Source organism: Falco punctatus (genome assembly GCF_963210335.1).
Source record: "Falco punctatus genome assembly, chromosome: 2".
Lineage (NCBI taxonomy): Eukaryota > Metazoa > Chordata > Aves > Falconiformes > Falconidae > Falco > Falco punctatus.
This window is the reverse complement of record NC_137581.1, coordinates 112879070-113000965: the sequence shown is the minus strand read 5'-3', so window position 1 is coordinate 113000965 and position 121896 is coordinate 112879070. Positions and strand designations below refer to the sequence as shown.

General features: G+C 42.5%; 1 protein-coding gene and 1 long non-coding RNA gene across 6 annotated transcripts; one reads left to right on the top strand and one right to left on the bottom strand.

Annotated features, from left to right (window-relative positions):
- Positions 1-11174: 11174 nt before the first annotated feature.
- LOC308058619 lies at positions 11175-53968 on the bottom strand. Of its 2 annotated transcripts, none has more exons than XR_013925914.1 (2): positions 44275-53968; positions 11175-41826 (listed from the first exon to the last, which is right to left on the bottom strand). It is a non-coding gene; the product is annotated as an uncharacterized lncRNA (long non-coding RNA). The 2 variants fall into 2 exon arrangements; XR_013925915.1 differs by having other exon boundaries at positions 11175-43734; positions 44275-44384.
- An 87-nt stretch (positions 53969-54055) lies between these two features.
- On the top strand, positions 54056-82496 carry VGLL3 (vestigial like family member 3). Of its 4 annotated transcripts, none has more exons than XM_080374665.1 (4): positions 54056-54364; positions 63675-63927; positions 69377-69612; positions 69914-82496. In XM_080374665.1, exons 1-4 carry the CDS (start codon positions 54260-54262, stop codon positions 70418-70420), a joined length of 1101 nt encoding a protein of 366 aa, XP_080230791.1. In that variant the 5' UTR covers positions 54056-54259; the 3' UTR covers positions 70421-82496. The 4 variants fall into 4 exon arrangements, with proteins under 4 accessions (XP_080230791.1, XP_080230790.1, XP_080230793.1 ...); XM_080374664.1 differs by having other exon boundaries at positions 54058-54364; positions 63672-63927; XM_080374667.1 differs by having other exon boundaries at positions 54067-54364; positions 63672-63927; positions 69377-69877; positions 76428-82496.
- The last annotated feature ends 39400 nt before the right edge of the window (positions 82497-121896 follow it).

The following is a 121896-nucleotide window of genomic DNA, read 5'->3' as shown; positions in this document are numbered from 1 at the left end:
ACTTTAACATTTAGCAAACAACAAAAATGTGTACTTTGAAGTAGAGACATAAAATAGCCAATATTATCTGGAAAGTATTGCCCTTTTATATAGCATCTGTATGGCATTTGAGGAATAAGAATTTACGAAAATTTGCAAACTAAAACTATTTCAATGCAAATATATGAATCTGAAATGAAGTTTCTCTTTTCCATAAAGAAAGGCACGAGGTCCAGTTTTACGACTGGGTAACTCATCCAAAATAATTTCTTATTTTATTCAGATATCCTGTACAGAGTGTATCATCACATTATGGAAGCTGAATGTGTAAAAAAAAAAAAAAAAAAAAAAAGGCAAAACAACAAAACCAAACAAAACCCCAAACCCACAGGTATTCCAGGCAATTTTTTTCAGGATAAAAATTATCATCTCTGATAGGCTGATGTCTTGTATAGAAGGGTATCGTTAACTTCTTTGAGAAGATAGTATTTTGTGGGGGCTGGTTTTTGGCTTTTGGTGTTACAGTCTACCATTATTAATTAATTTATGACTTGCAGTTAAAATCTTCCATGAATATTCTATGTAGAGCACAGAAGTGTCAGATGTGCATATGCTTCAAAACGCTGCATGAAAGAGGATCTAATGGCATGGTCAAAAAAATAACATCATAAAGCTGCGTGTAAGAATCTGTACAAATGTCCTAAGAAATAATTAATGGGATTTTGTGGTTGAGGGATGGTCATTTTGTCATTGTTTTTTTATTTTTTTTTCCCCATCTGTTAGAGAAACGAGCCATTTCTGCAATTTTCTTGGCTATTTCATTAACCTAAAAACCCCTACCATTCTGAATTTTAGGGATGGGTTTTGGCTGAAAGAAAAGGGCAGATTTGTGATTATCTAAATTGTGAAGAGACATAATATTTTATTAGCAGTCTTGGCAGCAGTGCTCATGTATGCATGCTGTAGCACAATCTATGGTATTTGTTACAGTAAAATCTAATTAAATTTTAAACTAAGCTGATGGCATTCAAACTGCCATTGGAGAGCAAGGATTGCATTCTATGGGTCTCTTTTTATATACATGTGCTGTTTTGTGCATTTGGTGTTAGTCTGCAGTTGTTTTGTGAGCTGTTGGCAGAAAGCAAATACATAGCCTGTTATTTGCCACAGTTTTCTGTGGCCGATGATAACTTCTGTGGTCCTTGGTAATTTCTCTGGCCAGTCATTTCCAGTTACCAAACACTGGAGACCTCTTTTGGTCTGCAATTTTACTCAGCACTAGTGTAATGAAGATTTAGATACACAAAATAGGGTTTATGCGAGTTTATTAGATAACAGCTAATTCCAAATAGTTAACCACTCAATTGTGTTTGCTTTTCTAGTTCGCTGAGGATGGCAGTAGTAAATCCTGTGTGTGGGGGGGCTTGGTTTGGTTTGTTCATTGTTTTTTTTTAATCTGAAGAATGACAAGTTAGTCCAATGTTTTACTGTACAACGTGTCAGCCTAGCATCTAAATGTGCTCTTCTTGTTCTGCACCAAAGGCTTGAGACAGGATTACAGAAGCTGAATAAAGAGCAGTATGTGCCATGTCTTGCTTTTACTGATGAATGCAGCTTGGGCTAACTGTCAGTAAGGCTTAGAGAAAACTATCATTTAAGTCAGGACTGTGCTACGTACCTAGTAAGCCACTTGCTTTTCTGAAAATTAGCAGTTTTCCTAAGCGAGTTTCTACATTGCCATTTTACTGGTTTCAACTCCTACTGTTTGAGCTGGATGCAAGTTACTGGTTTCCTTCCCTGTTTTGTATAATATGTTTTGGAAAACATACCAGTAATGGTGGAAAGTCTGTTTCTTTGTGATGTTTATTCCTTCTCTTTGGTATTTAGCCAGAGAAGACTAATCCAAATGTATCAGCTGGTGAATTCCAAATAGTAAGTGAAGGCAAACCAGCTGGCAAAAGCAGTGAATCTATAAAAGATCGATTGCTTGATCATTTTATGTAGGCATACAGCAGACTTTTTTCTTTTTTTTTAATTCAAACCATTATTTTTTTTTAATTCTGTGAAGGAAAAAGATGCCTCTTTAAATTTCCAGGATTCTTAGTCAATACAAAATACTGTGATAATGTCTGTAACATCATCTGACTCTCATATCCCTGGTTTCAGTATATGCAGACATGCAAGAAAAGGTAGTGTTTATGTAGTTGTGACAAAGTGTCCTGTAGACACTGGAAAAGTGAACATTGAACAAAGATTTGAAACACTTTTACACCACAGATCTAAGACAAAATTTGCAAAGGAATAGTGAAATAATACAGCCATCTCTTACTACTGATTTTTTTTGAGTGCTGTGGTGGTTTGCCTGCACCTCGGGGAAGTTTTCACACTGCAAAGTTCTTAAAGTGCTTTTATTCAGAGGGAGGTTGTGTTTGAGTTTTAGTGTTTTCCTGTGCAATCGAAGAAAAAAAGTTTGTTCTGTAATAATTAGTAGATACAGTAGAGTGATTGGGAGCACACATGGAGTCTAATTGGGTTTTAATGAAATTATGGTGTAGCCTGAAATTTCTTTCCGATGGAAACTTCTTATCAAATACAGTGAAGCTCTCTCCTGGTGTCCCTCAGGAGCACCTCCATCTCTCTGGAAGTATATAAGATTTTTGCATCTGTTAAGGTGATTGGCAGCATTTTCAATACATTTGCCAATTAACTCTGCAAACACTGGAAAACTCAATTGCCTAAAGCTCCTTCCTGCCCCCCACCCCCTAGTTATGCTACTCCTTATTTAAATAAGTTAAAAAAAGGAAAAAATGTTTAGTAACAGAGCAGGTCTGTTATGGCAAATGTAAAAGGTCAGGTCCTTATGGAGAGCAAGCTGAATCTGGGGAAACTATGCAAATACTTTTACAGTCATTTATGTCCTCTGACAAAAAGCTGTTATGGAGTGTAACATGCTGCTGTATTCTCTTGCACTGTCTGGAATAAATACTTGGTCACAATAGAGTACACTGACAGTTTCATGTACAAGAGGTCATGTATGTATGGAGTAAATAATCCTGAGATACAACAGTACTATCAATTCTCAACTTAAAATATATGCAGTAAAGAGAAAGTTTTGTAGAGTGATTTCCTTCCCTTCTCCCTGCAAGGACTTCATTATATATAAAGTGTGCTAATAGTCACCAAAACATTATTGTTCTGAAGCAAAAATCTGCTTTTTTGTTAGTGGACATGAAATTCATCATCTGCTAATGTCTTTGCCTCCCTCTACTCTCTCCCCATCTCCCCCTTGTTCAATGGCTAAGCTCCAAAATTAGCTGTGAATGGGAAAAGAAAGCAGAGACCAAAGGTAAATCTGAATATGTAAATATATTTCAAAAGTCATGTCCTTGATATTAGATCTTTCAAAGAACCTCACTGTCTTCGTATCATGCTGTTACCCAGCATCCTGTCTAAGCCTATTACTGGCTTGCCATTACTATTGCTGCCAGCATATTCATTAGCTATTCAATCTTTTAATTCCTACGTGAGGATCCATAGCGAAATGATGTTTGCCTCTAAGTGTGTACGTGCGTGTGGGTTGCATGCCCATGCAAAACAAGTTTTGTTTCTGTTCCTCCTTGTGTTCTTTCTGTACTTCTATCCCTGCATCTTCACAAATGGCACCATGGTGCCTACTACTCAACCATGTTCTCGTGCCGAGTCTTGTCACTGGGCAAACAGATGTGCTGTCTGGAGAAAAGTTTCTTCCTTCTGAAGCTTTGGCAGCTATTCTAGGAAGGCTTCCTCCCTGAGAAATTATTCGCTCCATCCTAGATGCCCTGTTGTCTGGTGGACACTGACAGTCTGGAAGTCCTTGTCAAGAGACTACCGTGTCCTCATTTGGCAGGAAGCTGTGGGCCTGAGCGATGCACTGAGTCCTGGGGAGGTGGGGAAAACAGCAGCGTGTGCAGATCTTAAAGGCAGAAGGGCACAGTCAATGCTGTCTACTGTGAGCTGGTGCCGGAGCTGGAGCATCATCAAATGCAATTTCAGGAATCTGTTTCTATATTTGAAAGACTGGTCCTGTGGAATATTGTGAGCCACCAGCCCCAGTGGTCAGTAGCTAACCAGTTTGTGGTGGGCAAGTGTATTGTGGGAGAAGTCTGATCAAAATCTCTGAAGATGTCCAGAAGTGCATTGTGTTCAGATAGTGTGTTGGGGAAGTGCTGCTTAGACTTTCACTCCTCATGGTTTCCTGAGTTGTGTAGGATTTTCTGAAATTGTCCACAGTTCTGTTCTATGGCCAGCTCAGGGCACCTATGGTGATGTAAGCATCAAGGGCTGCCATGTGAGATTGTCCTGCAGGCCCTGGTATACCAATAAGGCAAGGTCATGGGTATCTCAGGAATATACAATTCTCTAATGGCTGTGTTTTAGTCTTAGAACTGAAAAGGGCCTCCTGCATCTTTATTTCAAGTAGGGACAGGGTCACTTGCATCATTTGGGTGCTTGGAAAGCTGTTGGAGATACTACATAACTCCTGGCCCACTGGATTAATGAGTCTGTGCATGGACAGTGACTTATGCTCTTATGGGCAATTAAATGGGCTTTCTTGTGCGTCATTCTGAAATGCGATCAGATTGTGGTTGCCTGTCTCTGAGATGTGATGTCTATGACGATGTGCCAACAGCCTATATGGATGGCTGAATGTGAATGTTCCTTTACTGGCCAAGCTCTTCACACCTTTCTCCCATGCAAAGATTAAAAGCATCTATTTGGAAAGTGAATGTGCCCTGCCAGCCTCATGACAGCTCATTCCATTACCCAAAGTCCAAACTACTTCATTACAAAGAAAACACCTGCTTGGTAGGGACCAAAGGCCAAAAATGTGATTGGGAGAAACTGGTCAGCAAAACTGTTCAAAGGAAAAGAAAACTTTATTTCCTGCAAGAGCCACCATGATTTGTAACGTGTGGAAATGAACAGAGATGGGGCACAGGAGGTAATAGGATGTGTGAAGAGAGAGACAGGAAAATGGTGTGTGAAGCAAACAGCCAAAACACAAACATTTCCATATGTGCTACCATCAGAGGCCAACTGTAATGACCCAGGTGCCATCTGACGTTTTACAAGCATAGGAAGTACTTTGGGATGTCACACGAGCTCTCAGAGTTTGAGAGCAGTCTGTTGCATCATGCAAGCTGGGAACAGGCTGGAGGAATTCATAGTTGTATGGACTGCTCATTAGTTCAGATTTTTTTTGCCCCATTAGCCACTGGTGTGTGTTAGGTGTGCACCTGGAGCACATCACCACCAGCAATCTAGCTCTTGTGCACCATTCAACTGCCTGAACCTGTGTGCAGTTAGCAGGGAAGATTGGAGGATTTGCTTCAAGTGCCCTTCTGCTCTGCACTGAAACAGTAACGAAGCCCCACTCTGAAAAGCTGTCTTCCAGTATGTACTGTGCATGGTATGTCAACCGAAACCGATCCACTGTTAGAAGTCTCTCGAGGTCAGCTGTGCATGTTTGGGCAGAACTTCCCTTCCCCAGCTCTGTGTTGGGGTGTTGTGGCACACGCTGCTGTGATCAGAGTAAAGGGTGGTTGGATACTAAGACCTTTGGGGCGGTTAACCCTGCCGGTGTTATGTTACGTGTAACAGATAATACTTTGGACCACAAACCTCCACTAAATTATGTCCATTTTAAATTGACCAACAGATGGCACCATCAGTCTCCTTTTCTCTTGTGGTTTAGCAACAAATCTTAAGCGAACTATTGTCCGGATCTCTCTGCTGCTGAATTCAGTAATTTCTTTCTAATTAATATTTCATTTAAATTCCTAATGTCTTATAATAGCACTTAAAATCTGTGCATGCCTACACGTGCAATGAAACAAATTGTAAGGATACATATTCATAAATTTAACCTATAATGTTCCTGTTAGTGTATTAAACGACTCTTGATTTTCAAGGGGTTTATAATTCAGTCCTGAATTTGAATAATTTAAGTACAAAAGGCAGCACATATGATCCTCTTACTTTAACAGAGGCATACAACAGTGGAGAGCTAAGAAGCAGTTTCAAAATTGATGGAACAAGCTAAATCGCAGAGAAAGTATACTGGACCAATTTCTGGAAACTCGACCTTTCTATTTTCCCAAATTTATAATAAGTTTCGATTGTATTCTGTAACTTTAAGATGCATCTTCAGGATCCATAGAAAAAACATCATAAACTGATAACAGCGATGACATAGCAGCTATGTTCTTTTATATTTTCTGAATTGCTAATGAGATTTTTAGAGTGAGACATTACTGAGAAAACATCAGGCATGAGACCTGCCTGGACACAGAGAAAAGAAAAATAAAGTCACAAGGAAAGAGAGCAACATAGTGTCTAAAGGATAACCATTATATAGTTTTGAAGGGATAAACACTGTGTGATGTAGAATCTAGTTTTGATTTGCTACTGTGGAAGAGAGACACTGCTGAGGCTACACTGTGTGTGCTACCACCCTCAGCCTAAAGAAGAGGGTTTTTTTCTTATGTTTCAAAGGATTTTCTTGTATTTCAGCTTGTGCCAATTGTCCCTTATCCTTTCACCAGGCACCACCGAGAAGTGTCTGCCTCCATCATCTCAGTTCTGCCCCCCTCTCCCCTTTATTTATACACATTGATAAGATCCCCCTTGAGCCTTCTCTGGGCTGAGCAGTCCTAGCTCTCTCAGACTTTCCTCATATGAGAGATGCTCCGGTCCCTAAGTCATCTTCCTGGCCCTTTGCTGGACTTGCTGCAGTGTGTGGGGAGCCCAGAGCTGGACACAGTGCTCCTGATGTGCTCTTGCCAGGGCTGAGTGGAAGCATCACCTCCCTGGTGCTCACAGATAGCGTGCCACCCTTCTTTCACGGTAGTGCCAGCTCCCTTGACAAGGTGATGTCACTTTAGGAAGGTATAAAGTTGGTTTTGAGCTTTAGTATTTATTATTTTATCCTGAAATGTGGTAAGAGGCCAGCCATGGTGTAAAGATGTTTATCGTTTGGACAGCCCTATGCAAGCTTTTGCACCATTGACCTCCTTGGATGATCAGTATGTAATTTTTGCAAAGCATCTCTAAAATACTACTACTCTGAATTGCTTGGTTTCACCAGCTGTTGACTGATTTTGCACAAATATATGTGACTAAAAATGTGAGTAAGGTTTGGAACCAGGTTTTACTTTCTAATAAGAGAATAGCACTATTACTGCAGATTCCTTGTGGTGACTGAGTACAAATATATGCTTAACTTGCAGAGCACCAAGGCAAACTCTGCTGTGAGAGTGCAAGAAGGCAGATGCAGGGTATAGAAGGAAATTTAAAGTGAGCTTTCATTATACTCAAGGCTTTCCCCCTACCCCCCCACCCCCCGATGTATTTTTATCACCACGAGTATTTCAGTTACATTTTAATCAGGCTGTATGATTATAGGTGCTTGTCAACAGAGGACATCTACCTGGGTAATTAGAATGATAGTGTAAGGGATAATTATAGAATATAGTAAGTAGCTAAAAATGAGTCTGTTGCGGTGCAGTTAAATCCTGCATAGCTGCTCTGCTTCCCTTGTCCCACTTCACTGGGTGCTTAAATCACTGGCTTGCTGTCCACTCACATTACATCACTTTAAATTGGATTAGTGAACTGTTTAATATGAATACATGGTAAGATGGAAATCCAGCAGGGATGTGAATGGGTGGAAAGCAACCAACACACCATCCAGAGCCTCCCCTGTATCATAATACAGTATGTTTCATGACAGACAGCAATCCTTCTTCAGCAGATGCTAAATAAAAGCATTGTTCCACAATAAATCCTGTTTAGCTGTCCCCAAGGCCCGTGTCAGCACTCTACTTAAGCACGCTATCAAATCCGGTCAGGTTTCATGAAGTACTTAAGCTGTAGTCAGCCTGGGTTATGTGCAGGGAAAGGTTGCAAAACACGTGTTAATAAATATCTACTTTATTAAACTAGGGTTTCTTAGCCCTTTTCCATCAACGCTTTGCTTAGGTAGGGTTTAATTTATAAGTATAGGTCTTTTTTCTCTTTTTGATTGGCTTCAAGCTGCTGGAAATTGGTAGTAATATGTGAACATATAGTTCTTCATTTTAGGTCTGATTTCAAAAACACAATGGCAGTTAATGGAATTTTTCCTTAAAGTCAACAGGGAGCAGCATCAGGCCTTTACATTCTTAAAAGTTTTCCAGAAAGCCTTGGATTTCCTTCAGTGCATACATCTTTTTATTTCGCAGTCCCAGAGAACACCTATAAAGAAGTCCAAAAGGAGTGAATGTGAATCCAAATTTTTATGCTGAATTCTTAATTAAATTCTTAATATGCTGAGTTTCTTAATTATGCTATTAATGGAATAAAATCCTGGGTGTTAGAGTGAAAGCTTCAGAAAAAGAAATGCCATTTCTAAATTCTAAAGAAAAGCCCAGTCCTATGCAGCTTCCAGCATAGTTTGTAGATTTTTGAGGTGTCCTTGCTTTTAATGTCATAGCTCTTTTCTTTAACCTGACTTTTTGAAAAGGGAAGAAACCAGCGGTTCTCATATGCACTCCTTTATTATTTGAGAATATGGTAGAAGAAGAAAAGGAGCAGCTATTTGTTTTCCTGTAAATCTAAAGGAAAGTTTCTGCGTTAAGGACTTGCTACTGCTGCCTTCCTGAGGTTACAAAGCCTTCTGTTTCGCTTTGCTGGGCCTTGCATGAGCTTCATCTTCTGTTGATTTATGGTGAGTAGGGATAATTCTATAAGATACAAAGTACTGTGTCTTAATTTGTGTGCTGGAACCTCACTGTAAATTTGTTGTCCAGGATGTTTCCCTTTCATAATTAAATTGCAGTAGCTAGTTTTATTGCTGTTCCCAGAGATAAATCTTGGATCTGAGAGCTTTCACGCTCTATATCTCTCTTGCTCACCTTTTTATTACAGGTAAGGGATTATTTTTTATGATCTTCCTGACAGCCTTGACAGAAACTTAACTTATACTGGTCTGTGCCTTCTAATTTATTCATTGACTGGAGAAACCATGTATTAATAAGCTTTTTACATATTGCCCCATACTGTTACGTTCTTTTCAGCTTATGTGCAAATACCTTCCAATTTCCTATAGAATTTTTACCCTCATTGGTTTCTGTTCTTTAGGACATCTATCATCATGCTGTCCTCAGGCAGCGTGCATAACTGCTAGCACTATTAAAGGAATTAGTGTAACCTCTTATATAGTAACAAAACCAAAAATTCTGGAAAGCAGAAGGTCAAGCTTGGTGTTTAGCAGCAAACCCAGAAACCCCCTTGTGGAATTACTGTCTAGTACATATGGGGTTTTCTTGGAAGGCAGAGAAAACAACAATAAACTCATAATTGCTATTTGGTATAGGGCTTTTCTAGAGAAGAGCTTGAATGACTGAAACATTTGTGAAAATGCAACGGATAGCCTTCTCTGTAAAAATAAAATGGAGCTCCAGATACAAGAATTAAAACAGAAAACTAAAGCAATACACAAGAATTACAAACAGCATAAAATGTAATTGCAGCATTTAACATTTGTGCTGTAGTGTCATAAACATCAGCCAGTAGTGCCTTCAGCGGAGATTAAACTGCCTCGCTGCACCAACGGGATGGGCACGTGTAGTAATCATTCCAGTTGCTTCTTGTGCACAGATGTCCCAAGATGTCTCTTGGCAAAGAGGATGCTCTTCACTATCTTGGAGTGTTTCTTCTCCCTTCTTGGGATTTGTCAGAATTTTGCCCAGGATTTATGTTAACTGGGGAGCCAAGATGTTGCCACAGCAATTTCAGTTGTTTACTTGATAGCTTTGTGATATATAAGCACCATTCATCGAAGCGCTGCTAAAAATTTTAAGAGGTGTGTTAGTAAAAGATAAACATGTGATGAAATGTGCTGTCTTTCTGCTTTTACAGGAAAAAAAAAAGGAAATGAATTCTGATTTCTCTACACACACCTTACATTATGTATACAAAGGTCAGAGTGAAACCTGGATTGCACTTTGAATCCTGCAACTGTCTGCATTAGATTATCTTAATGTTCAAGTGTATTCCTCTTAGGCAGTCTTTGGGTTGCATTGTATTTCTGAATACATATATATGAATACCTTTCTAAATTTTTCTGTTTTTTAAAAGTTCATCTGTGTGTAGTCTGGTGGATAAAATACTGGCAAGAACAGAGTTGGTTCAAATGCTGTTGGAAATGTAGCAATGTTTTTCAGTTTACGTTCAGCAAAAAGTGTTTGATGGGTACTAATAGAGGTGGTTTGTTAAGCATGCACAAACTTTATTATAAATTTACCTGCATATCTCAAACATGACCTTTGATGCCTGAAAAATTAGTTTGGTCATCTCTTGACAGAAGTTGCTAGCATTGCTGAAGTTTAGGAAAGCTGTAGGATATGCTAAATTCCAAGACCATCTTGCCCAGCCTAAAGGCATTGTATTTATTATGTATGTTTTATCATCTTTTAGCAAAAAGAAAGTGCTATGTTTACATTATGTTGTGAAAGAAAGGGAGAAGAGGCTGTATATCTTTTTAATGGGAATATTTTTTATCACATCTTGTGATGGGGAAAAAAATATTGTTTCAAGAAGGAAACAAAACACCTAGATTTCAGCAGTAAGGGTTCTTAACATTATCTGGATTAGACAGCTTTGCAGCTGGGGGTCCCTGCCAGGCAAGATCTTTTTACCAACTGGCTGCCTACAATAGGGGCTGAGCATTTAGCAATATATAGGGTCTGCAAGGAGATTTTTCAATCTTTTGAACTTGCAATAGCCATTTTCCTTTCCCTATTCCAAACACTTGGATTCAAGGTAATTAATATACTGGCTTTATGAAGTGTAACTTTAAGAAGAAAGTGTTAACAGCTTAGAGAACTCATATAGAAGAGATATTTTCAAGGATGTTTGAGTTACTTTGACAGAAGCCTTAATTTCATATACAAATGCAGGTGTTTTGGAAAAAGTTTCAATGATCAATTTTCTCTAATAAGTGATATAAACACAATATCCAATGCTTTCCAGCTTTTGGGATATATTGCCTTTGTAATCAGTTCAGCCTGCCACTTGTGATTTCATTGAGATGCTGTTAAAACTTCGATGGTGTTACCTTGTACTCACTCTTTCATTGTGGAAGTATTTATAAAACCAAATATTTAAAAAAAAAAAAAAAAACCAACCACCATAAAAGTTCTTTTCAGCTTTGATGACAACTTGCGTAAGTGTTCTGATTTGGATGTTTTCCCAAAAGGTTCAACTACTGGAATCAATAAATCACACTGAGAACATTGGCTTTTGTTAAAATTAAATACCATAAGAAAGTTTGCAGTCTGCCTTTGCAGAGGAATTCTTTAAATATTGAACTGATTGTAGGCCATTCATTCAAAAGTGAAAAGCCAAACCTAAATAATCACAAATTTCCTGACGTTGAAATTTGTCTGAGAGTTTTGGAAGCTAGGTTGCTGTTTTTCCTAGATTTTTCAAAACAGTGAGATTTGGAACAATTAAACGACATCTGCTGAAAATAAAAATGTGTTATTATTACAGTGAGTAAGAAAAGAACTGCTCCAGCTAGTTAAGAAACACTGTTGACCAAAGAATTAATTAATTTCATGTCTTCTACGCAATTCCATGAATTTGCTTTCAGTCTTAATGTTTTTCCTTTATCTGTCAGGCAATTGATAGTATTCCAAATGTAGGCTTTTTGTGTGCTCAGTATAGCTGACTACAGTATCACAGCATATGGTCGGGGTGGGAAGGCACCTCTGGAGATCACCCAGTCCAACCCCCTGCCAAAGCAGGGGCACCCAGAGCAGGCTGCACAGTCACAGCCTGGCGGGTTTTGAATGTCTCCAGAGAAGGAGACCCCACAGCCTCCCTGGGCAGCCTGTGCCAGGGTCTGTCGCCCTCAGGGTAAAGGCATTTTTCCTCATGTTCAGATGGAGCTTCCTGGGCTGCAGTTTGTGCCTGTTGCCCCTTGTCCTGTCGCTGGGCACCACTGAGAAGAGCCTGGCCCCAGCCTCCTGACACTCGCCCTTGAGATGTTTGTGGACATTGGTAAGATCCCCCTCAGCCTTCTCTGCCCCAGGCTGAACAGGCCCAGCTCCCCCAGCCTTTCCTCATAAGGGAGACGGGCCCGTCCCCTCATCACCTCGGTAGCCCCCGCTGGCCCCTCTCCAGCAGCTCCCTGTCTCTCTCGGCCTGGGCAGCCCAGAACCAGACACAGCACTCAACCCCCAGCCCGTGCTGGTGCCTGGGGCTGTTCCTCCCCAGGGGCAGGACCCTGCGCTGGCCTGGGCTGAACTCCATGAGGTTCCTCTCCGCCCGACGCCCCGGCCTGCCCAGGTCTCCCTGAATGGCAGCGCAGCCTCTGGGGTATCAGCCGCTCCTCCCAGTCTGTCCCACCAGCAAAGGTGCTGAGGGTGCCCTCTGCCCCTCCATCCAGGTCGCCGGTGAGTAAGTGGAACAGGACTGGAGCCAGCACTGGCCCTGGGGAACCCCGCGAGCTACAGGCCTCCAGCTGGGCTCTGCGCCGCCGGTCACAGCCCCCTCAGCTCTGCCGTTCAGCCCGTTCTCAGCCCCCCTCACTGTCCCCTCAGCCCACCCACACTGCCTGGGCTGGCCTCTGGGGATGTCATGGGAGACGCTGTGAAGGGCCTTGCTGAGGCCGAGGCAGACAGCACCCACCGCTCGCCCCTCATCTACCCAGCCAGTCGCTCCATCACACAAGGCTATCGGGTTGGTCAGGCAGCGTTTGCCCTTGGTGAACCCATGCTTACCGCTCCTGATCACCTTCCTTTCTTCCACGTGCTTTGAGATGACCTCCAGGATGAGCTGTTCCCTCAGCTTTCAAGGGGTGGGACGTGAGGCTGACTGGCCTGTAGTTTCATGGGTCCTCCTTCTTGCCCTTTGTGCCCCTTAAAACCTTTCAAAAATCAGATCTTGCTCCTGCCCTCTTTCCTGAGGGAAATCAGTCACTTTGTCATAGTAATATGACTTGAGAAGCTAAAGAAATCTTTTACTCTTTAAAAGATAGTTTATTTTCTTTGCATTTCTTAGTGCTAGAAACTTCCTTTTCAGACAGCACGAAACCCAAATTTCCTATGGTAGCTTCTAATTTAAGCAGCTAAGTAATAACAAGTAATTTTAATCTTGTTAGATTTATTTAAAAAGTCATGCCAGCTAGCAGTGATGTGCAGTTTCAGTCTGTAGTCAGATTTCCCCATTGTCCTGGGACAGCAGAATAAACTTTTATATCTTTTTTGCACGTAACATTTTTAGCCTGATGCAACCTCAGCAATCCAAATGTTTGTATGCACCTTCATGCCTGAGGCTTCCACACCATGTTGTCAGTCTGCTGGACGTTAACAGATTTTGACAAAAGGTCAGAGGTTTCAGACATATTTACAGTTTCAGGCTTAGCTTAACCTCAAGAAAATAGTGGTCCGTCCCTGGGAAGAACAGCCCATGCATTGCTGCTTCCTCCCTTATTTTTCTCTAGCAGTCTTGTGGCTGTGTGGTCACCAAAGCCATTTGCTAATCTGGGTCAAAATGAATCATTTCAAGGTCAGGCCAACACACAGGTGGATAAGCAAGCTGACTGTGTGGCCACAGGTTTGCTGTCGCTAGCCAAATGGCGATAGCAAGCAAGCAAGGTTGTGGGGGGTGGCAGGGAGGAGGACAGAGGGTTTGGGATTGCCTAGCTCCTTAGCAGCCGCTTTTTAGATTGAGCCACAAATCTTTAGAGAGTCAGGCCTCTTTGGTTCTGATTTACACATGGATCTACTTGTTTTTCAGAGCTTTATGCACTGTAGTAGGAGCAAAGATTAAGAGAAGGCTGGGGAAGCATCTCCAAGTGCAAACTTGTCCCTAGTGGACTGTAATAAAGAGATTCATTTTTATTGTTCTTTCTTCCATTATCTTCACATCCTCACACGGGGACAGCTCAGTGAGGCTCTGTGGCAAAGCAGTAAATTGTGGTGAACTGGTGGCCTGTTGTGTTTCAAGGAGGAAGCACAGGGTGGAGGACGGATGAGGAAGGGAAAGATATGCCTCTGTCTTGTCCGAAATTTCCTTTAAGCATGCTGTAGGCAGACTAGAATAGAAACATTTCCTTATTGCTTAGTATTTAACTACGAGCATGGAAGCAGCCTAATTAATTAAACAGGTTAACAAGTCAGACTAACAGTTGATGATTTAAGCTTTTAGCTTGCTTTTCCACAAGACTGTCGAACACTTGTGGAAATGGAGCGTTCTCTGTAGTCTTGCAGATTTTAGAGACACTTCAGGTTCGATTCTAATAAATCATTCAGCAAAACAATAGCAGCAGAGCAGCAGCAGGATAGCATTACAAGATGCCCTTCACTGATAACAAAGCATAAGTAGTCCTCAGGTGCCTTATATAGGGACATTTTCAGTTATTTAGATTTCCTTGTCCCATAAAGTGATCCAGATCTGCAACCTGCATAGGGATGAATGTGTACTTCCAGTGACTGAGTGCTCCTGTGAAGGGAGACTTAAGGGTGTTCTAAAGAAAAAAAAAAAAAGTGTCCTATTACACAATTGTTCCTTATGTTTAAGCACCCAGATTCCACCTCAGAGCATTACCAGATGCTTCTCAGGATAATAACAAGTCCAAACTGATCCATTGTGGAAACCTCCAGGCTAGAAGAACGTATCTCTTCAGAGGTGGGTTGGTATTTTTAATTGTGCTTTATATTCCTTCATTCCCCACCCCCCAACCCCCCTTTTTTTTAAAGCAAAACAAAACAAATAATCACAATAATTGAAGTGTTAGCATTCGTGTAGGTCACTGGAAAAATCCTGCTGAGTCACTCGTATCTGTGGCATTTTGAATTTCATGGTTTTATACTTCTTGTGGGAAATTTAGATGTATTTACATGAAGGTCCCCAAGCACATAGCTAGTAGCCTTGCCCATGATACCTTTGTTGTTTTGCTTTTTTTAACTACATCTGAGCCTGCTGGGAACAGCTGCCTAAAGGTACAGGGCATCTCCTGCGAAGACAAAGATTATTTCAATTCTATTTATTAGTTGTAGTTGAAGATGAGCTTGATAAATTCAGCTTTAGCAAGCAGACTTCTTCGCTTATACACAACTGATAAGTATCCACACTAAACTGCCCCAATGAAACCAAATATTTCTATATATGCAGACATTGATTGCTGTTAACAAGTGCCACATACAGCTCCTGTTTCTTGTAATCTTGGTCAGAATCACCTGTACTCTCTTGTTCCCACGGTGCTTAACACTGTTTCAGAACTTTCCTAGGGAGTTTATTGTGCTCATGGATATTTGTGTATAACTTTGAAATCTATTTATGGCTATGTGATGCTCTTAAAGTATTTGGAATTAGTATCTGCTGTTTCTTAAATAGTGACTAACTCCAAAGACATGTTTACTGTTACACATCTAAATGTTGCAAAGCAAATGAGAAGTTTGCGTGTGTTGCCTAAAAGACAAATAAGAGAATTTCAAAAATTCTTTTCTACTACTGTGAGTAGTAGAAACAGTTCTGTGATTTCAGACCCCAGCACTTCAGAAAATTAAGAGATCCCTGTCTTCTAAAAGTCATGTGCCTTGATTTAATGAATAAGTAGAATACATGCACAAATCAGTGAAAACCCATGTGCTGAGAGAACATGCAAGGTGGTGAAATCATGTCTGTATAAGACTTGCACATTTGGTAAAAGTTAGGGGCTGCATCCAGTAATTTATTGAGACTCTTCTTCCATACCTAACATCTGAAAACAACAGGTTGAGTTGGGTCCTTGTGTAAAATGTGGAACTGTGCACATGCAAAGTTACAGAGGGCCTTTTTGTTGGGTCTAGACATGCGCTTATGCATTTTTGCTGGATTTTGGGTTTGGTTTGTGGAAGTTCAGAAGTAACTGATTTTGTCTTTAATAAGCTGTGTGAGGAGACACAGAATGAAGTCTAAAAGAAGAACATGACAAACGTCTCTAGAAGTTAAATAATTATTATTCGTAATTGTGAATATATGCCGAAAGTGCTCTTCCACTGCTTCCAAGGCTTATCTGTCACTATTGTGAAAAGACATTTTACAGGGCACCTGTTACAGTAAATGTTGCCATTTGACTTTGGATAACCTTGTTGTCTGAAAGGACAGGCTGTGCTAGGAGGCAGGATTGGTTTGCCAAAGCTTAAAAAACTGGGGTCTCTCACCTTCTCAATGTACTCTGAGTTGCTCCCAGCAGGGATTAGAAAATTAAGACTGTCACCATCGTGAACCTCTTATCTGTGCCCTTGTTACAGAGGCAGGAGGTTTTCTGGTAAAATGGGATGTACATGAAGGATTTGCAGGCTGTGAATCAGAAGTTGGTGTTATGATGGTCCACTGAAGGTTATAAACTATGAAACCAATCAAACAAAAAGGAAGGAGATATGGTAATGGAAGTGACTGGATCACTGTCTTGAATTCAGAATATGTTATTCAGAGGCTGATTTAAAAATTTAACTCTTCCTCTAAGGCTGTTCATCCAAAATTAGGATTAGAAATTGCCTTTTTGTTTTGTTTTGGTTTTGATCAAACTTACTTCTTGCATCATGTTTCATGTTCCTGTACTTTTTCCAGTACAAAAGAGACAGAGCTACTGGAAAAAGTCCAGCAAAAGGCCACTAAAATGATTAAGAGACTGGAGCATCTCTCGTGTGAGGAGAGGCTGAGGGAGCTGGGGCCTGGAGAAGAGAAGGCATGGGGGGATCTCATCCAGGTTTTATACACTGATATTTATCATCTGAAGGGAGGTTGCAGAAAAGGTGGAGTCAAGCTCTTTCCAGTGGTGACCAGTGACAGAAAAGATGCAATGGGCACAAACTGAAACACAGGAGATTCCTTTTGAACATCAGGTCATGTTTATTTACAGTAAGGTGACAGAGCACTGGCACAGATTGCCCAGAGAGGTTGTGCTGTCTCCATTCTTGGGGGTATTCAAAAGCTGCCTGGATGGGGTTCTGGAAAACTGAGTCTAGGTGGTCCTGCTTGAGCAGGGGGCTTGGACCAGATGAACTCCAGAGGGCCCTTCCGACCTCAACCATTCTGTGATGCTTCTGTAACTGTATTTTTATGCCCTAGTTATGCTGTGAATTAAACTTAATCCCGCAGAAATTCACATTTCAGCAGTGGCAGTTATGCAATTCCTTTGACTTCCTGCACAGTAACAAGCACACTGATAACAAAAACTTCTATTTTTGTGGCATCTCTTGGACATATTGTGGCATAACCTTGAAGATACTAATAAGCTACATAATAACAGCTTTTGGGACAGATCTCTGAAACTTGGTCACCTAGATTTAAGTACTTGATTGAAAATGCAACAAGTAATAGGACAATTGATAGTTCTAAAATGGGCCTGAAAATGATTGCTGAGTACAGCAAAACTATGCCTGCAATTACCTGTGCATGTAAAACTGTGTATCAGAAAATATCCGTGCTGAAAGTCAGACCTTTTAAAAAAAAAATACTGTGACTTGGAAGGCTGTTACAATAGAAATGAGCGGTCCTTAATGCAGTGTTGTATGGGGAAGAGGAAGTATAACTCACTCTGTCAAGTATTCTAATTTGCAGGTTTCTCTTTTATTACAATTTAGGGATAGGAGTAATAAATGGAAGGATAGCATTCCATGAAGCAAATAAGATGGAAGAAGGAATATATATCACTTTTACCTCTTCTGTAACTTCTTGATTTATTTGCATGTCATCTTTTTTGAGTCATTGTTAGTGTTGATTGCTCCTGGCCCAGAGCTGTTAAAATAAAAAAGATAATATTGTTCCCATAGGTGCTATTACTATTTCTTTATCACAGATATCACCGAAGAATTCCACTTCTTCCCCCCCATCCCATAAATCATGGTGAAGTTACAGGGATTTTGGAGAGGAGGGAGAAGAGACAGAGGAGGGGAAGTTGGCCAATGACTTAAAAATTAGCCATTTAGTACATCTGTAAAAGACTGTCCTGTTTACATGTTTTAGGTATAATTGAAGGAACTATGGTCACTTGCAAAGAATGTTAGATTCTGGCTTCAGTTTGGGGTTGAGGACTCATTTCCCAGTCACACTTATTTGCCCTTTTTCTGGAATGCTGTATTGAGTGAAGGGGCAGGGGCTCTGTAATAAGATTTGTTGCTTCTATTGAGAAGTATAAACTGTAAATCCTCCAAGTAACAACGGTAAAGAATATATTTTCTGCAATGACTCTATACTTGCATTTGTGCTATTTTGGCATTAGGTAAAAAGCAATATAGTCAGTAAAACTGGTTTTCATCTAAAATAAGTGAGAATCCTCTGGTCAGGTTTCATTGGCTTTTGGATTTGGCAAACTGTGTATGCACAAATTCATAATGTGTTTAGTGCTTGGGGTTTTGGGGGTTTTATATTTATATAACCTGAAAAATGTAACTTGATAGGTTATCCCATTGCTTTATGCTTTATAGCTTTTTGGGAGTAAAATGTTACCTTAATTTTGTTTAAGAATTTTGTATACATCCAGTTTGCTCAGAGATAATTGAGAGGAAAAGATGTGAGGGAATGATTGGGAGAGGAAGCATAAAGAAAGATAAAATTTTCAGATGGAGTGTGAGAAGGCAGGGCAGGGATCATCTTCGAGTGCCTAAGATTTTTCATAAAGAAATCTGGGGCATCAAGGCTGATATTGAGTTATCTAAACATGCAGTGTATACAAGGATTTCACTATGTATTATGGAAACATACTCTTAATAGAAACAAAAGGTGAAAAACTTCAGGATCATTGTTTGTACTTAGTATCTTTGATCTACTGACATCATTCACTAAGTCCACTCTTTTTTCGTTAACATCTTAACACACTGCAAGTCACATCATTACTTCCAGTTTGCAGCCTTAGGTTTATCGTGATGACAACTGTCTCAAACTAATCAGGTATTGCACATACTAAAAACAGTGGGCTGTATTGGTAGTTATTCTCTCCCAGATGAACAGACAGAATAACAAGCTGATAGCTACCTACTTCTGTTAAGTGAGTAAGTTGAAAGAATTATATGCAAAATATGTTTATTGCCCTCTGCTGCTGCTGAAACGTTTACCTTGTTACTCAGCATATCAAGCTGGCAACCATATGGATGCCATTCAGCCATTTTTGCTTCTCTGCAGAGTGTTGAACGGGGCCCACACAACCAAATGTCCATGCGTTGTGCAATCCAGTGTGAGTCAATAAAGACCACAATTTTCTCAAGTGGCATCAGGCACCTGTGTCTTTGCTTTAGTCATCTTCCTATCAAAAAAAAAAAACCAACCCCAAACAACCATTATGCACATCAAATTGAGTTCTGTCCACTAGGCTGCAAAGTTGCATGGCTGTCTGCTTTACTGACGTTGCTTTGCAGCTGTAACATATGAGCAATATTAGATCAGATGGTTTTTTTTAAAAAAATGCAAGTATAGCAGTTTGCGGTAACTTTGGTCAGGTTGCGACAGAAAGGGGGAAAAAACATGTGATAGCTGTCTACTGGTGTGGAGATGCTGTTATTAAAATAGTAATACTACAGAAAAAGCATGGCTCAGATGAGCTAATAAGCTATTTCCAAGCAGCAATAAAAACTTACACTTATATTACACTAACTGTTAGTTTACCATTACACTTCGTAATAGTCACAGCTGCTAACTTGCAGAATCTTCCTAGAACAGTTTCCCAAGTGTGTCATATCATTGGCTTAGTTAGGTAGAAACTCCCAGGAAGCCAGCAGGTTGCCAGTGACAGCTGTCTGGGGCACAGGGACCTCTACAGTGTCCCTTTTGCTTCAATTCCATGGTCGTTCGTCATTCGTCATTCCTAACGGCTGGTTAGAGTTTTAGACCGTGGTGGATAAAGGGAAAGGAGTCTTTACTAAAAATGAAATATAATTTTGGATTTCCCCATTAGATTGAAATTTTCTGACAAGGTCCAATGCAAACAGAGATACCAAGCCCAGTTTGGTTGGTTAACCTGAAGCCCATAGTTGGTCTAAACCCTGTTTGGCCATCAGCTGGCCTCTCTAATGACAATAAGAATATTTTAAACCATTCGAAATGATCACAGTTTTGTTTAGCTGCCTACACTTTGCCATGGTTACGTGAAGAAGTAACTTCATGACACATGGTTGGCATTTCTTACATTTGTTTGTTCAAGCTCCAGGAGGGTATCAGTGATATACATCTGAGAGAGGAGGCTTGAGTTTACATCCCTCTAGCCCCCAGGCTGTTAATTTTAACAAGATGACTAAACTTGCCAGAGTTTCCACAGTCAGAGCATTTGGGGCATGCCAGGGTGGGGGTGGTACAAGGGGGGACACAGTACAAAACAGCAGATGAGGGTGGTTGCATTGCCATGGGAACTGGGCCACCTGTGGGGATGGGAGCAGATCTGGTGAGCTGGGGAGGGGGCACAGAAGAGACATGTTATTATGTAGCTGTATTTATTTTTAAAATTGTTTGTGGCATGGAAATGTCACTGATGCAGGCTCTAACTCAGAGAGGCCTAGCAGTGACCTTGCTTTAGTGTACAGCTCTGCACTTGCTGGGATTATCCTCACAAAGTTCCTGGCTGAAATGCTTTCCTCGGATACATCGGTATATTAAAATTGGTGATATACGTTCCTATAACTGACAGACGTTTGATCCATCAGGCATTTCATTGTGTGGCTCCTGCCTGAAAAAGCAAGCAAATGGTTTTGGTTCTCGTAAAAATTAAGATCACATAGAAAACTCACCATCTTTGGCACCCCCAGACATTGCTTGTGTCATCTGTGTAGCTCCAAAACCAAAATGCCCTTCTGTCCATCTTCCTTAGGACCCTCTCAGTTTCTTGAACATCGAGATCTGGGATAGATAAGTTATAAATATGACATCTTCACAGTGCAGTATCTCAGTTGTGACTCAATCAACAATGCTTTCATTGCAATAAAACCTGCAAAGATTAAACTTCAGTGATTATGTCACCAATATTATTTATGATTCTAATCCAAAATCAGGAAGACTAAAATCAAAGAATAGCTCTAAACTAGCCTTGCATTTGTGCTGATTTAGTCAGAAGTTGATTTCTTCTCTTTGGCAGCCATTAAAGATGTCAATTGTAACGGAGTACAAAGCTCATATTTATTATGGAAATATGCTATGGGAAATATTATGAATATTTATTTAAGAGATTATGTAATACAGTAAATGCATTTGGACATTTTTGTTTCCACTTTATTTTATTAGACAATGGTGAACCACAGAATCACCAAAAAGAACATGTAACATTTAAAAGGTATGAATTTACTTAGTTTCCACGTGGTTGGATCTTGATGGACAGCCGTTGCCCATGGGTCAGCAGTGTGCCTGCATGGCCAGGAAGGCCAACGGGACCCTGGGGGGCATGAGGAGGAGCATGGCCAGCAGGGCGAGGGAGGTGATCCTCCCCCTCTGCTCTGCCCTGGTGGGGCCGCATCTGGAGCGCTGGGTCCAGCTCTGGGCTCCCCAGGTCGAGAGAGACAGGGAGCTGCTGGAGAGGGGCCAGCGGGGGCTACCGAGGTGATGAGGGGACGGGCCCGTCTCCCTTATGAGGAAAGGCTGGGGGAGCTGGGGCTGTTCAGCCTGGGGCAGAGAAGGCTGAGGGGGATCTTACCGATGTCCACAAACATCTCAAGGGCGAGTGTCAGGAGGCTGGGGCCAGGCTCTTCTCAGTGGTGCCCAGCGACAGGCCAAGAGGCAATGGGCACAAAGGGCAACAGGAAGCTCCATCTGAACATGAGAAAGAACATCTTTACCCTGAGGGCGACAGACCCTGGCACAGGCTGCCCAGGGAGGCTGTGGGGTCTCCTTCTCCGGAGACATTCAAAACTCATCAGGATGTGACTCTGTGCAACCTGCTCTAGGTGCCCCTGCTTTGGCAGGGGGTTGGACTAGATGATCTCCAGAGGTGCCTTCCCACCCCGACCAGTCTGTGATCCTGTGATGCAAAATAAGATTCAAGTAAAATGTACAAAAACATTAAAAAAAAAATCAAATCAATAGAACTTTAAAACTGTTCTTGAATTGCGACTTCTTTTCTATGCTTCAAAGCCAAAGGAAACATTACGTATGATCAGTAAACACACATATTGTGGTTATCATATTTTTTAGAATTACAAGATCTTACTGCAGTTCTTAGAGTAAAAAAGAGAAGTAAGTTCTGCTGAACTAATTTACCGATTAGTTCATAATGTTGCGTGAGCTAGGTATTGAAATAATTTCATTGAATGAATATTCTTTACACCTGCAAGGGGAGTTAATGCTGCCAAAAACTGAAATATCACTTCAATAAACTTTCAGTCTACTTCATGACTTCTTCCATTGATCCTGTGGTTTGGCCTACTTTAAAAAATCAGTACAAACACGAACTGCTTAAGACATTAAATGTTATATGACTTTTTGAGAATTTTAATCATTTGTAGTAAACTTAGAGCTTAATGTGCATTGTCTTGCTTTAAATTTAGTTTTAAATAGACTTGTGTTATAAGACATATAAAAAAACATAGCATTTTTCAAAACGAATTTATACACCTTTTGGAATGATGATTTATCCGTTTTTTTTCATTTTATGACGTCCACAGATTTCAAACAGCACTAGACCGGGCTCTGTGTATTCTCTAAAACAGACTTCTCAGTGAATATTGTATTAATTCTATCTATTACAATACAAAGAAAGTCCTTGCTAATAGAAAGAAATTATTTTCAGGTTTTCAGTGGGGCTAATAAAACCACACTATTGCTTTCCAAGTTACATGAAGGAACTTTTCAGCCAATGACACAACTCAAAGCTAAGGACCTATGTCAAAGTTACCTGATTTTACTTGGCATTTGTTTAACATGTATGTGTATTGCTGAAGGCCATTTAGTCTGACAAGTAATATAAAATAAACCAGTAATAAATCAAAATAGGCAATAGGATACAGTTCTCTTTCCTTTTTTGATTCTCTGGCAAGGCAAGGAGTGTTTTGTAGACTACTGAAATTTAGAGGGCTGGAAACATATGGAAAAATATTTTTTCATTAGGAAAACTCTGTAAGTTTAAGCATCTCAATGTATTATGGAATTTGTTCTTAATTACATATGTTTTATGGTACTAACAAGTAGTATGTACAGTCTGTTGCGTATATTCAGCATTAATTGTTCCTTTTCAAGTGAACCTTTTTTTTCCCCTTCCTTAGTTCTATAATACAGTAAAACATCTGGCACAAGGATATATATGTCTGTTGCATATGCCTTTTATAATATAGTGCACTTCCTTACTATAGACTGACATTTACAATGAAATACTGGTCAGTTAGTATACTTCCATTTATAAACCCTGATTTTTTTTATTTGTTTACTGATTACATTTTGTTTCTCTGCTTTTCTTTAGGAAAATAAGTCAGTTTATTAAATGACTGGAAAAACTATGTAGATGTTGACATTGTTTCAGAAGAGATGGGTCAATGCTGGATAACCCCTTCCAACCCTCTTCTGAAATAACAAGGGTTTTGTTACCAGCAGACCATTTGGTGACCAATTCATAGAAGACAAAGCAGGAAAGTCCTCTGCTGCTTTGCACTTAATTGCATTCCCAATTTTAAATAGGATGTAGTCCACCAGATGACAAAAACCTGACAGGCTTTGATAATAGTAAATGGCTTTTGGTACAGCGGAATGCATCTACAGAAGCTTCAGCGAAGTTTTGTCTTTTAGATCAGCAGAGAAGTTAACCTATGATTTATAGCAATTCTAATTTTTAAAAGTGTCAGTACTTCCATTTATAAATTTAGTTGTAAAAATAATTTGGTAGACTGAAATCATGTGAAAAATATTTGTCACGTGCTTTTTACTGCCTTGGATTTTTATAAGTAATCCCTCTTTACCAGGGTAGCTGTGTGGCTGAGCACAGGATAATTTACTGGTTTCACAGTATTTTTTTTCGAAAAACGTAACTTCCATATCAAATTAAAAAAGATGAAGGAAAATGTATGCCATAGTTTTCACAGCTGCTTAAACATCATCAGAATTTTTAATCTGCTAATGAGATACTGAAATATTTTAAAATGACAGAGGAAGGATTAATACTGGTGGAATAGTTTAAAGAGAGGTAAGAAGTTTTGTAATGTGTAAAGTCTTCCTAATCTCTAAGCAGAGCAAAACCACAACTTGATTTAAAATGCAAGACTAAAGATAATTCTTTAAAATGTATTGATGAAATAAATCTCTGTGGGAGCTTTGACTCATTTGTGTGTGCATTTTAATGGTATTCATTATTTTTTTGTGCAAAAAAAAAAAAAGGAGAATGCACAGTAGTGTAATATACCATTTGAATGTTGGAAGAAATAGAAAAATGTAGTTGTTTTTAGTGAGTGTAGAATAATAGACTCTAGAAATGCTATTTGACAATATTGTGTGGATTTTTATATGGTGGTTTGTTTCATTCTTTTGACACTTATGCTTCACTAAGCAGATCATATGTTTTTACCTCAACTATGTTTCTATTTTCATGTCAATTAATTCACGTAGTCATCTAAATAATATTAAAAGTAAGTAATTTTGGTTTACAACTGCTAGTGAATAGTGGAAAAAAAACCCCACCCAGGATAACATTTTATTTCTAGACAGCCAGTTCTGTTAATACATTTTCATCATATCTTTCCATTTGTTTTTAATTACTAAATACATTTTCCTGAAAATTACGATCTTTTGTGGGTTCAGAGCTCCTCTGCTCCTGCTGCTTATTTTTTTCCATGCAGACATACTTCACTGCTTCTGGCAACCAGATTATCTTTAAAGCAGCACATGGTAACGTTGCGAACTGTGAACACTGACTTCAAGTGAGAAACAAGCAAGCCTTTGAGCAACACCAACCTGGATCAAATCTTGAGGTGGTGTAAACTAACACAGTTCTGACTTGAGCCAGGCTTTCAGTTTTCCACTACCTGAGGATCTTATCTATATATATATCTCCTCATGTAAATGTCTTCAGTAACCATCAAGAGAGGTGAAAACTGAAATTATGTAGTGGCAGAACCTCTGTAAATAATAAAATTCCAAGCCTGCCATACAGCATTCCTTTGGCTTTTGTGGTTGACTTTGTACATATAATATAAATATAATGAGCATATGAGATGGGTTTCAATGAGACCAATATCTGTATTGCATGAATTAACAGTAGCTGTATCGGGGTGGATGAAGTTTTGATCTAAATGGGAATGCTGCTCAGCTGCACAGTTTTGACCACATCATACGTGAGGGGAAAGTGCATTTTGCTCAACAGTGCTAGTAAAGCTGGAAGGGAGAATTCAAGCATCTTCATTCATCTCTAAGTAATATTTTCCACATAACTTTATTCATCGTGTATCTTCTGTTTCAGACTTTAAGATGGCAATGTTGCAGACCAAGCTTTCTACCAAAACTGAAAAAAAAAAAAAAACAAAAAAAGCAAGCAGCAAAGGATAGTCTCCCCAAAAGTCTTTCTAAGGTATTCCTTCCTTAGAAATTGTGCTAATTACGTGCTAATGTAGACGTAATTTTTTGGCACAAAATGTTATGCAGCATTAGGCAATATTAGGCAGCTGTCTTCACTAGGTCACTTCAGCTACTGTGGCACAGACTTTGTCCCTGTCTTCCAAGCTCTTCTGGCACAGCTGTTTGTGGGACAATCTGTGAACTAGATTGGGGTGCTGTCTGCATTAAAATATTGCAAAAGGTATGATTTGAAAGTCACCTCTCCAGATATTACCAGTGCCACAGACTGACCATGCTTCAACAGATATGGGAATCTCTCACAGCAAAATAGTCCTAGAAAGGATAATTCAGGTGAGACCAGTTACATCAAGCTGTTTTATTCTTTATCAGCATCTAATTCAGTTGTGTTAAAAGCTGGCTAGATAGCTGGGAAGGTTAGAAAGCCCGTATGCTAATTGCCTTTAAAAATAAATGCATCAGAGCCACTGGGGCATTTCTGGTGTGTTTCTAGATTATTCATATAAATTATGAGGTTATCAAATGTGAATGTGAAATTGTCAGGCATATGCTCAGATATCATCTTCCTAAGCTGTGCAATTACTCAGGATGTCATCTCAGTCTTCAAGCAACCAGAAACTTCTGTTTCTGCATAAAACATCATCAAGGTATTAGAAAGCCTTTGGCAATAGAACACAATTAAAATACCTCAAGCAGTGAAATCCATTAATATAAAAGAGGCTAAGTTCAAGAGGAATAGTTAGGGCATGCCTACTTGACAGTGACAGCAGCACAGAGCCCTTGCAGATTAAATCACCCTGCTGAGAAGCTGGCGTCTCTGCATTGTAATGGCTGCAATACAGTGCCCGAGCTGCTATGCTGAAAGCTGATGTGGACATCTCTGCGCTACCCTCCAATGGCTACAGGCAGCAATGGTCCTTCTTCTGTGAGTGGAAATTGTACCAAGACAGGAATAGTGCAACACAATCCAGGTGTTTATGGTACCAGCTTCAAACTCTGCTGTATTAGTTTGAGTGTCCTGTTCTACTGCCGCCTCCCTCTGGTACCGTGGCTGAGTCCTTACAGCACACCTGTATGGACACATACAGTTTGAGCAGCTTGGATGCAAGCCACCTCTGTTTGGGAAGTCAATGAAGCTCTGGTTATTATGGGGCCAAACCTGCTCTAATATGTTCTACAGGACCAATAAAACCAAGGAAATATTCCCCCAACTCACAATTAACCGTATCCTTTGAGATCAAGAATTCTCTGTCAACATGCTGAGTTATAAAAACAAATTATACAGGCTGCTTCTTAGCATTTATTCATTACTTTTACAGTAAACCTATAGAGATAATGAAGTTTTCATCTTTTCAGCATGAAAAGGATGAGATACACTGCACCGTAGTGGAACAGCTTTAGTTGTAGATGCTTTGCTAAGCTATCTGAGATTATTTTTGAAAACAATAGTTAAACATTCAGAATGCTATCCAGGCACTTGAAATTTGCATACAAAAATTATGTGCTGGAAACTTCCACCTCACTGTTACTGCATTTATACTAACGAGAGTTTACATAAAGAAAACATCTGCATTTTCTAATCATAGAAACTTTAATAAACACCAGCTTCAGACCACGACTTTCTTTGTATCCAGAGAAGCACAGAATACACAACTGCAAGACATTTCCACGTGCTGCCTTTCTGATATGAATGAGACCTGACCCCAAACAAGTATCTCTGTGCAGATACACGTGGGGTCTGTATACCCTTTGTTCTTGAACTCTGCTGAAATGGCCAGCTGGGAGGATTTCTGGAATGGCACTATCCCATCATTGGAAAGGGAACAATTTATTTCATGGAAACGTGTAAAGAGCTTACAGATTAAAATCACTTTCAGTTGTTACTTGCATGGCCTGGCCTTGAAAAGATCATAAATTTTCATTTCTTTCTATATCATAACTGGTTTTTCTCGTCTCTCAAATTAACGTACTGCAACCTTAAAAAAATGGTGGACCAGATCTTTCACTGCCGTCCTGCCTCATGAGGCTGTGCTTTTCAAGAGGGCAACATCTCTTCCCATCCCAACAGCTATGAAAGAGTAGAGCTACCAATGGTGCTGTCTGGGTGTACCTTTTACAGTTTTGTCCAGACAAACCAGAGCTATATATCCCTTTCTAGTGAAATCGTATCTTCTACCTTAGCATCTTGCCTTTCATTTTTCTGCCAGAGGGTCTATTTGCTGCGGGCAATCAATTTATTGTTGAAAATGATCAATTTAGCAATAACAATTTTATCCATAAAGCTTCCCCATGTTGGCCTCTGTCATTAACTGAAAAATATGTTTTTATACATAAAAGTTAAGAATCTGTGTACCAGATACTTTGATGAAATCTGCATATAGTATGTGCTTCAGTTTCAGAAGTTTTTTTGATTTGATCAAGTACCTAATCAGAGCCTCTGGTATGATTTATTAGCTAGTTAATATTCATAACTATAGTTTCTTTCAAGTACTTACAAACTTTCCCATTAATACCTGTACAACTATCACAATAGATATTATATACCAGAAGACACTTGCCCCCTGTAACGTAGCCTGGCATTCTGCAGGTCTCCATGCTCTCATGGAGCTCTGAGAGCTGCCTCTTCCATCACGATTCCTGGTGCCTGTACCACCGATCATACTCTGCAAACTGCTTTTCAGTGGTCAACACACAGGTTTTAGCACTCTGAAATTTGTCAATTAATTCCCACCCATCCATTTTCATTACAGCTAAACAGAAGCTTTTAATTTGCAAACTATGAAGGCTGACTTGCTAAACAAGCAGTGTTATAAATAAATGCTTGGAACAATGTGAAAATGATTTGAACGGCTCAAAACTTCTTTCATTATTTATGTGTGATCTATGCATGAAATGGCATCTTTAGCTTCAGTTGAAGCAGGTTTGTGTTTGCTCAGAGGCTCTCACTCTTTGTCCTGAAATAAACCTCAGGAAAATTTCAGCTTTCAGCATGTTTCTAGAAATCTGCATTTGTCACGCTCCTGCAGCTTCTTTATGCTGTACCTTTTCTTTATGCTGTACCACTTCTTTATGGAGCCATTTTACAGAGACATTTTCTTGCAGGTTTCCCTTTCAAATCTGGAGACCAGACTACCTGCAGCAATGGAATTCCTTGCTTCCCAAACTGAGCAGTGGCAGGAGTAAAGAGAAGGGGGGGTGGAGGGGTGAGAAATCTGCTAGTTAATCTCTGTGCATTATGACTTCATCAGTAAACATTCTGGTTTTGGATTGGCTGAAATCTGTTGCTTTGGTTGGAATTTGTTTTAACTGTAGAAACAACAATTACCATGATTCTTGGATTGGTGAAAGTGAATAGGAAACTACACATGGTTTAAAGTGTGTCACCTTAATTTTATGCTTGGATAATTTCAATTTGGTAATAAGACTGATGCTTAGCAAGTATGGACAGTGAACAGAGTGTGAGTGTTTTGTCATTACATCTGTGAATCTATAGGGAGGGTGACAGTGAGCCCTGAATCACAGTTAGCTGGACAGTAACTGGTTGGAAACATGCTGATGGCCAAACAGCTAATGCATGGCGAGGCAGCATAAACATGTTATCGCTAGAGAGCATGAAACACATACAGGACTTCTGCTCTAGGAGCCCTCAGGCTGGAGGAACGTTTGGGGAAAACAACCCCTTCCCAGCTTCTTTTGCGGTGCTCTTCACGCAGGCAGGGAGCAGGCTAGCAGCAGGACTGCTGCACATATGAAGCAAGTCGTTGCTTCAGTTGTAAGTCGGGCATATTCCAACAGACCCATGGAGGTATTACGTGCACTGTGTATATCCACGATAAATCAGGATTTGCTATGTCTGTGTGGTAGGCGTGGATGTATTTAATGAAAGAAGCCACTTAAGGCCCTAAGTGGCCCTGTGTTTGCAAAAGCCAGTCCATAGAGGGCTGTATGTGAGATGTATTGGTTACTTTATACTTCTTCCCATATAAAAAGGCAGCTGTGGTGTTGCGTTCCCAAAGGACAGCTGAGTTCTTATGGATTGGAAAAATCAGCTGTGAAATGACTAAGAAAAATGTAGTTGAATTTCCCAAAGCCAAAAATAGAAGCATGCTTATATAGTAAAGATAGACTGAGTCCAGCACTTGTTTCTGCTAGCCGTAACTAGCGGCAGAGTTGCATTTTGATGTGGAATTTTGTTGTCTGACTTCAACATCCCATTGTGGGGAACCATTGTTTTCTTTAAAGGAATGTTTTTTTTTCAATTAGGTTATCATTGATTAGGTAATGATTAGCTGTATCAAAATGCAGCTTGCTATACGGCAAGGTAGACTCTTGCACTTTCCTCCTCACAAAACAAGCAACCTATGTTACTGGGTAAATAAGGCGCATGTACACCACAGTGGGGCAAGATTCCTGCATTAATCTTGAATCTGCAATTGATATTCTGGCTGACTTTTTTACAAGCTTCTTCGCATTTCTTGGATTCTGTAAAACTGAGAGTGGTAACATGATAGACTTTGATCTTGAGGATTTAAATGCTGTTTTTCCCCCCAAATCCTTTGATACCGTCTTTGTTTTCATGCCGTAGATGTATTAGCTAATTTCTTTAAAACCACAGCCAGCTGACTGGTTATATTGCTGTCAATGTTAGTCACTTGCTTGACTTTTGACATGACTTATTACTCTTATAACTGTTCTCCTATTATGTGCCACTTTGCCTGAATTCCTTTTCTGAAATTGCCATTAGTGCTTAGGTAATAAAAGCACAGCAACCTGTACATACTTCACATCACCCAAGAATCTAGCTGTCAGGGTTGTTATTCTTCTTAGTAGCTTTTCTACAGGTAAAAACAGCAACATCTTAGAGGCTTTTATCAATGATTAGCCTGTCGTAGAACATATTTCATATACTGAGAAATGTGCTGTATACCATTTTGGAACGGTATGGTGGTTTCATAACATCCCATCAGCATGTAAATGCTGCAGTAAGAAGCACCTGATGATGACTTTGCTCTAACTTTGTGCTGGCCTAACCCCAGTGCTTCAAGTGGACAGAAGGGAAATCAGCCAGATCAAGTAGAGTTGCACAGATAAGCTGGGGGGCTAAGCAGAAACTTTTGGACTTGGAAGCTATAAACATTCTTAATTTTGCAAGTAAATGTTAATTCATCTTTCTCAGCTTGCCCATAAATGTATTGCACCAGGGAAGTAATGAGCAGAGTGGTACCAAATATCATTCATAGTGGGTCTCTGATACTTTCATGATGTCACTGTTCCTCATGTAGGTTTTCCCAAATTAGCTTTAAACTAGCTGCTTGGGTCACTGTAAGAAAACAGCTGCAACTGCGCAGAATATAGTGCAGCTGCCAGAGAGGTTTAGTACCTCTCCAGCCCATCACTCTGTGCTGAGATCCATGTTGCTGTAGCTACTCAACTGTCAGCACCCGACCTACTTAAATTAAAATCAGTATGAGCAGAGTTACTCAAGCTGCAGTCAACCCTTCTTGTTCAGGGTAGATGAAGTCTCAGGTCCAAGTGGCTGTCATTGCCGTGCAAAGCACAATATTATCCATATGCTCGTACATTTCTATGCAATTATTTGCATAATTTCTTGTCTATATTACCACTAGTGTAAGTCTTAGTTAATGAGATGATTATATGTTGGCAGCTGTTTACAGGTATTATTTTTTTAGAAATATAAAAGTTTGCTTCCCTAAACAAAGAAAGTTTTTTATTGTGTAAAGTTCAGTTAGGTCTGATATAATAAGTTTTTAGATACTGTTTCTTCTTTGTGGTGGCTATGTGTTTGTATTATCTGATATGGGTGCCTATTTTACACCTTGTGGAGTCTTACAGCTGATCAAAATTACAGTATACAGATCATTCTCAGAAAGCTAGAGTCAAAAAGATGCATCTGTGACTATTTCCCCTGGAACTGTTTTGCACACCCAGCTTTAGATCTTTTTTCCCCCTTTTTCTACGGTCGCAAATCTTTGCTGGCCTGTATCAGGGAACTGTTGTACTGTATTTGTGCTGTGCTGTACTTCAGCTGCTGTTTCTGCGCTGGATGTCCTGATGATGACTTCCATCATTATCCTTAATTGGAAGCGCTGCCAGTTTAATCAGTTTCCTGCTGGTTTGTGTTGGCCTACCAATCTACCCTCCTCCTTGTAGCTCCAGTGCTCATGACTCTGTCCTCAACAGAACAAACCAATGCTGCACCCGTAAGGGTTTTGAACTGTTGGAGAAACTCTCTCCTCTCTGCTGTTACGACCAGTAACAGATCCTTGACCGAACCAGCACAGCGGTACGCACAGCATGACATCTGCGGCTGAGATTGCTGGCTCGCTTCCGTGTTAATTTCTTTGATCACGTTCACTTTACTCAGCATTTGAGGCGTATTACAGAAAGTAGCAATAGCTTATGTAGCCAAGTCCCCTTCTTGTAATTGTGATAAGAATTTAAGAAATTGCCTGCTGGCTTGGGCTAGCTGTGTGTTGTCATGGTGGGCTGACACTGGCTGGACGGCAGGCGCCCACCAAAGCGGCTCTGTCACTGCCCTCCAGCTGGGCAGGGGACGGAGTATGTGAAAGGCTCGTGGGCTGAGAAAAGGCGGTGAGAGCACCCACCAAATACCCTCATGGGCAGCAGGGACTTGACTTGGGGAAATTAATTTATTACCATTCAGATCAGAGTATGATAATGAGAAACAACACCAAAACTTAAAAACACCTCCCCCCACCCCACCCCCTCCCCGGCTCAGCTCCACTCGCGGTGTCTCTCCCTCCTGCCCCCCCAGCAGCGCCGGGCCGGGCCGGGGCTGGGGTCAGTCCCTCAGAGCTGTCCCTGCCGCCCCTGCCCCCCACGGGGAGGCTCCTCGCCCCCTGCCCCTGCCCCAGCCCGGGGCCCTCCCAGGGCGCAGCCCCCCAGGCCCAGCCGGCCCCAGGGGGGTCCCCGCGGGGTCCCCAGCCCGGGCTCCTCTCCCCACGGGGCCACGGGCCCTGCCAGGAGCTGCCCCAGCGCCGCTGCCCGCGGGTCACAGCCCCCTGCGGGCACCCCCTGCCCCGGGGGGGTCCTGCCCGGGCTGCGGGGGGGAGCTGCTCCCCCGGGGGCTCCGCGGGCTGGGGGCACGGCCCGCCCGGCCGGGGGCTTCTCCAGGGGCTGCCGGGGGGTCTCTGCTGCGGCGCCTGGAGCCCCCCGGCCTCCTCCTGCCCCGGCCCGGGGGGCTGCGGGGCTGGGGCGTTCATGTGCTCCCACTCCTCTCTCTGGCTGCAGTTTTGTTGTGCAGGTGTTTCCCCCCCTTCTTAAATACGCCATCCCAGAGGCTCTGCTGCTGTTGCTGATGGGCTCAGCCTCGCCCAGTGGTGGGTCTGTCTTGGATCCAGCTGGCGTTGGCTCCATCGGACATGGGGGCAGCTTCTGGCATCTTCTCACAGAAGCCGCCCCTGTAGCCCCCCACTACCAAAACCTTACTACGCAAGCCCAACACCGTTGTGGCTGTGGCTGGGGCAATCACAGCAGCTTTTGGGGAAGAACATATGAGCCTGTCCACATCCTGCAGTTCATTCCCTTCCTGCTGTCTCAGAGTCAAAATTTTTGGATTGGAGATATCAAGGGAACATTACTGTTTGTTCCTCTTAGCATCCATTTACAGACCTGTTGTCCACAAATGTGTGCAGCTGCTTCTTGAATCTGTTGATACTCTCTGCTTCCACAAACTCCCATGTTTGGGAGTCTGGAAGGGAAAAATTCAGCTTAAAATACTGTGGTTACACAAAGATAAGGAAGATTTTTGAGTGTTTTATGAAAGGTAATTTCTACCATAAATATCATCTGTCAAGACTTTGACTTTTTACTGCAGCAGATAGCTGCATAAACCATGAAATCAGCAAAGCAGAATGATACTTTTATCTATGTCAGAAGACACTGAAACACAAGAAAGGCAGTGGTGGGTGAGATAAAGGTATGGCCAGTTGTGGGTTTCATCCAGTCTCCTCTTTCCCACACTGGCCTTGATGCTTAAGGTAGATTAAAAGCAGAGGGAATACCTATAATACTACTTTCCCAGCACTTTTCCCAAGCTTCCAGGGATTTGCAGCTCAAAGACATCCTGATCCAAAAGTGGTGGTCTTTAGGTTCAATAGCAGCTTGCTGGATGTTTCTTTCATGAAATTTCCTAGTTGCTTTTTAAAACCCTACAGCCTGGGCATCCAAAAAACTTTGTGAGAGTCTGTTCCCTGCATAGGAATTCTGGAGCTCTAGTATCTGCATTGAGTTTTTCTGAGCACTCTGTGTGTGTGTATGTGTGTGTGTGTAATTGTATAGAAAAACTCCTGATTATTTTGAATAGCAAATTCAAAGTGTGTTTACAAGCTGTGAACAGAAAGAGGGAATGATTTGATTTATTAATTTGAACTTTTTCATAATGCTATTTGCATGACATGCATGGACCTACTGCCTGATTCCTGACTATAATAATAATAATGAAAGAGAAACAGATGACAGTATGGTGTATGGTTGCGAGTATGTATGCAAGTTATATCAATTATACAGCTACAAGCATACATAGTTTTACATATATGTAGCATGGAATCAACAGTCCTTTTTATAGATACAGCAGCCTGTTTGTGTGGATCCAAAGGTGGAGTAGCAGATTCAGCTTCTGAAAACAACAGTCTTAATTCTGCTAGACCCTTGAGAATACACTGTTGGAAATGAGGGTTCCTACCTGCTGCAGCCCATGGTGGTGCTTATGCAAGAAAGCCAGGCTTGAGCCTTCAGCCCCAGTGCTGAAGCATCTCAGCAAAGCTGGGATGATGGAGGCATGTGGGGAAGGTTTGTAAACAGCTGAAGTGGAGCCTTCTGGGTTTAATGTGTTCCATAACCAGTTCAAACAGGGCAGCGACTGAAAACCCCAGATGTCAGTTACACAACAGCTCCTTTAGAAAAGCAGCTTTAAGTTTTCAGTGGGCTTTATAACAAAGAGCATGCACGAAATGTTCACCCACAGATAGTGAAGTGTTTGCTTTGCTAGCAGTACTCACCCACCATCAGCTCTCAGCTCATCTTTTCATAGGGGGAGAGATTCTTCCTCATCCCTAATGCATGTTTTAACATTACCCTTATGTTATTGTGCGTGGGTTGTGTATAGCAGACTTAATGCAGCAATTTGTAGACCTGCATCAATTTAGTGCCTTTTTTGTTTTTAAAGAAATGCTATATCGAGTGCAAAGTTTGAGGCTTTTTTTCCACCTGGGCTAAGGTTGAGGCCTTTGAATGAAAGGAATGCTTATTTTGAAACTAACAGAAGTTTGGTATTTTCTATTCATACCTGTAGCTTTGTATGCCAGCAGTGCTCAATTGGATCTGATCTATTTCAGCCACCAACCATGGGATGTGGTAAACTCCATCCTATAAGCACCCATTTCTGCCCTTTTTTGAAGGGATTCAGGACTGTGAACTCAAACATCAACTCTTGTACTGAAGCTGTTTAGAGAATCTCACACCAGCTAACCTGGTTTTAAATTTTCAGCATTTCTAAAATTTTCCTAGGAAGTTCTGCAAATTTAGTGTTTCTGGTGGACTGCGAGGTCAGGATAATTCAACACAGATCTGGTATTTTGCAGGGTGTTCTTTTCTACCATGTTATGGGGATAGAACAGCACTGCTACTTGTTTTACTGTCTTGCAATGACTGATTTTAAACCCCCCAGCCTTTTTAAGTAGAAGGTTGTTTTGATCCTGAGGAATGATTTAAAAGGACCAATATTGATCTGTATGTTCTTAGTTTAGTTAAGACTAGTCCTTTGGCTTTGTTAAGAATTTAAAAAACAATGAACTCTCATTAACACGGACTCACATAGTCTCTGTCATCCGTTTAGTTAACTAGCTGTACTGTAATGCACCCTGCTCAAACAAGATAAAAAGGCGGCTGTAGCTCTGCCATCCTTTGAAATCCAAGCTGCCACCTCCTCAAATCTCACAGTGCTGGGCCTGCTTAAAAGTGGAGTACTCCTGGTTCTGGATGCTGTAGGGCAAAGATCTTCACCCAGTAGTGATTGGAAGGCTCCATGTGCCTTTGCTGCATCATACATCATCTCATTACCATGCACAAGACCTTTCAGATTTGATGCTTCCCATCTGCTTAGACCACTTTCAGACTGCCTGGAAGATTTTGGCACAGTCAGGACTCAGCTGAGCACTGCCTGACCTCTTTCGCTTTGTATTCCTCATTGTTTTTCCCCTCTCCCTCTTTGATTCTTTATGTCATTTATCATCACTACACTGATCTATACCTATGTGTGCTAATGACTTTACCTCAGTGTTTTTATGTGACTTTTAGTAAAAAGACTAAAAAAGTAGTAAAAAGTAAAAAAATTAGCCAGTGTGTTATATCTCTCCTTGTCACAGCTCAGTATTTCCCTTACCTTACCTCTGCCCCACTAAAATAAATACTAATTCTACCCTCTAAAAACCTATCCAGCAGTAAAAACCTTCTGCTGAGATCTGTCTGTAATTGCTGACTGGTCTCCACTGGAGCACTATAAGAGGATTTTAATAAGTTTTTTTTTCCTATCAAGGTTTGGTCAGTAAGGCTTGACGCAATATTTTTATTAATGAAGTGTCTGATTGTTTCATGGACTGTTTGTTTTTCATATTGCACTCATTGAGCAGTGGAATATTTTAAAAAATGAGAGGACACATCAGATGCTGATTTGAATTTATTGTAAATCAGCAATTGGTAGTCATATCATCTTACCTTATTCTGGCAGAGAACATGAAAAATGTAATAGGAATACAAATTCTGTTTCCATAAGTGTGATGAAACACTTAAATACATGACAATTTCCTAGGTGACTTTTTCACCTTCTGTATTTGATCAGTTGTACCACGCATTGCTTTCTCTTAAACGCCCCAGATCCATGGAAGTAAGAACAGAAGAATCAAACAGCTGTCCCTAGCTAGCCGTAAACCTGGATGTGACCGAACATAGGAAAAATAATTGGCTGGGCCCTTTTTCTGCAGTGTTCAAGCAAGTAAGGTGCCCACAGTAATTCCTTCAGAGGCTTTCTGCATGCAGGGTCTTGAACCGCTTTGTTGATGTGTGTTGGTGTGAGGCTACTGTGTCTGGCTCTTCACAGATTACTGGGTCCTACTCCATGCCCATACATCAGAAGAAGACATATACTGGAGTGAAATCTACCCTGCAGACTTCATGGCACAAAGTCAGAACGAGCCTCTGTAGCCCGTTTAAGCTTCACATTTTTAATATATGGAAGGGTTTCCATGTATTACAGGGTCAAAATCTTCTTCTACTGCATTATCAACACAGTCCTACCCATTGAACTGCATATGTCACTCATCTGGGGACTGAATTTGGGCTTGAATTGAATTTGTCAGTCATCTGGGGATGATGCAGAGGTTGGGAACAATTAGTTGCAGGGCATGTGATGCACTTCCACATGTAAATTGTCTCAATATGTTGTGTACTTAGAACAAAATGGACACTTCGTACTAGCAGAGATGAAAAGGCATTTATCAGTATTTAGCACAGCTCAAAATTTGAGCCTGGGTGAGGGGTATGTAAGCTATCCTGGCTACTACCAGGCAAACCACAAACCCTTTATCTATTTTCAACAAACCTTCAGTTATTCCATCATCTCTGTTTCCTACTTCAAATTGGAGCTAATATACCGTAGGTGGTAATTTAAAAGCAAGCTCATTTTTCTTCATAATAAGACCAGCCTTGTTTCGGTATACAGTTCTCTTCAGTGCCCTTGGTGCAGGAGTGTGAAATGTTTTTTTTAAACAGATAGATTTAGCTCAGCACTGTAGTATACTGAGGGCTGCTGCTTTAGCCAGGTGGCCAGGACCCTCTTCTCTGGAGAGTTATGACAGCAGATGATGCTGGTAAAAGCCCAGAAGGACCAAGAAACACAAAGGATTGCTCATTCTGCTCCCTCCCATATTATGCCTTTTTCCTTGGACTCTTTTGGTGGGGGAAAGGCTGCAGTTAGGAAGGAATAGGCTAATTTATCACTTTTTTTTTCAACATATTCTGTTGGCAAGGTTCAAAAGGTCACTGCTTGAAAACCAACAAGATATTCTTGCTCTAACTGAGCGGGCAGAAGTCCTTTGCTGAAGTGAAGATGCTTGTAGGGTCTAATTCACTTTCACTTTTAGACAGTGAGTGCTTCTTCATGCTGGGGCAATGTAAATGTTGCTGCCTGTTTTGAGCACACAGTCATTCTACTGAGTGTATCCCCTTCCATTTCCCTTTCAAATGGAAGGGCCTTACACCAGGGCAGATGAACTGAGTTTGTTACTATTACTTAGCTTTCTGTTGACTACATGATTTATCATGACCTTTCCTTCGTAGTATTTCTCTTCTGAGAGAGCAGTTCAGTATAATTCCAGGAGTGAAAGGATTTCAGTAAGGAGCATGTAGAGCTGAAGGATATTTTGAAGGTGCTATCTTTTCCAAGAGCTCCTAAAGGTAGTGAAAAATTACTTGACTTTGACTCCAAATAATGTAATTCTTTTCTTTTAAAATAATTTTCTAATAAGCTACAGTATCTTTCCATTAGAAAGAAGCAGTCCTATTTTGTGACCTGTGTTTTATTTTGAAGGTTCATCTCTCATCTGTATTATGAGAAATACATGAACATAACATCATCTATCTATCAGCATGTAGATTTTTTTTTCCATAATTCCCATAAAATAAAAATAGAAGTAAGGTACAAGATATGACAGAATTAACATAGTACATAACTCTGGAGGCATCGTTATCTGACAGAACAAGTCCTAATGAAATCATCATTCAAAGGAAACCTTGCTTCAAGTTGCAGAATGAATGTGAAAATGACAGATTAAAACACTTAAAAGAAAAGTAGATAAATAGACAGAAGGCATGAATGAATAAAATTCAGCTAACCTGGGTAGTTTGCATTTCATTTTGTGTCTATAAATCCATGTTATAGATGCCTAGCAAAGAATTGGTGCTTTCCTATGGCTTTCCATCAGTAAGTCATCATTGCGGATTTCTCTGCTGATTGATATCATATCACTGACTATCTTGTGGCAACTACTCCCCAGCAATTTAGCACATCCATATTACTCACTTTTAATCAGATAAGATATTTTCTTCAGCACCTGCTGTCATCCTCAGTAGGCTTTCTTTAAACTTACATGAATTTTACTAAGAACTGATTTAAGCCCAGTGTGGTAATAAATGTACCCCCATTAAAAAACAAACAAACAAACAAACAACAAACCAACAACAAAGTAATTTTATTGGAATGTAGAATAAAACTTAGAGTTTTGGTACTTTGAGGGACTGTTTTATGATCACATTTGATGGGTTTTATCAGGAAGTTAAACCTACTTCACTTGAAGTGGCTTTATCTACCCATGGGCGTGAAGGCAAAGCCTCATTCTTGAATTCTGGCTGCTCCTGCAATTCAGGCCATCCCATTGAGACTGAAATCAGACAGTGTTCCATAGTTGTTCAGAGAGGACTACTTTACGAGCTTCCTTTTCTGTGATGCTTGTGGTTCCTATGCTCCCAGAAAAGTGCAGGTTTCACTTAGGAGACTGCTGGTGTGGTGCCTGAGGAGCCAGTGTCAATTGCTCCACAGCTCTACTGAACTCCATGGGTTAGGGTCACCATCTGAATTTCTTCTCCCATGATGAGGAACTTCCTCTCACCAAGCACAGGAAGGCATCATTTGGTATGACTCTGGACTACAGTCAGGAGCAGAATTTTTATTTCCCTTGAGGAACAATGGTCATATAACCCAGTTAAAATAGTCCAGGTTTATTCATGGCTAGCCTGAGTTATGACAGATTTACTTTGAAGAACAATACAAAACTGCTGATGCAATTAAAATTAAAATATTATTCAGTGGTAAGGCTATAGGAAGAACAAGGATATATAAAAGCAATTTAATTTCATGGGTTTTGGAAGCATTGCCCTTCATCTATTTAAGATCTATTTTTATTAAAATCTTGCAGCCTGGAGGTTAATTCATTTTTTAATGTATGTTTGTCTTTCAGAAGCTTATTGATTTAAGCAGTGGTTTGTATGGCAGTTGTCTAGAAATACTAATCTACATGCACCATATCTGTATTTCCTCTGCAAGCAACACAAACGGCTTTTTATCAAAGCTTCTTTCACTTGGTCGCTTTTTTTGAAAACTGTGCTAAATGCAGATGGGTCCACTAATGAGTTATTCCCTGATCCTTAGGATAATGAAGTTTGTCTATATAGGTCTGTGCCCTGTCTCCTTTACCGTTCCCACTAGGATCTTTCCTGTTGCCTCCCAGGACATCCCTGAGATTGCTGGCTCCTCCGCTGTGCTCTCACTTCCCTCTCATCCCTCAAACCCAACAGGTCTCCCTACCGGCCTTACCTTCCTTCTCTGGCTTGCTGGCTGAACCAGAGGCAGAAATACCCACAGGCTGGCCGGCTGGCTAGCACCAAACTGCCTTCCTAGAAACAATAACTTCTGGAGTAAGTAGTGCTCTGTAGTGTTAATTAACAGGGTATTAATGTAATTCATACACAGTGGCGGCTCATACTGCAAGGCAGATCTTTGATTGACAAAATCTTGTCTGCTCTGGCTAAACCAAGCACTTTGCCAATTTAAACCAGAACCTAATCCTGAAAGTGGAAGTGGTAGTCATGTAAGAAACTGGGTGATCTCATAAACTGAATTTATCCCCTGTTTGATCCTGCAGTTTTCTACAGGTTATGATACTAATTCATTCTTATTTCAAGCCCGCTCTGCATTTCCATGCAGCTGTTGCAAAATGCCTCTTTCAGAGGTTCAGTGTGTTCCAGAACTTCTTGGAGAAATCCATTGATGAGTTTAGTTCTGTTTTTGAAGCCAGGTGGCATTCAGATCAAGAAGAAGCTAGGTTTATTTTTCAGGGTATTCAAAATGGGCTTTTATAACTCAAGTCTCAGTTTAAAAACATGTATGGTGTCAAGCAAAGCCACGTGTTTACATGTGTTTACCAAAATGCCTGAATGTATAATGCAAAATATGAGCCTAAAACAGTAAGAAAGGAAATTTGTTTCTGTTTTGCCAAAACTTGTTATTCCTGTCGCAAACTACACAATAGTTGCTGGGTTTGCGTATCTATTCTTTGAGTCACGTGATTACTGTTTTTTACATTCCTTACCTTTCATTTAAAATGCAAACCAAATTTTGTTCTTAGAATTGCTGAGAAAACACAAGAGTGTTTTCCAAACAATCCAAACCAACTAAAACCCAAGGCATGGTAAAACCAGAACAAACCCAAAAGCTCACAAGCTCAAAGTCTTAACAAGAAATCCAGATGGGCTCATTCTTACAGTAATTTCTTTTTTGTTTTGATTGTAAGTTATGACTTTAGGGGTACACTGATTTGTGAGTTTTGATTGCAATAGTCCAAAAATAGCACCTTATTGTAATTGGGCTATTAAAATAGTGAAAAAAATCAACAGTTTTTACCTCTGACCTTCCAGAAACAGTCACAGTCGATACCTGTGTTTGCTAAGACAACGGCAGTGTGGGAATGGACGTATGAGATCATCAGTGGAGATGATTCTATTCAGCTATCGCTACTGAAGTCCCTGTTAAGTGTTAAACAGAAAAGAGAGCGCATAATAAAAAATAGCGGCTGGGGCTATGAAAGTGAGCCCCGGAGCCCGGAGCAGACCCAAACCTTTCAACTTCTTGAAAATGACATCCATCTAGTGGGCACAGGCGGTATTGCAGCCGCAAACCCCAACGCCTTCATAAAAGGGATGTTGGCATTGTCCACATGTGTAAAAGCGGTTTATTTTACTATTTTTTTTTTTAAGGAAATAGGTTTATTTGCAAATTCTTGGAGCCTGCGAGAGAGTTTCTCTGATGGGCTGCTTTCCTCAATAAGCCTATCCTTCTTGACAGAGATATAGGCTCCCATTTTTTTTTTTTTTAGATTCTTGCCTACATCCTGATTAAGTTGCTGGTGTTTTCTTCAAGTTCAAAATCTGGACTTTGTCTCGTTCCCTGCTGATCAATTTATCACCAGAGAGCAAGTGGAAATTTTGGAGAAGAATGATGGATCACTGTCTGAGAGATCTAAACGGCATGAATGAATTAAAGGTGCTGTTCTGCAATCCCTCTCCATTTGCTTCAGCAGACATGATGCCAGGAAGACTCCTGAAAGACTTAAATGATTCTTCCTACTGTGTGCACTAGATCTTGCTGCCTAGGAGATGTACAGCTGGCATATGTGACAGCACAGTGTACCCAAACTGTGTTCAAAACCAGGAACCCTGTGAAACGGAAAGGTAAAATCTTGAATTAGCATGATTAACAAACAGGTTTTCCTATCAATTACATTTATATGAATATTTGGGAGTATCCCAAGTCCCTCATCACTTTGACTGCCATAATCCATGAAAATAATCAAGGAAGAAATCTCAGAACCCTTTTAAAAATGTCATGTGATTTTGAGACCATCTAATCAAAATTATCCTAAAGTAAAGTGTTTTGCAGCACTAGACCAAAGTGCTGGCCTGCCAGAAATGGGAATCCTGCTGCTCTCCACACCTTCCCCTCATGTCAACATGGAAGGGTAGCACTCTTGCTGCCTGTATGCTGCAGTCACCTACTCCCCCGGAGCCTCTTTTTACCCGTGCTGCCTGAGTGAAGTGAGCAGCTGAGTGATGCGTGGTGGCTCTGAATCCCAGCCAACACAGTGATCATTTACTTCAGTTGTTTAACAGAAGGGCCGTAACCACAGTGTAACTGGAAAGTGGTTGCAAGTCTTGCTTTGATGGGCTCTGAGCTCCCGGTGTCCTGCTGTGTGCTTTTTTTCCCCCCTTCAAATATCCCTATCAGGCTAATTAATTACCCAGTGAGCTGTGTTGTCCCTAATGCTTTGCAGAATGAGTAGGGCAGCATTCCTGACCATTAACTTCTCTTAAAAATTGATGTTTGCAATTTGACAAGACATTTGCTTCTTGTGATGTGTTTTGCACGCTTGTTACAGCAAAGAAGCTCGGCTGAAATGGAATACCTCTGGTGGGAAGCTCCAGGGTTACAACTCAGCAATTCTGTATGAAACACACTTAAGAATTCTCAGCAAATTTTAATTCTAACAGCCTTTTAAGACTGCTCTAAACAGAGAAGGTCAATAAAACCCTACTCAAGTTGTCATTTGGGAAATTCAAAACCATAATAAATGGTGAGACGATTGGGAAGTGATGTGTTGGTGTGTGTTGGTACTTAACTATGGCTAACAATGGTTCACTTTCTGATTTGACTCACTTAAAATTTGCTGTATGCACTCAGCTTTCTTTTTGAGAGGGAAAATCGTGAATGAATATAACAATTTTATTCTCTTGCACATCAAAAATGTTAGTTATGCTGTCAATACTAGTATTTGTAGCACACAATTCTATTCCTTGCATATAGCAATACAAAACACTATTATACTATCTAAGCACCTTCCAGCTGTGCACGGTAATGTTTACATCCTCTTCAGAGAGGTACTGGTGTGAAGGGAAAGAATTGGTTCCGTTACTAAAATGGCTATAGTTGCTGCTGTGTAAGTTTTGCAGAAAGCAATCCCTTATATCTGATGGAAACAGTGCTGAGGTTTGCAAGGACTCTGGAGGAGGCTGTCCCCTTTTTGTCTGCAGAAAAAGTCTGTCATCTGTAGACATTTTTGTCGCCTTCACTCTAGAAGCTCTGCCCTCACTCTGGAGAGGCAGAAACCTCATGCCAAACAGGCTTTGTTTCCAACTAGTTCCCAGTGTGGAGCATCAGGCAGCCTTTCAGTATGGAGCCATCTCCAGGCACTGACCATGACAACAAGTGGGACATAGATCAAAACTACTCCCGGACCTTAAGACCTATTTTGATACTGGTTTGCTACATAGATGCTATTCAGAATAAGGTGAATATTTCTGCCAAGGTTAAATATTCTGAGAAAAGAGCAATTACCTTTATAAATATTGCAATATGCCTAAGGGACATTTTTTTCTTACACAGCATTAATTTAAAAAGTAATCAAATCTCCTAGGAGTCCCATGTCACATGAAGTCATTTAAAGTGTCAGAAGGTGAACAGAAAAGTTAACACTACCTTTTCATCTTTGCCATTTTCTCCATTATGCCCAAACTTCAGAAAACACAATAATGCATGTAAGAGATCTGGCAGTCTGATGTCTGTCCATCCTGAGGCACAATGGAGGGAATTAAGAATAGAGCAGCTGTCTGATTTCTGAACCATCTTGTTTTTATAGGCTCTTACATAAGCCTTTTTTCTTCTGACTCTCTGTTTACCAAGTCAAGGGTCTATCTCATTGTTCCATTAGTGGAACTTGAATTCACAGCAAACTGATGAAATATGGCAATAAGTCTTATTAGATGTTGTATGTGGAACATAGCTCAGTCCCAAACGCTCTCCTGAGAGTGCCCCATCCCTCTCAAGCAGATATCAATGAGAGCAAGACTATATGCGGAAAAAGAGAACAACAAACATTCTCAAAATGGCGATATCTAAATTGCATGGCACAAATGCCATTCTTTGGGAAAGCGAGGTTTTTCAAATGGTCTATATATAAAACCACTGATGGGATGTGTGAGTAGAGGGGACAAAGTGCTCCCACTCTCATTCCTGTCTCCCCCTCCATGTTTCTGACAGGACTCTAAGTGGGGAAAGGCTACAGAGGCTTTCAGATGCTACAGCAGATGAGCTTCAAATGTTAGTCTGACCTGGGTCCCACAGAACTTAAAGGACCAATCTTCACACTTTGGCCTGAAGGGAGACAGTGCAGGGTTCTAAAAAGCATGTTTCTTGCCTTGCTATGGGCGAGGTACCCAGCTCATTCATCCTTCATAATTTGCAATCTGAATGTTTTGGAGAGCATTGGGACTGACTCTCTGCTGTATCGCTTCCTGTCATGTAACTGCTGGATGCCTAACATGTCCTTAAGCAATCCTGTTTGCTCACCAGATTATCATTTATAATTAGGATGACCTTATTTAGAACCCGTTCAAGAGATATAGGCAGGCTTTCAGATGCTTCTGTCCACCAGACTTCTATCGTTCATCGTGGCTGAAACCTCTCAGGTTTCCCCCAGCTCTCGAGAGGCTCAGCACTGGGCCGGCACGAGCTTCCTCGGCACTGTCAGGAATGAAGTGTTTCTTGGCACGTGCAGAAGCTGAATGCTAGGCACCTGGAGAACTTTAAAACTGAAATAGGTACCTACTTAGGTTTAAGAGCCTTCAGAGCTGGGCAACAGCTGAGCAGAGGTTTTTAGTGTCACTGTTTGTAATTGCAGCTAAATTCTGCCTAGCTGCCTGCTTAGATACCTAAATACCTTTTTGGGATCTGGCCCTAAGGATATTTTTTTTTTTTTTAGCCTTCTTATGCATTAAATAATAAAGAGCAGGCAATTAAGAAGTCTTGCTTAACTGGGTTAGCCTATTGAAGGGAGCTACAAATCAGCCTCATTTCCTCCTCCTGAGAATCGTTAGATCATTTGTTACAAGGGCGAAGGGAGCCTCTGCAGCATTTTGTGGTAGGAGTGTGTAGGGCTGCTCTATGGAGTGCTCTGTTCGGTTGTTTACAAACCATGTGTGCTAGATTGAGCATCCCAGTTGGATGTTTAGTTTGAAAAGCGATATGTCAGTTGCTGTTTAATTAGGACTCTACAGCCCACCTTTCTCAGATGCTGCTGCTTATTACAAGTGTTCCCTGATTGGGAATATGCAGATGCTGTTAGTGGAAGAAATAGTCGCCTTTAGACGAAGTGAAAGGGCTTTGCCACCTCTGACTTGGAGTTATGGCAGCAGACCTGGACCCCAGGGCTTAGATGTGGAAGGACAGAGGAGACAAATGTGCTTCTATTCCGCTTTCAAGGAAAATGCTGTCAGCGAGGGGTGTTGCGGTGCTCTCTGGCCCCAGAGAGGAAATGTTTCTCCATCGCTGCCTGTGTATCCTGCTCACGTTGTTTCTTGGGGTTTCTCTGCAAGAGTTTCAAGAACAGGTGAGCAACTTCTCTTTGCTGCTCACTTGCTTGTTGGGTTTGGGATGCGAGTGCAATAGCCATCAAAAATGTAGCTGTTTAATACTTCAGAGAGAGGCCTGCAAAGAAGAAGCTGCTTGCAGTGAAAGGGCATGGCTTCTTCTCCAGTGGTGTAGCCTTCTCTTATTTGGAAGGCAATTAGTACTTCACAAAATTAAAGGCTTTGAGACTACGTTTCTGCAAAGAGACCCCCCAGTATGCTTTACTGAAATTATAGATGCCTCTGAAATAAACTCTAGTGTGCCATTCAAATGCTCTGGTTTAGTCTTAGTGTTGTTAACTCCTTTCTATCTTTCTAATTTATTGCTGCAAGCTTAAAAAAAAAAAAAAAAAAAACAAGAAAATCTCAACCCCTCATCAAAACTAATGGTTTTCATGGGAACTATGGTGCTGATACACTTCGAAAAGTAATTTTTTTTTATTCATAGCAAGCTATAGTAGCTATGCTGCTGTTGTTAGCCTGTGGGGCTTGTTTAACAGAAATGTACCTTGCCAGAGGTGACGATTTTCTGTCTCACTTTGAAATATGAAAGATGAGTTTAGAAGAAAGCATTTTTATTATTTTTTTTTCAGAAAAGCTAACATGAATGAAATACAACACTGAGTACTGTTGTGTTGGACCCACCTCCTCCAAAAAACTGAAATGCATTATACGTTGTATGTACTTTTAAAGCAGAAGCACAGTATTTCTTTTAGATACTAAGGATAATGCATGGGTGTGTATATGGGTAACAACTGTTTACTGGGTGAGAAAATTCTGTTATGGGAGAAAAAGATGGAGCTTAATCTTCAGCTCTCTTATCCCTGACTTTGGGAATATTACCTCTGTTCAGTAGTTAGCTTTAGTTTTGGTGCAAGCAAAAGCTATTCTACTGAATTTCTGCCATCCTCTGGCTTTCTGGGAAGTGAAGAATCATCACTGTGAGCAGTATACTTTAAGCTGCTTTTTCCAGACTTTCCAGGATGCTTGTTCTGCTCATTTAAAGACCTCCTTTCTCATTAAGGCAATCGCATCCAATAGCACAGAGATGCCCGTGGAGTGCGGAATAACCATGTCAATGAATTTTGCTCCCTGGAGAAGACTAAACAAGCTGCATGACTTAAGTCTATGTCTGAATGGCAAAAATTCTGGCCATCATCTTGAGCTGATTAAGCCCACGGTCTCTGTATCTCCAGCTCTAAAAGAAATAGCAGTGATAGCTCACACTGTCATTGTGGAAATTAGTACATGTATATATAAATATTTTATGCATTTTACTATACAAATATTAATCCACTAAGAATTAATGACTTGCTTTCCCACTCATACAGAGTATTCTGCTTTTGTGATGGGGAAGGAATGATGCCATAGACAACTGGGAAGAGCTGGCTAAGTGTTATTGATAGCTGCATTTTTATTTTATTTTATTTTTTTACCAAGAGACTGATGATAATCTGGAAATGTTTTTCTAGCCATTTCCTTTACCACAGGTTCTTTTGATGAGCAAATAACAGCTAATGAAAAGCCTATGATAATGATATCACAAGAGCAATAGGAAAAGAAACTTGGAAATGCTGACAGACTTTACTGTTGTGATAATCTAGTATAGGAGAAAGTTACATTGTTACTCTAATATACATTCTTGGCAAAAGGAGTAAAAAAAACCCCAAGCAATTGTTAGATTAATAACTTTTCACTGCCATTTAACATATATATTTAGAGTTGGGAAATGGTGTATAGTGTTAAAAATATGGCAGTTTTTCTCGTAGTTAAGGCTTTCTGTCATTTAAGTCAAAGAAAGGACTTGCATTGCCCCATTTCTGCAAGCAAGAGTCTTCATCAAACGCTCCTATAGTCACTAATCATACCTAATAAAACATAAGGAGTGTTAATTAGCTAAATTAATAGAGAAATCACTTCTGTCAAGCAGAGTGAAAGGAGGAATTAAAGTGAGTGCAGTTCAACTGCATGCAGGACTGCAATTCCTTTGTTTCACAAGAAGATAGCTGACATTCCCTTCCTGGGAAACATGGATTTGCCATGTTTGGTGACAAAACTGTATGACTGTGATAGAAGTCTGAGGGTGAAGCAGGAGAGTAAAATTATTCCTGTTTTTCTGCAGATTGCAACATCAAAATTGCAAGACTCGGGACAGGGGGAGGCAAACATTAGCTATGCCAGAAGGGATGGCTGTAGAAAATCTAGACATCGTTTGGCTGTGGAGAAGTCAGATTGCAAGATTGGGGTGTTGTTGTTTTTTTAAACTAAGAATTAATCCAAGATAAAACTGATCATTATTTTACTTAGACCTAGCTCACACTGGTGCCTCTGTCCTATTAACCTTACAGACGTACATGTCTGCACTGACACAAGGGAAAGCAAAGGTAAGCAAAGAGATTATTTTGTCTTTAATAGCAATTATGGCTTAAGTGTCATCAGAAGTCTTAGCCCTACCTTAGGATTTGTTACACTGGATCAAACCCTTGGCAGTTAGCTGATGCAAACATAGTCTGCTACAAACTCACTTTGCTGGTTCAGATTTGATCTAAATGAACTGCTGGGGTAATGTTTTGCTACGGGCTTCATGCCAGACCAGGCATTGTCAGCTTTGCCCCCAGCTGCATAAAACTGGCAGATGCTCTATATCATGTTCTGGCTAATTCATCAAAAAAGGTGTTCGTATGCGTGCCGTCCAGCAGTTACAGGTGGCATATCAGACTGGAAGACCACTGTCATGTTCTGTGAGCAGCTATGCTGATGACAACAAGACTGATTTCAGAGTGAAGTGTCAGTCAGTGCTCACGAACCAGTCACTGGTCCCCAGTCTGCAGAGCAACAATTCCATATTGTCCCAGGTTTTCCAGTTGCCAGGAGCTGCTGGGCTTCATCCTGAATCGTTCCATGCTCACTGCTTTGGCTGCAGCCCCAGTGATTCACAGGGGGACCAGGGAGTGGGTCTGTGCTCAAACTGTGGCCAGTTAGGGACCAAGGAAACCTTTGGGGTAACTGGGAACAGCATTGAAGATACCCTGTGTTGGGCCAGCTGCTGCTTCTCTACCAACTAGAAGTTTGAAAGAGCACCCCAATGTGCTTTTTTTTTTTCCGTAAGGGGGATGATGGAGAAGAAAGGCATCCTCCAACATCTGAATGTTTCAATTGTTTTCTGCTGCTTCTTTACAGTTACTCCCCAGCTGCTTTGCACTTCCCTCTCAGATGCAACAGGGCCCCAAAATTCAACTGCTGAGATGGAAACATGTTTAATAATATATTATGAAAAAGACATGGTGAAAAATTCCAATATAGATGGAGGATTTTAGTGCCAGACTGTGCCCTTGGATTCCAACGCATATCTTCCATTAAAGCTATTAAAAATGTTTGCGTTTCAAGGAAGAATTTAGATTTTTGACAACATTCCCTCTTTTTCTCTGGGAGCCAAACATTTTCTGTGGTAACAGAAAACATTATAACAAGAATAAATATAATGCATTTAGGCATTAAAATGAATAACAGTCCTTGATCTATTTGCTGAAGATTATAGGCATGAGATGTGAAAGCTGTTAGTGGCTTGAAGAAAGGTCCTTGCTGCAATCGGCACTACAGCTTTGCTTGTATTACAAAATATGAAGGAGATGGCTAGAGAGGAATCCAGATCCTTGCATCATATGGAGAAGTTGCTGAGCATCTCGTGACCTTAACTTTGGCCACTGTTTTGCTGTATTTCATCGCATTTGCATCGAGATCCTAAAATCTAAGGGTAACATACTTGCCACAGGTGAGCTGCTGCCTCCTGTTTCAGAGGGGTCAAAACCTCCGTGGCGAGTGTGTAATTGCTGTGTGTATAAGGGAAGCGTTGAGCCTGTTTCCTATACCCCCAAGGTGCTGTATGAATGAAAACGGCATTGTAAACGGGAATGCTGCTTTCCTTCCCAAACACCCAACCCTTCAATTTCTGTATTGTTTCAAATTAGAGCAATTTAAGTCTGTATGGAGAGAAACTCTTATCTTGTCCTCAGGAAAGGAAATAGCTCTCATCTTTTTCCCCCTCCTCAGATGTTTGGGGTGGTCTGTGAATGTTTCCATTCCTTTTCTTCAGGAATGAAGGCAGGCTGCCTGTCTCTGTCTTGTGCACCTTCCCTGAGGAGTGGGGAGAGCCTGAGCTCAATGCAGGAGTTGGAGCTCTCTGTTGCCTGCTGCGTTTCTGGAACTTGCACTGTACCAGCTGGAAGCGTAGATCATGGTGGTGATGGCACTGCAGCTTTACAAGAACGCGCTTAGCAGCCCTTCAGTCCCCAGGTCAAGCTGAACTCCCTAGTGAGGTTACCCAGCGTCATGTAAGTTAGCGAGAAATCTTTAGACATTTGTGTGGCAAATTCCACCAGAAACCTAATTTGCTTTAAAGGGTGTTCGTCATCTCCACAAAAATGCTGTTTCATTAAAATTGACTACTTAAAGATTTATTTTTTTTGTCCATCTCATCAGAGAATTCCCAAGGCAGTTGTGAGCAAACGTTATTTTTACCCTTCCTATTCCTTTATATATAAGGCATAGATAACGCCTGGTGTTTATTTCCTTGGGATGCCGTGCATATCTTCAGATTTGGTCTCCTTGTTTAGGAAAAACTAATGTGTTGCATTTTTGGCTGTTGAGCAGACCGTAACAGCAAAGCCAAGGGGCTTTGCCTGTAAATATTAGCCACAGCTAGCTAGGGTGTGGTTTCCAATGATTTAAATACTTATAGAATGCCATCAGAGAGTGAAACAAGGAGGCAGGGGGAGGGAGGGGATGGGTAAAGGAGAGGACTTGTTTGTTTTAATCTCTGTGGAACTGCTAACTGTACAGAGTCGTCTCCCCAAAGAAATATTTGGAAGCAGTTGCATAGTGGTGAGAAGGGAGGGGGAGGACCCTGACTTCTTGTTGTTATTGTTCAAAAGGTTTGGAAGGCTTGCAACTGTTTTCCAGCATTTATTCAGACCTCTACGTAAATTTTCTGATCTGTGGAAGTGGCAAGCACCCCCAACTCCATCAGGAAAAGTTCATCTCAAAACAAACAAATGAATTCTTGAAGAGCCTGTGCAGGCAGTTTCCACCCCGTTGTTACCTCTCTCCTCCAGAACACACAAGTCGCGTTCGCTTGATGTTATAACCCACAAAACTGCTGTACCAAGTCACGTTTGGCTGTGGTGCTCACCTAGTGCTCTCTCAGGGTTTTTCTGGTCTTATTTCCTACGGTTGCCCTTAGCATCGCTGAAGCTAAGCTCGTCTAAGAATCAGTGTAGCCTGATGGATTTAAGAAGCTAGAATACACAACAAAGATGAATGAACTTTAATTAAAATGCAGCCCGTTGGTTCTTTTCCTCATTAAAGAAACAGACTGTCACAGAAAGCTGGGGTGTTTCTCTTCTGTAAAGACCTCGTACCAGTCATACCTTAGCCTGTTCCCCTCCTTTCCTTTTTTCAGTGTGAGGCATCTGCCTTAGCAAGCTGTGCTCTTCATTCCAGAGTGATGAAAGGGGACAACAATAAATTACAGTGCCTTTTAAGAAATCTCCAAATCTTATCAGATCTCATATTTCATCCTGGCTGCTTTCTATGCCATTCTTTTACTCTAATTGCCACTGAAAATTTACAGTTTGCTGCTGTCCTTGTGCACCTAGCACTTGAAGCTACTGCTGTGAAATGGTATGGAGGCAGAAAGCAGAGATTCTCTCTCCTCCTTTTCATTCTTTTTTTTTTTTTTTTTTTTTTTTTAAATTCCTGTTCCTTGTGAAATCCCCAAATTCACATTTTCCCATGCTTCTGGGAAGAGTGACACTTTATGTACTCTGAGGTATCGTTACGCTGCTAAAAATGGAAACTTGATGCTGCTTCTTGTGGGGTGTAGGGGAAAGAATTGAGAAAGGTGGCAGTTTTACCCCAACTGTCTTATGATGCTTGAATGCTGGGAATAGAAAGCAATATAACAAATGTCTGAAAACCCAGCCGCTTACCACTTTTTTATATAAATTCCAGATTACGGGCCAAACTCACTGTTGACATAAGCAGATGCAAATCTAGTGAAGTCACTGCAGTTACTTCTGCTTATGCCAGAGGTGAATTTGTCCTTATTTTTGGAACGTGCTGGGTTTGTGCTACAACATTGGCACACTCTATCGCGTCAGAATGCTTCTGAGCGATGGCTGCCTGCCGCTGGCTGCCTGACATGATGCATCACGTCAAACATCTGCCTGATAATGATCCTGTTCTGCTTTTTGACATGACGTATCATGCCACTGTATCATGCCCAAAGGCATCTCTTGGGAATCGTGGCAGGACGTGTTAATAAGGAATGTGTGCTAAATGAGTACCAGCGCGTTTTGGCACCCTGTGGAAAACAGTGGTATCTATGTTAGCGCATCTATGTATCTCCTGCAAGTGCCTCACGTACTTGAGTGTAAAATGATTGCTAATGTACTCCCACCTCAATGTATTGTGTTAGCGTAGTAGATGATAAATCATTTTCTACTTTGATCTGGTTCTGCTTTAAGGCCCGATAGTGGATTTTCTCCTAAAATCCATCAATATTGAAAGAACTTGTTCCTATTTGTGATTTTACAGACTTGTTTTGTTACTGTTATTAAGCATAGGAGGGTGTTGTGTTGCCCTTGTGTTTTATTCCTTTTTAATAAACTACCATCAGGCTGCATCGCCGTTGCATCTGAAAGCATTTTACCTCTGACAGAACGGTGCTAAACAACATCTTCCCTGAAACAGGAAACATGTTTCACAATCCTCTGCAGCGAGCAGCACTGCTTCCCTGAGAGGATCTGCGTGGGTGGATAGCAGCCAGTTGTCCAAATGTGAGGAGGCCGGGTGCCAGCAGACGGGGCGGCCAGAGGAATGCCTGAAGGCAGCCCAGCCGTACGCTAGCGGTAAAAACCTCCAGGTCAGGATCAGGCGCGTGTCCAGGAACAGCGAACTTCAGAAGGTGGTGCTTGTTATTGCCGACTGACGGCCTCTGGCTCCCGCGGACGTCGCTGTCGGGATAACGTTCCTGCCTTAGGCTTCTTGTTGCAGTAGGAAATGAGGGGAAAGAGATTTCTGAAATTAATAGGGCCCAGATCGAGCAGAGATTTGTAGATAGCAGTCAGCACTCGGATTTTCTATTTCCCTGAAGAAACTGTTCAGAAGCCCATACGTTTGGTTTAGCAAAGTGTGTGCTGTATGTGTGCAGTGCCCCCGTGGAAACTTCTGAGTGGCTGCGGAGGTTAACACTTCAGGCTGAATGCATTTAGGTAGATACATAAAATGCAACAGGAACAAATTACCAGAGTGCTATTAAAAAAGTATATAGCTACCTTAAAATCTGTATACCCAAAACTTTTTTAAAAAAAAAAAAAAACACAAGCAAAAAAAAAAAACAAAACAAAAAACCCTAACAAAACAAACAACAACAAAAAAAACAACCAAAAACGTGCCTGCAGGAAATTGGATCTTTTTTCAAAGTATTGCAGTTGAATGTTTTGGAGAAATGCTTTCTATAAACAGGGAATCCTACTGGGGTCAGACAGAGCTATTTTAACCTTATGTATTCATCTAACTGTTCTGGCCAAGGAGATGCCTGTGTGTGTATATATACAGAGAAAGAGAGAGGATAAATTTAGAGTTTTTGATTGAAGGCTTCAATTTTTGGCCACTATTAAATGGAGATAACCTTCAAATTTTGTGAAAAAGAAAGTTGAAAAAATTCATTTTAGGCCAAGCAAAAGCAAACAAGAGCAAACGAATGTAGGAATCCCCAGGCTGGTGAGCTGGGGTGATGCTGACGAGCCATATGCCCAGTTCTTTTCCATGTGTGGAATGGTATTGAAAGCCTGCGGGTCCGGGGCTGCAGCAGGGCAGCTCGCTGGCAAAAATGTGCACCCAGAGTTAGGCCACGAGCGTGTTTGAGTGGGACTGGAGCCATTACAACCAGATCCTGGTTTTCCATGTGCTTTTCAAATAGAGCAGTGCACTTAATTGATTTGGGGGTGTGTGTGTGTATATATATTTTTTTATTATTATTATTTCTTCAGCATTGTGGATTGAATGTGGGGAGGGAAGCAAACCTTCCCAGCCTGTCTGGTGGAGAATGCATCCAACCTGCCAGCTCCTGTGGGACCAGCGGGTTTCTCCTTCCTCTCAGATGAATTCCCAGGGTGAGTCCCCGCCGCTGCAGGTGACACTGGCGGCCTCGCTGCTGGAGCCTGGCCGCGCTCCCCGCCGACCGACCCCCGCCCCCCGGCAGCGAGCGGGGGGGACTCGCACCAAAAGCGAATAAATACATAAACGCGCCGGGGGGGTGGGGGGGGAGGCTGCCCGGGAGCGCAGCGCAGCGCCGGGCGGGCTGGGGGCAGGTGCTGCGCGGCCGCGGAGCCGCCGGGCGGGGAGGTGGGGGGGGGGGGCGGGCGGGGCGCGGTCCCGGTCCCCGCCCCCCCCCGGCCCCGCTGTTGCCGCCGCCGCCGGGGCGCCCCGCGCTGCCGCCGCCGCGCTATAAGTGCGGGCGCGGGGCGCGGCGGCCGCTGAAGATGCGCTGGCAGCCGGTGCTGCGCGGCGCCCCGCCGCGGCCGCCCTGCGCGGAGGAGGAGGAGGAGAAGGAAGAAGAAGGAGAAGAAGAAGAAGCAGCAGCAGCTGCAGGGGGAGGCGGCGGTGGCGGCGCGGGGCGGCCGCGGCCATGAGCTGCTCGGACGTGGCCATGCAGCAGCCCGCCCCGGCGGCGTGCGGGGCGCCCCGCTATCTGGCCGGCGCTGCGGCCGCGCCCGCGGCGGGATGCCCGCAGGTGAGCCGCGGGGAGGGAAGGGGTGCGCGGGGGACCGCGCAAGGCGGGGCGGTGGGGCGGGCTGGGAGGTGAGGGCGCTTTTGGGGGACACCCCCCCCCCTCCTCCCTTAGCGGGCTGCACGGCGCATCGCTGGCTGGCCGGGGCGGAGGTCTCCGCCCCGGCCAGCCAGCGATGCGCCGTGCAGCCCCCGGCCTGATTTGGAAATGCGGGGAGCTGCTGAGGGTGTCCCAGGCCAGCGGAGCCTGGTAAGACCTTATTTTTTAAAAAAAGAAAAATATTTCCCCCCCAAACGCATGTATTTGTGGGGTGGATCTTGGCTTGCTGGGCTGGAGAGGGGACGGGGGAGAAAGTTCTTTCTTGCTTTCTTCCCCCCTTCTCTCTGCGCCGTCGCTCCGTACTTGAACGAGCTCCCCCGCTTTGTCGCCCGCCGGTGCGGTGCGCTCCGCGGGCGCGCACAGGGGCGCAACCTCCGCCCGCCGGCGGGGGGGGACCCCCGCTGCTCCCCACGGACGGGGGGCGCACGGCACCGCGCACCCCGGCTCTCCTGCAAGATCGGCTCCGGCGAGTATCCAGCTGAATTTGGTGATCAGATGTTTGTTGGTTGTGGTTGGTTGTTTTTTTTTTTTTTTAAAAAAAAAGTGAATCAGGAAATTCTTATCAGGCTGACAGCATTTTTAGACTATGCAGTGCGTGGGTGAAGTGGGACTAATATTGACTTGGCCCTAATGTAGTCATCTGAGAATACATTTTTTGGTTGTTGCTGCATTCCATAAGGTTTTATCATTATTATCCATGAAGATTGTTTTCTCCGTACATGGGAAGTGACCCCTAATATCAACTTGCCTGGGAGACACGAATATGGGCTAAAACATTAAAATTCCTGTCGCATGTTACTGTGACTTTTCTTTATTGTTGAGAGAGGGAGCCCGCTGCAGAAACGATACCCCAGCGAACTTGTCCAGGTTGCTCACGTTGTTCAGCGTAAATGCGAGCTCTGGAAAACTTGTGGGTTTCGTCTGTCGCAGCATGCCTTCGTTATTACTCCTTCTCTAATCTAGGTCACAGCTTGCAGAACCTTCCATCTATTCAGTAATTTTAGCTACAAACTTTGTGTTTGAATATCTGGAGCTCCAGTTGTTAGCCTGCGTGACTTGGAGGGAAAGTCAATAAATAATCCCGAATATCTTGACTCTTTGACTAAGAGACCTAGAAGTAGAAAACTGTACTTGAAACTTCAGTGAACTTTTTGGCATTTAATTCGGTAGGTGATCAGCTGTATTTGTCTTCCAGATCTGGAGTGTAGAACACATCCTATGTGAAAAATCTATTAAACGCGTTAGCAGCTGTGTCACGCTCAAGTGCAATTGCTTTTTATTTTTAAACAGAATCATGAAGTTTCTCCATCAGCTGAAAGCAGCACCGTATATGAAATGTCCCAGAGGCACCCTAACGAGTGCCAAAGTTTCTTGAAATTTTATTTTAAATAAACTGAGTTCTTGTGGGCTGTGCTGCTTGAGAAAAGTGGAGGTAGATAGCAAGGCAGGGAACATAGGTAGCTCTGTTGAGCCAATACAGCTCGTGAGTTGTGGCCAGCACCATATATCCCCTTTCCACCAAAAAACATTCTAAACCTTGCTATATCCAACATGTTATTGACAATTTCTTTCAGTTCATCCTGCTTGCACCAGTTTTCCTGAAATATAATGGAGCTGGCAGGTCTTTGCAAACTAGTCAAATGTCAGCCTGAAAAACGGAGCTGTTGTTGCCGAACTAAGAATGTTGCACCCTCTAGTTCCAACAGCTGCGAACTTCAGAGCAGTGCATGTATTTTCTCTGAATCCAATGTTTTTTAAATAATAATAAAAAAGTAAACAGAATTAACTCCTCATGTATCTGTAGTCGTAATGGAAAGATTTTTTTTTTTTGCGTAAAGCATGACATTGGGCAAGTGTCTGTTTCTTTAGAATTAGCCTGTCAGGGGACATTTAATCGACTGGTGCAGAAGGTAAGAAAGAAGGGTGAAGAAACTGTTGCCAGGTTTTTGTTTCTTCTTACACATGCGTTCAACATGTAAAATGCTCCTGCGCTCTTTGTGAGGATCATGACCGTTTTAAAGTATGTTCTTCTTTGCCAGAATTAAAAACTGTGGTTTAAAAATAACAGCGAGGGAAGATGAATTAGTGGGATATCTTAAAACTAAAGCTCTGTATTGGATCTGATAAAGTGGAGCTCACCCTTAAAATATCCAAGGACTCCATGGAAGCTTTTTTCAGTATCAATGTGCTACGCTGTTGTCTTTTCGGTACCTAGTTTGTTTTCTGAGAGAGAAAGCTCCTCTGTGCTGTGCTCCTGTTGGCTTTCCTTCTCTCCTCAGTGCGAGGAGATGAAGGTCTGTGACTCTCGCTAAAGCTTGTGCATCTTTGTAGGTATTTTTAATAAATCTGCAACAACTGTGTTGTTGTTATGCCGGTTTTTGGTATCAGTTTTGTCCCATTTAAAGAGCAGAGCAAGCTCCTTAGCTGTGGAGCTGCCGTTGCAGATGTATAGGCTCAAATTCTGGGCCATGGTGTCTATCTGGAGAGCTGACCTCATCGTGTTTCTATAGGTTGCGTACTGCATACGTGGGTCAGGAGAAGCGTCTCCAGCACGCAGCTGATATTATGCCACTGCAGTGAAAGGGTTGAATGGTCTTCTCCGTATTTATTTTATTTTTTTTAAATAACAGGTCTCGGATTGCTTTTAAATGACGGACTAGCATGCATCTGGGTTTTGCAGGAATGACACTTATTAATATTAATTAATATATTTTTTTATAGGGGCTGGTCCATCATGCCTTTTTAAAAGTTACCCCGCTCTAAAGTTACTCCTACATCTCTGTATCTGTAGTTTTCAGCGCAGGACTGATTTTTGCCTTGCACAGAAATGCAGGATTTCTGGAAGCTTAGCTTTCACCAATCCTTAGCCAAGAAAGGACTTGCTGGCAAATTAATTTCGGTGGGATTTTTTTTAAAAGCACTTAATGGACTGAAGCCTGAATTCCTATTGAATGTTAATGGGAGTGGAGGCTTAGCACCTTAGATCTTTGAGATTGCTGCAGTCTAGGGTGTTTGCTGGAGGGCAGTGAGCGGAGTATGTATATACACGTGCTCGTACAATGCCAGAAGGTGCTGATGAAAATGGGGTGTGGCCCTAATTCTACAGATAAATCGGGGTTTCCATATTCCTTTGCCAAAAGACAGAGCGAGCGTGTGCCGGTGTTGCAACACAAATGTGTTGCTGTGCGTGGTGAGGAGCCGTGCCGGCGTGAGGGCAGAGCACTGCAGAATGGTGAAACTCAGCCGCTTTGCATCGTACGCTTTCCTGAGGGGCTTTGCAGGAGTTTGGCTTTCCCGTGGGCTGGGTGAGAGGAATGGGTGTAACGGAGCTGCTCATTTGAAGAGACTCTGGAAACACCTAATTGCTGAAGAATCCCACTGTATTCCTGGCGTGCACGGAACGCTGTGATGGCTTGCCGTGCCCTGGCAGCCTAGGTATAGCAAGCGGCAGAGCTGAGGTTAAGGTAGGATTCACCCTGGCTCACTAACAGCTGAGCTTAAGACCTTTGAGATGGGAAGTTACAGTAAATGGTAGTTTTGGAATTTCTCCATGGTATGTAGAGGTAGAGAGCTAAGCCAACACCATCCTTGCTAAATCAAGTCTTGCATGAAGAGTTGTGATGTGCTCAAGGCAGACTTTCTGCTGGCAGTGCTGTAGACAGACTTTTTCCAGATAAGGGCTTGTCTTCATTAGAAAATTAGGTCACTAACTCAACTCTTCCTTCCAAACTAACAACATTGCAGACAAGGGCAAGTCATGTTTAACGTCGTGTCAGCTGGCTGTAGCTAAACCCTAATTCACGTGCTGTAACTTAGTTTTTCAGTACAATTCTGTGTATCACATGCTCACAACTTTGAGGACGAGTTTATTATCCTGCTTTTACTGTGCGGCAGTCCACGTAGCTAACACAGCAGAAGAGAGCTTCGCATTCACTTTCTGTAGTTCAGATGCTTTCCCAAGACTTCTTCTGAAGCCTGATGTTTGCCTTACTGCTGACTTTGCTGGTAGCTGAATCAGACCTACGTAACTCGCCTTTAAAGGCTACTCTCAGAATTACAGGATGCAAACCCCAGATTAAGTCTTGCCTTGTGTGGGGGGCTTTTGTTGGTTTGTTTTGTTTAATCCCATGAGATGCTGCTGATTTAAAAAAATTGGCTTGCTTTACTTTGTCGTTCTGACTGGGACAAAACTCTTTATTTGATCATCATCTGCATAAAAATAGAGCTTTGGACTTGAATGGTACACCTCTGTTTAGATGTACAGCAAAAGAAGTAGAAATTCATTCTTTTTCCACTGCTTCCCTCCATCGGCAGCGCATAGCAGGAGCCCCAGGCTCTGCTGCTGCAAATCCAGTGGCTTACCTGAAAGCGAGCGTGTGGCTTTGCTCTTGCCTTGCTCATTTGCGAGGGGAGCAGTGAGCATTTCATGCTTTCAGGCCATGCCGTCAATACTGCTTTCAGGCCCAGCGTTCGGTGCCCTGATTGCTTGAAATTGTCTCCTTCCTTGAATACGTTCTGTGTTATCAGTGGGAGCCTGCTTGGCAGACAGCTCCACAAATGGAGGACTGTCCGTGATTTGCCTCGAGTTTGTTGCTGAAATTCCTTCGCAGAAGCTTATGTCAAATGACAGCCTTTTTCTCAGGATAGGGTCATATAGCGTTTCCTCAGCGTAGTTATTCTTTCTTTTTCGTTCCTGTTCTTTCCCTCATAATGGAAAATCTGTAACAGGTGGCCACAGGCACACCACACTTTCATGCTTGGGAGCGTAAAGGACCATGTGCTGTGTAATGGCATGTGTGGAGATGAGGAGCTGTAGGAATAGGCAACCAGCTTATATGAAAAATCAGAGCTGGCCTGAATTTTCGATTCGAACTTGGTGAAACTGAAACTTTTTCTGTTCTCAGCTCTGCTTGGTTGTTTTTCTGTTTTGCTGCCTACTAGCTGGTTTCAGCTGGAAGTGAATTTTTTTCAATTTGTGAAGAGGAATGTTCTGACATTTTTACCAGACACCCTGGGTGAGATCCGGGACCCTTGAAGTCAGTTGGACTTTTGCCATTGGCTTTAATGTGGCCAGAATTTCACTGCATGGGAACCGTTTTGCTTGGTTCTGGATAGGCTATGTAAGAAAATAACAGGAATCTTTGAGAGGGGGGGTTGTGTGAGATTTTGGACCACATGCTTTCTTGGTCTAGAAGTGGTCAGATTTTCTCCAAAGGACAGGATGATGCTTAGCCAGCGTAAACCTTCTCTTTAATATTCCCGTATTAGTGGTGATTTGCTATTGACCTTTAGTTTCCTTTTGTTAGACAGCTTGTGGTTAAGAGTTTAAATTCTCTTTGCAAGACCCTGTTTGTGAATATATGAAATAACAAAAGTAGCGTTGGTTTAAGCCGAATTCAGCCCATGGTGTGCAGCACTATTTACTCAGAGGTTGTACCGCTCATCCTTCAGCCGTGAACTGAAGTCTGTTCTCTTAAGCTGGCATCAGGTGCTATAGACGCTGAATTTCCCTATTTCCCAGTACACTAAGCTGACTATTAATTCTGTATTCTGGGTCTTGGCCAAAATGAGCTTTTGGGTGTTTGTTTTGTTTTCTGGAGGCTGCTTAATGTCAGTCTCTAGTTTGTAAGGAAGGGAGAGGTGGATTTCATGAATATATTAAAGTATTGGTGATCTGAACATAGGCACGAAATCACACTGTGTTTGGTCAGGAAATACTCTTCATAAGATCTTACAGGTGCTTTGGCTACTTAAATATATGCCAGAACTATTCTTATGAAAAACAAAGTAAATAATCTGGGCTAGCGCAGTTTCATCAGAGACCTAACCAGGGTTTTTCTGGGAGGTGGGGGGTGGGAGTAGGTTGTTCAAGCCACCCCCCCCACCCCCCACACCCCTTATGGTGGGACAAATTCATTTAGACCTTGATCTTGCATTTAGCACTTGATGATCTCATGTACTTTTCCACTCACGCAAGTGCAGTCAGAAATGCTATGAAAAGTAAGGTCAGAACAAGTAACACGGAATTTGGGTGCAGACAGGGTGTTTAAGGGAGTGGAGGGGGAGAAAAACGTTAAAGGATGTATACAGTGGAAGGGATGTATATACATTGCATACAGGGAAAACTTACTGAGTCACTCTGTCTTGCTGTAGTCTCTTATTTAAAGAGTTCTGTAATTACAGGCTGATAATTTCATCCTGAAATACAAGTTTATTAGAACTGTGTCTGATCACAGGCTTGAGGCTGGGTTTGTTTGTTTTTTTTTAAAAGAGATAATTTAGAACTGTCATCCTTTGCAAAAAACTGTCCTCAAAACACATCTTTTCACTACAAATAACTTCAGTCCATACGCGAGGCCTTGTATGTATCCATCAGTACTGTCATGTTTTTTTACATTAAAAAAAAAAAAATATCAGATTTGGGGTTCTCAAAAGCAGCAGTTGCTCAGAGTATCTTGCAATGACTACCCATGGACTGGAGGAGAGGGAAGAGAGTTGAAATGGAAAATGAATTAGATTCTTAGGCTGTGGAAGGGGGGACATTCCTGCACTGAGAAGCGACTCTGGAGATAAGTTTTAATTTCCTGAGCTCCCAATCTTTGTATAGGAACATTGAAAGACTTCCTTCCTGATAACAAAGTCAAGCCAGGGGCTGTATTAAACGGTGTGTTTCTGTATATAATTGCATGCTTGTATATCTGTTTGCATATTTGCAGTAGAAATGCAAATAGTGTACCTGTGATCGAAGTCAACTTTTAAAGTGTTGCATGTATTCAAGCGTATACACTGCGACTGAGATGTGGTAGATCAATGTGTATTTAGACTTCTGTAAAGGATCTCTTTCGTACTTTGTCTCTACTTAAAAGAACAAAATCCAACCAAAAGCAAAAATGAAAAAAAACCCCACCCTCCTCAGGTACTGGTCTTGCATTTGTAAGAGGGACTGGGTTATGGTGTACCTTTAAGAATGAGCGAGGCACTAAGGTAGATGTGTCACAGATTTCTAATGCATGTCTTCTGTATATGCAGTGTTGTTACAACCATTTCTGTCTTGAGGTCTCATCGTTCTGTGAAGTTCACTGTGAGTGCTATCTTAGTAAGCATTTCGGAAGAACTACAAGGAGACTTTTTGTTTGCTGCTTTGTTCATAGAAGGCAAAAAGCATTTACCAAAAAAGTATAGGTCAGCCAGAATTCTGTGTTTGTGAAAATGTGTTTCAGAGCCTCAGACTATATGTTTCATTTTGACAATTTTAGTTTCTACTAAACTGTGTTAATTTGCTGTTTCCGTCTTTGGTTCTTCGCTTTTTTCTTTAAAATGAATCTCACAGTTTTTCTTTATATTTTATAGGATCTTGGGATAAACCCGTAAGTAAATAAATAAGACTGTGCTAAGCAAAGCCATGGTATAACTTGCTTTGTGAAGCACAGGTTCACCTGAATTCCAGACTATTGTCTGGATATCCCAGGTTGTAAAATAAAATTACTTACATCCCTCATTGCAGTTCATGCAACAGCATCGGAATTAAAGGTGTTACTGAGCTGTTTTATGTTTATCAACCTACTGCAATATTGCTTAGTTGCTATGAGCATTTAGTATTATAGGTTTTAATTCCACTTGCCAATAGTTATTTTTTACGGGTTGTATTTATTAAATAATCATAATTAAGTTTTAGCCCCAGAGTATCATTTTTGTGTTACAATGAGAGAATTTGTATCGGCTTATACAATTTTAGAAAGCACTAGATGTAAATACATTGATGATATACAAGATCTGAAAAAGACTTTAAATTATTTCTAAATTGGACAAGTGTATTTAGTTATAAATGGAACGTTATAGACTGTGTAGTTGTTTAACTTTTTCTATAGAACAACTTTGGAAAAAGGGAAAAAAGCCATAAACCTAAAGAGAATCTGATGGCGCTAAAGTGTTGCTAAGCCAACCATAAAAGATAAGTCAAACTTCAGTAATAAGTTGTGTAAGATAAGTAATTCTATAGAAAAGCTATGAAATACTTCGACATATGTGCTGTCGTTGTTTCGGGGTTCCTGAAGCTGCTTATGCATAAAGTCAGCTGTGGAAGTGGCTAGTGAGCTAAAAACGAGGATTCCTGCAGCTTGACTGTTGCGGGGAGATTTTTTTTTTTTCTGTGAAAACAGTTGTAAAGTGGAACATCTGAAAAATATGTTCCATGCAAAATGGATCTTCACACACATTTATTTTGACATTCAGGTTTGATTTGAGAGAGAGAGAGAGAAGATTTTGAAATAGCCATTCACAGATGGCTTGTGCGGGTTTTATTTTTTTATATGCTTCTCTGTTTTTGGTTTGGGGTGGATTTTTTTGCATATGTTTGCAGACTTGTCAATTCCCCTCTTCCCCCAGATCACATGTTTACTTTTTTATGACTTGAGTTTTTGTCCTTTTTTTCCAGAAGCTCTTGTTTAGAAAATCTAAAGAAAAAGGAAAAGGGGAAAAAAATAAAAGAAAACCACCCCAAAACAACAACAACAAAACACCCCAAACCAACCAAACAAAAAAAACCCCTCAACACCCCCCACTCCACCCCAAACCGCAGTCGCCACCCTAAGGTGTAGCTTCCTATGATACAAATTTTCTTGGCAGGGAATGAGAATGTATGGATTTTGCGAATGTTGATAATACAGTGGAAAATTTTTCAGGAAGCACCAGATTCTCCCATCTTTACGCCTTCAGCAGCGAGTGGATGTGTGGGGTGGGGAGGGCTGTGTGCTCTCGGTGGGGGGAGTGCAGCTGGCAAAGCCTGGTGCACGTACAGCTACGCGGGTGAAATGCAGGCGTTGCGTATCTGGCCACCTTTCCACAGGGCTGGACTCGACCCCTGTAGGCTTTACTAGCGGGAGTATCCTTTCCAGTTGGGAGTCAGGAGTGAATTGTTAGAGCTTGTCTGTTTTCTTTTGAAGGTATTGAATGGAAGCTGTTGCTGGTAAATTGTGATTGTGAAACGTGGCAGAGAAGCAGGTCCATCTGTATGTGAGGAATAAAATCTCTGTGGGGGGCTGGTAATCTCTTCTTTGTGAAATGGCGGTGCAGAATATCCCTGGGTTCTAGCTATCGTTACGAAATGAATATTTAACGTATTCAGTTATTTTTCTTTAAGGAAACCAGATGTTGAGCTTGCACCGAATGCCATCAGTGATACATCTCTTGTTTGTTTTGTTTTTAATCCCAGAAGAAGTTAGCTGTATACAACAAGATGCAGGAGTCTCTGGAAGTGACCCTTCCCAGCAAGCAAGAGGAGGATGAGAAAGACCAGCCTGCTGAGATGGAGTACCTTAACTCTCGCTGCGTCCTTTTCACTTACTTCCAGGGAGACATTGGTTCGGTAGTGGATGAACACTTCTCAAGAGCTTTGAGCCAAGCCAGTAGCTTCAATCCAGAAACTGCCCTTACCAAGAGCAAGGCAGGGCTAAGTCCTCTGTGGAGAGGTAAGAGGAGCAGTAACTCGCCTTCTGTGGTGTGGCTTACTCTGTCCGTGTCATGGTAACGCACATTGCATTGCAGCTGAAATTTTGCTCCTCTGTGGAGGTGGAAAAATCCCCCTCAAATTTGAAAGAACCGAGGAGCTTCTTGGGGTTGAGCGAGCTGAAGTGTTAAAGGGGGAGAAAGGTCCCAAAGGCATGGAAGAAGCAGGCGTCTCCCTCTCTTGCCATAGCCCGCGGCCCTGCCAAGGTCTGGAAGGAACGGGGCAGAGCTCACATGGCTTCGCAAACGCCTGCTGCAAGGTTGGAGGCTTATTTTTAAGCTCCAAGTGTGAAACTTGGCCTGTGAGGCAAGAGCAAAGCTGTTTGGGATGCTGGCCTTGGACGTGAGGAGACCCATGCAGCCTTCTCGAGTGACTCTGCCAGGTGATTAAGATTCATCTAAGGCTGCTTTCCAGGTGGGGAGGAGCCAGCACAGGCTGGAAGAGGCTGGGGTGCAAGCCCTGGTCCACGTGGCTGCAGCCATGTGGCGCGGCGCGTTGCAGCCCGCCCATGGGCAGAGCTCGCGGGGGAGAAGCAGCTGGTTACTGGCTTCCCACGTGTGAAATGGGGATGGTGTTACTCTGCTTCCGAGCAGAGAGTAGAAACGTGGTAGGTACTGCGAGGCATTTGCGTACTGCCGTAACGCTTGTGTCTTCTTACGCATCTAACCAACGTAACGAAGAGCAGATCTTGGCAGACGTGCTAGGCAGACCTTACAGATAAAATTTCAGAACCGGTGACGAGAAAGCCTGCTGGTAGGATGCTATTTCCATTTTGTTGAATGTGGCAGTCCGGGTAGTTCTTCAGATCCACAGCTGCATTGTTTCTTTGTGTGGACTGGCAAAGGGACAGAAACTAAGTGTCGTGAGCAATGACATTGCATCGGGTGGAGTGAGAGGGATACCGCGGGGATCCTTGTAGGGTCGGATCCTTGGGGCGTGGGGTGGGGGTGGTGTCATAGTCAGCGATGCTGAGGTGAGAGTGTGTTGATGAACATCACAGATAAGAGACAGGCAGGATTTTTGGAAACTACTGTGAAGCGAAAAATAGCACAGAAGGACTTGCTTTCCAGAAGGATGATGACAAATCCGAGGAAGTTTAAGCAAAGGTCAGCACAAGTGGCTAGGGAGCTAGAGGAATTTATGGCTTGAGCCGGGACCATTAATGTTAATAGGAAATTTTCCGTTGACTCGACTGAGAGCAGGATTGAACCTATGCTTACTAAAAAGGAGACTGGGGCATTTATAAACGGTCCAGACAGGCTATAAATGTTTCAGAGATGGGATCAAGGCGGTCCCCAGAGACCTCATGCCTACAGCGAGCCCTCCTCACCGAGCCCAGAGACGTACCGTGGGTGGGGTGGGGTGTCTCCTCTTTGGCCTCCGACATTCCCTGCCGCTTGTCCCCTGGCTCCCCACGGGATTGCACAGCCCTCCCCAGGGGCTCTGCTGGGGACACGGTGGCCTGGCGTAAGGGTTGTTCGGCCATGCTGCCTCCTGACCCGCCGTGGCCCGTACCCTCGGCAGGGAACGGAGGTCTGCATGTCCCGAACATCTTCTGGGAATAAAGTAAGGGGATATGCCCTCTGCCGTCACTGCACCTGCTGAAGCAGTGTGAAAACCCCTGGGGAGGCTGCTGGGCAGGGCCGCTTGGTTCTGCACTGTGGATGCTGAGAAAGCTGAAGGTGTTTGCTTCTCCAGAGAGGAGAAGCTGGCGAGAGTTTTCAGGCCCAAACGAGTTTCTGAAACGTGCCTGCTTGGAAAAAAGTGGGGAAGGGACGATGCTAACACCTTGGTCTTCTGGTTCATGTACAGTTGTCAAAGATGCTCGGTTACAGCAAATGGGTATGAATTTGTATCCCATTACCTAAAGAAGTTAAAACAGCATGAGCTTGAAGATCTTTTGTAAATAACCTTCATGGGCAGTTGGAATTTATGTCAATAAATTACTCAAAGATAAATTTAAAAAAAATTAAAAAAAGTTGTTGCGTTTGCAGTAGCTGTTTTGCAAGATACAGGGATTTAAACGGAAAGTGTGTGGGCAGGACTGGCTACTCAGCTCACTGTTATTTCTCCTTTACCTGAAAGGAGGGGTTAGTAATGGTTTTGGCTTTTTTCGTTGTTGTAGGGGTTTTTAGTGCGCTGATGGAAGAGCAAACTGTAATTTCATCATTAAGGTGATATTGTTTTTTTTTTTGTTTTGAAGAGGGATTTTGTTTACAGAAAATAATAGAAATACAGACAATAGAACCTGTTGTCCTGAGAAGAGCAAGTTTTTGTCTGTTCTGTGTTGAAAATACTGGTTAAAATTAACTTTGAAACTGACTTTTTATAAAATACAGCTACCTGCAACGTGTTGCAGTAACACAAACTTTGAATATTGAATTGTAGGTGTAGCTACTTGAAATCTTTACCTGAAATCTCTTGCAAGGGCTAATGAAACTAATGATATCTTGAAGCTGATGTTACCTTAACAGTATTTTTATCAGCATGTGTTTCCTAGCTGAAAGTGTTGGGGCTTTTTCTTTCCTAGATTTTGGGGTTTTTCTTTTTTTTTTTTTTTTTTCCTTTTCTTTTTCCTCCTGCCTTAACTGAGAAGTAATGTTGCACTACAGAAAATTCCATACATTGTCTTCTTTACAGCATGCGGGCTTTGGCATGGTTTCAGTGCGTGTTGGCCAGCCACCATGAACATTCGCATTAGTCACCACTTCGTGGTATTTGAGATGCTGCCATTTCCCTGCCTCCCTGCACTTAGAATAGGAAATCGTGGTAACTGTAGTGTCTTTCTTGGCAGACAATTTTTGTTAAATTCCTCCTTCCCCCCTCCTGAAAGCTGGTGGAAGCTACTCAGATTTTTTTATTGGTTTTTTTTTTACTTAAGCACAGTGCTGAAATGGCTGTTTCTCCGTTGCCATCTCCCACGGAGGCCAGGTGTCTGACATGATGCCGTCTGTAAAGATAATTGGTTGTGCTTGCTGTTTGAAAGGTGGGAAGGAAAGGAGACCCTTCAAACACCGTGGAGATATGTGGTGGTCGAGGGCTGTGGTTCAACATGGGGATGGTTCTTGTTGGTATTGCTGCATACTTGGTAGCATCCTCTGTGAGCGTTCAGGGTGGATGAACTTTCCTTGCATGTTCACATAACTTGGATAGACCCTGTCCCTCCAGTGACATGACTTGACCTTGGCCGGTGAGGCCGGCCTCTGCAGTTACTCCGTAGTGTCTCATTGGCAGTTTCTGGCGGTGGTAATGGCTTTGGGGAATGTGCACAGGTTTGAAAAACAGAGGTGACCAAACAACATGCTCTCTGTGGCCTAGACCTTCTGCATGATGGGCAAAGCCAAGCTGTTCTGCAGTCTGGGACGAATTCATATTGGCACATCCAGTGGTTTGAAGTGCTCTCTCCTTGTACAAAAGTTGTCCTGCAGATGCTTTGTGGTTTTCTGTGCTTTTTTGAAGTGACATGGCTTGGATTTAGGGCTTTGCCGTGCAGATAACAGCCGGATAGGTTCCAAAGACTCCCGATTACAGAGGTTCATTTTCCAGAATACTGGCAGTGCACTGTCAAGCTGTGCTCCTCTGTTAAGCAACGAAGAAAACAACAGGCTGCACATGAAGCAGGTTGGTTTTGCTTTTTTTTGCCAGCCCCGCTGCCAACACTGTAAGACATGTGCGTTCTCCATCTTGGCCTAATCCTTTTGAACATGGAACAATTTATGAACAAGGAACAATACTAATTTTGGAGGGGTGCTCAGGCTTCTGTAATATGCTTGAAGCTCTGTCCAGTCTTCTAGCATGAATTGCAATAGAAATATGTTGCTAAAAAAGCGCAGCCTTTTGAAGATAGCCGTATTGGAGTACAGTTCGCTAGATAAGCTTGCAGCCTCTGAAGCAGTTCTCTATGTTTCTCCGTAGTGTGTTTGTGAAGTTTATTTCCAATATCAGAATTTAATCAGGCTCAATAAACTTCCTAAACCAAAGCTAATTGAGGCAAGGAAAAATTTCTGTGATTTTAATGGATTTTAAAACAGATACATGAGTGTGCTTGTGATGCAGTCAGAAAATTCTTTTACAGTTCTTGTTTCCAAAATATTTTTGTGTAAACAAAGTTCAGAGGCAGGACCGTTTGAAGAATCAGTTCATTCTCAATGGTGTCTTCACCCAAGTCTTATTCCAGCTGCTTATTCAACAAAGTAAAACAAAAGGTCATTTAGAAAAAAATAAAAATGGTAAATGTTATATGAGGAAGAGAGGATTCCTTGCCTCATCAAATACTAAACTTCCCTGGATTTATTTCTCTGTAGGCTATTATTATGACTGTTCTTTAATCAGAGGTGAAGTCCTGTATTTTTGTGTTTCCATCTTTGACCAAAAAAACCCGCTTTTTGAGCTGAGACATACTGCATGAAGCAGTACTTTCAAACATGAGCTGGCAAGAGGATTGGGAGAATGGAGGTGCTAGTACTTCCCTACACATCAAGAACACTTAACTGCTCCTTCAAAAGAGGAATTTTTAGAATGTGATTTTGTAATGTAGAGGTAGAATCCATTATAATGTAAGTTGAGCCCTAGCTGTAAGGAGCAGCGAGTCTTTTACTTGGACAAAAACCTCTTTCAGTTACGTAGAAATTTCTGCTTGTCTGATCCTCCTGGGTACAGGGCAACATGATATATTTTATAAGTGATTAACATAAGATGCATTAGATACGACCTTTATCCCATCAAAGCATGCAGTTGGTTTGAGAAGATCTGGTATTCTTCCTTTAGCAAAATGTCTCCTGTTCTGCATTGTGATCTGCTTCTCTGTCCTCAGAGGCACTGACAGCCACAACAGCTGCCTTCCCAAATGGTGTGGTCTGCTCTGGTCAGGAGTTAGCTTCTCCTCATGATTCCTGTACCCGGGTCCTGAGAGACCTGTGACGACTCAGCCTGAAGAAGTCTTCTTGGGGAGGATCTTACCAATATGTGTAAATACCTGATGGGAGGGAATGAAGATGTGGGAGCCAGGCTCTCCTCAGCAATGCTTGCTGACAGGAGAGGCAACAGGCGTGAATTAGAAGAGAGGAAATTCTGCCCGAACACAAGAAAACGCTTTTCTTTCTTTTAATTTAAATTGTTGAGGGTTGCTAAACACTGGAACAGGTTGCCCAGAGAGGTTGTGGGGATTGGATCTCAGCCAAAATCTACTGGTCCTGGGCAACCTGCTCCAGCTGATCCCGCTTGAGCACAAGGGTTGGACTAGATGATCTCAAGAGGTTCCCTCCTACCTCAGCTGCTCTGTCAGTCTGTAATTGCTGAGGAAGCTTGAGTTCAGTGTTACAAATTTCAGAGAGTAGAAAACCATTATGGGTTTTTTGTCATTACATTTGTTGTTCAGCTTCAGTCATACTTCGTTTCTCTCCTCTCTACAGAAAGCTCAACAATTTCAAGCCAAAGGAGCAGTTTCCCAGCTTCATTTTGGACCAGCTCTTACCAGCCTCCCCCTCCACCATGCTTAAGTGGAGTACACCCCGATTTCCCCGTTACTGCACCAGGCACCTTCCCAACACCAGATCCCAGCAGCTGGCCAGGACACGGCCTTCATCAGACTGCCCCACCTCCTCCCCCTGCTGCATCTGAATCCTGGCATTATCCTTTAGCATCTCAGGTGAGCCCTTCGTATGCACACATGCATGACGTGTACATGCATCGCCATCACCCTCATCCACACATGCACCATCACCATCCCAGCTCACACCGTGACCCCCGGTATGGGTCCCTGCTGATGCCTTCAGTCCGTGCAGCCAGGATTCCTGCTCCCCAGTGTGACGTGACAAAGACGGATCCCGCTGCTGTCACCAGCGCTACCTCAGCATGGGCTGGAGCCTTTCATGGAACGGTGGACATTGTGCCAAGTTTTGGGTTTGACACAGGTAAGGTGGTTCGATTTTGTCTGTGACTTGTTTTAGCAGGAAGGATTTGAGCAAAGAAGTGGAATCCCCACAGCTGAAGCAGGGCTTGTTCTCAGATTCTTCTACAAATATATTTCCAGGTGGGAATCTCTCCTAAAATTGCTGTCAGGGCAGATGAGCTGTGAAACATCCAGCTCTCGCTGCCTTTTGCTGAGAGACCTTTGTCTGCCTTGGTCCCATTCAAGCCAAATGAGTTGTGACATGATAGATTTTTTTTGGTTTAAATCTTGTGGGAAATGGCTAATTAAACTTCCATGTGGAAGCTTCCAGCTTGTCCAGCTAGTTCATACGTGCATTCACCAAAATACAGCTCCAATGAGGACTGAACTAATAACTTGTCAGTGCATGAGGATCGCATCCTACTCATCTAAATTGGAACAGATCGGCATTTCCTTCCTGTGCAGTATCCAGGTGTCACAGAGAGAGCAGAGATGCCGGTTGAGCTGTGCTCGCCATCAAACCAAACTTCTTTCTGTAGGGTATAGGCAAAGGGCTGTGAATTAGATCCATTTTGCTGCAGGGTCTGTAGGCGTAGGACAGCTTCCACGAACTACATCTGCATCTGCGAGCTTTGCCTGGCAGGCTCCCATCTCAGTGTTAGGAGCAGTCAAGCAGCCCTCGCTGCTCGTAGTTGCTTGCAATCAGGTGATGATGGGTGACAAACAGTTTCCAGCGCATCTGTCCTGGAGCTCATATGCACTGTTGAGTCTGCTTGGTATTTATCTCGCCAGCAGCGATCCTTGCAGATCAGTACTTCTGAAACACGTTATGTTATTTATTAAGGAAATACTAGGTTTGCATCTCTGTTCCCTTTTCTTTAAAGTATCTGTCTCTCTTCTTGATAGCTCTAGCTAACTGATTCAATGTGCGAGAAGCACTTCCTTGCTTTGATTAGTGTGCAGGGGAACAAAGAATTGGTAGAGAAAAAAACATGCTATTTCTTAAATATGAAATACTATGGACCTAATGCAAATCTCTCTCTTCCCTTGATAGCAGCTGGGAACCAATAATCTCTTCTAAATACCGTGCCACTTGCTGCCTTAAGAAATTAAGAGAAAGCATGATAGGAGTCTTAGCACTGGACAGTTTTGTATCTATTAATAACATTTCCAGCCATGCCAGTGATACAAGAGGAATTGCATTTTATGCTTTTGGGTATAAAATGACAAAACTGGGATCTCAAGTTTTGCCCTTCTGACAGATTCCATAATGAGCTGCCTGCTCTGAAGGGTGAGCGAAGTGTCCCTGCCCCTGGTAGAGGTGACGAGCCCCCTGGTGTGGCAGTAGCCCCAGCAGTCCAGCTCCAGAGCTCTGCTATTTGATTTACCTTTGGGGACGGAGCCGAGAGCTGTGTAAGGGGTGCTAGTCAGGAGAAACTTCTACCCGGCTTAGGTATAACTTCAGCCTAGACCATGAGTTGTTTCAGTACTGAGCAAGTTGGGTTTGCTTATTGCAATTTTGTTGGTAGTAGTACATCTAATAAACCAGGTGCTTTTTTTCTGTAACACCGCAGTACCTCAGAAAGGACTATGGGTCCTAGCGCTGCCGTAGAGGACTAATACAGCCTTTGCTTGGTGCTGCCTGCTCCTTGTGACGATCCCTGTGGAAGGGTACAGTTGGATGCTGATTTTGTCAGGATCCTGCTTTGGCAGCGCTCAAAAATGGCTGGCAGGTATTGCAGTTGTATACTCGACAGGGGAGGCAGTGGAAAAGGCTTGAACTGTTAATTTCTGGCCCGTGCCTGATGTGTGGGTTTTAGTCCTTGAGTTCCAGTGGTGGAATGGAAAGAGGGGGCAGGAGCAGAGGACCTCGGCAGACCGATGTCTCACTTGTTTGTGACTATTCAAAACGGCCACGCACTGAAACGCAACAGCAAAAACTTATCAGGCAGCCCCAGTTTGGCACATAAAGCTTTGGAAGCAAGGGAGCAAGCAACGGAACACAGCAGGTAGTGGTGGCCTGTGACATTACAATTATTTGCTTTCTTACCCTGCACGCTCATCTCTCCCGTGCTTTCCAAGCAGAGGCTTGCTGGGAAGGGCAGGCAGGCTCTGAGCTCCCTTTGCAGGATTGCCCGCAGCTTGTACATTTGAGACAAATGCTTTGGTGACAGGCATTCCAAGTGTGATCAGGGTGAAAAGAGGGAGCTTAATTGCCCCAGTGTTTTGCATGCACAGCAAATGGTATCATCCCAGGGAAGGTGTGTCGTGCTGGTGGAGAGAGGAGGGAGCTGCTGAAGCACCGCACTGAGTTGCATCCAGCCCTCGCCAGCACAGGTGAAGCTTTTCTTGCTGCACATCCACTCCAGGGGAGGATTATACTGGATAAGTCTTCACATCACATGGAATTTCATTACATTAATGTGAGGCAGCAATCTCAACAGAGAGGCTAAAAACTGAAGGGCCTGGAGAAGTGTACTGGCTTTCTGCAGCACAGAAGTCATTTCTGCAGAGTAGGGTAAAGCCATAGTGGCAAGAAGAGACTTTGATTCTGGAAGTCTTTGCTCATATGTCCCTGGAGAATAAGACGTCAACCTGTGGAGCTGTCAATATATCAGATTCCATGAGCTTCAGATGATTTGTGTAAAAAAAGCTCATTTGGTGTATATACCTAGACGCTGCTTTTCAGAGCCCTTCCGATATGAAAATGATTCCCCCCCTGCTTACTATGGGTCACATTTCTTGTGCTGCTGTCACATGCGATTATAGAAACATTTGCAAAATTCCTCACGCTGTCTTATATGGAATGATAGTGTTGGGATCAGGGTAGGCTGGCTGTAATTTTACCCTCTTCCAGCTACATTGTTGCATCTCTGCCATACTAAGCCAAATTTTCGATCTCATGAATGGATGATGCTGAATCACTTCAAAGATGAAGAGGGGGTTCCCCTGGCATGCATGGTATAATTTGGGAATTTATGTTTCAGAACAGATTGTGTGGGACATCATCGTATCGCCATTCATAGAGCTAACAAAGTATTGATCTGTCTTGCACATCTGTTTGAACTTACATGGTCCTGCTTTAGGGGATGAAGAGGGATTTAGCTACCTGATTCCCATTAAATGTGGCTTAATCCTCATGTAGTGTGTTGCAAATAACCCTTTTAGAAGCTTCTTTATTGGTACAGGTGGGATTAAGGAAAATGCTGGTCTGCATCAAAATCTATTAAAACCTGTGATGTTTGTGGCTGCTGTTATGCAAGTGTCTTTCCAAAGCTGAAGTGCCCAAGCTCTGATGCTCAGTCTAAAAGTATGTTTTATATCAGGTATTGATACAAACACATTGATAGAAGCACAGCATGTTTGTGCTTTAGGCCACGATTCCCTGCCCCGCTGATGTCAAGCAAAGCAAGGTCAGCCTCCAGCGGCGCTGGCTGCAGTTCACAGCCCTTGTACAGGGAGAATGGCTGCAGCTGTAATCCCGCGGCGCTGGGGCTGAACCCTCGTGTTTACATTAAGGGTATGCAGGCTGAGTTGAGCACTTAAGACCACGGGCAAGGGGAGGCGAATTGCTCTCTTGCAGCAGAGCTGATGGTTCCAGCCATCAGTGTTACCCTCAGGAGCAGGGCAGGAGGCTGCCCTGCATACTGGGCACTTCAGGTGGTCAGTCAGATCCAGCTGTGCTGGCAGCTGCCAGGCCTTTGGGCAGCCCCGTGGGGAGGAGAGCAGAGCAATTTACTGTGCTGCTGCAGAGCCCCGGAGGATATCCTGTCCTGCTGTTGGACAGATGTGCTGGAGGAGGCTTCCTGTAGCCCCAGCACGCTGAAAGCAGAGCAGGATTTTGGCATATCTGGAGGCTGTAAGTCTGCCTTAAAATTGAGGTGTACACCCTTTATCATGCAAAGTTATGCACGTTGATGTGCATAACTTTAATTTTTGGTGAATTAATTGACATCCTCTAGTCCTGGACAAGTATGGAAAGTCCGCTTTTGGAATTGCCTGTATGTCAGTGTGTCCCGTTCAATACGGAATTGGGCTGGTCAGCCTGCTGCCTGCTGTAGAGTTACCGCTGTTCACACGCACCACAAGCTTGTCACAGCTCTTAACATTTGTTTAGATGTTCCCACAGACCATGGGTTCTGCTTGCATGGCACTTAGCTGTACCGTTGGTATCCCAGCGGCAGGGAGCTGTGCTGGGGTGGCAATACTGACTCATGCAGGGTGTCCGTGCGAAAAGGAAAATGTTCTCGCAGCAGGCTGCAAGTGGAAGCTCTCCGTTAGTGGCAGGGTTGCACTTGGATGATGTATGAGGACTGCAGACAGCCTTGCCATGAAGGAGATGGGAATATAATGAGGAAAAGGCATGAGCAGTGTTCCACATTCAGTTCTGTAACTAAGGCAACTTTGGTTTTTTGGATTGTTTTCTCAGGCTGTTTATAAGAGTTATTGGCTATACCTTAAACCTTTGTACAGTTACTTCTTTTTGTTGCAAAGACACCTAACTAGGAAGGTGCGTGTTCAGCTGGTTATTCCCCTTCTACCAGTTGCTGCTATCAGGGGGACACCCTCGTAAAGAGGGGCGGTGTGCGTGTGGTTTTTTAAAGCTGCTAGGAGCCATGTAACCTGTTTTTCTTCTCAGGGGCTTCCGTTGCCTCTGGTGGCCTTTAGTGCTCCACTGGTGAATTTAAATGACTTCCTTACACTCTGAAAGGTTTCTGCTGCCTGACTCTTTCTTGTTGTCATCGTTGTTGTCATCTTTATTTTAAAAAAGTTGTAAACAGCAGGGGAAGAATAACACAAAATTGTCATCACTAACTTTGAGGGAGCTTTGAAGGAAACTAACAGCAGTTTATGCTGACTCTGCCTGGGAACGATGCTGCCAGGAAAACAAGTAATTCTTAAGCAGGAAGAAGATGTCTTCAGTGATCAGAGAGCCCCTGAACATGTTTTTGTAGGCATGTTTTAGTTGAGGGATATCCCAGTTTTTCCAGCCTAAAGAAATAGGTGCAAGTGCATGTGGAATGGAGCAGAAAGCCACTGAACAGGTTCTGGCACGCTCTGCCTGTGTGCTTTCCTTGTCTGTGTCACTGCTGGACCCGCAACTGTTTGGATGCTGCTTAGGAATCCTCACATGGATAGAGCCATGCGCTGTCATCTTTTGTATGACTGTTAAACGCTTTGAAGCTCAAATCTGAAATTATGTTGATCATCATTAACTATTTAGCTGTTTATACTCTTACAACGCAGAGGTAGTGGTCAGATGTGAACCGTCATGGCTATTAGGCTTTCTAAAAATTTCCTTTGCATTTCACTATATGATCAGATACGGAAACGAGAAATCCATGCTTAGCACATGGGTCCGTCACTTTTCACAGGTTAAAGATCAAATGAACGTGGAGCTCCAATGGTTACAACGTCATTGAAGTCTAGAGTTGCACCTACTTACGTTAGTGGTGAGATTGCCCCTAAATTCCTGGCAGATCAGGTAGTTGACGCATTGGTCTTGGTACTCTATGTAGCAGGGCACTACGCAGTATGACACAGAGTGGAGCGTTGCTGTCTATATAGCAGTGTGATTTGTAGTGGGAAGTGCACCTTCATCTCACGAAATGTGATTTACTTGGCTCAAAACATCAAGGGGCAGGTTTTAAACTGATGAGTCCAAAGTGCTTTACTGCCTCTGAAAATATGTGCCTGCACCTCTCTCCTTTTTACTTTTCCTATAAATGAGCAAGAATGTATCTTCTTTGGGAAGTTTCATCCGCGCCTCCCCCTCAATTGTCTGGATTTTAGGTATACGCCCTGCTGGGTGTAAATCTAGCGAAGATTGAATCCCTCTGGGGCAGAGAAATCCCAGATTACAACACAGGTTCCAAGTCAATAATTCTAAAGCCACAACATAGCACCACATTTATTAGATAGTCCTCACTTTTTATAAAGGAAAATGTTAGAGGAACTCATAACAAATGCAAGCTGAAAATCATTAATTTTTCCCATGTGGAAGCACTAGCCGTTCTTGGCTAAAAATCTGACGCTCTGTAGGTGAAATTATTTGGGTTTTTTACATGCTGCAGGAACATTTTCCCTCTCTCTTCTGTAAAGTGAAATGCCACAGAAACTGTGAGATCCTGAAGTGTCACAGGCCTTTTCTAAAAGAGGTAGGGTCTTTGGCTGACCCCTTGTCAGGAAAAATTATTCTCTTGCATACTGGATCATCTCTGCAGACCTGCAGGATTTTACCACATTATGCCATGCTCCAAATGAAGTCGAACCAAGGAAGTGCACCCAGGATTTTATCAGTGTTCCTGAACTGCTTGAGCCAGTGTAAAACTTAAGTATGGTTTAAGCTTATCCCACATATACGCAAAAATAGGGAACAATAGCAATGTCACTAACAAGTCTACTAGGCTGGTAAGTTGTGAGGGGTTTTTGTTTGGTTTTTTGTTTGTTTGGTTGGTTGGTTGGTTTTTTTAGATCAAAATGTGTTTATTCTTACTTCAGTTGCTTGGGGAGGGGGAGGAAAAAGCTGTATCAAATTTTAATTTTGTTTTGTTTTGTTTTCTGAAATGTAGGTCTACAGCATCAGGACAAGAGCAAGGAAACTTCTTGGTTCTGAAGTTCAGATAAATTAAGACCAGCTAGAGCTGGAGTCAGAGCAGCTGGGCGGGCGATAGAACAGTCGTTGACTCCTCCTGCATGGGGCAAAGGACACACATGAAGATGAAGAGCCAACCACTCTGGTTTTGCTATTGAGCCTTTTGTTTGTAAGGCCGTTTATAGGTCCCACAGTGTTGGAAAAAAACCAAAAACCTAACTTTTCTTTCTCTCCTCATCTGAGCCTGCTGCAGCTGGGCAACCTAACTCCTTTCTGCTCCTTTAACAGTGTTTTGTTTTGTTCAGCTTGATATTTTTATGAACAGTCTCAATTGTCAGGAAAAAGACTCTCCCTTGACTACAGTGCGCCTCCTTTCAGGAATACAGTATTTTGTAGCTCTTTGTGCATCTATTTTTGTAGAAATACAGAAAGTTTGGGTAAGGATTGATGGGCTATTTTAGGATGACATATTTTTTTAAAAAAAATGTAAAATTGTTAAGTTCTGTTTAAAGAACTTGCTCTCAGAGAAGCACTGGCAAAAAAAATGTATAAAATGCTATTTTTAGATGTCTGTGATGTGTTTTGTGCATTTTGGTTTTTTTGTTTGTTACCTCAAATGTCTATCTTTCCTTTCTTTTTAAAGAGCTAAACCTTCCTTGTTTCCACATTACTAGATTTTGATGTTTTTGTCCTTTTGTTCTAGCTTAAGCAGTATAATTCGCACCTAAAGTGTCAGCCAAATATTTTTCCTGGTGTTAGATTGTAGTAAGAGTGTTTTTATTTTCTTGCTTCTAAAGGTGGCTTCGGGCTATGCTGCTTGTCAGAATCTTGCAAACACCTTTAGCATGGAGCAAAGCTTGGGGTTACAGGAACTGCATTTCCAACCCATCCATCCTTTCAAAATGGACCAAATACTCTCATGGATTTAAATAAAACATGATTTTGGGCCTCATCTGGCGTACATTGAAGCTGTTGAACACAGTTCCCCTATGGGTTATCTTTCAGGCCCTCATAGTGGTCATAAATATCAGTATAATCTTATTTTAACTCACGGGGCAGGATTTTCACCTAAGCCATTTCAAGGGTGGTAAATTAGAACATTGATATTCAGGAAAGAAATGTCAGTTTTATAAAAAAGATGTGTGACTTGTGGAAACAAAATGTTTTCAACTGGCCTGATCCGTCTGCTGAGCATCTCATGGAAAGCGCTGAAATTTTCAACTCCTCTTGACTTCAAACTCTGTTTATCTGACCTAAGATTTGCCATGGGCCTTACGAGACCGCAGCTGCAGCTTTTGAGTTTTGTAAGAAGTTGCACGTGCTCTGCGTGCACAGATTCAGGCTTGGCTGCCGTCTGGGTAAGCATCTGAACTTGGAAGCGACGTGGCCACATCTAGCCACAGCGCTCTGCAAGGTGCTTGGGGAACCCCATTTCTGGCCTGGCCCTTGGATCTGATTTGCATGATAAGGACGTTAGCTGAAGCCAAGGTGCGCCCGATCCTGTGCTGATAAAAGGGCTGCAAGGTTGCCCTCGACAGCCCCAGCCGTGCGATGGGCTGGAGCTGGGTCAGCCTCTGTGTCCAGCCCTTAGTGATGCCAGCCGGTGTCACCATGTGTCTGCTCAGGTGGGACTGAGCGCAGGGTCAGGGCCGGGGGTGCCAGATCCTTGCTATTGCTTAGAAATGTTGCCTTTCTGCTCCGTGCACGCAGGGTCCCTCTGTAGTATTTCCTAAGGCCCTTATAACCTGTTATATTTCAGTCACCGCTGTTTTCAGACACCCCCGTCTGAAAGACGAACCAGGTAAATGCAAACCAAGACATAAACACATGGCTGAGATAAGAAACAGTTTAATTTTCAGGCAACGAGCGTTGTAAATGTAGGTTTGTCAGGTGGAGACCACATGGGTCCGCGTGTGAAAGGGGAGGAGGAGTGCTGGGATGTGCATGCTGCTCCGAGATCCAGGCCCCCCTCCCTGCGCTGCCGCTTCTTTCCAGGCTTTTTGAACTTGATCCTATGAGGTGTTGAGCGTTCTCCCTTGACACGTGAGAAGGCTTGACACGCTGGCACTGGAGGCATTAGGATTATGTCACCATTTGGCAAGACCCTTGAGTGTGTACCTTGCTGATCTGAAGTTTGAGACAGTGTGTAAGTGCCGAGTGGACTATGCTTAAATATTACTTTGAAATAGTAGGGTTGTAGTTTCTGTGTTGGGATGCTGAATTAAATGTAGGGTTTTTTTCCCCTCATCTTTATAGTCCATCGGCATTTCTTTCTCTTAATAAATTTTACTCTCATGACAGTTCTACATGTTATTGCCGCTTTGGTGGAGCGAGCTCCTCAATTTGTCAACGAATTCGTAATGCCGTGGGAAAAGCGCACGGGAGGGAATGTAGTAACGGCTACCATGGTTCGCTTTCTTATCAGGACAGTATAGCTCAGGAGGTATCTCAAAAGAAAGAGGTCTGACTTGGACATTCTGACAGCGTTAGAAATACTGGGAGGAAAAAAAAATACAAGGTTATTTATATATATATATATATTTTAACTTTTTTCTGGCCTTGGCAAAGCTGGAAGGCTAAGAGGCAGTGTATTCTCTTTGAACTTCAGAGCTGGGGAGTTTGGGGGTGGGGTGGGGTAGCAAAAGAAAATGCAGCATTTATTTTTGGGGTGTAGTGTGTCTGATGCCCTGAAATAGTATAAAGTCTAGCAAAAGCAGTCAGCTCATCGCCTTCCTCTCTGCAAGTTCAGATGATGAGAGACCTCCTGCCGTTCCCTATAGATGTCAAAGCAGAATGGGACAGGGAAAAACAGGCCCACAGTTTGCACTGGAATCCCTTTCCGGATTGTTTTATGGAGTTGATGGGTGGTGGGGAGGATTATGTGGTGAAACTAGTGCCTCTTCCACCTCTAGGACTACTGTCATGTGCCCATTTTCTTTCCACTGCTGAAGCTGTGAGTGTGCCGAAGGAACTTCTGTCGCTCTGCAGGCTCTGGGAGACGAGTGGCAATAAAAACCTGCTATCATCTGTATCTGTATCCATCCACGCACTGGTCAATTGACTTTGGAAGTCAAATAAATTCACTTTTTTTCCTCAGGCACTAACCGTCCCCTGCACTAACAGTTAAATTGAAAGTAAAAGTGCCAGTGCATAGCGTTACCCCTACTTCTGTGTTCTGCAATTTCAAGGATGGGAAAGACAAATTCCTTCCTTGTGGCAAACTTTAAAGTTAAATTCAGCAGATTTACTTCTCTCTCTCTCTCTCTCTTTCTCTCATACACGCACACTTACACACGCACAAACGTGCTTATGAGAAGCAGATGCTGTGATGGTTTTATTCTTGAAAGAGGAGGGGAGCGCTTGCTCGCAGCGTTGCAGTTACGGAGAATGGATGGCAGTGAGAAAGAAACGGAGACGTTAAGACTGCTCATGTTTCTGCAAATAGGAAAAGAAAAGGCCATTAAAATCAGGTCGCAGACAAGTTATGCATCTTAACACATTACTAAAGGAGTTGTTTCATTCTTTTTATGTGTGATGAGGTCTGATGCTGTCCCAAGAACGTGGATGATTCATCTTGCGAGGACTTATGAAACATGATGTACTCTGTCACTGTTTCTGGGAGAACATAGGGGAAATCATTGTTTTATTTCAAGAAAATCTACATACTAAACTCCTTAAAGTTGTCCAGGCTTTTATTTTATTCCTATTAATGTTGAGAAATCTGCTGTTATTTTTTGTGTGTTCCTTTTAAGACTGGGAAGGTTCAAGCTGCTCACCAGTTTTTGAAAAGCATATACCAGTTTGTTTCAACTGGACGTTTCCATCCCCAAAAGATGATGGAACAGTGCAGCTACTGACCGCCCAGCAGGTTTGGGTTCTGGAGAGCTGAAGGAGCTATACTTGGCTGCAGTAAAATTGCACTTTGTTCCGATTCCTCCCCTCAGCAGACACACAAAATCAGTTATCAGTTTATCTGATACCTTTTTCCTAGTGTGAAGATATTCAGTGAGTGGCAGTTTTCTCTCTGTTGTCTACTTCTGCCTCGGGACTCGCTTTTGAGAATGAATCTCTGGTCACAGCTTTCAGAGAAAGCAGAGGTTGTGGGGGGGGCGGGGGGGGATGTGTCACGGTTCCCTCCCCCTGCACTACGATTGCCTTGCCTGTACCCAGTCTTTCTACTTCCAGGCAGCCTTTCGCCTCCCAGAATTCCTTATGTGTGTGTATATATCTATATACATATACATATATATATATATACACACGCACGTGTAGCTATACCTGTTTCCCTCCATGCCACCCTCAAGCTTCAAATGCACATCTTTTGGAAATGAAAGACATCACTAAATCTCATCTGAGACTGAGAAAACGTAGGCATTTTATTGTGTTCTCGGTTAACTCAGGAGTGAATGGAATTTTCCTATACTTGTAAAAAACCAAACCCAAATAACAGTAACAAAAACTCAGAAAAAAGCCCCCCTTTTTTGACATGTCTGATTTGTTGTATCTGTAAAGGTGACCATGGAGTCAGCAGAATTATGTAGAGGTGCAATATATTGCCTTTTAGCAGACAAGCATATCTTTTTGAATATGGTTCTTTTAAATAACTTCAGGTACAAGCTTTTTCTCTGTATCAATGGACCAGCAACATATATTTCTTATAAACAATTTAGAAATATATATATTTTTAAAATCAACTTCTTGGCTTTAGCATATCAACCTTTGAGCTTTTAAAGGGTATTTGGATGATAAATATTGATTGTGTGCGGATCTTTAAAAAAAAAAAAAAAGTTGATGCATGTTGTTTGGAACTGAAATCTCACGTAAAGCAGGAATGTATGTAGAACTAAATACTTCTTTTACGTATTAGCCCTATGGGCAGGATCTGATAGCTGTGATGCAGGAAGATGTCCCTTTAAAGACTAATGGACTCTTGGCTGAGCAAGGTCAAAATGCAGTCCTTGTGACAGGAGAGCAGGAGCAGGCGTCTTGCAGGGGTTGAGGGGTTGAGCTGGTAGAGCTGTGATCCTCTCCAGCATTGTATGTGGGCGTTTGGGCAGCCACTGCTCAACATACTAAAATCAGACTGTATTGGCAGGTTTCTACACTTGTGGGGTGAACCGTTTGCTAAGGGGAATTAGAGATGTCCTTGGAAACCTGTGTTTTAGCTGCCCTTGGTCTGCACAGTGCCCAGTAACTCTTTCCCTGTTCTTGCTCAGCAGTCTCCATGACACCATGGTGGCACCTATGAAAGCGGAGCTGGGGATCCATGTGAAGTGCAGAATGTTCTTAGCTCCCAATAAAGATACTTGAGGAATGGGGGTGATTAAAACATCACAGTTAACTCATGCATCTGCTCAAAGGCTCAAGCCTTCAAGATGGATCAGCTGTGCATCATTGACGGTGGCCGTTTGCATACAGGAGCCCAAATACTGCTTCCTCTCCGCACCGCCCCCCCCCCCCCCCCCCCCCCCGCGGTGTCTTTGGAAGTCTTTGATGGCATTGAGATTGTTGGGACCAGCCTCAAATGCCTGAGTTGCAGTCCAGTGTTGGCTGGCACAGCATGGGGGCCTGGGATCTGGTCCCACATTGGTGGACATCAGTTGGAATCGGCATTGATTCCAGTGAGCTTGGGCTCAGGTAGCTAGTACCTATAGGCAACCGATATTTATAGCAGTTGAGGTTTACAGTAATCAGTAAAATATCTGCAGAACTATGCTGCACTTTCCCTGCTAGCTGTTTGTAGCTGTTGTTTAAAACCATCAGTCAAATCAGGGTCCCTCTCCTCTTCCCACCTGTTTTCCAACCCCGCTTCCCTCAAAACTCCATTGAACTTCTTTTGCCCCTCTCATCAAAACTGGTGGTGGGGCTGTGTATAAAGAAAAATGTCACTGTTTTAATTACTGAATAAATAATTTAATGTGAATTTTATTGTTATATTTTTTATGTAGCATTTTTGGTTTGGTCTGTATTTCTCAACAATTACCTAATGCTTTCTTTTCTTCTTATGCAACTGAAGAACTCATAAATCTCTTTGTAAATTACAGCATCCTGAGTTTCTTTTCCTTTTTTTTTTTTCCCCCATGAGATTGAGTTTTTAGAGCCAAGGGTTTGTCTTCTCTTGTAAAACAAGTGTTATAAAATCTTTCTCTACTAAAATTGGATGGAGTAGAAGTCTAGCATCAAAGGAGTTTCAGGCAGGGTTCTCATGATGGCACTAGGTTTCCATTTCAGTTACTGTCAATTGTTTCTGCTACAATTGTCGTCTTTTTTTTTTTTTTTTTTTACCCATTAAATAATTTTTTAAGTTGCATCAACACTAGAGGCTATTTTACACTCAGACCTAGTAGAATCACAACATGATACTTCTTAGCGTAAGACCCTTTTACATTTTACTATTTTCTGGCAGTTTGGACAGTCATCAAATAGAGACTTTCCATGCAAGGTATTTATCTCAAATCTACTTTTTTTTGGCAAAGCTCCGTGATTCCCTCTAAGGAGGTAACTTTGCCCTTGCTGAAATTATTTTAAAACTGTTTAATTAAGAAATGTTTGCATGTCTACATTCTGGCTCAAGGGCTGAAGGTTTGGTGTTTTGGTAACAGATTCATCATTAACTGTTCCAACAGAGGGGAAAAAAAAAAAGCCCTCCAACTTTGGCCAAGCACTCAGCTGTTGAAAAATTGCCACTTGCACGCAATCAGCAGGGAGCTGTTAAGAGTTTAGTTGCAAAATCCTCTGAAGATCCTGACCATATGGGATGTGCTGTTTCAGAGCATCAGGAGATGAGCAGGATTTTCCCCATACGTCCTGCTCCAGACGCAGTTTCTAGGACTAGGCAGCAAGCAGGGTGCTTTTTCTGTGTGCAAAATCACCATGTCCTTCCTTCTTAGGCCATGAGGAAGAGATGGAGAGAGCTGCCAGCCAGAAACTCGGGGAGAGGAAGGCCAGGAAAGGAGGAGACTAGGTTCAAAATCTTCCTATAGGAGAGTGGGGTTAGGAGCTACCAGGAGAGACATGGTCTCCATGGGCAGCGGGGATGAAGATGGGATACAGACCACTGAAAAATAAGGAAATAATGCCTAGTGATGGCTTGGCTAATACATGAAAGAGGTAGAGTGGGATGTGACAGCCATCAAAAAATACCAGAATAATGTGAGGACTTAGAAATCTGGTATAGACTAAAATGGAGAGGAAAATGTGGGATAAATATTGAAGGAAATTTTCTCTGAAGTGAGCTGTGTACGCTGTGATTTAGTCTGTGAGAAAAGATGTGGGAGCCCTGTTGCTTTAAGACAATCACAATTGTCCTCAGCAAAGCCAACATACTTTAGGAAGCAAGAGTGCATTAAGCTGGGGGATGAGCTAGCCGAAGTGCTTTTTCTTCGCCCCATAACTTCTGCTCTCACAAGAGTAGGGCTCCAGCTGCCTTGCCCCAACACCTGAAGTTCTAGGTGCTATCGGGAGTTATTTCTACACACTCTCATTGCATCAAGAAACGACAGCAGGGGAAGCGATGTTCAAGAGCAAGCGTTATTTTGGGACTGTTAACGTAAATCGGCATCACTCGGTTGGGTTTAGTGACCTTAACACCCATGGAGAATCTCATCGGTTACATCCAGATAAACCTCGTTTTGAGTGTTATCAGCTGGAAACCAGGTCGCAGGCTGGTACCTGGGGGAGGTGCTTCCCTCAGAGCCAGGATCCAGCCAAGTGACTTCAGCGGTGCTCAGCCCACCTGGCATAGGGGAAACACCACGGAAAATGCGAGAAGCAGGGATGGCATCCTCTGTGCTGGTGGAGGAGGTGAGCGTGGCCAGGTGCCAGCTGCTGGGGCTGGCTGGCCCTGGTGGGATAGAGGTGCTTTCAGCCCTCCATGGAGATTCCAGGTGCAGTGGGGCTGGCCATCCCAGCAGGACCTCGGACTCCGAGGGGTTATGCTGCCTGCGTGACGTGGGAGGCCGGGTGGGGACCAAGACATCTGGTGAGAATTCCTCACGGCTGAGCTGTGCATTGGGCTGGGATGCCGATTAATTTAGCTGATTTCTTTTTTGGGGTTGTTGGGAGGAGGAGGGGGGGCTGGATGCCACAGCCTTCCAGTAATTGTCTCTCCTTCAGAATATCACTTTTGCTTTCTTTGAAGACAAGTACTTAACACAACCAAACCAAACAACAAACCAGTACCAGGAACTGCACCGATGTCTTTTCCTTGACAGTAACTGTACATCTGCAATGGTTTATCACTATGGGAAAATGAGTGGGTAATAAAGTTTTGATGTTGGCCATTGCATGTACAGAGTATCAGAGGCTTTGAAAATGATTTGTTATGTGAATGCCCATAGTAGTACTGAGGTTCAAAGGGAGGTGGTTTGTTTTTCGTGCCCATTTAGTTACGGATAACACCAGCTCTAATTTCCTCCTCCCACCAGCAAGCAGAGAGTCCTACATTGGAAGCCAAATATAGCAACAAAGCTTTCTAGCTCTGGCCAAAACCAAAAAAATCTGTTCCCTTTTAAGAATAACACTCTCTTCTGATGGAGATGGATAAAGAGAAAATTCAACTTTAAGGAAGCCAGTTTCTCAGTGGGAAACTCCCTAGTCTCTCTCAAATGTTCAGCGTAAAAGGTATGAGCCTACTTTTTGGCATCTGTGTAGAAGCCAGGGGGGAGAATTCTGCAGAGTCCCATCAGTAAAGCACTTTTGGGGTGGCAGTCTGGATAAATCTTCCCTACTTGCTGGTGTGTTTTTTCTGCTCTGCTTTGTCTGTCTCTTGAGCAACACAGCCAATGCTGAATGGGAACTCTGTGAGTTGCACAACTACCCCTGCTTTTTCTTCACCCTTTTCTTTCTGGTTTGCTTTTGTGAAGTTAATTACTTCACTCTGAGGGACAGACCCCAGATCCACCTGAGGAGTAAGCTCAATGAGACAACACGAAGCAGCAGCATCACCCCATGCTCCCTGCCTCCTTGGCTTTCTCATGAGGGGAGCATGTGGGAAACCATTCCTGTGCTCTTTCCCATGGCCAGACTTTCCAGTTGTGCGGTGCCCACAAAGGATGACCAGGGGCAGTGGGGCTGCCCAGTTCCCTGCCTGGCTGGATGCGCTGGAAGAGAAAGGATGTCAATGCCAAATATTAATGGTGAAAATGCTTCCTCAGGTGATCACTTGACTTTTTTTGAATGGGAGTTAATGCCTGTTGAGGATGAGCATGTATGTAGGTGTCACCTCCTGTTTTTAAGCTAGAATGTGCTTTTAGAAGGAGGTGCAGGAACATCACCCCACCCACCCCCCTTTCTGATCTTCAGCAGTTTCTTTAACTTCTCTGCACCATCTGAGGAAGGCTATTCAGCCTTTCCTTCGAAGGATTTATTCCCATTCCATCCCACCCCCACCACCCACCCATAAGCAACTGGCATCTGTGACATGTGAGCAAAAAAATCCCTTTCTCTAATGCACCAGCTGTCCTTGTTTTAGAAGTGTTGCCTCGTTCATTTTCAGACTCTTTGGCCGAAGGCCTTTGCTGTAAGGTGAATACTTTGGTATTACGGAGTTAGTTCTTCCTCCTTTGGAAATTTGAGGGCTTTTTTGTTGACTTCAGTAGAAGTAGCCTTGGACCCCGATGCATTTTAAAACCGATGCAGGGAAGTGTCACACAGTGAATATATTTGCACTGGATCTGTTCTGCCAGACATGTTGCTGATGGAGTTTTAAATAAACACAGAGATGTTTGGAAATATTTTGTGTATGTAAATATGTAAAATATGCAAAACAAAGCTAACAGCTGTGGGGTGTACTTGTTGCTCACGTGAGGAGGCTTTGTGTAATGTGTTTTTCCATCATCCTCTCTTTTTTTAAGCATCTGTGTCTGTTCCAAGATAATCACTTCTCTGTGATTCCCACTGGAAAAAGAGGGAGGAGGCTGGATGGGCCTGTGTGATGCCCTAAAGTCTGCTTGAACTTCTGTGAAGAAGCTCCTACTGTATGGCAAGACCTGCTTTCCACAGAGCACAAAAGCACGTGCCCTGAGGGCAGGACGCAGCAATCGCTTTTCGTTAGAGGTGGGATGGTGCCTGGGTCCAGTTGAACTTGGCCTTTCAAGAACGGTAGCGCAAGGCACAACACGTAGCACACAGGGTTCGTGGCCATCCGCGGGTGCTTCGTAACTAGCCTGACAAAAGCATTAGTCACCAGCGTATGAGTCTTAATTTCCTGAGCTGAATCTGTTGCTTAGGAAAGGGCAACAGTTTTGTAGCCTCAAGTCCTTTATTTAGCCAGGGAGAGCTGAAGCCTACATACACGTGTAATCTTACTGGAGGCTTTGGGAGCATTGCAGTAAGAAGAGAAAGTCCCCCAAACTCAGTCCATAGCACTACTAGACTCTTCACGTTACGTTTTTTAAAAATTGAACAGTGCTGCTTTTTAGGCAACCTTTCAGAGAGAGCAATGTCTTCTATGCACATAAGTCTCCACACCAGTTCTGAATTCTACAGGATATGTTGTGTGACTTGGCCACCTGTTGTTTTTAACAGTTTTTTTCCACCCTTATCCTTGGTCTTGTTTTCCAGTTCTCCTGCTTTAAGGGCAGTTTTCCAAACTCCTGGCTTTCTGGCACTGTGGCTGTCCAGTGACATGGCACAGGCGACTCTGTGTCACACATAGCATCTGTGTGCATGGTGAGTTTGACCTGTCCATAAGCCGTGACGCCTGGACGTGTGGATGGATGTCAGAAGGTGCCACACAAATGCAAGCTCCGTTTGTTTGTTTGGTGGTTTCAGTCACAGCAAATGGAAATGCTTGGCAGGAACAACAGCCCCGGGTGAAGGGCAAAGTGGAAGTGGAGCATTGTTCAGCAGGATCCCAGGAGATGTTCTGGCTCCCTCAGAAAAAGCCCCATTTACTTTGGCAAAGGAAATAGATTAACTGTGTCCTACAGAGATTTGCTGCTGCTTACTCTCCTTGCTCCCAGTTAGTCTAGCTGGACTTTTTGCCTTGCTGTCAATGACATGGAAATAAATTCTGTGTAAATAGGTTTGAGGGCATCTCTATGAGATCTAGTACTGTTAGGAATATCATCCTCACCTTACTTGCATCCTGATGCAAAAAACCAACACTATGGGACAGGACACTAATGTTGTATAGCGTTTTATAATGACTTAATGCAATATTCTCCTAGTTCAAAGAGTGACAGGTTCCTCAACTCTTGTTTCCTCAGTTCTTGCCCTGCATGACATCTTCCAGTGATTGCATATATTCTACCACCAGTTTCCCCTTGCAGTGACTGGAAATTGCTACAAGCCTTGACGATGCAGTGAAGTCTTTGAGGCCACTGTTAAAAGCCCATGTCCTGAAAAAATTCTACTGTTTTGTGGTTCATATATGGCCTGGTTGATTTTCTGTTGCTTTCTGTGATGGAGAAATAGTTGCTTTTTGTATGAAAGTAGATACCAAAAGACTAGAATGCCCTACTTGTGCAGCAGGGCCCAGGCTTGTGGCAGCCAGCACAAGAAACAGCTCAAGAATGCGACACTGAACTTCTCGCTTTCCCCTTCACTGCGATATCTGCCTGTTGTCCTGAAGAGACCACCACAATAGACGGCATTTCATTCTGCACCCCCAGATCACCAGGCAGAAGGTAATTTCTTCTAGTTGCTTTGTGTTTATGATATTTGCAGCATGTGCTGGTCTCATCAAACGTGAGGACAGCAAGCACTTGAAAGCAGCTGGCTAGGTGGTCTACCTGCCATAGCTTGGTGTTCTTTATGAACAAACTCATCATACAGGCTTAGAGGAACATTGAAACCAAGTAGGATCCTCAAGCTTCAGATTTTACAAAAAACCCTTCAGAAATACTTTTGACTGTATTTCAGTGAATCTTAAGGAAAGTTCTCCTTAGTAAAGGAGAAAAAGTAGCTGTCATCCATGGTAGACATTGCTGATTGGTTTTCATGTGGCTGGCTGCTAATTTGAAGAGGTCTGAGAGGAAGTACAGAGGATGCAGTTCAGCTGCTGAAACCTCCAGTTGTCCCATGCACAGTTTAATTCATCATTGCCAGGATTCTTCTGCAAATCTCAAATCTGTTATTTTCTTCATATGAAATCAACAATCATTATAATTTCATCTCAGCTGGAATATTATTTTTCACTTTTTTTTTTTTTTTCATTTTGATGGGTCAGATTTAAACCATCTGCAGGCAGATGGAAAGGAAAAGTAGAATTATTGTTTTCACCAAAAAATTTTGCAGCTGTCGGGGTGTGTTTGACACAAGCCTGATGGCTGAAAACAAAGACAGGACACATTGTCCCAGCTGGATATCAGAGAGCATAAGAACTCTTCATGGCCAGCTCTTACTTGGAGAACTTGGGGCTAAATGAGGTAAACAAGATCATTACTTTGCCATACTCCAGGTCTATTCAGAGGGAATTCTTCACTGAATTACGTACTGCTCTTGTTGGGCCTCAGTGAGACCCTGTTGGTTTCGGCACGAGGCGGGTGACTCTCTCAGTGATCGTCACCATATATCACACACACCACTGCTTTGTGACTGACGTACCACGTGGCAGAGGCTGCAGCCATCGCTTCCAGTACCTGTCATGACATATTGCTTTTATAATTCAGTTTAATTTATGGCCCCGTCATTAACAACTGCAGCCAATGCAAAAGGGCTTAAAGCAGAGCTTTCTAGGACGGACACTAGGAGCTATGACTCAAACCCTCCCAGCGTGGACTAGGAGATTACTTCACCACTTTGTATCCAAACACTAGTGGCTCCTTAGCGATACCAGTATTACTTCTTTTCAAAGCAGGCCTTTCCACAGGAGCTCAGGCTGTGTGGAAGCCAGATCCACCACTGGGACCTCATGCATCTTGCTGTTGGTGTTTTTGTTGTTCGTGTTTGTAAGATTAACACTTCCTTTTCCTTGCACCAAGCTAGGCATTGTCAAAAAGCACAAATTAATTCCCAAACTGGACTAAAACTCCAAATCTTCGTGCCAACTTGTAGGTGTCTTTCCATGTAGAAGTGTGATTCTTCACTGGCGGTGTGAAGTTTATAAAAGCAAGGCCTTCCTGACATAATTTTTTTTCCCATTTAATTGCAGGCTTTTGCTGTGGTTTTGTGTGTTGATTTGTTGTTTTTTTTTTTTAACATTCAGTATTAACATCAGCAACAAGACAGGTAACAATAAAGGTTTTGTCCTTTCATCATGAGTTTTGAGAGGGATACACTATGAAGTCATTGGGAGGTGTATTTTTCTGCTCTGAAGTGACAACCATGTATCATTTCCATGTCCCAGGGCTGACACTGTCATGTTGGTATTTATTAACGTTGTGGTTTTTCCCCCAAATAATTTGCCTGTATATGTCTGTAGACAGAATGTGCCTGAGCTAAGATAAAACTAAGTGAATAAGACATTCATGAACTGTGAGCTATTATCTATCATTAAGTCATCTGAACACTTGCAGTGCACAAGTTTTGAGCTGCACTCTTGTTATTCTGTGGTTGCTGAACATGTTGTACAGCAGCTCAAACTGAAAGCAATTTTGGAAATAGTTCATCAGATAGCTCGTCTTCTGAAATAGCTCAGAAGACACAGCTTCGCAGCCTATCTTGGATGAAGGTAAGATGGGACAGTGCTGTGCAGCTGTAATTTGGCTGTAATTCGGCTAGTGTGGGAGGAAGGAAAGCCCTGAGGATGTTTCTTTTCTTTTTTGTTTTTTCTTTTTTGTTTTTTTTTTTTGGGGGGGTGGGGGAAGGCATCCTACTTTCAACAAGAAAACCAGGACATTGGAGATCTATTGGCAATATCAACACAGGGAGCCCAGAAAAGGTAGATCACAGACTAGAGGTTAAATCCTATACATGTCACTCTCAGTAATCCTATGAGTGTACTCCTGTTGGAAAGGATAACAAGATTTACCTTTCAGTGCATCAGAACTGACTTTCACAAAGGGAATATTTTCTCCTACCTCTGTGCTTGCTATATAGTGCTTGGACATGTACTATTTGCAGCCTTAGCAGGAGCACCGCGTTCCAGGCTATGTACTTTTGTACTTTGCATACCTGCACAAAGTGGGTGTGAAATGTTCCCTCTCAGCACTGGTTATGCTCATTTGCACCCACTTAACACTGATGTCAAGGAGCCCAGAAGTGGCCAAACAGCAGAAACCCATCCCCAGCATCCTGCTGTCCCTGCCTCAACAAGACTCCTCAGGACAAGCCCTGCCTTCTCTGTGGGTCGGATCTCCACCACCTCCCACAGTGAGCAATGTGGGAGCAAGGCAAAGGAGCCGCATCCAGCCAGCCCACCTCTGCTCCCCTGGCAGCCATGCTGCTGCTGGAGATCTGCTTTCTACATTGCTTGCTTTGAAGGTCTGGAAGAAGAAGCCAATATTCACTTGTACATTTATTCCTTTGCTGCCCATTGCTGTCTTTGAAAATGGAAAAGAGAGGATACAAAATGCTCTCAATTTGCTGAGGCTGTCCTGGTCTCCCAGAGCCATTCGTTTTCATGTGGTTTGCTGCTGTCTGTCGGTTTAAGAGATGAATTCTCATATGGCAGATTCAGTTGCAAGTGCCTCACTGTGATCTCTGAGCAGGTGCATCTGTAGCAATCCCTGCCCCTCCTTGAGGGAAGGAGGATAACAGGCTCAAATAACAAGAGAACTTCCATAAAACTAAGAAAGAAAGTGGCTTAAGTGATGCTAACTTACTGAGCTCTGAACTGATCTGTGGGACATTTTAAGGCAGGGGTCCTCAAACTTTTTAAACAGGGGTCCGGCATGTGGATGAAGTGGCAGGGAGTCATCTGCAGCTGCTTGGTTCCCCCCCCCCCCTAGCCCCCAGCGGGGGGTGGGGGGGTTCTGTAAATACCAGGGGGCAGATTGAGGACCCTGGGGGGGCATATCTGGCCCGCAGGCCGTAGTTTGAGGACCCCTGTTTTAAGGAGAGACCATCCATAAGCAGTTAGTAGAGAAAGCACTGTGGGATACAGATGCAACTTGTAGCTGCTAGGATCAGTGCTCAGCCTCTGGGGAAAAAGCCACAGCCCCTGCCAGCACAGATGCAGAGCTGTGCAGTTCTGCCAGCAGTGCAGCTCTGCTCCTTAGCCATACGTTTACCTCCATACTGCTGCCCTAGCCGTGGTGCCTAAAAATTTAAACGGGAACACAAAACCAGTTTTTCAGATTATGTTTTTGCTCCTCTACCTTCAAGCTGCCCTGCTAAGGGGAAGCCTTCTGTGGCAGTTCTCCAAGAAGTTCAGCAAAACAGTTCCTCCACTTGGTTCTTTCTGTTCTGTTACGGAAGCATTTTAACAACAAGGTGCTATGCAAAAGCAGAGCCTCCCTTGAGTCTGGCTTTTTTGTGCACATCAGAGCCCTATAGCAGGTATTGCCTTACTCAGGACACAGCTGAATATGGTCTGACTTAGCAGCAGTGACACAGCCTCTGGAGGGGGGTAACACTGATTACAAAACACAGTATAATGGGTGCTGCTCTGTTTCTGTAGGTGTTGGTTCGCTAAAAGGGCATCAGGAAAGGAGACATCACTTCCAGGATGGGGACAAACATTATACTTTGTGATCAGCGTGTTCCAATAGAAAGCAAAGTAGCTTGATTAACTAATTAAAGGTCAGGGTAATGGCATGGAAATTCACAGCTGAGCTGACCATGCTGCTGACCAAGCTGAAGGAAGAGATAAGAGGTTTTGTTGTATTTCATCAGACCATCACTAACAAAGGTGAAAACTCAGGTAGGCCATCATCTATTTTTCAGCAGTAAAAGTGCCTTCTCTGTTTTTGTAGGGACTGATTGGGAGCACTAAAATCAGCTAAGCAAATGATACCAGTCAGAGTGGATCTTAGATTTTCTGTGATTCTGTTCCTGAAGTCAAGGTAGTTGCTTGGTTTCATCAATAACTATCCTACAACTGTTCACCTAGTAAAACTTAGTTGGTTGAGATTCTTAAGTAGGAGGAAGCTTAGAGACGTATCGTGATACTATTATTGGTGTGTTTCCTGTGTTTTAAAGTATGGTTATTACTTATGTATTTAGTTTCTTCGCTGGAAGAATCATGCAGTCTTCTGCATTTGAAGTTACACCCCCCACACACCTTCCCCTTTTTATTTTTTTTCCCTCTAGAGGATTTTTAGAGAGGTGCCCTGGTTTCAGCTGGGATAGAGTTAGTTTTCTTCTTAGTAGCTGGTGCTAGCCACACAAGAGGCTTTCGTTTGAACTGAACCTTTTAAGGGGTCTTTTATTGTGCTGGATGCACAATAATAGGTGTGCTTCTGGGAATGGGTGGGACAGCACAAAATCTTCCGATGTCCAAGTCCCTGAGTAAAATTGTAGCCCAGCTGAAGGTAGATGGTGTTTTGATATTGACTTTGATAAGGTCTCTTTCTTTATCTGCTTTCTCAAACTGCTTGTATCTAATTATGAGAAGCATGAGCATTCTCCCCACCTGTTCAGAAAGAAACCCACACACAACTTAAGACTTTCAGATTGTTATAAGGGTGAATATTTTTCTCTAAGGAGAGCAGGTACCAGTTGCTTGGTTGTGGTTTTAGGCTGTTCATATAGACATTGTGCAGGCAGAAGGAGGTCTAAATATGTCAGTGGATAATATTATTAATATTGGTTCTTACATTGTAATTTTACATTAAGGGTTCTAGTATGATCAGAGGCTTATTCTGTGTTAACTCTTGCATGTAAATACAATTCTTTACGTTGGAAAAATTGCCTTCTGTCTGTAAACCTAGCTGAGAGGAGCTTGAAGGACAGGGAGGTCCCCCTGCTGTCAGGAGGCAGGTGAATGCGGACAGGGATAGTATCGTGGAATAGCACGTTATAGTACCCTGAGAAGCAAACAGCTTGTTGACAAACATTGATGGCTAACATTAATTATGAAGGCAGGAGACTTAAACAAAGCAAGCAGATTGAAATACTGAGAAAGGATTATACGGAATTTACCTCTGTCAATTTTTGTGTGGATGGTTGTAATTGTAACCGCTAGGTATGGCCTGTGCAACAGCTTGGCTGTTGCCATTTAGAAGCAATTATTAATAACACTGTTTAATTGCAAGCTGATTTCCTCTCGCTTGAAGCTTCTGTGATTTAAATGAGAAATGACCCCATTATTCCTTTATTTAATTGATATTAACTGAGACTAATTAACATACAAAAGTTAAATCAGCTTTAATTACAAAACCATTACTGGCACGTCTCTAATTAATGTTGGAGGCAGTAGCATTTTCAGTGGCACTGAACTGTTAATTTGAAAAGTAGCTGTATGAACCGCACTGAAAGCAAATGGCTTTGGACCAAGTATACCAACAGAGGTTTTGTTTTCATATTTTTAAGACAGAGATTCAAACCCTTAAAGACCTTGTACAGGCTCTCATATTTAGAAACTACTTTGAAGACACTTGTATATGCACTTAGCTTTTGTGGTGCACTATTACAGCAGGCTGCTTTTCTGTCCTTAACAGAGAAGTTAAGATTGAGCTAATTTTCCCTGGTTATACAAATGATGTCTCATTCACAGCAGGGTAGATTTCTCCAGCTGTTTATGGACGGGATATGAACAGCTGATCTCATCTAAAGAATTCAAGCTGGGAAACAAGGGGAGAAAAAAAGCTGTTGAGCAGGAGGTGAAATGGGTAATGATGTAACAGTATGAATCTGGCCATTCAAGAGCGCTGTGTACTTTACCTGTACCTGCTTTTACGGTAATGTTTGGTTTACTTTTTGTTTTCAGTTTTGTTAACATACTCATGTTACTGCTGAAGAATAAATCTGTGCTATTATAATGACCTAATATACCGATAGAGGCACACAGTGTGGTCGGTCTCAGATGTAAGTTAAAAAGGAAAGTTTTTACACTGGTTAAAAATCTAGTGCGTGTGCGGGAAGGGGAATGAAACAGGAACAAGAATGGAAGTTGTATAGCTTTAGAAGCAAGTAAAGAGCTTACGATATGGGAGAGCTTCTCTAAGCTAGACCTGTAGCACCAGGAAAGGTTATGTCCATAAGCAGTCTGTCCACAGCTGTCCGCCAAAAACCTCCCAGGTCTGCTGTTGGGGGAAGGCTCCCAGCAGAGGCAGGGCTGAGGACAAAGGCTAAAGCTGAGCCTGATGTTGTCATCGGTACCATCATTTTGGAGCTGTGGATCACAGACACCATCTCCTTCTGCTAGCGTTCAATGAGATGTCAGCCTTTCCTGGTGATGGTTTCACTGAATGCATTCCAGCCCTCCCTAAACTGTCATTCCTGTTAGCAGCATTGTTCATCACTACTGAGTATTTCTGTATAAAACTTTTTTTTTGTGTGCTGGAAAGATCACATTTGAATCTTTTTTGAATGGCTGCAGCAGTATTAGAGAAAACTAGCAAACCAGAATTACTCTCTGACAATTCTTCTTTGTGTGTGTGTATGTAGGCTCCATCTGTATGAAATAAATAGAAAACATAATTTAACTAGTTGCATGGAAATATCTGATGCATAAGTTCATCTCTAGGAGGTGTGGTGGAAAGATGCAGTCCTACATAGGTGTATGAAAAGAGGAAAAAGTAAGTTTTGCATATTTTTCTCTATTTGTCCCTTGTATTTTGTCCAAGAGGTTACCCTCTAACATGAACAAGGGTTGGATATGAAGCTTATAAAAGGTGGATTGTCATTAAAAGGTGTATTGCTCTAGATAGATATTTATTAGTAAGTAAGAACAGGTAAACTGATGTGCACAGCTTGGTGGGTATGCTGGGCTGAGGTGCACAGCGCATCTCTGGTGACAGCCAGGCAGGCAGTGGCAAGCGGCAACCAGTTTAACTGCAGGATCTGAGCGGCCACGGGGTTCCACCCTGGGCTTCCCAGTGGCTTTGTATCACAGGATCACAGACTGGTTGGGGTGGGAAGCCACCTCTGGAGATCATCTAGTCCAACCCCCTGCCAAAGCAGGGGCACCTAGAGCAGGCTGCACAGAGTCACATCCCGGTGAGTTTTGAATGTCCCCAGAGAAGGAGACCCCACAGCCTCCCTGGGCAGCCTGTGCCAGGGTCTGTCACCCTCAGGGTAAGGGCATTTTTCCTCATGTTCAGATGGAGCTTCCTGGGCTGCAGTTTGTGCCTGTTGCCCTTTGTCCTGTCGCTGGGCACCACTGAGAAGAGCCTGGCCCCAGCCTCCTGACACTCGCCCTTGAGATGTTTGTGGACATTGGTAAGATCCCCCTCAGCCTTCTCTGCCCCAGGCTGAACAGCCCCAGCTCCCCCAGCCTTTCCTCATAAGGGAGACGGGCCCGTCCCCTCATCACCTCGGTAGCCCCCGCTGGCCCCTCTCCAGCAGCTCCCTGTCTCTCTCGACCTGGGGAGCCCAGAACCAGACCCAGCACTCAACCCCCAGCCCGTGCTGGTGCCTGGGGCTGTTCCTCCCCAGGGGCAGGACCCTGCGCTGGCCTGGGCTGAACTCCATGAGGTTCCTCTCCGCCCGACGCCCCGGCCTGCCCAGGTCTCCCTGAATGGCAGCGCAGCCTCTGGGGTATCAGCCGCTCCTCCCAGTCTGTCCCACCAGCAAAGGTGCTGAGGGTGCCCTCTGCCCCTCCGTCCAGGTCGCCGGTGAGTAAGTGGAACAGGACTGGAGCCAGCACTGGCCCTGGGGAACCCCGCGAGCTACAGGCCTCCAGCTGGGCTCTGCGCCGCCGGTCACAGCCCCCTCAGCTCTGCCGTTCAGCCCGTTCTCAGCCCCCCTCACTGTCCCCTCAGCCCACCCACACTGCCTGGGCTGGCCTCTGGGGATGTCATGGGAGACGCTGTGAAGGGCCTTGCTGAGGCCGAGGCAGACAGCACCCACCGCTCGCCCCTCATCTACCCAGCCAGTCGCTCCATCACACAAGGCTATCGGGTTGGTCAGGCAGCGTTTGCCCTTGGTAAATCCATGTTGACTACTACTGATCATCATCTTTTCTTCCACATGCTTAGAGTTATTTCAAAGCCACTCTCCATCATCTTTGAAAGGTCATGGAGGACAGGAGAGGTGGCTGAGGACTGGAGGAAAGCCACTTTTACTCTCCAGTCTTCAAAAACTGGCAGGAAGTAGGACCCAGAAAACTACAGGCTGGTCAGCCTCACCTCACGTTGTTGGCTCCTCCACCACCTGCATCTAAAAGTTATCTTCAATGCTCTGCAGGAACCTCCTGGACTGTGAGCACCCAGCTGTGTTGTCTTTCCAGCAGGTATCAGGGGGGTTGAGCTCCCCCATGAGAACCAGGGTCTGTGATTGTGAAACTACCCCCAGCTGTCTGTAGACCTTATTGACCTCCTCTTCCTGATCAGGTGGCCCATAGCAAACACCGGCACCTGTGTCACCCATGTGGGCCTGTCCCTTAATCTTTACCCATAAGCTCTTGACTTGTTCTTCATCCACCCCTGGGGAGAGCTCAACACTTTCCGGTTGCTCCCTCACATAAAGAGCAGCTCCCCCACCGCTCCTTGCTGGCCTGTCTTTCCTAAGAAGTCACAGCCAGCCATGACAGCATTCCAGTCGTGCGAGCTCCCACCGTGTCTCTAACTGCAATGAGATCACGGCCCTGCAACGGCACACAGATCTGTAATTCTTCCTGTTTGCTCCCCATGCTGCCTGTGTGGGCGTACAGGTGTTTTGGTGAGGTATGTTTGCCTTGTAGCTGTTGAGGGCTTACCTTTTTTTGTTTATACTCCATCACTTTTAAATTGAAATTGTTTATGTATTCTGAATATCAACTTCAGCAGCCAGGCCAGTGCAGCTGCCTTTGCAATCACTGCGTTAATAAGACCAAGATATCTTTTGGTAAAGACAAGGGGGTTGTACTTGTGCCCTGCAAACTGCATCATGTCAATCACTGTTGCAGTGCTGCATGAGTGCAGAAAACAAACTGAAGAGTATGGAAGAACGCAATGTTAGTTTTTGAGAGCAATTTTAGTTAGTTCCAGTGAAATCATTAATGGAAAAAATGCAATAACTAATTAACTACATTCACAAACCAATCTTGCAAAACAAGATAGTCTTATTAACACTGAAAACTGGCAAGAATGTTATGGTGTAGGAACACCTCTGGATAAGCTTTACGATTCTTGAAAAGTCTACTGAATTCCTGTTGCAAAATTGGAAATAATAGGAAATACCTATTCAAACAATTTCCTCTAAATGCCTTTTTACTAGGGTGTTAAGAAAATATTCATAATCATTAAAAATTAATATCTTATCAATCAAAATTATATCACATACCTTTTTAAAATTTCTGTCACTGCTCTCAGTAAATGCTTTCCATCGCTATAGTTACAGAAATAAATACAGGAATTTGGGTGACCAAAGGAATGCCACGAAGAGAAATGGAGCAACTGAACATGTTTCTGCTAATAACTGACAGACTAACTGATAGTACAACTCATGGAACTTTTACTGTATATTATAGATTGTAGCCAGTATTAAAGATGAGATTCTCATCTCTTGAATATGTTCTTTCTTTTAAAAACATGTATTGAAAGACAACAACTTTGTATACCTTTAAAAGGACATTACTTTCAGTTTTCATTGCAAGGCATTCAAAGATATGTGGTTGTTATCATATTTAGACAAAATGGAGAAGGAAATTCCTTGGAAAGTGAAAGCACTAAAGAATCAGTGGGTAGAAAACATTAATAGAAAAATCTCACTGAAAAGGAGTTCAGTTACTCCTGTAAGCTGTACTCTTTGAGAAGTATTTGAGTATAAACTGTAAGTGCATTCTTATTTTTTCAATTTCATATTTTTTCACTGTCATCTCAACTTGGGGGAAGTGTAGCGCTAATATAAGTACTTTTATTTAGGCACAAGTCATTTGCTGAATCTGGATCTTTGCTCTTAACTAAGGTAGGGTTAAGCTAACTGAGCAACCAGCCACCCACCCAACTAAAAAAAGGAACCTCCCCTATCAACACTCGTCTTTGTAAATGCTAAAATTAAAAGGAGTCCTTTGAATACGGAGCCAAAATGACTTGTATGCCATGTGTGAACATGAATAAATGGCTCTTGCTTGAACCATCTCCCTTTGAAATGACAGACTTGTAATACCAAGCACAGCCCTTCTTCCAGCTGAGGCTCTGATTGTGCAGCTGTCATTGAGCAGAGCTTCTGGGTACAAACAACCTCAAGGCAGGGATTTAAAAACAATAATAAGAAAAAAAGTCTGTGCAAACTTGGTTTTCTTTGACTTTGAACTGAATTACCTAGGCAAGTCTTATCTGTGGAAAAACATTCTGTGCAATTTCAAACCAGAATATTGAGTTCCCAAATATCGTGGAGTAGATTCAGACGAGCACCAGAAATGAGATTTGAGAACACTTGAAAAGCTTTATTTACCCTCACCTAAATGAGATTTGAATTCACATACTATTATGCTTGTACAGTGGAAACGTAGTTCTATTTTAAAATGTGAACAAGAGTGGTGGAAAAAACAAGATATGGATGTTACAGTGCAGTGGCAAAAGAAATGTGGCAGAGGCAAAAAGCTCATTTATTTTCATTACAGAGAAAACAGTTTAGGCCAAATCCAATTGCACTGGAGTGAAGGAAAAGATCCCCATTAACCTCTGTGCAGCTGGATTAAGCCTTCAACTTGTATAACTGACTTCCTTAGTGGATCATATTTTGCATCTCATCCTGTATGTTGTTAAGCTTTTTCAGCTGCATGCTGCTTTAAATAACATTAGTAGTGCTCAGCATTCTGCCTAATTTTTTTTTTTCTTATGGATGGGAGATGTCACTGAGTCTGAGAGAGAAGAAATCCATCACTAGTGGCTAGTGCTTGGACGAGTGCATTGAAAAGCTGTCCTCTGAATGCTGTGGGAATTAAATCCTTTTGTGCAAATGTATGTAGAGCCACTAACTTAAACCCTTCAGATTGATCATGAACTTCTGGAAATCAGAATATCTTCATTCATCATCAGGAGTTCATGTTAAGATTTATGGCAGGTTTTGCATGTTTATAGAAACCAAGTGATAGAACCGGAAGAAACAGAAGTGCTGACTGACAAAAAGATTAATTTTGTTTATATCATGCATGTGACCTAAAGAAAGTTTCTTTAGCCTAAAGTAGGCTAGATTTCTTGTTGAGGGAAAAAAAAAAAAAAAAAAAAAAAAAGTACTTTTGGACAAAAATAGGTCTATATCCTATTGCTGAGCAATCATTAGGTTTTACAAGTTCCTTCCTTTTTCCAGGTTCTAATTGGTGGCCTGTTGGGAATCCTCAGTGCAGAGCTGTCAAAGCAACCCTCTTTTTTACTTTTTTGTCACATTCCAATATAATTAGACAGATGATTATAGTAACAAACACAGTACCAGCTGTTTGGAGCTTAATACTATTTAAGTATTACCATGCCTTTATTTTAAAGTTACTGAAACATATGGGAACCATAAGCCATTTCTCTCTCTCCTTGCTCCACTAAGCTAGACTTCTGTATTCAGATGCTAAGCCTGTGCTTGAAGAAAGGGGGGAAAAGAAATAATGTTCCTGAAATACCCTGTAATAACTCCAACTCATCTGTCTCATTCGTGCAACTCCAATTCCCCTTTCTACTCCATCTCTTTACTGACATTATTTCTCTGGGCACACAAGAGTGACAATAATACAGAAACAGGCTGGTGCAGCTTTAGCAGCCTAAGACCCAATTAATGGCAATAAAAAGAGTAATAACAGTAATAAAGGGTTTTGGAATGCTCTTTTCCTTGAAAACTCCTTGAGGCAGCAGATGTATCCTTTCTATATGGGGCTGTGTCACTGCTTGGGTGGCTACTGAAACTCATTTCTCTCCCAGGATTCAAATTTTCTACAGTGGAAACTGCTGCCTGTTTTCAGATAGATACTTCTTTTTCACACGTATGTTTTAAAAGGAAAGCTTATATAATATAAAAGACCAAAAAAGACAAGAAAGGAAAAATACAGCAGTAAGTAATTTAAAGATATCAAAAAATTACAGCCAAACTCACCCTGTGCAATATTACTCAGAAATCTGCCAAGCTGTTCCAGGGATTAAACTAACCACAGAGCTTGCATTCTGAGTTATACGGAGTTATCTTGCTGCCAAAGTACTTTAAGACTTTGGCATCCTTTGCTTTCATGTAACCGGGAACCAGGTCCTCTAGCTTTATCCCCTCCACTCCGAGCTCTGTTCAGTGAAATCCCTGGGCTTTGCATTCTGTCTTTATGATGGGTGAGAGCAATGTGCAGCAGGAAGCTTGAAGGAAGAGTGAAGCCAGGGATAACAGCGGACTTGGTATTGCAGTACCTAATCATGTTCCTGTGCTGTGCCTGTCACTGGGGCATCTCTGTGTCTCACAATACTGTAACAAAGGGGTGTACTTTGTGCCTGTCGGATACGAGTTCTGCTATTCCCATCATCTGTAGCAGCGCGTTTTCTGTTGCATGGAAAGACTGTGGGTCTTGGTCATTTTTTTTCTTTTTAAATACCGTATATGTTCACATATGTGCATTTACAAGCCAGCAAAACATCTCTGTGCTTAGAACTGAATGTCCAGGGTAGTCAGTGAGGGTTTTGTGGTGCAGGGAAAGCTGCTCCCTCCCCATCCTGGCTGGCAGCGCGGGGCTGCCCACGCTGAGAACGCGCAGCAGGTGCAGTTGCTCCGTGTCAGCCGGGTGTCCCGCTGGGGGGGCTCTGAAACAGCTTATGGTTGTGCTTGAACTGGAGATTAAAATCTCATTGAATGAGCTCTGTGTTTGGGTTTCTTTTAAAGGATTGTGAGGCTACGGCCAGCCTCCTTTTAAATATGGAATGAAAATAAGCATGAAACCTGCTGCTACCCTAGCCAGCCGCAGAAAGTAGCACCCGCTTATTCTCGGAGGTACCTGAGTTCAGATTGTATGGTAGGGATCGCTTCCTGTAAGTTCTAATTACGGATAATTGTATCACCAAATGCTTTGTAAATATTAGTAACAAAGCTGAAAGGAAAGAGAAATTTAAGATAGCAGAAAAATATCCTGGTTAATTTGGGGGATGAACGAATAAAACATTGTTGTGTGTGTCAATGTTTTCAACAGAGTATTATGAATGAGTACTGGGCTACATAAAAGATGAAGTGCTTTTCTCGTTTTTTTTTTTTTTTTTTTTTTTTTTTTTTTTTCTTTTCTTCCTTTTCCCCCCCTCTCCTCACCTCCTTACTACTTCAGGTTTTGAAAATGAATCCTTTCCAACAAGCTGATCTTTTTTTGATGTTGGGTCAGTGGACAACTGAGCTATTTCACACTTGGAAAGCCAAATTTTGTCTGCTATTGCACATGTTAAAGCCTAAATTTGGGCCTCAGATGTTTCAATAGAGACAAGGTTACTGCAAGCACAGGGTGTAGAAATTTACACTGGAGCTCGTGTAGGTATGCTAGGGAGATAATACTTTCCAGGATAGGAAATCATTTCAACTTCAGTGAACAATGTTGGAGAAATAAATCAGCTTAAAAAAAAAACAAACAAACCAACCAAACCAACAAAATCAGAGAAAAGAACATGTGGTTTAATTGTTCGAGGGAAGGCTGAAGCAAACTTTAAAGTCATCATCTTCCTTTTGCCAGGCCAACCAAGCCTCTGGCACACATCAGAGGAACTTAGAGAGTACTTGAGTTAGTGTTGTGGGTCACCACTGTCCCTATGGCACTCCTTTGCTCTGGCCTGACCCTTCTTCGTCCCCGGAGGAGGGTGATGCAATGATCTTAGTGCCATTTCAGGATGAAAAGTCCGACTCTTGCTCCACTAGGACAGAAGTGAGGGAAGACAGGGGGCTGACTGTGGCCAGAGCCAGGGCAGTACAGATTCTCCCAATACACTGGACATGTGAGCCCTGTGAGATTAAGATAGTTCTCTGAAAATAAATATGTATTTTATATATGTATATATGTGATTAGATATTAGTTATGAACTGAATGCCTTTAACCTGTAGTTTGGCCCAAAGCAGTCTCTTTAATGGTGGTATTGCAGCGAGACTGTATAGACAAACACAGCTGTCACTTTGTGCCTAGCAGTTGCTCATGCCCAGCCTTCAGCAAGCAAAAGCATTCTCTCGAGATGCTGGGAAGGATGCCGAGGTGACCCTTGTTCTCTCTCTGCATAAACTCAGACTCCCAGAAGACCACGTTCAGCAATGGATGAATAGATGGACCTCAGCGTAAAACTTTATCTGAATAATGGTGCCTTTGCCAGCTCAGTGTTTCTCATTTGTAAAAATTTTTTAGTATTTTTTTTGCTGAATCTTCCCTGCTAGGAATAAGATCATGTCCTACTGGGATGATTAAAACCAGTTGGCTGACTCTGAAATGAGCACACTATATAGTACAGCACAAGACATGAGATGCTCTGAGAAAGCTTTTTCTCATCTATCTGCTCTACTATTGTACCAATTAAAAAGCAAGCAAACACAAAAAGAAATGTAGCTGCCCCTTCACATTCATGTTTATCTTGAGAAAGCTGTATTGAATATTAAAGCACTTGAGTTGTTTTGACATCAGCCTTAAAGCTGAACTGTGGTTATTTTGGTTTGGTTTCTTTTAATTATGCTAGAGTATATACTGTGCATAGGGTTTTGTTACTGAAGATTAAAAATCTAAAGCAAAATGTAGATTGCTGAGAGAGGATGTTTTTAACTCCAAGTGGGCTAGAAGGATGATGGTACCAGGAAGTACAAAATTTGGTATTCAAGACTTTATTTACTTTCTTAAAGAAAAAAACATATCCTTATTCTGAGGATATGCAAATATGGTACCACACAAGTCCATGAAGGACAGTAATTGGAGTGTGTAATATCTGCCTATTAAACATAAGCAGACTGTGTATGTTCTCCCTAGTGCTTCCTTCTTAGAGCTGTATTCTGGCACCTTTTGGTGTGAAGTGGCATGAAAATCATAACCAGCTATTCAACACTATGAATGCAAGGAGGTGAGATGCCAGAACAGAAGCGTAAGGCCTTATGATTTGTGGAACTACTTTAATTAAGCTGTCCAATGGCTCCTTGTGAAGAAGTTTACAAAATAGGACCTGTTCATATGAGAGTGATAAAGCAAGCGGCTTGTGGCATACCTGACCCTCAGGGGAAAAATTATTTTCAGCTTGGTGCATGATACAAAAGTTATTTATACTGACTGAGCACTTAGCTGCATTTAGATTATTTTATGGAAGATACCCGGAAACTTAATAGTATCCAGGCCATTTTTGTAACAATGTTGTTATTTACCCATCGGAATTGCTTAGCATTTCTCTTACTGGAAGATAGCTGCTTTTATGTCTGGGTGATAAACCAAACAGATTGAGTTTAGATCATAAAGATGCACCTAAGGTGCCAAAATGTTCCTGTCCGGAGGCTGATCACAGGGTAGCCAGGGCACGAAGGACCTAACACGCAGGCTGGCGTCACTGGGGCTGGGTGGAAGGCACAGGTAGTTTTTGGCCTGCATTGAGCTCTGTGCTGTTTAAATATTTGTACCAGAAATAATCTGCTGAGGTTCAGTACTAACGCAACCTGCAGCTGCACTCATTTGGTGGTGGGTAACAGTTGGTTTGAGAGTAAAACTTGAACTTTTATTTTAACTTTTCTGACCACAGCACATTCCAAGCATTCAGAGGTGGTGTTTTCTTGTCTCCCTCTTTCTAAATGCTGTGAAAATGCTGTTATGATCTTGATGATAAAATCTAGTATGAGGCCATTGTCAGACTTCTGAAGAAAGGCAGCAATGTAACTCTTCCATTTCAAAGGTATTTGAATTTTCTGTGGATTAGCTTTGGTCCCACAACTGTCTATTTAAGAGACCAGCATGGTTCCTTCTCTGTGCTTCTTAGCATGAGACTGGCTCATAACACAATATATTTTAACCATGAGAGGAAAGAAAAAGACCACTTCTGCTGAGCCGCAAGCATTTTGTACAGAGATATGTTTTGATTCGGTTTCCTTCATCCACCCCAGACTATAATTTGTGTTGCTGCAAGCTCTGTACAACTATGCACAACGTGTATATTCTTGGTTAGTTATTTCAAAACAATCTTTAAAGTTTATAGAAGGCGACTTTGAATTTTAGTGGGGGAGAGAGAAGGAGACAATGACTTTACTTGAAAATAATCGCGGTACATGCTCAGTTAATGTTTCTGTTCAAAGTATTAGGTGTGGCTAAGTTCAGCTCTAAAGATCCATGGGGGGTGGGGGGTGGGGGGGGGATGTGTGTGGAGCATTGCTGCTTCACTTTTGCACAGACTGGTTGAGGTTGGAAGGGACCTCTGGAGGTCATCTTGTCTAAGTCCCCTGCTCAGACAGTGTCACCATGACCTGGTTGCCCAGGACTACGTCCAGATAGCTTTTGAATATCCCCAAATGGGAGACTCTAAAACCTTTCTGGGCAACTTGTGCCAGTGCTCAGCCATATTCACAGTAAAAAAGTGTTTCCTCATTCACATCCATTTTGGCTTGTAATTATTCCATGAGGCATCAGTAAAAGTTTTGATTGACTTTAGTGACATCTATTAGGTGAACAGTAGGAGGGAGGCAGCCAAACTCAAGCAGCTGAAAGCAGCTGGGGGTGAGTGCTCCCCATAAGTGAACTGCTTACCCTTTTCCTAGGGCTGCTGCATGGGCTGGGAGCCAGCAGTGACCTCCTCCACGAGCAATCCTGGCTCCCTGCTTTTTCCCACCCATCTTCCTCTCCTGTTACCAGGAAACAATGCTGACATTTCTGCACGTGGATATGATTGTCCACCTTGCCTAATCATCATGCATAGCCAGTGGTTATTGCAAACTTCCAAAGCTTCCTTTTAGTTTGAAAACAAATTTGACATAAATCATGTGATGTGAGAGAAATGGTGTGTGGGTTTGACTGCCTTGGCAGGTAGAGAACAGAGGTAATGAGGGTCTCTCCTCCTTGTACCCAGTGCGTTCATTTCTCTCTGCGTGGAAAGAAGGTGGTGGGGAGAGAGAAGTGATTTATACTCTAGTTTCACAGGCGTAAGTAGTTAGATGGAGAGCTTAAAGCTTATTAAAAGACGTCCACTGTTGCAAAGCAAGGGGAGCACCTGTAACAGTGGGCCACTTCACGTTTATACCTGCTTTAAGTCTCCATGCAATTAAAACAAATGAAATGCTCTTGGTGTCAGAATGGGCTGGAGGTGTCAAGTAGCTGGGAATCAAGCTTTGATCCGAAGTCTGCTGGCCAAGGATTTTTTTTGTTGGTTGCTTTTGGTTTTTAAATTGTGTCCTTCTGTTATGCACTCAAACACTTCCTTGCTTTTAGGGAATCTGCCTGAGATGCCCATTGTAAAGCCTGCAGTGCATATTCAGAAACAGCATCAGCAGTTCAAGTCTATGCGAAATATTTTGGCTACTTGTCATTTTTTTTTTGCTCATGTATTTAATGGCTTTCTTAATGTCCTGGCTTTCTGGATTAGCAGAGAGACCTAGCAAATGGAAGCCAAAGAGCTCTGTGTGCATGCTCACGGGTGATAGGCACAAATTAGAAGGGCTGTGGGAAAGAAGCCCCCTGACGAACAGCTGTTGTGCCATGTGCATGCCTGCGTTGGGAAGGGGGAAGGCAGGTGGTTTCTGATCAATAATATTATACAGGTCAGAACCATCTTGTGGATGCAATTATGGATTATGTCCCTTTCACATAATATGGATTTATGCCTCTATCCCCATAGGAGGATTAGACTGCAGTGAATTATACTTGCATAGCTACAGTATGGTTCAAATTATGTGAGTAGACCAGACTTATTTCCAGTTTTTAGTGAAACAATAGGGACAGATCCAAAGACTGTCAAAATTAATGGCAGGATTCCGGTGGGCTGCTTTCCATTTATTCAAGAGCCACCTAAGAGGGCACTTTACCCTCTAGAAAGAATTTAAAATATAATTTTCTATGACTCATGGGCTTATTTTCCCTCTCAGGCTAGTGGAGAGGACCCCTATTATTGCTTTTGGGAGGTGGCTCAGAGTCCAGTATTGGATGTGAATTATTTGAGAACATAATTAGGAAATATATCACTTCAGCGTTTTTTATTGTAAACATACATCACTGTAATACACCATTGCTATGAAATAAATATCTGATATCCAGGATCTATGGAACGATCCCATTTGTTTTAAGAACAGAAAGAAGGTAAGTTTTCTTCAAGATCGCAAAATATGCCCCTTGCTGCTGAAAGCATGCTCTGCGTTAAATTCTAGAGTCGGTGGGTCTAAGCCACGTATGTGTTGGCAAGAGTGTGCCTGACTGTTGGCTGTAGAGCACATGGAGATGGCAGCAATTCCGTGAGACTGATTAACAAAGACAGACACAACCTTCTGTCTCTCCTTGAGGAGTAAACCCTTCCTTTTTCCTGCCAGTCTTGTACATTTTTTGAAAGGCACTTGTGGAGCTCACCTACATACAGTGTTTCGGGTCACTTGTGTGCGCCTTTGGAAACATCCTTCCTTGTTGTGTCCCAGTAGAAACAAGTATCTGATACTGTTGCTGGTGCACTGTTTTCCTTCCATAATCTGGTTTTCTGTTTCAAACCCTTCCAGTGCAAAAGAAACCATTGCCCCAGCTGGAAATCAATAACACTTTGCATAGGCATGAAGGCTTACTTATTTGAAAATCTCTGTACTCTCATGAGTTAGAAGTTGAAACTACTTATTGCTTGATCCAAGACACAGACTACTTGAACCTGGGTGTTTGTAGCAGTTTTACTTGACCTAGTGTTTCCTCTTTAGTCATCTGCCACCTTTGATTTTTCTGCTTTTTGCTCATTTCAGTGCTAGCTACTGATGTAGTTAGTATTTTTGAGCAGTGAGTCCCATGAACGTGGTTCTGCCTTACGCCAGCACAGCTGGTGGCTCACCTTCCCCTAGAAAATAGTCATTTGTCAAAATAAAAGCATTTAGTGGAGATGAGTTTGAGGCGTTGTTGTTTTTATAGCATTTTTTTTAACTCTGTTTGCCAAAAATACATTTTCACAGTTTCTTCTTTCTTTCTACCTTTTATAAATCTGTATATACTTGAAAAAAATAGTCACAATTCAGGCAAAAGTGGACCTTGTTTTGTCTAACCAGGTATTTAAATTGAGGCCAGAGGAATTATTTTTAGAATTTCCTTTTATGATAAATCAGATTTCTTTCTGTCTAAACCCACACAAATGGCCAATGTCAAAATGGTTGAATTGACACTTATGCCAACTTCTAGACGCTTTTCTCTGAAAGTCATTTGTCTGGTGCCATGGTGATCTAACTTTAAATGAGGCAACAGTCTAGCTGAGATTATTCAGAGCCCAATGTTTGAGGTAAATGGTACCCTCTGCATGCAGGTGTTGCCATGACAATAGTTGACTTCCGCAGCTTTGACAAGGAGGACTCCAAAGATGCACTCCTGTCCAGCCTGGAGCAGGGCTATGCTTAGGGATGGCCATGGTCCTGGAAAGGTAATATTTCAGGCCATCCTACAAAAGCTGCTGTACCACTTTCTGATCTCCTCCATCCTCCTTTTGGGGAAGGCTGTGCTGCAAAACGGCAGCGTCAATGGAGCTCAAGACCCAGCTACAAACCCCATGTGGTGTCCTGTGGTAAAGCGACGACCGGGACACAGTTTCCTGCTGTGCAACAGCAGAATACAGAGAAAAATGGATCTGCCCTGCCCTAGGCTGTACCCCAACGGGCTGTGGCCATGGCTCCTGTGTGATGTCTGAGTACTATCATTTCTGGTTTGACCCTGGGCCTGCCTCCATTACTCCCTCTGTGTTTTACATCACACGGCTCTACTGGAGGAGTAGGATGAAGCTCAAAAATGAGGAAAGGAGGCAAATTTATCCCTGCTTAGAACTGACTCCAGACATAGCCCCCTGGGGAAGGGCATACATGGTGGCAGTGGCCTTTGGCCATGAAAAGGATTTGAATGTAACCACGCTTTTGCCCATGCACTTTAAAATCACATTTGAAATGAGGTTTATCACTGACAGCATAAACAACTCACAGGCCTTCGTGGTGCCCTGTGTATCAGAAATAAGCTCTGCAGTCTCTGTCCTCCTCCTCCCCTCCTTGCTGTGCAAACACTGGAGGATCACAGGGAACAGAAACAAGAACTAAATGTCCAAAATGATTCCTCCTTTGAGGGGTCACGTATTGAGGTACCACACAGAGATTTTTTTGGAGCAGGAGGAGTTCATCCGCACCCTACCGGGAAGCCGCTATGCTACTTGCTCTGTGGCAGACTCCGTGTTTGCCCAGAAACCTCACAGACAGACCCTTCTGCTGTCCCACTGCTTCCAGAGAGCAGTATGAAAAAAACACAGAAGGAAATACCCTCTCTGAAGTGACAGCTCAGAAATGAGCTGTACACCGCACCTCAGAATAGTATTTGGTTATAGCAGGAGTGGTTTATTTCTGTAACAGTCAGTCCCTCACTTGATCTATGTATATGCCTTCTCATTAGCTCAGCTTTTACAGGAAAAAGTAGTGCATAATTCCTTGTGTCCAATTAATTTTGGATATAATTTTCATACTGATTTTACCAATTTATAGTTAAGTTTTTTTGAAGTGTAGGCTTGGAGCTTCCTCGTTGCTTTTTGTTGTTGTTTCCTTAGCGATCATATTTATTAAAGAGGTCCATTGGGAATGGGCTATTTATCTTTCAAATTTACAAACAAAAACTCTTGGGATCACAAGGAAACTCTTTCCTGGAAGCATCCAAAGTACCTGGTTAACATGTATTCTTATTTTCCTGAAGCCTGTGCTTTAGCGTGGGAGAAAAACCTGTGTTAAGACTATATATTATTATTTCACACACATTATACAAGTATATGTGCACCTTTACTGCATACAACATTATTTGCATTGTCTGGTGAGTCTGGCTTTCTGTAGCAGTTCCTTTGTGCTCTTCAATCTCAGAAAGTGAGTGTGCATCAAGTTAAGCATTGGAGTCTTAAGTTCCTTCCCCCACTTGTTACGGGCTTTAACTTCCTCAGAGTAACTACTTGGTGTTTAACAAAAAAATGAAATCCAACCTGACAGCCAAGCACCTGAAGTTGTTAAAAATCCTGTTCTGTGCAGTGTCTTGTCTTTAATCGTGGTAGCATCTGAGTGCTGTCCACAGCTAGAAGTGAATCGGGAGACTTCTGTAGTCAGTATAAAGTCAACAAGGTCAATCAAGTTTTGTTACAATCTCTTTTCATAGAAAAGTTACTGAGATAGTTATTTACCTGGTTGGTTGGGTTTTTTTTAAGACCTGAGTGTGCATCTGTGCAGAACACTGGAAATTAAGTGCCTTTGGGTGGTTGTCAGTCTGGGTTCAGCTGATGCTGGGTTGCGTGGGTTTTGGCCTGAACCTGAGAAAGGTGAAGCACTTATATTCAGGAGGTATCGGTGCCGAATAGAGCTGATGATAGCAAATGAGAACACAGTGCAGGACTTAAATGCACAGTTAAACTCAAGCCTAACCTCGAAGGTTGTTTATGAAGGACAGACTTAAACCTCAGGAGGAGCAACTTGAGAGAATCTCGAGTTTTGCATCTTTTGTCGAGATTGCCTATTTCTGATTCATATTAATTCCAGATCTGTAATCATGTATGGAAAGGACAAGAGCTGGTGTAATTGGAGTCAGATCATTGGCAGTGAGGAGCTGGTGGAGTCTTTGACCTGCCATGGTCTATTACAGGCAGCACTGCCTGCAAGTCATTGAGGAATGCAGGTCTTGAACTTGTGGTCTCTCCTTGAGGATCTCTTTGGTGCATGCCCTTAACCATTGGAGACAGCTCTGTGGCAACTGCCTCCCAGAAATGATATTTTCTTTTGCTTGCAAATGTAACTCTTCTTGCGTGGGTTTAATTCTGGCCAACAGTTTCTGTGCCATGTGATGAGCTCAACCTGGCACCCGTGGGTAATGGTGATTAAACTCTGACCCAAGTTACTGAAGAATTCCAGTAATATCCTTGAATCACCATTCAACCTCTTCTCCAGTTTCCCCCCAGAGAGCAGTAAAATAGTTGAGGAAACCAAGAAGAGCTTGAGGTTTCATTCCATTGCTCTTTTGTGAAGCTGAACCAGAGTAAGGTGGGCATGCAGCCAACTGTGTCCTCCTCCTGCCAAGGGAGCAACATTGTCTATGCAATACTAAGCCATCCTCAGTGGTACAGGTGTAGTGGAGTGTAGGGATGCCAGAGTAGCCCGAAACTGCCACTTGGTTTAAACATTTTGGTGGCAGTCACTATCATTGCCCTTGGCAATTTTTTCCAGTGATTAATTACTGTTGGCTGCCCAAATTCTAGTCTAAATTTAGCTGATAACCCTACTGCTGCAGAGGTGAAGCTGGTCTCTGCCACCTTCCCTCATGTTGTCTTATTCCCTCATGTTGTCTTATGCTTTGTAACACCTAGGAGCTCAGGATGAGGAAATTCACAAAGAAAAAAAAAAAAAAAAAAAAAGCCTGGCTGTATGTTCACAGTAATCTATGCAAGACATCTGGCTTCTGGTCTTCTATGTATCCCAGAAAAGTGAAGAAGATACTTGCTTTCATTAAAATGAAAAACATGTTTATTAATTACTGCAGTTTAAAGCAAGTCATTAACTTTCCCTGGGATCACAGAGGACTAACAGCTTTCCCTGGACTGGTTTGATGGGAATTATGAAAGTTGTATCCAGAGAGCAGAAAGCAAAAGGCAGGAAGCAGTTCTGCTCCTGGATGCTGACTTTATATACTCTTATTCTTGGGTGACATTGCTTTTTATTCAGGGATGTGTGAGATATTCATAAAGTACAATAAATTATTCATATTACAATGATAATGAATCCCCTGTACATTTTGAGATTTTTAGGCTGAAGCACCTGGTACAACTCACAAATGCTTAATAGAAACAATTTGTTTTACTAGCAGCCAGTCCTTGGTAGGTTCATCAAAGAATAACTTCTTTTTTCTTCTCTGATTCACTGTAACCACACAGGCAGAAAGATGGTTTGAAGTTCTGACAGTGCCATCTTGAAAAAATCACCGATCCTTCCCTACTCCATAAGGAAAGACCACAGGGGTATTAGTGACATACCACATGGACCAAACCCTGCTTTGACTAGATCTAAAGTTTCATGCATTTTGGCAAAGCAGACATCTGTCTGAATGAACTGCAGAAATTTTCTGTGTTATCTGCTCCACTGGATAAGCGAAAAAGACTTTTGCAATGACTTTTCCTTTTTTGAGTCGTTTAAGAGAACTAAGATAAATACTAGTTGGGGAATATTTATTAATATTGGAAAGAGTGTCCTTAACATCTTCAGGATATAGTATACACTTGCACTTTGGTAACAGGTTCTTTCTCATCTGTGTAGAATTAGCATTGACTAAAACAAGTGATTCTGAGTTTTGAGGCTAGTCTCATTATACCAGTTCAACAAAACAAAAAGTCTGCCTGGCGATCATTCATATTATACCAGACCACAAATCTATCAAATTAATATAGGATGCATAAGGTCATGTGAAATTTAAGGGGTTTTAGAAAAAAAGGAACTTCAGAAAGAAAGGAATACTTTATGGAATTATAAGTAAAGAACTTTCTATCACTTTAATATTTTATGAAAATAACATCAAGATTTACAGCAGATGAAGTTAAATATTGGTGTGTTTTTTTTTTTTTTATAAAATGCCTGCATATATATTTAAAGAAAATGGAGAAATTAATGTTTGAAGTTTTTTAGTCAATGAATGCATGTTTAGGATTAATGTGGGATGGTGGTGTGGTTTAACCTCGGCCAGCGACTAAGCCCCACGCAGCCGCTGGCTCACTCCCCCCACAGTGGGATGGGGGAGAGGATCGGAAGAGTACAAGTGAGAAAACCCCTGGGCTGAGATAAAGGCAGTTTAATAGGGAAGGCGAAAGCTGCACACGCGAGCAAAGCAAAGCAAAGGACTCATTCCCCACTTCCCATGGGCAGGCAGGTGTCCAGCCATCCCCAGGAGAGCAGGGCTGCACCACGAGTAATGGTTACTTGGGAAGGCAAATGCCATAATGTCCCATTTTCTCCCCCCTTCCTTCTTCTTCCCCCAGCTTATATACTCAGCATGATGCCCCTTCGTATGGAATATTCCTTTGGCCAGTTGGGGTCACCTGTCCTGGCTGTGTCCCCTCCCAATTCCCCATGCCCCCCCCAGCCCTCTCCCTGGCAGGGCCTGAGAAACCAAAAAGTCCTTGATTTAGTATAAACATCACCCAGCAACAACTAAAACCACCAGTGGCCAGTCAACATTGTTCTCACATCAGAGCCAAAACACAGCCCTGCACCAGCTACTGAGAAGAAAATTAACTCTGTCCCAGCTGAAACCAGGACAGATGGGTGTGTGTGTGTGTGTATACATACATACATACATCTATATTTTAAAAAATTATTATCCTGAAAGGCATTTTTGAATCACAATGATATATTGACAACTGATTTTCTGACTTCAGGATTAGTTTTGATTGCATCATTGCCATGAGTTACAGAAGCCAGAAGTTGTGGAAACTTCTCTGAAAGAAAGCTAAAGATGTGCAAAGAATTAATAGTTTTATAATGCCACAAAATTACATATACAGGAAGCATAGAGTTAGAACAATAGCGTAGTATATAGTATTACTATATATAAGGACCTTCTTACAAGGATCTAATTCACCGTGATTTGATATATTGCTTCTTGACAAATAGGAAATCTGTAATTTTTATTCACCCAGACTTTAAGCACACTATTCTTTAATTAGTTTACTTTTAATAGATTTAACCTTTAGACTGTTTTGAGGTAAACTTAAACATTCATGCACCTAAGTTACTCTCTCAGATCAGAAGAACCCTTAAAATACCATATATATTCAGTCAGTTGAAGCATTTTAAGAAATACATATTAGGTACCCTCACAACATTTGAGAGGGTTTTTCTTTTTTCTTCAACCAGTAGGCCCACATCGTGTGGTGATACTGTTCTTGAACAACTTCTTCAGTACTTGCAAGAGTTTCCCTGAGCACAGGGGTTCCCTGATAACAGCTCTTATCTGCTTGCCAGCCCTGGAGGCTAGTAGCAAAACTCCCTATAATCCAGTGGAGCAAATGGGTGCTGTGGATTGGAAAGGCTCTCGGAATAAAAAGGATGGATTTATTGTTGGTTTTGCCATACAACGCAAGTGTCCTGCAGACTCCAGCAGTTATTCTCTTATTCATAATCTACAGGGACTTTATTTTTCATTCTTGCTTTATACTTATGGCCTCTACGATCACCTACTTAAAAAGTACAGTAGGTTCAGCGACACTTCTGGTTAAAATGATTCAAAACAGAAGGCAAGTAGGAAAATAAGAATTTGAAGTGGCTTCATTTGTGCCTATAAGGATCTGGGACTCGTATACATGGACGCTTGTGCGACTCGGAATAGGTCATTCCATGTTACCAGATGTGTTAAAATAACAATCTTGAAGATGTTTATTTAAGAATCAAAGTTAGTTCATTATTGTGGGTTTACTTTAGTAAGTAAGTAGGCCTTTAAGTAAGCCAGCCGGCTTATTTTGACTGAAGTATCCAACTTTCCCCTCTCCTGAGAGAAGAGAGGGTAATCACGCCGCAGCGATGCCAAGCAAGGTCACCAATACACTTTCAGAAGGACTTTGCTATTTAGAATATTTTGGAATATGGGCTGAGCCAATGTTTATTTTCTACTTTAAAAGTGCCTGTCCTCAAACACCAGATACTCACACAGATGATTATAAATACAGGAAAAATATAAATAATGACAAAGCCTTTCAGATTAAGCCAGATTCTGAAACATAAGTAACTAGGAAGAAGACAAATGCCTTCCAGCAGTTGTATGATTTGCCTTGTTTCCACACGGTGCTCTCCTTACTGAGAATTTCAGCGGATAATGTTGGTTTATAGGGTTCCTTGAAAGTTAACAGATTTTGGTGTGGGCCTGAGACGGCTGAGGTGGGGATGAGTAGTGGGTGACCCTGAATGGAAACATCACTTGAACCAGTCCCACCTCTGCAACAGGGACCTGATACCATCAGTAATCCTGCTGGTTTGAACTGTAGCAGTAACTCCAAGACAAATTCGCAGGCTACTCAGTTTCAGACCGCACAGCTCATGGAAAGCAAAACTGGCAAATTGCATGTTTGGAGTATGCTTTGGTCCCCTAGAATTTCTGCATGTGGCAACCCTGCTTTCCTGTGTGTTTAAAGGAGAAGAGTCCTCCAGATGTGACTTGAAGCATCTGTACTGGAAGGTTACCTCTTGCTTTTGTCGTAGAGGAGAGCTGATGCTCAGGGAACAAGGTTAGAAGATGCAACAGCCATTGGTATGAAGCACCAACCTCAGTGTGAACTACTTGATGTAAGCCATATGAAATATATCCCTCAGGACTGACTTTTTCTCCCAGTTTCTGTGGAGATGAATGATCTGGCTTCTCATTTTAACTACAACTTTTCTGGAGAGGAAGGAACACAAATGAAAATGCACAATAACTTTGTTAGATATATTTTTTACTTTGTAAGAGATATGCCCTGTCCTTGAGACAAATTCAAGAGATCACAGTGATGATAAGCCAATTCTGGCAATGTTTGTTTTCCATAATTCTGAAGTTGCACCAAAAGGCTGACTTTGTGTGTCTTTCTTTTCATGAAATAAAGTCACCAATGAAGTCTGGCTCCGCTGAAGTCAATGGCATTGCCCACAATGGAGTGGGCAAACTCTACTGGTATCAGAGCAACAGGTTTTGCCCAAACTGCAACCGAGGGGATTTTCTTATAGTGAACTGGAGGACAAAAATAAACATTGCTCTTGTGTGTCTTAGACCTCAAGCAAACAATAATAAAACCTATTTGAGTGAAGCTGGGTAAGCTCTGACAGAACAGTCAGCTGTAGAAGCCCTCTCAGCTGTAGAAGGACTGAAATCAAAGTCTCTTACTCACTTCCTCAGCAGTTTCCTTGCTATGTATTAACGCACATATTGTTGCTATTCAGCAATAATGCAAAAATATCCTTTATGACTGTCAGGTGAATGAAATGGAGTTGTGCATCATAGTTAGTCTTTTGATTCCGCGTTTCTTGTTCCTTCTTAGTGTCCTCTGCCTTTCTGAACCAGGTAAGTCATGAAGAGTTTTTGTCACTGCACTTGGAATGGGCATCATTTTGGACAGTGGTGAGTGCATAATCTAAGTCATGTCATACCATTGCCAGTAAGACAATCTTAGTCTTTTGTGTGACTTGTGACAATCAAAAGGGTTTATTAAGCTCAGAGGTTTAGGATATAATGTTTTTGGATTATTTTTCTATTTCTCTAAAATCTGGTGTTTGTTTACCACAAGTCTACTGGAGCTGCAGACATGAAAGCATACATGCTCCTGGCTTTTCTTACTATACTGACAAAGTAGAGAAGCTTTATTAAAAATGGTGGGTTTCTGATGTGTGATCCTGGTCTTGGAATACAAGAATCAGACATGCACAAAATGGCTTAACAGGCTGAAGTCAGGTAAAAAACGAGCACAAAATTGAATTTCTTTTTTTATAAACTAAAGTTACAACTAAAACAAACTTGGGACAAGATGTGCACTTGGTTTTTGCCAAAATTTCTCCAAAAGACAGACCAGACAGTTTGACTTGTGAAATCTGGAGGGAAGTCAAGGCTCTGCAACCTTATTACATAGTACTACAATTTTTTCACGCTACCATTACCTATAGAAATGTGGCTTGTTCGTGCTTGCAAAGTTGGCAGAAGAGGTTGTCTATTTTTATACTTATGTAATATTGACCTAGATGTAAGCATCTTAACCTAACTTTTTCTGTTCTTCTGGTTCATTCTGTGCATGAATATGGGACTGTATCTTGAGGTGGAGGAAGGAGATCAAAACAGGGGAAGGGAAAGGGTGTTTTTAACTGCATCAGGAAGAAGAGTTGGGGGGGGGGGGGGGGCAGAACGCTCACTCCCCTGGGACAGGGTTAGAAATATTTTTCTTTGCCAGCCAGTGAGATCATTTGTCTATTGTGAGCCTGTATCTGCTTGGAGGCATGCACCTTGCTCTGTTTCCGTAAGGTCCAGGGAAAAAATAAAAACTAATTGCATACTTAATTTTCACTATTCCTGACACAGTATTCCTCTGTTCTCTGAAATTAATTTTTTTTCATTTGGGGCAAAGCATGAGTTCAGCATTCAGAAGTAGGTACCTGCCAAATCTGAAGCCTTAAAAAAAAAGAGAGAGATGAGGAGAGAAGGGGAGTTGATTTATTCCAGCTCAATAAAGAATTTGACCGCATGTAACAGCTGGACAACCTATTATTTTTTACATGTGGACAGCCTCAGAAGTGTCCAGAAATAATAATACAGCTTGGGCATTCAATGAGTATGAGAAATTTTTACTCAAAGCAGTTAAGGAGGGAGGGGAAGCTACAAGTATTTTTAAATGAGGTTTCACATAAAAAGACTGTCACAAATGGCTACTGCATGGCAGCAGTCATAAACTAATGCTAGGGGGCAGTGATTATGAACATCACAGTAACCTCTGACAGGTGCCAAATGAAATCTCTAAATCAACATCTGCCTTCAGAGGTTGCATAGTCCCAAAAGGAATATTCACTCTTCTGCTCTTATCTCCTGCTCCATCCTCTTCTACCTGCCAACAGCTGTGAATGCTGGCAAGCTGCCTAGAAGGCTTTGTGTAGTCTAAATTAAAGAGGCATGTTAATTTGGGAAGACTTCTTCAAACCTCTAGTAGGTGGTGGATATGCCATGATTCTGCCCCATTCACACTCTTCTTTTGAAGAGATCCTCTTTCAAAACTTACATGATTCTGCCCCATTCACACTCTTCTTTTGAAGAGATCCTCTTTCAAAACTTACATATATTGAGACACATCTGATGGGCTACGGTTGACTTCTTGATTCCCCAGGTTAACTCTTTATTCTCTGATCAGATGTTGGCAATATGGCATCAACGATTGTACCCACACACTGATTTTATTGTATCTACTTTTCTGGTGGACGATTGTATTGACAATATTGGTATGAAGTAGTTTTACAAAGGCAGGGACAGGTGCTCCCATTTTGGGGAATATGTCTGGAGCCAAAAAAGGTGCAGCCAAGATGGGAATGACAGTCCTCAATGGGCAAGTCCTCTGGGCACAATTTAAAGCTGCCTTGACACTATTCTAACCTGTAGTATGGGAAGGTAAAATGTCTTCCAGCTGCCTGCTGGATCTGGAAGCAAGACACATCAGCAACCTTCCCCTGTGAGGCCCTGCAGAAACTATGTGCAGTAGCAGAGAGAGATGCTGAATTTTAAAGGAACAAAATCTGGGAATTTTTAGAAAAGTTTCAGAAATTAATTGCTTTGGGTTTTGAGGTTCAGAAGAAAGCAAGAGATGGAAATTCTATGGAAAAAAGGAAAAGGGATTGTGTGAGTTTAGCTTTCCAAAATTTCAGTCTGCCAGGGAGGTCTATGCAGGATTGCAGACCCAAGGGAACAACAAACCCAGTTGGCTTAAACTGGCTTTCCTGCCAGCTCACTACAACAAGTGGGAACTCCGAGGTTTGTAATCTCCTTTTAAGTTTTCTCTGGACTTAAGTTGCTTAGAGTTTGTTTGCTTGTTCCCTTCCCCCCACCTCCCTGCCATTTAATAGTAAAACCAAGGATAAAATGTTAAGTCTCTCCCCTCTCATTAAAAAAACCCAAAACAAGTACAGAACGGAGCAGAGAGAAATAACCCCAGTGACCATTAGCCAAAACTCACAAGTAGTATGTGCATATCTGAAATAGTTGGTGCACTCGCATAGGAAATCGCTGGATATTTTACACCTCTTGCAGTGGTTTAGTAACTGGCTGTGGAAGCTCATTCCCCACTTGAGAAAGCCATGAATTATACAGTTTTTACATCTGTTGAGCATGTTGTGCTTCTCAATCATCCAACTATACTGAGCCTTAAGTTTTCAGCCTTCACAATGAGATCACTGTTTTCAAGCACGTTCTAGTGGCATTTTGTCAAGCCATGTGTGTTTTCAGGATGGGGGCAGGGAGGGAGGAACAAAAGTATGCTGCCGTTACACAGGATTACAATCTACTTTTCAGCCTACATAAAACTGCAACTGACCCATCAACAAGAAATATTCTTTGTTTACTACTTCTTCTTCCCCTTGAAAAGATCTGACTGTTGTTAGGAAGAAGAGCGTAAAAGGGAGGAATGTATGTTTTTCACTGTGGCTTTCAATACCTGATAATCTAAAAAGAAAAAAAAAATCCCCAAAACCCCAACCCCCACCTCCCCCAAACCCACAAAAAAAGTAACGCAACCAATAAAACCTGAAAACAACACAACAACACCGCAAAACTTCAGTCATCCTTAATCTTCCTCTTAATGTATTTATTTCACTGTGTGAAGATTCATTTTTGCTTCAGCTGAACAGTGTTTTGAGCTAAACTCTGCTATTGAGCAAGGACTTGACCATGTGAACCCTATCACAGAGATTAAGGGAGATAGAGTATTTTAATTTTGCTTAGGCACAGGCCTGAGGATATTGCATACACTAATTAGCAGATTTTAAAACAAAGTACTCCTGGTTCATAATAGCAGGAGGTAGATTCCATAGGGCTAAGAACAAACAACTTGGGAAGGGGCAAAGAGGGAAAAGCTTTGTAGAAATTATCCATGGATAATCTGTTGCAGTGGCAGTAGAGAAATTAATATGTTTATCTTGAGTCACCCAGGGCTCATTGAGATCCCTCCAGTCTGAACAATTCACAGGCAGATAAGTCTTTGCCCTGGTTTGGTCATTGCTGTGTAGAGGTTGCTGTTGTTTGTTGTTTTTTTTTTTTTTTCCTGGAGATAGTCATTCATCTCTTAAGTTACAGTCCACCATGGTAATACTTCCACTGGCCAAAATTCAGATGCAGAGAATACAAAAGCCATAGATGCAATGAATATTGACTACTCGATGCATAGGGGCAGCTTCAGGTTTTATGCATCTTTTTTGCTAGCTTTTTGGTTTTGGACTAAAATCCACTTTTATAGTTCACATTATTTGAAAAAGAAGAATGAGCATTCCCAACTAAATAGATAACAAGCATGGCACTGATGGAAAGATACTGAAAATTATGGCCTCGTGTAAAATAAGATGATCTAGCAGTTGGATCAAAAATACTTCTGTATTCTTGGTGAGAAACAAAGCATGCAGAGAAAGCCCCTCTAAAGGCAATACTTTTCTAAAGCACTTAGACTCTCAGTGCTTAATTCAGGTAGTCTAAGTGACTGTAATTCATATGTTTTCCCAGCCCTGTGAGTGCGTAGGGCCAGCTGGGCCCAGCTGGGCTGTGGGTGTACAAGGAGGGAAAAGCTACACCACTCCCTCCTGTGTCCTGGGACAGATGTCAGACCTGGCTGCGGCACATGCTTTCCCCGCTGCCCAGAGCCATGAAGAGGAACGGGCAGGGAAGAAAGCGGGTCAAGCAGGAGCCAAGGACATTGCTGTGCAGCTCCTACTTGTCTGCCGAGCCACAATGCCAGCTTCTCGCTGGTCCCTGAGCATGCCTGAAGCCCCCTCCTGAAGTACCCAGATGGGCTGGGTTGGCATGCCCAGGGAAGCATCTTGATTCAGGGACTAATCCTGACGGGGAGATCTAGCTTAAGTTTGACTGAGCAGAGTTCATGCCCACTAGCTAATCCTGAACAATTTCAGCAGTTTTCTCCATTAAGCTCAGGGTAAGCCACATTGTGTGGACTGGAGAAACGGAACCAGCATCTCTTAGCCCCTATCTATTAATACACTTCTTTTCTAATTTTATCTATCTATTTATTTTTTTTTTCTTCCTCACTAGCATATTCTGGCTAAGCTCGGAAACATATCAGTGAAATTTTTAGGAGGATCAAAGACAAGTCCTTACCTTGCTCTGGGGCGTGATTATAGCACTTCTGGCGGTAATCAACACTGCACAGCTGACAGCCCCCTTCAGCAGGCTGGACGCCAGGTTTTGGCACAACTGGTAGCCCCTAGTAGGGGCTCTGGGCTCTAACGTGGCCCCCATGTGGGATTGGCTATAACAAAGAGCAGAGCACCCCAATACACATAGGGTGCTAGTAACCATGTTGTTGATCCGTGGCTACCTAAACCTACCTCTGCCTACAGAGTGCAAGAGCCCACGCCAGTGGTTTCCACAGGTGCCCTGGAGAGTGGTGACTTGTTACTACCCAGTAATGTGACGGTAGAAACAAGAGCCAGGGTGTAGGAAAAATCCCTCTTTGGGCACAATACGATTGTGGTTAAAGTTCATAAAAATGCTTGCCTACCTGCAGCTAAATGCAAGCTGCATGTTGTTTGTATTCTAATTAAATAAGCAAATCCCTTTCCATATAGAATGAAACAGGGCTGAAGTCTCTCCTGGTTCCAACTGCTACAGCTAAGTGTCTTCATACTGTACTTAAGTTTTGGCTACATAAGCTCGCTATGGGATTCTCATTAAACTTTAACATCTGTGGTGCCTCTTCCTTTTCTGTTTAGATGATAACATTCAGTGTTTCCAGTATATGTATGGACAATACCCTGATCCTGGTATGATTTCTTTATCCTATCGCAAAACATCCCATGTACCCAGTTTTTCCAGAATGCAGAAATACCATTGAAAATAGGGGAAAAAATAGTCTGTGACTGGTATTCTACTTGGCATGTAACAATTGAATGTGAAATGGTGTGTAAAAATCAAAGGTGGTTGGAAAAAAATATCTGAAAGGGGATGAAGCTCATCAAAAAAATTGTTCACTGTAAATAACTAAACTACATTGTAACTTTATGGTACTTAGGTTGCATTCTGCCACAACAGGAGTTAAGAAAAGGGATAATGGCTTGAGGTGGGGAGGGAGCCTACAGGCTAATATTAGCTGCACTGTTTTCTTTCAGGACACTGTCACAAAGAGGATGAGAAGCTAAAGCATCTTTGGTATTACCACTTGCATGTTAAATGGGATTCCCTCCTTGAAGATATTTTTTGCGTTGTCAGAGGAAGGAAGCAGCAGCTGTGAAGTTGGGCTCCTCTCATGCCGACCGCGGAGCCTGCCCCACCCCCCTGGAAATCTATGCCAGATGCAGGAAAGAATGAGCAAGGTTTTCAAAGTGGACGCTCAGCATATGGGAGGGAATATTTTAGCAACTAGAAAGCCTTGGGTAATTTCAACAACTCTCCGTACTTGAAGCAGGTCTTTAAGAAAATCCACTCTGAGGCTCTCGGTGGTGTGAAACGGAGAGCTGTATGTCTTCCTCCTGTCTACGTGGAAACTGAGTTTAAAACCAGCCTGCTGAAAGCCTCTTTTTGTATGTTGTCTGCATGCTTACTGGGAAGCAGTAGTAGTAAATGCTGGTTTGGAGGAACAGTAAGCTGAGGTGATGAGGTATCTGTGAGAAAGCAAAGGGCTTTGACCAACCTCTGAGACAGCTGGGCTTTTTCTAGCTCTCTG

What these genes read in the sequence shown, in the direction of transcription:
- VGLL3 (XM_080374664.1), top strand. Translation starts at nt 54,260, where the DNA reads ATGAGCTGCTCGGACGTGGCCATGCAGCAGCCCGCCCCGGCGGCGTGC. An exon ending in GCTAAGTCCTCTGTGGAGAG is followed by an intron (nt 63,928 to 69,376) that starts GTAAGAGGAGCA and finishes TCCTCTCTACAG; the next exon opens with AAAGCTCAACAATTTCAAGC. An exon ending in ATTATCCTTTAGCATCTCAG is followed by an intron (nt 69,613 to 69,913) that starts GTGAGCCCTTCG and finishes GACTTGTTTTAG; the next exon opens with CAGGAAGGATTTGAGCAAAG.